The following is a 139,756-nucleotide window of genomic DNA, read 5'->3' on the forward strand; positions in this document are numbered from 1 at the left end:
AATAATCCAGAAACCAACTCATGGTTAGACTTGGAACAGGCGTTATGTGGAAAGATCAACTTATCAGATCTTCCATTTATTAGCCAAACAGTTAAAAAACAGGATTGTTTCAAAAGTATTAATATAAATGCCACTTTAACAGCCTGGTGGGAATTTTTCAAAATATCAAAATCATCAATTCAACCCTGCAAAATGACACCCATCTGGAACAACCCAGACATCCTCATAAACAAAAAAATTATCCACCTCCCAGCTTGGCAAGCAGGGGGCATAAAACAACTAGAGCACATAATTATTGATAGAAGATTCATAACTCCCCAGGAACTTCAAGACAAACATGGAATAAATAACTTCTTGGAATTTCAGCAACTTAAATCAATTATTACTAAAAAGTTTAAATACAGAGACAACGATTTAAAGCTACCAGATGTAGTTACCACTCTGATCAATTTCTCAATGAATAAAACTCTCTCCAAAATATACAAACTTTTATGTAATTTAGATAACAATATTTCACTTCCGACAACAAAATGGGATGCGGATTTGAGCATCAGCACAGATGAAAGCTTTTGGTCAGAACTTTGTCTAAACACCTTTAAACTGACAAAAAGTCCAAATCTGCAGCTAATCCATTTCAAAACTCTACACAGAATTTACTACACTGGACAGAGGATGTTCAAGATGGGTCTCAGCAACTCAGACATTTGTCAGCACTGTGACGGTAATCTGCCTGACAATTACATGAATGCACTATGGTTCTGCACGCCTGTCCAGGCTCTCTGGCAGCAGGTATGTCCCGATCTATCAGTCTGGCTTAAGGTTTCAATCACAGCTTCACCGTCACTTTGTGTGCTTGGTGACATGAGTGCCATCGATGTAGAAGGAGGATTAGGCTCTATCATTTTCATAACTCTTTGCATTGCTAAAAAAACTATTTTAATAAATTGGAAAAGCAAGAAAAATATAAATATAAGTCAACACAGAAATCTGCTGCTTGATCATATCAGCTTGGAAAAAATGTCAGCCCAAGGTTCAAGTAACTTTGAAAGAATTCGGTCTCTCTGGTCTCCCATAGCTAACTCCATGACTTAGGGGGTGGGGGGGCCTGGTCGTCGTTGCTCCTTGCCCTTCTGCCGTGGGCCGGGGTGGGGGTCGGGGCCTCCGGTGCCTGGCGGGGGGTGGTGGGGGCTCTGTTGGTCGGGGGGTCGGGTCCGGCGCCTGGGTGGGGCGGGCTGGGGTGCTGCGTTGTCCTCTGGGCTTGGGTGTGGGGGTGCGTGGTGGGGGGGTGGGGTGGTGGTCTGGCTTGGCTTGGGGGGGTGGTCCCTTTGCCTGTGCTGGGGGGGTTGGCGGGGGGCCCTGCTCGGGGGGGGGGGCAGCGGCGCCGGATGGGCTGTCCATCTACACCTGGGGCTGGGATCGGCCTTTCCCTGTTATATATCTGTTAAAGACTATATGAGTATAAATGAGAGAAATAACAAACAATGAAAGACTAACAATTATAAACCCACTGTAACAAAAAGAGCAGGAAACAAAATAAGATGGGACATGTAAACATAATACTAACTAGAAGGAGCTGCATTTCCAGAAGAAAATGCAGGGTTGAATGCAATATTGCTGAATGAAAATGAAACTTAAAGGATAATAATTGTCTGAACATTTTAATAGTTGAATGGTTGAGACAGCTAAGGGTTAGAGTCCCAAAAAGGCCTAGAATTCTTAAAGAAACTTAAAAGTTGCAAAAAAACAATCGGCCTGTCCTAGAATCTTGTTGCACGGAGAGTGAAATTCGGTCCAGAGAGGCATTCTCTGTTGGTTCTGATCACTCTGTGACTAAAATAAATAAATACAAAATGGGGAATTTGGATACAAACCTAGAATTAACAGGGGATCCAAAGTACATGGAAAGGGCTTATCCAGGTTCAAGTAAATTGTTGAGAAAATGGGATAAAAACTACAATTTTAATTAGTTCAACGGTTACAAATTAAAAATTCAATAAAAAATAAACAAAAATAGAGAAGAATTAACTTGTGCAAAGCTGTGGTTAAATGAAGCAACAAAAAGAAAGAATGCCATTTAGAAAAGTTAAACATGAGAAGCATGTCTGGTGGCAAAGAGAGAAGATGATGAGTCAGTTGTGACAAAACCCAGACTCCTGCAGAAGCCTGCAGCAGAACTGCAGCCTGAGGATGAACAAGTTAAGAGAATGGGGTAACAGAATCCAGACGATTTCTCACCACCTCCTTATCAGGATCCAACTGCTTCTCTGTTGACGGGTCATTACCCACCATTGACTGAATTAAACAAATCAGAAAAAGAAAAAAAAATACATTTAAGAGGAAAAGGACAAAACCTGAATGGAGCAAAACTATTGGGGTTGGATTGAAAGAGACATATCCAATGACTGAAGTGCCCAATCCTAGAGCTGGAGAAGATGGCCAGAGACCTACACATCTTGTGTTTAGGATCTGGACAGTAGAGGATGTTAGGAATGCAGTGGAGGGAGTTATCCCTCACCGAGAAAATCCAGAGGATTTTCATGAACAAATGATGGAAGTTCAGAGAGCTTACCATCTGAATGGCATTGAATGTCAACAAGCGTGGATTGACTGCTATAAAAGCAGACTGGGTAAAAGTAAAGGGAAAATGGAACCATAGGATGATGACGATCCTCCCATACCTCTTCTGCATAATAGTCTTGAGTTGATCCAAAGGCTTACACTTTTAGGACAAAGACTTATAGAAGCCTTTCCAATTGTAAAGAACTGCTGATGGAAAAATGGGGAAAATAAAGCAAAAAGATGGAAAGTCAGTGTATGATATTAGAGTAAGATTTAAAAAAGTGTTCAAAGCTAATAGTGGACTCAGAGATGATGATAATGATGATGGTCCCAATGATTTATATCGCTAGAGAAGACATCACGTGATTCCCCATGGGAGGAGAGTACCGCCATCTTGGTGAGGTCAAGTCACTGCTGCAGTGCATGCATGTGAACACATTTTTGCAAATTGCCAATTCATTGTGCGGGTTTCAACTACCAAAATCAAAGAAATGAGTCCACTAAGGAGGAAGGCATAACATTTCAAAGGCCATATACTTTATTTTTTTTCTTTTAATGCTGCAGGGGTTTCATTAATAGTATACATGTTGACATGCATGATGCTGCAGGGCTATTATCAACATGCTGCATGATGTACGTATTATTTGCTGTCGATATTAATGTAAATTTTATTTTTTTAAGACTATATACAATATACCAAGACTAGGCCACTATAGAAATATAGATTTATACATTTCTGACTCAGTGACTGAACTTTTCTTGCAGCTTTCCAATGGATTCAGACTTAAGGAAAAAGTGGGCCTTAGCCATCACAAGAGCTAACCCAGATGGATGACTGTGGTTACCAACTTGAAAAACACTCTGGCTTTGTTCAAAACATAGCCAGAGTTTTGATAAGACTGGCCAGACTGTTTGCTTGAAACCCGGCACCATACCAACTGTGTTACACCAAATTGATCACTCACATGATTTAGTAGAGTAAATCTATTGTTTTTCTTTGTTTTTTTTTAGGGTAAATCTATTAGTAACTTTTGGACTTATTGTTGACGTATTATTGATTTATTACTATTATTTAATTGAATTATTATTGATGCATTATTATTATTAATATTTATTTATTGTTGTTATTTATTATTATTGACTTATTATTGATTTGTGGTTATTATTTATTATGATTGATTTACCATTGATTTATTATTATAATTTATTATTAATATTATTGTTGACTTCTTGTTGGGCTTTTCTAAATAATTTAAATTACATGTCAAAGAGATCTACAAATGTTTAGAATTTTTTTTTTAATTCTTTGTGATATTTTTTTTATTTGTAAGAAGTCCTGCTACTATACATTTTTCATTAAAGTTTGATATTTTAAGGCTGAATGTTTCTCTTATTTAACAACAAAAAATTATTTATATACAGTATATATATATATATATATATATATATATATATATATATATATATATATATATATATATATATATATATATATATATATATATATATATATAAATGATATAAAAGCTACTTATATGCCACCGAAGGCTTTTGAAAGCATTGTCATGTGGGCGCTGCCGACCTCACTGAGACAGCGTCGCGTGCGCCACCGTTGGCCAGGCTTCCCAAGCGGGCGTGTCTCCTCTAGCACTATAACTCATTGGATGGTCCCTATAGACAGCAGCTGAAACAAGCCTTACTGCAAACTATAAGACCAGAGATTGCAGACTGGATAAAGAAGCACCATATTTATGAATTTTGCTGTTCAAGGAAGAAAAGCGATGGTGAATAAAAATAAATGTAAGACTCAATGTGCAGATACATTTTGGCAGGATGAAAGCATGATGTATGTTTTGAACAGAACATGAACAGAGGAAGAATTTGTGGATGTGGCCTAGGGGCGTGGCCGAGGAAGGGGACATTTTAGAGGAAGGTTTATAGGAAGTGGCAACAGAGGGTCAGAGCAGGATGATGATGGATGTTAGATATGTGGACAGAGAGTTCATTGGGTGAGAGATTGCCATAGAAGTCAGATATCAGATTGACTAGATGGTAGAAAAAAAAAGAAAAGATTATGAATCTGAACCAGAAATTCAACCAGTTAGTGATGAATACTTAGATCTCAATTTTATATTCACTCATATCCAACCAATTTTTATTAATTCCTTCACTCATACCTTTATTGAAAAAGCATAATACGACATGATGACCTGCTGACACTTTATTTAGATATTTGTCCTTACATATATTCAGTACTTTGTCTCTTATTCTTTGTATTATTAGAAATACTTTGTGGTGGTTTCTCAGCTTGTCAAAATTGCATTAAAAATGTACAGTTTCAATACCTTGTACCTTGGTATATTTGTCTAAATATTTTGTAAGAATGTTCTATTTTGCCAGTCATATTAGATAAAACATTTGGAAGCACCTGCTGTGGTCCAAGTTGATAATGATGTCCCACAGCCATCTACCTCAGTCATTTAGAAGGAGACGGATACCACTTCAGAACCTGTTTTAGAGTAGGATACAGAGCCAAACATTTGTACTGAAGGGCCATTTGCATCTTCTCCACAACAGCAAGAAACATCGAGTTTGCACATCATTGTAAATTAGTTGATATGGTATATATTTTCATAGTCAGTCACAGTGTGTACATAATTTCATAAAATGCATGACAGTCCATATTTCTACTAAGAGAAGCAGACCAAGTTTAATTCAATTTTATTTTATATAACCCAATTTTACAACAAAAATTGTCTCAATGGGCTTCAAACTTTAAGTTGGACTAGTTGTATATAATTTTTTTTAATTTTATAATGAGGGAATTTTAAACCTCAAGTAAACATGCGTGATGTTATCCTTGAAAGAGTTATTGTTACTTTTAGAATATAGCAGTCCTACAAGCTGTAATAATTTACAAGCATCTAGTTTTACTTTTGAGCATTTTAATTTTTAAATATTTGAACAATAAAGTAACCATAATAAGCAATTGTACATTTCAGTGTCGTAATTGGGGAGCATCGAGGGGCGCAACTGGTGTGGATCGCCCAGTAGGGTGAGAGCGAACTAAAAATTATTTCTTTGTCATGTTGGTTTGTTCATGATTTTTAAACATTCTCTTTCTTAAAAAAATATAACTTTAGTCAAAATTATGTTCCTTCATTAAAAAACACGACTTCCAGCTCCAGGACACGGTCCCCCCTTGACAAAAATTGACTTTTGCAGAACTTTTTTGGCTGAAACTATTACTCACCTAATATCTTGGATGGATGGATGGATGGATGGATGGATGCATGGATGGATGGATGGAATAATTTTAATATATATATATATATATATCTCAAGAACGTGCTGACATTGCAGAGTCCCATTAACAAGCTGAGAGTCAAGAGTCGTGATACTGGAAAGGTAAATGATAATGCATTATGCAATACAAAGCCTCCAAAACATTGATTTTTCACCTGTTTATAATCTGCACATTCTTTATTGTTTAACCTTTTAGTATTAACCCTTGTGCTATCGTAGGCACTTTAACATTGGGAGTTGGGTCATTTAGACCCACTAGACAGTGCGGTGAATCTTTTTTCTTCAATGATTTGTGAACCTCACTGGTGTCCATGGATTACATGAAATCTTTCCACCTTTATCCACCTTTGTCATGGTAGGGAGAACACGTCAGTGCAAGGGTGGGGTCATCTAAGATAGCACAAGGGTTAACCAGATATGTATATTTAATGTTGCATCACAAAAATCAACATTTGAACTCAGAAATATCTAATAAAAAAAAACACAGAGATGTTTTCCTCAACAAGTTTTATTCAGTAAAATAGCTAATAAAAATAAGGAATGTGACAGATGTTTTCCACACGTTTTTCCTTCCATTAGACCAGTTCCCAAAAAACTTCTAAAACTTTGGAGAAAAACCCTGGAATAGTTTCTGAGGAAAAAATATGAAAATGTCATTAAAATATATTGTTTACAATTTTCCAAACTGCATATCTGTCCAAGATCCTTAATTTAAGTTGTCATAATGTTTTTTAAAAGAGTACCATGCAATTTTTCATTTAACATCAATATTAATTGTTAAAATGACAACAGATGAGGCAGATGTTTTAAATACGTTTGTGTGTCATGCTGTGTCACAGTTAACTGAGCACGCCACATTACATCTCCCAAGGTGAAAATCATTTCAGAGCTGTCAGCAGGCAACAATTTTACTACAAGACAAACTGCACCAAAAAACGTCACAACAATGTAGGGTCAATTAAAGTCTTCAAACACTTACTTTTCAGGCACTAAAGACCTCAAATTCATGAAGTTGTTACAGGACTGCATCTGCCATGGAGTAAAAGAAGATGTAGAGTCGTATTAAAAACTGAGTCAACATAGTCCTTAAAAAATGAGCCAACTACGAGGGCTCACAGACCCCTTTCAAATGCTGTGGAAGATCATCCGTCATCATTTTATATTCCTGACACATAAAGCAACACTTGCTGATACTGTCCTATTTTTGATTATGGAGTCTTCCCTCCCCCAGTCTGAAAAATGTAGATGGTCATCAAATAAATTCAACAGGCAGCTGCAAAACATGATATCTCCCCCACAGCACTGCTCATTCCTGCTCAAAAGGTTAAGAGGACTGGTGTCTTGTTTCTGTAAATGCAAGCTAATTCTTCTAGTAAACAACATTACAGACATATTTGAGGCACTCTACTTTCCACTGCTTTTTCTCTCTCTTTCTATATATAAGTATAAGTATACATATACACATAAACATATAGCCTACATAAAAACATAACAAAATGTTTTACAAATGTTTTTGCAAAACAAATTTTTGAAGAAAACAAAGCACTTTGGGCCTTCGAGGAAAGTAGAAAGGCCCTATACAAGTATTTGCTGTTTACCATTTACCAAATCACTGATAATAATAGGTTTTATTCAAAGGTGTGTTTTATGTCAACTTTTGAATTCCAATTATAAAATTATGTAAATCTTGTAAATATTTCAACATGATTTTCCAAACCATAGCCCTCTCTCCAATAGTATCAAGACTGTAAATATATTCTACATTTAAGAGTAATGTCTGTATTTAATGTTCCATCACAACAATGTCATGAATTACATTGTTCTTGTTTGTCAAAAAATTGTCATTCTGAGTTATGTTTCACCATTCTGAAATGGAGGAAGAACAGATGATAGGTTTCACAGAGATAAGCATGAGTTATAAACATAAAGTTACAGTTGCGCGATGGCCCCTGTCCTTCATTTAGTAGTCTTTGTCAGGATTAGATGTACTGTAAAAACTGTAAAACCAGTTTATCTGATTTTTTTGGTGCCAGAAAAAAACACATTGACACTCTCAGTCAGCACACTGAACCGAAAGCATCTGACATCACCCACAGAATTCTATGTGGTGAAAATGAAGCCTAAAGTGGTTTCGGCATGTCACCGCCGCCAAACTCAAGTACCTTCAGAAAATGGACAGGACAGGGTAAAATTATAGTTTTAATGAGTAAACCCACGGGTCCTGGGGAACTGCGATTTTTGGTCCTTCCGGGGTGGCCTTGATATCAGGAATAGACTGTGGATGCTTGGTATGGACACCGACCGGGATCAAGGCCAAAAACAAACTAGAACTAACAAAAGTAGAGCTAAATAAACTGAAAACTAATAAGAAAGGAAATTACATTGACTAACCAATAGCACTGAGTTTCTTTGCCCCAATGGAGGTCAAAGTGCACCGACGTCAGAGTCTTTCCCTGCTGCAACAGACAAACTACACCATGAAACAGTAAAGCATACTATTAGAGTTACTAAAGTCTCACTTCATTGGTCAATAAGAAGCTAGTAGGAAATGTATACAAATGCTGTTATGGGTTGCCCCTTGGAGACGTTTTAAAGTTCTGTTTTTGCAGGTTTAGCTGTGGTCTCTCCCAAAATGGTCCCATTTGCCTGCAATTATCTTGTCTAACTTTGTTTTTTAAGGGTTGCTTATTTTGTGTTTGGTGTTGAAGCGTCTTCTATGCTGTTGCTTTGTTTGGCATTTTGATTAAATCCTTGAAACCTTCTGGACTTTGATACCCTGATTGATTCTGGTTCTGATGACAACCTGATTTCACAAGACGTGGTGAACAAACTCTCCATTTCTGTTGAGCCTTTAACTACAATTTTGCTAATTCATGCTTTTAACGGTTCAGTCACACACTGGTTTTCTGCACACATTGTAAATATGAATGTGACTGTGTCAGGTAACCACAATCAACTCATATGGTTTTATATAATGGAATCTATGAAACCACTTGTAATATTAGGTTTTCCTTGGTTGTGTAAACATCCTCCTTACATTGACTGGGTTTCCGGACGTGTATTGTCCTGGAGTTTTTTTTGTATGATGAATTGTCTGGTTGCTGCGGCTGAATGTTCCACTGTTAATAGACAACCTCCTCCTGAACCACTGGACCTCAACAATGTCCCCTCTGCGTATCATGATCTGAGTGCGGTATTCAGTAAGCTTTGAGCTAAGTTTCTGCCCCCTCACCACCCCTATGACTGTGCTATAGATCTCCTACCAGGGACTTAACCACCTAAAGGTCAAATCTACCCTTTTTCTCTTCCTGAATGGGAGGCCATGGAGGAGTACCTGCAGGAGAGTCTACTGGCTGGAATAATCTATTTCTCTTCCTCTCCGCAGGGGCAAGCAGGGCAAGCTTCTTCGTGGGCAAGCAGGATAGGGGTCTACTGCCTTGTATTGATTACAGGGGGGTTGAATAACATCACTGTCCAGAACACTTATCTCCTCCCTAGGGACCCTGATCTTCACCAAAATGGACCTGCGGAGTGTATACCATCTGGTTCACATACTGGAGGGGTATGACTGGAAGACCACATTTAACATCCAAGTGGTCATTTCGAGTATCTGGTTTCTGGCCTTTTGGTCTCACAAATGCTGCTGCAATGTTTCAGAGTCTAATCAATGACCTTCCTTATATGATGTATGAAAGAAAATTTGTGTTTTTGTACCTTGATGACATTTTGATATTCTACCCAGATCTCGACACCCACGTGCAGCACATAAGAGCCATTTTACACAGCCTTCTCAAGACCAGCTGTACTACCCAAAAAATGCAAGTTCCACGCCACTCAGACCAAGTTTCTTGTCCACGTGATTCCCCCTGGGACTATGCAAATGGTTAAGGTTAAAGCCGTTCTTGTGTGGCCTGTTCCTTCTGGATGTTAGCAGTTAAAGCGCATCCTGGGGTTTGCAAATTTCGACAGGCATTTCATGCGAGGCTTCAATGGCATGGTTGCACCCTTTCACAGACTCACCTTGGCTAAGGTACATTTTGTCTGGGATGAGGGAGCAAATAAGGCGTTTACTGAGCTGAAAAGACGTTTCTCTGCAGCTCCTATCCTGACTCGGCCTGACTTCTCCAAACAGTTCATTGTGGAGGTGGATGCGTCTGAGTCTGGAGTGGGGGCAGTTTTGTGTCAGAGAGCGTCTGACAATAAAGTTCATCCTGCAAGATCACTCCTGCTGAGAGAAACTACAACATAGGAAACAGAAAGCTGTTGGCAGTAAAATTAGCCTTGGAGGAGTGGCGTCACTGGTTGGAGGGGGCTAACTAAGCATTTATGATTTGGAATAATCATTAAAAGCTGGAATACTTTCAAACAGCCAATAGACTTAACCCACGCCAGGCAAGATGGGCCCTGTTTTTCCACAGGTTCAATTTCTCCCTCTCCTACTGGCCGGGCAGTAAAAATTTCAAGCCGGCCGCTTTTCATGACAATTTCAGTGAGAGAAGGAATCTAAAGATTCTACTGCAGCTGTCACCATTGTTACTCCTCATCTTGTGCTGGGAGCTTCTTGATGGGCCTTGGAACGCAAGGTCAAAGCTTCTGTTCCTGATGTGACTACCATTCTTGTAGGATGTCCTTCTGACTGCCTGTTTGTTCCTCCCTCTCTTTGTCCTGCACTTTTCAAGTGGGGTCACTCTTCTCTGTTAGCTTGCCATCCTGTAGTGCCGAGGACTGCGCTCCTAGTGGCTCAAAGGTTTTGGTGGCCCATCATGTCCTCGGACATTAGGGCTTTTGGGCTCTCATGCCCTATGTGTGCACATGCCACCTGTTCGAGAGAATTCTGCAAGCACTTGGTCTTTTCAGCAGCCCTGGGCTGAGAATTCACATAACACCCTCCAAAATTCTTCAGGATATTCCCTTTTTCAAGGAGCTATGGTGATCAGCCACTCCTTTTTTTCCCACCAGGAACAATCACCTTGTACCTCTGGTCCCGCTGCATTTGTGAGGCATTGTTGGCGTACGTGGAGCAGATATCTACACTGCTTCTGGAAAACCAGGAGAGATTCAGTGGCAAACCATCATAGGTCAGCTGTTCCTGAATACAAGGTGAGAGACGAGTGTGGCTCTCTTCCTCCGATGTGCCGCTGAAAGGGGGAACAAGGAAGCTGCATCCCTGTCATAGTGGTCCATTCTTTTTTTTTTTTTCGTCCATTCTCAATCACCTGGATCATCAACCCCACGGCTGTCAAATTGGAACTTCAGAAAAACTTGAAGATCCACCCGGTCTTTCATCCCCGAAACTGATGAAAAAAATAAAAAAAACAAATAAATTATGCAAAAACATTTTTTTACTTATGGTGCATTTTTTCTCTAAAACAAAAAGCCTTTTAAAGCAGTATTTGCTAAACAGTTCCAAGGTAATGGAGTAGTTTTGTCATTTTGCCCTTTTGGTCATTATTTTATTGTTATATTCTGTGCTGACATTTCTACTTAGACCTAGATTAAGAGCACTGAAAATTCAGGATTTCAAACAAATAGAAAGAAAAAGGATTTCTAATCTATATTTTAAAATTCAAATTCATATTGCCAGCCTCTGTAAAGTTAGGTAATGGGTTAACAACATTTCTAAATATGTCCTATAAATAAGCAGTTCTCTCTATGACAAACATGACTCAGCTCTCTCTGCTAAAGGTGGATGTATTTCAAGCACAGGAACACCATCATCGTTACCTGAATTATAGTCCACGCTAAACTTGGCAGTCACAGACAATTCTTGACCTTTTCCCAGGTTGCCTGCTCACTAGAAATTGTTATCCTGTCAGCATTTGAAAAAATAACAATTAGACACAGTTTATTACTTTGTTTTTCACTGTCACAAATTATTTTGTCATTTTTTTTGCTGGGTGTAAAACTGTCAGCTGCCAATTCTGCATTAACCTCATTCCACAGAGACATGTAACACATACAACACATACAAGACCATCAACTGGAATATTATTTTAGATGTCATGACCTTTATGTCCAGTAACTATAAACCACGGGTATACCAAATCTTCTTTGAATCTGACACTTTAGTTTTTACTGTTGTATTAAAAGTGATAGGACATTGAAAAAGATACATAAACATTTTTCCCCAACACGATTCACAAAATAAAGGTACTTCACAAAGGGGGATAATGTGAATCGAAAAAAAAAATGGTGACAATTATCAACAATAATAATAATGACTATTTATATTAAACAGATAAATAAATCATGTTAAACTTTTTCATACTAAGATTTATCAACATCATGGGAGATGTATTATTTTTTAAATTTCCAAATTGTTCAAAAATTGAAATCTAATCATTTGAGTAACTCTGTAAAAAGCTGTGAAAATATTGTTATAATGTTAATTAAATATTCTTAAAATAAATATGCACTTAGGTGTATTATATTATCTGATGAAACATGAAACCGAAATATTTGTTTATTTTTGACTCCTTTGATATCAAGCAGCAAGGTGTCAAGCTTGCATGACCAAATCTAGTGGGGGGCTTTTGCTGATAAAGCAGAGATGCAGTATATAAGAACGGCAGTCATGGGGCTTGTGCTCTAATTGAAAGGCATTTCAGACAGGTCAGTGCAATAAACTCTCCAGATTTTCTGTGCTTCTATATGGTATGAATGATCTAGTTGTTAATTACAAAAAAAATTTGTATTCAAAATAATTTATTTTAATCACATTGTATAAATATTGGCATTAATAGGTCAATGTTTTGGTTATGAATTTTTTTTTATTTTGCAGTTTATTATTTAAGTAATCATGTCATATGCTGAGAACTTCAGGCAAAAATACCACTTCAAAAATTTAAAACTGAACTTTTTCTTACTTTTTTTTGCAGCATTTTGATATACCGGGACTCATCAAACCAAGGATTTCCATCTGCTGAGGTACACTATATCAGACAAAATGTTTTTTTTTTCTGCTTTGAGTTGTGAAAAAGCTCTCAAAGAATATTTTTTCCTAATCTTTAGGCCCCACTAAAAGTGCCATCATGAGTACGGATGCTGAAATGGAGCAGTATGGCCCGGCGGCCATCTACCTCCGGAAACCAGAAAGGGAGAGGATTGAGGCCCAAACAGCACCATTTGATGCCAAAACGGCCTTTTTCGTTGTTGATGCAGATGAGATGTATCTCAAGGGTAAACTCATCAAAAGAGAGGGTGGCAAAGCCACTGTGGAGACTGAAGGAGGGAAGGTAAGAAAAAGAAAAAAGGAGATCATATTAACTTTATAATGTGGCTCAACTTAGTTTAGCACTTTTTTGTTATTAAAGGAGTTTTATGATGTGACATCTTTTCAAAAAAAATAAATAAATAACTTAAACTATTATTCTACAGACTGTCACTGTGAAAGAGGATGATATCTATCCCAGAAACCCTCCAAAGTTTGATAAGATGGAGGACATGGCCATGATGACCCACCTTAATGAGCCCTCTGTGCTGTTTAACCTCAAAGAGCGTTTTGCATCATGGATGATCTATGTGAGTTTTAGTTTATTTGGTTCTACTTTATTTTATAATTGCGATTGCTTTTGTTCCATATCAGAAAAAGAAAATTGTTTTCTCTTATAGACCTATTCTGGGTTGTTCTGCGTGGTCGTGAATCCATACAAGTGGCTTCCTGTGTATGATGCTCAATGTGTGTCAGGATACAGAGGAAAGAAGAGGATTGAGGCTCCGCCCCATATCTTTTCCATCTCTGACAATGCCTATCAATTTATGCATACAGGTGATGCTGAATTTTCAAACATAATAACAAGTTTATGTTTGTTATGTTATGGGGAAACTTATGTAACCCTTGGATGTTTGCTTGTTTAGATCGTGAGAACCAGTCTATCCTGATTACGTGAGTATTAGACATATTTAAATACAAAAGATTTGTCAACTTAAGGAAACTTACCGTAAAGGCATAAAATGTGAAATGTGTATCCCAGTGGAGAATCTGGTGCAGGGAAGACTGTCAACACCAAGCGTGTCATCCAGTACTTTGCAACAATTGCTGCTCTTGGTGGAAAGAAGGAGCAGCAAAGCGCTGGAAAAATTCAGGTAAAGTCACTGAATTGGTCTCAGATTGTTTTACAAAATGTGATTGCATATGCATGTAATGTAAAAATATACTGTGTCCTTGCAGGGCTCGCTTGAGGATCAGATTGTTGCTGCCAACCCTCTGCTGGAGTCCTATGGTAATGCCAAGACTGTGAGGAATGACAACTCCTCCCGTTTTGTAAGTGTTGGAATCATTCTAATGGTTTGAGAATATGAGTCACTTTCTTCTTACATGCAATAATGTTTATCATTATGTTGTTCAGGGTAAATTCATCAGGATTCACTTTGGTTCCAGTGGAAAACTGGCTTCAGCTGATATTGAAACTTGTAAGTTAAGAGCCAAACAAGTGGCATGAAAAACAGCCTCTATTGGTCTTTAACATGTGCTTCTGTAGTTAATTTCTATTTCAGAAATACTAACTTTCTTTTAACTGGTTGATTGCAGATCTGTTGGAGAAGTCTCGTGTCACTTACCAGTTGTCTGCTGAGAGGAGCTACCATATCTTCTACCAGCTGATGACGGGCCACAAACCTGAGCTCCTGGGTATGATATTGTAAAACTCGAATGTATGGAAACTCAACATTTATCTTATAAACCCATAAACATTGATTTTTCTCTTTTAGAGGCTCTTCTTATCACCACCAACCCCTATGACTTCCCATTGATCAGCATGGGTGAAATCACAGTAAAGAGCATCAATGACGTTGAGGAGTTCATTGCAACTGATGTAAAACAAATACTTTATACTTGTTCTTAAATTATATTTTGAAAAAGACCAGAGAGATTAATTTGTACTTGTGATGTGCAATGCAGTTGGCCATTGATATTTTGGGCTTTAACGGTGAGGAAAAGTTAGGCATCTACAAGCTGACTGGTGCTGTGATGCATCATGGTAACATGAAGTTTAAGCAGAAGCAGCGAGAGGAGCAGGCAGAACCTGACGGCACTGAGGGTAACTGCCAATTTACCACAGTTCTCATAGTGTCAAAGATAAAATGTTTTTTTGATCATTAACACATTTATTTCTCTTTTCATTAGTGCCTGATAAAATCGCCTACCTGATGGGCCTAAACTCAGCTGACATGCTGAAAGCTCTGTGCTACCCAAGAGTCAAGGTTGGAAATGAGATGGTCACCAAAGGTCAGACCGTCCCACAGGTACATATGAAAATTAAAACATGGCCATGGACAATAAACAGAGCACATACTGAATATGCAAATGATACTAAACTTTTTCTTGTCTAGGTCAACAATTCTGTCAGTGCTCTGTGCAAGTCTGTCTATGAGAAAATGTTCTTGTGGATGGTCATCCGCATCAACGAGATGTTGGACACAAAGCAGTCAAGACAGTACTTCATTGGAGTGCTGGACATTGCTGGATTTGAGATCTTTGATGTGAGTTGCAGCTGAGAAGATTTTAAAAATGCAAGAATTCAAGCTGATTGAAATGTTCCCCTACATTTACTTACAGTACAACAGCTTGGAGCAGCTCTGCATCAACTACACCAATGAGAAACTGCAACAGTTTTTCAACCACACTATGTTTGTCCTGGAGCAAGAGGAGTACAAGAAAGAAGGCATTGAATGGGTGTTCATTGACTTTGGCATGGACTTGGCTGCCTGCATTGAGCTTATTGAGAAGGTGATGAACCATTTAATTACTTGTGTTTTTAGATCAACAAAGTTGCGGGGGAGGTGTTCAGCTATTTTAACATGAACTATTACTTTTTCTAAGCCAATGGGCATCTTCTCCATCCTTGAAGAGGAGTGCATGTTCCCCAAGGCTTCTGATACAACTTTCAAGGGCAAACTGTACGATCAGCATCTTGGCAAGAACAAGGCCTTTGAGAAGCCTAAACCTGGAAAGGGAAAAGCTGAAGCTCACTTTGCCATGGTTCACTATGCTGGAACAGTGGATTACAACATCACTGGCTGGCTGGACAAGAACAAGGACCCACTGAACGACTCAGTGGTGCAGCTCTACCAGAAGTCTTCAAACAAACTGCTGTGCTACCTCTATGCAGCCCAAGCAGGAGCTGAAGGTAAGAATGGAAGTCACCCCATAAAAACTTGCAAATGTTCGAGGAATAGTGATCAAAATGATGTGTAAGTGCTTTATGTTGATACTTTTGTCTTAATACTGAGATATAAGCTTTTTTGTTCTTTTTCACAAAATATTGTATGAATATGTGATTTATGTTGTCTATGTTAATTTTTGAGAGGTACTGAAGTTCAGAGAGGCCGTATAAGTTTAAACTAAATCATTCATTTCATGCTTAATATGTCACTCTAGGAAGAAAAAAAAGAAATTGTGATACAATTATCATTGTTCAATCAGATCTTTGTTTTTTTGAGCAGAAGCTGCTGCCAAGAAGGGTGGTAAGAAGAAGGGTGGCTCCTTCCAGACTGTGTCTGCTCTTTTCAGGGTAAGTCTTCCGAAATATTTTTTGTTAAAAACAATCTAAAGCGTTGGTGGACAAAAAAGACCTCTTATGTCTTAATATGGACCCACAGGAGAACTTGGCCAAACTGATGACAAACTTGAAGAGCACTCATCCCCACTTTGTGCGTTGCCTGATTCCAAACGAATCAAAGACTCAAGGTTAAAAACCTACAGTGCTAATATTTGACCTAATTCTTTTAAGATTTCAGTAAATTTATTGTGAACTTAATGCATTTGTTTTTTTCAGGTCTTATGGAGAACTTCTTGGTCATCCACCAGCTGAGGTGTAATGGTGTGCTGGAGGGCATCAGAATCTGCACAAAGGGTTTTCCTGGCAGAATCCTCTACGGTGACTTCAAGCAGAGGTAAAACCTGGATTTATGTAAAAGGGAATCAGTGTAAATGACTTAACAATATAATCAAAACAAAAAAAAAAATAATGTTATTTTATTTGTTTAGATACAAAGTATTGAATGCTGCTGTCATCCCTGAGGGACAGTTCATGGACAACAAGAAAGCTTCAGAGAAGCTGCTTGGCTCCATTGATGTAGACCACGAACAGTACAAGTTTGGACACACTAAGGTATCATTTAAAGAAATGTTGTTAACAAGCTAACATTGCAAATACAATAAGTAATTCATGTGCAGACTTAGTGAATTTATTGTCCGATGTCAATCTCAGGTGTTCTTCAAAGCTGGTCTGCTGGGTACACTTGAGGAGATGAGAGATGAGAAACTGTCTTCACTGGTGTCCATGACTCAGGCTCTCTGCAGAGGATACGTTATGAGGAAGGAGTATGTTAAGATGACGGAGAGAAGGTAAATTATTTGAGGATCCTTTTTTTATATGTAATGACAAATCTATAACAGAAAACATTTGTATTAAAATGTACACTGTGTTTTGTGCAAACAGAGAATCTGTCTTCACCATCCAGTACAACGTCCGTTCATTCATGAATGTGAAGAACTGGCCATGGCTCAAACTCTACTTCAAGATCAAGCCTCTTCTGCAAAGCGCTGAGACTGAGAAGGAGCTGCAGGAGATGAAAGGAAACTATGAGAAGATGAAAACAGACCTGGCTGCTGCTTTGGCCAAGAAGAAGGAACTGGAGGAGAAAATGGTTTCTCTGATGCAGGAAAAGAATGATCTGCAGCTTCAAGTGGCTTCTGTAAGTTAGAAGTAGCTGCAAACATGAAATAAAAACTACCTAAAACATTGATGTCATTAATCTGTTAATAGGGTAGATAAAGAAAGTATAATAGCTCAACGTGGCTGGGATAAATAAACAATTGACCAGCTGTAGTTTTTAGGTGATTCAAATAAAGTAAAATGGGAATTAGGTAAAAATGTGCAGACAGAGACGATGTAAAATATGCAGTTTCAGCAAACCCTTTATAGTCTTACATTTACTCTGGATTAGGTCAAAAAGAGTTTCCTTGCTAAGGCCTGAACAGCAGATCTAGTTCAACACACATATAACTTGGATTTCAAAACACACCTTGGCCTTTGTGCATCTATGAAATATTTTATTTGATGTATGTCAATTAATATACATATTTTTTACCCACACAACACTTTGAACTGAGTGACACTGTAGGATTTTGTCTTACTAATGTGTGATTGTGACTGGTAGTGACTTGTTTTTTTTAGTCAATCATTTTGTGATATTTTTCAGTACCATGGAGCTGATTAATGACTAAAAAGAAATGTTTTCATGTTTTTCTTTGTATCCATTTAGGAGGACATTGATAAAAACTAAAATTGCATTAAACCATTTTTTGTTTTTAACGACCACAATAAGTTGCAGACCATTAGCTGATGCATTTTTTTAAACTACAGGAAACAGATAACCTCTCCGATGCTGAAGAAAGGTGTGAAGGACTCATTAAAAGCAAAATCCAGCTGGAGGCCAAACTCAAAGAGACCACTGAGAGACTGGAGGATGAAGAGGAAATCAATGCTGAGCTGACTGCTAAGAAGAGGAAGCTGGAGGATGAATGTTCTGAACTGAAGAAGGACATTGATGACTTGGAGCTCACCCTGGCTAAAGTGGAGAAGGAGAAACATGCCACTGAAAACAAGGTTAATGTCAAACTAATGTACACATTTTATATAATTTCAAATTATAAAATTTGACCTTTTATGGTACTCTAAGGTGAAAAACCTGACTGAGGAAATGGCTTCTCAAGATGAGTCCATTGCAAAGCTGACCAAGGAGAAGAAAGCCCTCCAAGAGGCCCATCAACAGACACTGGATGATCTCCAGGCAGAGGAAGACAAAGTCAACACTCTGACCAAATCCAAGACCAAGCTGGAACAGCAAGTGGATGATGTAAGAAAAGAAAAAAACTTCTGTCAAATTAGACAGAAATAGATGATCTGAAGAAGTTATTTAACAATAGAATATTTTTATCTGACAGCTTGAAGGTTCATTGGAGCAAGAGAAGAAGCTCCGCATGGATCTTGAGAGAGCCAAGAGGAAGCTGGAAGGAGATCTGAAACTAGCCCAGGAATCCATAATGGATCTGGAAAATGACAAGCAGCAGTCTGATGAGAAGATCAAGAAGTATGATTTTAAATTTGAGAGTAATATATTAAATAGTATTTTAACAGTATTGACTAATTTCTGTCCAAACTTTGTTTTTTTGTTATGTCAATTTTTATAAAACCCATGTAATATTTGTATAGGGGAAAAAAAAAATCTTGATATACCTGACTCTGATATAACTAAACACAATTTAAAAAAACTTTTTTCGAAGAAAAATAATTTGATGAAACCTGCTAATCAAGAAACATACATGCATTTTAATGAGTGTACAGTGATCCACAAAATCATATTTTGATTGTAGTATTGAGTATGATATGTTAAATGGTATTTAAAACCATATTCATTTCTGTCCAAACATTGGTTGATGTTCTTTCAGTATTTATAAAAATTAATTTGAATCATTTTATAGTGAAAGACAAAAATCTTGGTAAACCTCATTTTTGATATGACCAAACACAATTTGTTCCTTTGAATTTTTTTTTCAATTAAATCTGCTGTGTATATAGATTTTAAAAATATTTCTACTTTTAATCATTTTGTAAACAGGAAGGACTTTGAAATCAGTCAGCTTCTTAGCAAAATTGAGGATGAACAATCCCTTGGTGCTCAGCTTCAGAAAAAGATTAAGGAACTTCAGGTAATTTTATAAATATAAATATATATCTCTATGTGTACTTTTGACTTTGAAATTGTCAAAAGTTCTTTTGAAAGATACCTTGAAAATATTTGTGTGGACTTTGATTTTAGGCTCGTATTGAGGAGCTGGAAGAGGAGATTGAGGCTGAGAGAGCTGCTCGGGCCAAAGTAGAGAAGCAGAGAGCTGATCTCTCCAGGGAGCTTGAGGAGATCAGTGAGAGGCTTGAAGAAGCTGGAGGGGCAACATCTGCTCAGATTGAGATGAACAAGAAGCGGGAAGCTGAGTTCCAGAAGCTGAGGAGAGATCTTGAAGAGTCCACGCTGCAGCATGAAGCTACTGCAGCAGCTCTCCGCAAGAAGCAGGCCGACAGCGTTGCAGAGCTGGGAGAACAGATCGACAACCTGCAGCGTGTCAAGCAGAAGCTGGAGAAGGAGAAGAGCGAGTACAAGATGGAGATTGATGATCTCAGCAGCAACATGGAGGGTGTTGCTAAATCAAAGGTTTTCTTTGTTCAGTCTTTTAAATGTTCTTTGTCAACATATAATTTCTAAATTAAACATGTCATTTTTTAAGGGCAACTTGGAGAAAATGTGCAGAACTCTGGAGGATCAGCTGAGTGAGCTCAAGGCCAAAAATGATGAAAACGTTCGGCAACTGAATGACCTGAATGCACAGAGGGCAAGACTTCAGACAGAGAATGGTCAGTCACTTGTAACAGAAAAAAAGGCCCTTTTTGGAGAATTTCAATTAACCTAACCTCTTTTACTTTTAAATTTTTAGGTGAATTTTCTCGCCAGCTTGAAGAGAAAGAAGCTCTAGTTTCTCAGCTGACCAGAGGCAAACAGGCCTTCACTCAGCAGATTGAGGAGCTGAAAAGACATGTGGAGGAGGAAGTGAAGGCATGGGAACCTTTAACTACTGTTTTTATTCTTAGTTGTGGTGTTTTACAGAATGGTGTGACTGGTGAGACCACTACTTAGATTTAATTTTTTTGATTCTGTCAGGCCAAGAACGCTCTGGCTCATGGTGTTCAGTCAGCCCGCCATGACTGTGATCTGCTCAGAGAGCAGTTTGAGGAGGAGCAGGAGGCCAAGGCTGAGCTGCAGAGAGGAATGTCCAAGGCCAACAGTGAGGTGGCTCAGTGGAGAACCAAATATGAAACTGATGCCATCCAGCGCACTGAGGAACTGGAGGAGTCCAAGTTAGTCAAAGCAGTTCATCATTTCATCAAACTATTCTGTCTCTCGCTTCTTTTAAAACATTCACTCCATCCATTTGCTGCAGGAAAAAGCTTGCCCAGCGCCTGCAGGAGGCTGAGGAGTCCATTGAGGCTGTGAACTCCAAGTGTGCCTCTCTGGAGAAGACCAAGCAGAGGCTGCAGGGTGAAGTGGAGGACCTCATGATTGATGTGGAGAGAGCTAATTCTCTTGCTGCAAACCTGGACAAGAAACAGAGAAACTTTGACAAGGTACCATGTTCATCTGACAGTTAAAAAAAAATAAAACATGTTAGGAAGATACACTTACTTTAGTAACAAATCTGCAACCAATGGATAACCTCTAGGTCCTGGCAGAATGGAAGCAGAAGTATGAGGAGAGCCAGGCAGAGCTTGAAGGAGCTCAAAAAGAGGCTCGCTCTCTCAGCACAGAACTGTTCAAGATGAAGAACTCCTACGAGGAGGCCCTGGATCAGCTGGAGACCATGAAGAGGGAGAACAAGAACCTGCAACGTATGTTGTCCCTAGATAACCCATACATGGAGATGTGGCTGCTATAGAACTTTTAACATAAAGTGGACTTCATCTGAAGCTCTAAAAATAGATGAACTTTCTGCTTTATTCACCTTTTTCTTTGTAGAGGAGATCTCAGACCTGACGGAACAGATTGGTGAGACTGGAAAGAGCATCCATGAGCTGGAGAAAGCCAAAAAGTCTGTGGAGACTGAAAAGAGTGAAATTCAGACAGCTTTGGAGGAAGCTGAGGTAAAACGTCTTCATCTGAGAATTTACTACTACTGACATGACAGCACACATTTTGGTTAACTGCCTGATATGATTATTGGAAATGACTTATTTTGATGTCTGTTTGAAATTATTAAGGGCACTCTAGAACATGAGGAATCAAAGATTCTCAGAGTACAGCTTGAGCTCAACCAGGTCAAAGGTGAGATTGACAGGAAGCTGGCAGAGAAGGACGAGGAGTTGGAACAGATCAAGAGGAACAGTCAGAGGGTGATTGAATCCATGCAGAGCACTCTTGAGGCTGAGGTCAGGAGCAGAAATGATGCCCTGAGAGTCAAGAAGAAGATGGAGGGAGACCTGAATGAGATGGAGATTCAGCTCAGCCATGCCAACAGGCAGGCTGCTGAGGCCCAGAAACAACTCAGGAATGTTCAGGGACAACTCAAGGTGAGTTTGAAGACACTTTAAGTTCATTGAAGCGTTCATAGGATAGAAAATGAGTTGTGTCTCTCTAACCTTTATTGATGTTTTCAGGATGCCCAACTGCACCTTGATGATGCTCTGAGAGCACAGGAGGACATGAAGGAACAGGTTGCCATGGTGGAGCGCAGGAATGGTCTGATGTTGGCTGAGATTGAGGAGCTGAGAGCCGCTCTGGAACAGACAGAGAGAGGACGTAAAGTGGCTGAACAGGAGCTGGTCGATGCCAGTGAACGTGTCGGACTGCTTCACTCCCAGGTTGATATTTAACGAAACACGTTAAAAGCTGTCCACAACTAGAGAATCACTAAACTCTGTTATCAATTCCTTTTTTCAGAACACCAGTCTTCTGAACACCAAGAAGAAGTTGGAGTCTGATCTTGTCCAGGTTCAGGGTGAAGTGGATGATGCTATTCAAGAAGCAAGAAATGCAGAAGAGAAAGCCAAGAAGGCCATTACTGATGTAGGTTCTTCATTGTTTCTCATAATACATTGATATAGATTTGCACAGGTCTTGTTTATGCTCCCTTCAATCTATAATTTAAAATTACATTTAATTCAGGCTGCCATGATGGCTGAGGAGCTAAAGAAGGAGCAGGACACCAGCTCTCATCTGGAGAGGATGAAGAAGAACCTGGAGGTCACAGTGAAGGACCTGCAGCACCGTCTGGATGAAGCTGAGAACCTGGCTATGAAGGGTGGAAAGAAGCAGCTCCAGAAACTGGAGTCGAGGGTATGAGATTAATATGCTTTGCATTTGTGTCTGTAGAAAGGATTGTACCCTAAATAAAAGCAAATCATTGTTTTATTTGTCTTTATACAGGTGCGTGAGCTGGAGAGTGAAGTTGAATCTGAGCAGAGACGTGGAGTTGATGCAATCAAAGGAGTTCGCAAATATGAGAGGAGAGTGAAGGAGCTCACTTATCAGGTACATACCTAATTTCACTTCTAACAACTAAAAAAAAGATTTTGTGTGTAAGTATCTGTTTTATTTTTATTTATTTACCCAGACTGAGGAGGACAAGAAGAATGTGGCCAGGCTTCAGGATCTGGTTGACAAGCTGCAGCTCAAAGTCAAGGCTTACAAAAGACAGGCTGAGGAAGCTGTGAGTAAATTGTTTTTAAAGAATGACAATTTTGCAGTGACAGACAAGAAAAGAAAAACAAACATAAAAACTTATTTTAATGTAATTTTACACAGGAGGAGATGGCCAACACACATATGTCAAAGCTCAGAAAAGTCCAGAATGAATTTGAGGAAGCTCAAGAACGTGCTGACATTGCAGAGTCCCAGGTTAACAAGCTGAGAGTCAAGAGTCGTGATACTGGAAAGGTAAATGATAATGCATTATGCAATACAAACCCTCCAAAACATTGATTTTTCACCTGTTTATAATCTACACATTCTTTATTGTTTAATCTTTTAGTATTAATCCTTGTGCTATCCTAGGCACTTTAACATTGGGAGTTGGGTCATTTAGACCCACTAGACAGTGCACTGAACCTTTTTTCTTCAATGATTTGTGAACCTCACCGGTGTCCTTGGATTACATGAAATTTTTCCACCTTTATCCACCTTTGTCATGGTAGGGAGAACACGTCAATGCAAGGGTGGGGTCATCTAAGATAGCACAAGGGTTAAAATCTAAATCAACTTCATGTGTGACTGGTAATTTTTGTGATTTTTCTTTACAGTCTGAAAGTGCAGAATAAGGGAGAAGATTCAGATTTAACATTTTAACAGTATTTCTGAAATATGAAACAGCTGTTAAAAAGATTTTTTATAAAATGTGAATAAAGTTTGCATTTTATCGTAATCTAAGTTCTTCTTTTCATTATTTACTCACTAATTAGTCTTAAAACATTTAATTCTGTTTTTTTTTTCATTTTCATCACTAGTTCAAAACCTCAGGATAAACATACAAAACCTAAAATTTCTATGTATTTACGATCTACACAAACACTTACAATACCAGTAAAGCTTAAATTAGAAGACTTTGGAATCTTTTTTAATAATAACAAAATGACAACAGCTATTTTAATTAATTGTTGTGAATTGTCAAACCACTGCCAAGCCACCAACTAAAATAGCTGACAGTGCAAACTAAGACACACACAAACAGGTGGAAAGGAGTTCAGGCAGCAGCTTTACTGGAGCATTCGGAGTAAACTTGGCTGTCAAGTTTGCCGACACTCTAATAGATAGACACAGACCTGTCATTTGTCAAAATTTAAAAATGCTGGAAAATGGCAAGCAGTTTCTAATATTTTAAAATTCGCATGGATCCGAATAAGTGGACTTTATTTTACTTCTCAAAACATGACGGCTGTATTTTAACAGATTACTTGACATTTTTTAAATATGAGTGAAATTAATAAATTTTATCCAGTCTGGTACATGAGGAAGCTAAAAATAACCACTGATAATACGTTTTTTTTGTCTGAGTGTGTGTGTGTGTATGACCATTATGGCTGACAGTGGGTCAGCCACAATGTCCAGCTTCTTCATGGAATATCTGGAGAAGAACGCACTAACATCTGCACTTGAGCACTGCCAGCCAAACCAATGGAAACGCTACGTTGATAACGTTCTGGAAATATCAAAAATGGACACACACAGCAGATCACAGACAACTTTAACACCATGGACGACACGGGACAGATCCAATTCACACATGAAGAGGAAAAGGACAACTCCATCAATTTCTTGGATATAAACATCACTCACACAGGAAATAGGGATATAAAAATCAAAGTATGCAGGAAACCAACTCATACTGACCAATATTTATCATGGATATCAGAACACCCTACCACTCACAAGATATCTGTTGTAAGAACCTTATTTGACCACACAGAGGAAATACAAGGAAACAGAGAAGAAAAAATAGACAAAGAAGACAGAAAATAAAGGAATGGTCAGACTACCATACATCAGAGGAGTAACAGAATGCATCCAAAGGGCCATGAAAAAACATTATATCAGCACCCTTGTCAAATATTATAAAAAACTCAGGCTACTACTGGTACAGCCAAAAGACAAGATTGAACAAAACAATGAATGCAACGTCATCTACGAAATACCATGTCACACCTGCAACACAACATACATCGGAGAAACAGAACGCACCTTCATCACAAGAAAAACTGAACATCAAAAAGAGTGCAAAAAGGAAACAAAGAAAAGACTAACAAGAGCAAGACGACAACAGGCAGCTCAAGAAAACATGAAATCAGTCATAACGGACCACTGCAAACAAGAAAACCATATTGTGGACTGGGAAAAGCCCAAAGTCCTCCACACAGATGGATCATGGAGGCGGTGGAGATCCAAAAGCGAGCCCAAACACCATGAACCGGGATGAGGGGGCCTTCCTGATCTCTCAAACATGGAGTAACATCCTCCAGTAGAAAACGGACATCAAGGGGCGGATTCACCTGTCAAAGTTTGACAGGTGACTCCGCATCGGTCACAATCATCTGCTTTTATATACGTCAAATCACTACCATCTGATGACGACTCTGATAAAGACGGAAGACATCAGTCAAAACATGTCAGGTATGTGAAAAAAACACAACTGTGTCTACTAATAGAAAAAAACTAAAAAGCCAGTAATAATACAGACACTATGAACTTTATTGAACTAACCAAAGGAACAATTCAGAGTCACTATCTAACCTATGTTTTTGGACTTCCAGACTGTGTCTGCTGTCTTCTGAGTATGTATTCCAAAATATTTTTTATTAGAAACTATTTGTTCATTTCCCCCCAAATTTTTATTTAAGTGAGACAACAACAACAAAAGAAAATACACTGGACAAACAGATCTGATAAACAAAGATAACAACCATCACAAACGCAAGAAAAAAGGGGGAAAAGAGGAAAAGTTTCTGTGTGTGTGGGTGTGTATGCATGTGCATGTGAGAATAAGACAACAAGAGAGAGAATTCCATTCGATTATATACACACAATCTTGAACCGACAATCATGCATTCTGATAGCTATACAAATCGAGGGATACATTAATAGAGATTCATATAGATAGAAAGGAAAGTATAGGATAATAGAAAAGTCAAGCATAAAACCAACAATAGAATTAAAAATCATCTTGTCATTATTACAAAAAATATCGAGTAGTTACCCCCAACCATCAGATGCCATATTCAGACCCTAATCAGATGACATGAATGGGGTACAGTAGAGAGAGTCGGGGGAGAAACGGGAGAGCAAGGTCAACACACCCAATACCAGAGAGGCTGAGACAGTCCCCCCCCCCTCACTGCCCACCTGGAACCGGCATAGGAATAAAAAAGGACAGGAGGGCACGGCCCGCACCAAAGGACAGTGCAGGGGCGGTGGCGCGCATACAATCCTTACAAGCACAAAGTTAAGAGACAAGCCGTTCCTAAATGACAGATTGTAGTTCAGTCATACCAGTGGAAGAAGGTAATAAATTGGCTAAACAAATGTATTCAAGAAACAAGTTTTTAAATATAGACAAGTTTGTGGTGTTTTTTTGATTTCCAGTTCATAAAGATAGTTTTTTATTTATTTATTTTTATTTATTTATTTTTTTGCAATGGTTATTGCTACAACAAGAATAATTATATTCTTAGACTGTTCAACTTTCAATAGTGATAGTTCTAAAAGGTCTCCTAATAGATCTCCAGTGAGGGTGATAATGAGATGAAGCAGCCCAAGAAGGTAGATAGAGTTTGGGTAATTTCTTCTTGAAAGTGTTTAAGGGGTGTTATTATGCCACTTTTTATATCTAGAGGGACCTAGAGGAGCATAATCAATAATAAATACTGAAGAACAATAACTAAAAGGTGAAGGAAAAAGGCCTCAGGATAAACCAAGGCCAAAATCACAAACAAAACCCCACCTAACTGAAATATGAAACCTAACCTGTAAAAAAAAGAAGGAAAATCACTGACAAAACACTAACCTCCCAAGACTAACATAAACAGAATAAAACATACGTGAAAGAAAATGACAGTTCCCCCCATAGCTTCTCTTAAACATAACTACAAACAAAAGATTACTCAGAGTGGGCCTGAACACAAAACTACAACAATTACACAGTGCAACACAAACTACAAAACATGTGAGGAAGAGCACCACCTTGCAGGGGAGACAGGTTGCAGCAAAGCTCCCTTCTCACAGGCTGGAGGTCCACATGGTGCTTTTAAAGGCTGCTTCCATCAGTTTGGGTCCAGTGGGAGCCACACCTTTTCCAGCATCACACCTGAAAGTTAACAGATAAACAAACACAAAGATAAAAAAAACAAAGTCCCACTCTGATACAAAAAGAAAATACACAACACAGAAAAAAAAGAAAAGGTCTACTAAATTGTTGTATTCCTGGATAAAATAGGAAAATGGGATTAGACCACTGAAATAAAAATTATGTTTAAGATGTGTAATACCCTTACTGGCCCAGTTGTGTGGATTGTTTAAGGATTTAAGTGGATTGTGAATCTTCAAGTCAATTCAATTTTATTTATATAACCCAATATTCCAACTAAAGTTTTCTCAATGGGCTTCAAGCTTTAAGTTGGACTAGTTGTATATTGTGTTTTTTTAATCTTATAATGACTTCTTTTTTAACCTCAATTAAACATGCGTGATGTTATCCTTAAAAGAGTTATTGTTACTTTTAGAACAGAAAAGTCCTACAAGTTGTAGGAATTTACAAGCACCTAGTTGCACTTTTGATCATTTTCATTTGTAAATATTTGAACAATAAAGTAACCATAATAAGCAATTGTTCATTTCTGTGTCGTGATTGGGGAGCACCCAGGGGAGCAACTGGTGTGGCTCGCCCAGGGCGTCATTTCATCCAGAACCACCACTGGTCATAAAATATGAACCAACTATTGATTTGTCCTCAAACATTGTCTTTCTAATAAACAGGTAACTAAAAGTTATTTTTGAATCATTTTGTTGTTTTTTTTATGAATTTTAAACATTCTGTTTCTTAAAAAAAAATAGAACTTTAGTCAAGATTATGTTTTTTCATTAAAAAACCCGACTTCCAGCTAGCTTCCAGCTCCCCCTTGACAAAAATCGACTCCTGCACAAATTATTTGGCTGAAACAATTTCACACCTAATATCTTGGATGGATGGATGGATGGATGAATGGATGGATGGATGGATGGATGGAGTCTTTAATAATCCCTTAAGAAATTTTTACCGCCCCATCCGGACATGTTGCTGCCTGATAGTTGACTATTATCAATTATTAGATAACTGGTGTGCCAGGAGCCGGTTTAGCTCGTACTGGTTTGCGGCACCTTCCGTCCGTGAAACTAGGGTTCGACTCCGGCCTGCTCCCTGTTCCCTTCTCTACCCCTGTGCTGGTTCCAAGCCCGGTTTGAGAAGGTTGCGTCAGGAAGGGCATCCGGCATAAAACTTTGCCAAGTTTACCATGCGACTTGTTCGCTGTGGCGACCCCTGATGGGAGAAGCTGAAAGAGGAAGAAGAAGAGATAACTGGTGTGCCTATAAACATTAAAACTTATTAAATTTAGTCAACATGTAGATTATAATACGCTGCATTTATGTATGTATTTTAGTCACACATTGCATCTTAAATAATTTAATAAAGTAATGTCTGCATGAAAATCTTTGCAATTTTACTTATCATACTGGTTTAGTGACTGCTTTACCAGACATGTATATTTAATGTTGCATCACAAAAATCAACATTTGAACCCAGAAATATGTAATTAAAAAAAAGACAGAGATGTTTTCCTCAACAAGTTTTATTCAGTATAATAGCAAATAAGAATCAGGAATGTGACAGATGTTTTCCACACGTTTTTCCTTCCATTAGACCAGTTCCCAAAAAATTCTAAAACTTTGGAGAAATACCCTGGGATAGTTTCTGAGGAAAAAAGATGAAAATGTCATTAAAATATATTGTTTACAATTTTCCAAACTGCAGATTTGACCAAGATCCTTAATTTAAGTTGTCATAATGTTTTTTAAAAGAGATTAGCAGGCAGTTTTTCATTTAACATCTATGTAAACAGTTAAAGTTACTACAGGTGAGGCAAATATTTTAAACAAGTTTGTGTGTCATGCTGTGTCACAGTTAACTGAGCACGCCACATTCCATCTCCCAAGGTGAAAATCATTTCAGAGCTGTCAGCAGGCAACAATTTTACTACAAGACAAACTGCACCAAAAAACAACAAAACAATGTAGGGTCACTTAAAGTCTTCAAACACTTACTTTTCAGGCACTAAAGACCTCAAATTCATGAAGTTGTTACAGGACTGCATCTGCTATGAAGTAAAAAAAGATGTAGAGTTGTGTTAAAAACTGAGTCAACAAAAATGAGCCAACTACGAGGGCTCACAGACCCCTTTCATATGCTGTGGAAGATCATCCGTCATCATTTTATATTCCTGATACAAAAAAAACACTTGCTGATACTGTCCTATTTTTGATTATGGAGTCTACCCTGCCCCAGTCTGAAAAATGTAGATGGTCATCAAATAAATTCAACAGGCAGCTGCATAACATGATATCTCCCCCACAGCACTGCTTATTCCTGCTCAGAAGGTTAAGAGGACTGGTGTCTTGTTTCTGTAAATGCAAGCCAATTCTTCTAGTAAACAACATTACAGACATATTTGAAGGACTACTTTCCACTACTTTTTCTCTCTCTTTCTATATCCATATATATATGTATATATACATATAGTTTACATATTTATATAAAGTATATTAGTTTACAAAATATAAAAATTACAAATGTTGTTGCAAAACTAATTTTTAAAGAAAACAATTAAAAATCTATGATTTTTAGCTCTTTTTTTGACAGACTTTACTATTTCACCTATTATTTTAAAGAGCTGCACTTTCATATTTTACTCTATATCTTAGCTTTGGAGTCAACAAGTATTCAGTTTGGAGGGTAGCCAAATATGCATATTTTAATGTAGACTATTTTGATCATGTATCCAAAAGTTTTTGTACTTACACCAAATATACATCATTAGGAGATGTTGGGGAGTCATAAAATATTATTTTCATATGGTTAATGACATATATATAACTTGCCTCTGGTGGAAGGTTGGCGGCAGTGTTCGGCAGCAGCAGAGCCACAATCAGTGTGTGAACGTGTGTGAATGGGTGAATGGGACTGTGACTGTAAAGCGCTTTCAGCCTTCAAGAAAGGTAGAAAAGCCCTATACAATTTACAATTATTTGCTGTCTACCATTTACCATTTCACAGAAAGCATTGTTTTATTGAAAGATGTGTTTTAAATCTTAAAAATGTTTCAAGAATACCTTATATACCTTATCCCTCTGTCCAATATTAACAAGAGTGTAAATATATTCTACATTTAAGAGTAATGTCTATATTTAATGTACCATCACAACAATGTATTCATTTACATTGTGCTTGTTTGTCAATAAAATTCTCATCCTGAGTTATATTTCAGCATTCTGAAATGGAGGATGAACAGAATAAAGAGTACACAGATAATATAGGCCCCTGTCCTATATTAAGCATATGTGGCATGAGTTCATTCATACATCTTTTAAAACATTTGCCACTCAGACCAAGTTTCTTGCCCATGTGATTACCCCTGGGACTATGCAAATGGTCAAGGTTAAAGCCGTTCTCGCTTGGCCTGTCCCTTCTGGATGTTAACAGTTAAAGCGCATCCTGGGGTTTGCAAATTTCCACAGGCATTTCATGCAAGGCTTTTTACAGACTCACCTTGGCTAAGGTACGTTTTGTCTGGGATGAGGGAGCAAATAAGGCGTTTACCGATCTGGAAAGACATTTTCTCCAAACATTTCACTGTGGAGGTGGATGCGTCTGAGTCTGGAGTGGGGGCAGTTTTGTGTCAGAGAGCGTCTGACAATAAAGTTCATCCTGCAAGATCACTCCTGCTGAGAGAAACTACAACATAGGAAACAGAAAGCTGTTGGCAGTAAAATTAGCCTTGGAGGAGTGGCGTCACTGGTTGGAGGGGGCTAACTAAGCATTTATGATTTGGAATAATCATTAAAAGCTGGAATACATTCAAACAGCCAAAAGCCTTAACCCACACCAGGCCAGATGGGCCCTGTTTTTCGACAGGTTCAATTTCTCCCTCTCCTACTGGCCGGGCAGTAAAGATTTCAAGCCGGGCGCTCTTTCACACCAGTTTCAGTGAGAGGACGAATCTGATTCTACTGCAGCTGCCACCATTGTTCCTCCTTATCTTGTGCTGGGAGCTTCTTGATGGGCCTTGCATTGCATGGTCAAAGCTTCTGTTCCTGATGTGACTACCATTCTTGTAGGATGTCCTTCTGACTGCCTGTTTGTTCCTCCCTCTCTTTGTCCTGCAGTTTTCAAGTGGGGTCACTCTTCTCTGTTAGCTTGCCATCCTGGAGTGGTGAGGACTGCGTTGATAGTGGCTCAAACGTTTTGGTAGCCCATCATGTCCTCTGACGTTAGGGCTTTTTTGTCCTCGTGCCCTGTGTGTCCAAGTGTGAAGGTATCCAGAAAGCCACCCGCTGGATACCTACAACCTCTACCTCTTCTCTTCGGACCTTCTCTTCGGTGGAATTCTCTGATAGAACTCTTAACTGGGTTACCCATCTCAGAAGGTAACACTGTTATCCTATCCATTGTAGATAGGTTTTCCAAACTGGTTGATGCTGTGCCTTTGCATCAGCCAAACAGTTGGCTGTTTCAGTCACTAAGCATGTGTTTTGTTAACATGGCCTTCCACAAAACATAACTTTGGATCGAGGACTGCATTTTGTTGCCACCTTTTGGAGAGAATTATGCAAGAACTTGGTCTTCTCTGCCCTGGGCTGTATATTCACATTACACCCTCCAAAATTCTTCGTGATATTCCCCTGTTCAAGCAGCCTGCAGTTATCAGGCACCCCTTTTTCCCCATCAGGAACAATCACCTTCTACCTCTGGTCCCGCTGCATTTGTGAGCCATTGTTGGCATACATGGAGCAGATATCGACACCAGCTTCTACAAAATCAGGAGAGATTCACTGCTGTGTCATACCGTCATCAGTCAGCTGCTCCTGAATACAGGGTGAGAGACAGAGTGTGTCTCTCTTCGCCCGATGTGCCGCTGAAAAAGGGGAAGCTGCATCGAACGCTACCGCCGGGACCACTCTGACCAACCTCACATGTCTAGGAGCCAGATTTTGTTAGAGGGGTCATGTGATGGGTTGCCCCCTAGTGTTGCTGCTAGGTCCTGTTTCTTTGCTGGTTGGCTGTGGCCTCTCCCGAATTGGTCACAGCTGCCTCCACTTATCTGATCTAGCTTCCTTATTTGAAGGACTGTTCATTCTGTGTTTGGTGTTGGAGCATCTTGTATGCTGTCGCTTATGCTTGGCATTTGATTGAATCTTTGAAAACGTCTGGATGTGTTAGAGTCTTCCTGCTCCTGCGTTTACCCTCCCTAGCTAACCACAACAAAAACATTTAATAAAAAGCAGGACGTAAATATTTTACACAACTGACATTCGACCAAAGTATCATTGATTTAAGGTCAGCCGTTTGGTTTTGATTTGTGCTTCAACCCCAAAACTCATGAGAATAAAAACATCACGATCAAAAATGTTTTTTACTTGTGGTGCATTTTTTTCTAAAACAAAAAGCCTTTTAAAGCAATATTTGCAAGACAGTTTCGCAGTAATAAAATGGTTCTATCATGTTGTCCTTTTGGTCGTAATTTAAGTGTTACAGTCTGTGCTAACATTTCTACTTAGACCTAGATTAAGATTACAACAAATTCTGGATTTCTGAGAAAAACAAAGATAAAGTATTCTATTCTTAAAGATAAGAAATATTTTTTTATATTTAAAACTCATATTACAAGCCTCAGTAAAGTTAGGCAATGGGTTAACAAAATTTCTAAATCTGTTCTATAAATAAACAGTTCTCTCGATGACAAACATGACTCAGCGCTCTCTTCTAAAGGTGGATTTATTTCTAGCACAGTAACACCATCATCGTTACCTGCCAGAAAGAGAATTATAAGACCAGTCCACACTGAACTTGGCAACCATAGACAATTCTTGACTTTTTCCCAGGTTACCTGCTCACTAGAAATGAGAAAAAAACAATTAGACACAGTTTATTACTTTGTCTTTAACTGTCACAAATTATTTTGTCATTTTTTGCTGGGTGTGAACTGTCAGCTGCCAATTCTGCATTAATCTCATTACACATGGACATGCAATACTTATCCAGTGCAAATGGAAAGACCAACTGGAATATTATTATAGATGTCATGACCTTTTATGTCCAGTAACTAAACACCACTGGTCTCCCAATCCTTCTCTGAATCTAAAACTTTATTTTTTTCCTGTTGTATTAAAATTAGGAGGACATAGAAAAAGAATCTTTAAACATTTTTTCCCAAAAAGGATTCACATCATAAAGGTACTTAACAATGGAGGGGTATTTTTAATCTAAAACAAAAAAGGTGAGACTTAACAACAATAATGTCTTTTTTATTAAACAAATAAATATATAATTTTAAACTTTTTTTATACGATTGATCAAAATCATGGGAGATTTCTGATTTTTTTTTAACTTCTAAATTATTCAAAAACTGAAATCCAATCATTTTAATACATCTGTAAAAAGCTGTGACAGTGTTATTGTATTGTTAATTAAATATTCTTGAAATAAATATGCACTTATGTGTATTTATTATATCATGAAACATGAAACATGAAGCAGAAATATTTGTTTATTTTTGACTCCTTTGATATCAAGCAGCAAGGTGTCAAGCTTGCATGACCAAATCTAGTGGGGGGCTTTTGCTGATAAAGCAGAGATGCAGTATATAAGAACGGCAGTCATGGGGCATGTGCTCTAATTGAAAGGCAATTCAGACAGGTCAGTGCAATAAACTCTCCAATTTTTCTGTAATTCTATACGATATGACATCATCTGGTTGTTTTTTTTAAAAAAAGAATTGTTTTCAAACTAAAACTTGTAATTTTTTAATCATATTGTATAAATGTTAGCATTGAGAGGTAACAATTTTGGTTTTGAAAGGTGTTTATTTTGCAATTTACAATTTAAGTAATCATGTTATATGCTGAAAAATTTAGGAAAAAACTTCAAAAATTTAAAAATGAACTTTTTCTTACTTGTTTTGCAGCATTTTGATATCCTGATACTCATCATACCAAGGGTTTCCATCTGCTGAGGTACACTATATCAGACGGATCTTTGTTTTTTTCCTGCTGTGAAAAAGATCTCAAAGAATATTTTTTCCTAATCTGTAGGCCCCACTAAAAGTGCCATCATGAGTACGGATGCTGAAATGGAGCAGTATGGCCCGGCGGCCATCTACCTCCGGAAGCCAGAAAGGGAGAGGATTGAGGCCCAGACGTCACCATTTGATGCCAAAACGGCTTTTTTCGTTGTTGATCCAGATGAGATGTATCTCAAGTGTAAACTAATCAAAAGGGAGGGTGGCAAAGCCACTGTGGAGACTGAAGGAGGGAAGGTAAGAAAAAGAAAAAAGGAGATCATATTAACTTTATAATGTGGCTCAACTTAGTTTATCACTTCTTTAATATGAAAGGGCTTTCATGATGTGATATTATGTGAAATCTTTTGAAAATACAACTTAAACTATTATTCTACAGACTGTCACTGTGAAAGAGGATGATATCCATCCCAGAAACCCTCCAAAGTTTGATAAGATGGAGGACATGGCCATGATGACCCACCTTAATGAGCCCTCTGTGCTGTTTAACCTCAAAGAGCGTTATGCATCATGGATGATCTATGTGAGTTTTAGTTTATTTGGTTTTACTTTAATTTTCAGTTGCAATTGCAATTTTCCATTTTAGAAAAAACAAAACAATGTTTTTTTTCTCTTATAGACCTATTCTGGGTTGTTCTGCGTGGTCGTGAATCCATACAAGTGGCTTCCTGTGTATGATGCTCAATGTGTGTCAGGATACAGAGGAAAGAAGAGGATTGAGGCTCCGCCCCATATCTTTTCCATCTCTGACAATGCCTATCAATTTATGCTCACAGGTAACCCTGAATTTTCAAACATAATAACAAGTTTATGTTTGTTATGTTATGGGGAAACTTATGTAACCCTTGGATGTTTGCTTGTTTAGATCGTGAGAACCAGTCTATCCTGATTACGTGAGTATTAGACAAATTTGAATACAAAATATTTTTCAACTTGAGGAAACTTACCCTAAAGGCATAAAATGTGAAATGTGTACCCCAGTGGAGAATCTGGTGCAGGAAAGACTGTCAACACCAAGCGTGTCATCCAGTACTTTGCAACAATTGCTGCTCTTGGTGGAAAGAAGGAGCAGCAAAGCTCTGGAAAAATTCAGGTAAAGTCACTGAATTGGTCTGAGATTGCTGTAATGTGATTGCATATGCATGTAATGTAAAAATATACTGTTTCCTTGCAGGGCTCGCTTGAGGACCAGATTGTTGCTGCCAACCCTCTGCTGGAGGCCTATGGTAATGCCAAGACTGTGAGGAATGACAACTCCTCCCGTTTTGTAAGTGTTTGAATCAATCTAATGGTTTGAGAATATGAGTCACTTTCTTCTTACATGCAATAATGTTTATCATTATGTTGTTCAGGGTAAATTCATCAGGATTCACTTTGGTTCCAGTGGAAAACTGGCTTCAGCTGATATTGAAACTTGTAAGTTAAGAGCCAAACAAGTGGCATGAAAACAGCCTCTATTGGTCTTTAACATGTACTTCTGTAGCTAAATTGTATTTCAGAAATACTAACTTTCTTTTAACTGGTTGATTGCAGATCTGTTGGAGAAGTCTCGTGTCACTTACCAGTTGTCTGCTGAGAGGAGCTACCATATCTTCTACCAGCTGATGACGGGCCACAAACCTGAGCTCCTCGGTATGAGATTATAAAATTTGAATATATGGAAACTCAACATTTATCTTATAAACCCGTAAACATTGATTTTTCTCTTTTAGAGGCTCTTCTTATCACCACCAACCCCTATGACTTCCCATTGATCAGCATGGGTGAAATCACTGTCAAGAGCATCAATGATGTTGAAGAGTTCATTGCAACTGATGTAAAACAAATACTTTATACTTTTTCTTAAATTATATTTTGAAAAATCGAGAGAGAAGACAAGATACATTAATTTGTACTTGTGATCTGCAATGCAGACTGCCATTGATATTTTGGGCTTTAACGGTGAGGAAAAGTTAGGCATCTACAAGCTGACTGGTGCTGTGATGCATCATGGTAACATGAAGTTTAAGCAGAAGCAGCGAGAGGAGCAGGCAGAACCTGACGGCACTGAGGGTAACTGCCAAATTACCACAGTTCTCATAGTGTCAAAGATAAAATGTTTTTTTTATTTGTTAACGCATTTATTTCTCTTTTCTTCAGTGCCTGATAAAATTGCCTACCTGATGGGCCTAAACTCAGCTGACATGCTGAAAGCTCTGTGCTACCCAAGAGTCAAGGTTGGAAATGAGATGGTCACCAAAGGTCAGACTGTCCCACAGGTAAAATTGAGAATATAACGTGGCCATTGACATTAAATACAGCTCATATTGAATGTTCAAATAAACTCTTTATTTTCCAGGTCAACAATTCTGTCAGTGCTCTGTGCAAGTCTGTCTATGAGAAAATGTTCTTGTGGATGGTCATCCGCATCAACGAGATGTTGGACACAAAGCAGCCAAGACAGTTCTTCATTGGTGTGCTGGACATTGCTGGATTTGAGATCTTTGATGTGAGTTGCAGCTGAGAAGATTTTAAAAAATGCAAGAATTCAAGCTGATTGAAATGTTCCCCTACATTTACTTACAGTACAACAGCTTGGAGCAGCTCTGCATCAACTACACCAATGAGAAACTGCAACAGTTTTTCAACCACACTATGTTTGTCCTGGAGCAAGAGGAGTACAAGAAAGAAGGCATTGAATGGGAGTTCATTGACTTTGGCATGGACTTGGCTGCCTGCATTGAGCTTATTGAGAAGGTGATGAACCATATAATTACTTGTGTTTTTAGATCAACAAAGTTGAAGGGGAGGTGTTCAGCTATTTTAACATGAAATATTACTTCTTCCAAGCCAATGGGCATCTTCTCCATCCTTGAAGAGGAGTGCATGTTCCCCAAGGCTTCTGATACAACTTTTAAGAACAAGCTGTATGACCAGCATCTCGGCAAGAACAAGGCTTTTGAGAAGCCTAAACCTGGAAAGGGAAAAGCTGAAGCTCACTTTGCCATGGTTCACTATGCTGGAACAGTGGATTACAACATCACTGGCTGGCTGGACAAAAACAAGGACCCACTGAACGACTCAGTGGTGCAGCTCTACCAGAAGTCTTCAAACAAACTGCTGTGCTACCTCTATGCAGCCCATGCAGGAGCTGAAGGTAAGAATGGAAGTCACCACATAAAAACTTGCAAATGTTCGAGGAATAGTGATCAAAATAATGCGTAATTGCTTTATGTAAATACTTTTGTCTTAAAACTGAGATATAAGTTTTATTTTTATTTTTCACAAAATATTGTATGAACATGTGATTTATGTTGTCTATGTTAATGTTTGAAAGGTATTGAAGTTCAGAGGGGCCATATAAGTTAAAAACTAATTCATTAATTTCATGCTTAATATATCACACTATGAGGAAAAAAAGAAAATGTGATACAATTATCAAGTCAAGTTTGTTTCATTTCCTCCCAAATTAGCAATTATTTTTAAATGACTTGCGTAATGTTGTCACCCAAAAAGTGTGGGTATTCAGCCTGCTCTTCTCTGATTACCTTAACACATTCATGCAAGACAAGATTAAACACAAACACAGTTCTGCCATTTTTCATTCAGATCTTTGTTTTTTTTAACAGACGCTGGTGGTGCCAAGAAGGGTGGTAAGAAGAAGGGTGGCTCTTTCCAGACTGTGTCTGCTCTTTTCAGGGTAAGTCTTCCGAAATATTTTATTTGAAACAATATAGCAGTGGGGAAAAAAAGACCTCTTATGTCCTAATATGGACCCGCAGGAGAACTTGGCCAAACTGATGACAAACTTGAGGAGCACTCATCCCCACTTTGTGCGTTGCCTGATTCCAAATGAATCAAAGACTCCAGGTTAGAACCCTACAGTGCTAATGTTTGACCTAATTATTTTGAGATTTCAGTAAATTTATTGTGAACTTAATGCATTCTTTTTTTTCAGGTCTGATGGAGAACTTCTTGGTCATCCACCAGCTGAGGTGTAATGGTGTGCTGGAGGGCATCAGAATCTGCACAAAGGGTTTTCCTGGCAGAATCCTCTATGGTGACTTCAAGCAGAGGTAAAACCTGGATTTATGTAAAAGGGAATCAGTGTAAATGACTAAACAAATCTACCTTTGTCCTGCAGATACAAAGTTTTGAATGCCAGTGTCATCCCTGAGGGACAGTTCATTGACAACAAGAAAGCTTCAGAGAAGCTGCTTGGCTCCATTGATGTTGACCACAGTCAGTACAAGTTTGGACACACTAAGGTATCATTTAAAGAAATGTTGTTAACAAGCTAATATTGCAATTACAATGAGTAATTCATGTGCACACTTACTGAATTTATTGTCCGATGTCAATCTCAGGTGTTCTTCAAAGCTGGTCTGCTGGGTACACTTGAGGAGATGAGAGATGAGAAACTGGCTTCACTGGTGACCATGACTCAGGCTCTCTGCAGAGGATACGTTATGAGGAAGGAGTTTGTTAAGATGATGGAGAGGAGGTAAACTAATTGAGATTTTTTTCAAACGTATTTAATGGCAAGTTTACAGCGGAAAATGTTTGTATTATAATGTACACTGTGTATTTGTGCAAACAGAGAGTCTATCTACACCATCCAGTACAACGTCCGTTCATTCATGAATGTGAAGAACTGGCCATGGCTCAAACTCTACTTCAAGATCAAGCCTCTTCTGCAAAGCGCTGAGACTGAGAAGGAGCTGCAGGAGATGAAAGGAAACTATGAGAAGATGAAAACAGACCTGGCTGCTGCTTTGGCCAAGAAGAAGGAACTGGAGGAGAAAATGGTTTCTCTGATGCAGGAAAAGAATGATCTGCAGCTTCAAGTAGCTGCTGTAAGTTAGAAGTAGCTGCAGACATGAAAGGAAAATTAGCTAAAACATTAATGTCATTAATCTGTTGAAAGTGTAGATGAAATTATAAGTAAAACATTTACATAAATAAATAAAAATGCTTTCATTTTTCTATTGTGTCCATTTAGGAGGACATTGGTAACAACTAAAATTGCATTAAACCATATTTTGTTTTTAACGACCACAATAAATTGCAGACTGTTAGCTGTTGAATTTGTTTAAACTACAGGAAACTGAGAATCTCTCCGATGCTGAGGAAAGGTGTGAGGGACTCATTAAGAGTAAAATCCAGCTGGAGGCCAAACTCAAAGAGACCACTGAGAGACTGGAGGATGAAGAGGAAATCAATGCTGAGCTGACTGCTAAGAAGAGGAAGCTGGAGGATGAATGTTCTGAACTGAAGAAGGACATTGATGACTTGGAGCTCACCCTGGCTAAAGTGGAGAAGGAGAAACATGCCACTGAAAACAAGGTTAATGTCAAACTAATGTATAGAGAAAAAACAAATATTTTGTAATTTTATATATATATTAAAAATATAAATTTTAACCTTTTATGGTAAACAAAGGTGAAAAACCTGACTGAGGAAATGGCTTCTCAAGATGAGTCCATTGCAAAGCTGACCAAGGAGAAGAAAGCCCTCCAAGAGGCCCATCAACAAACACTGGATGATCTCCAGGCAGAGGAAGACAAAGTCAACACTCTGACCAAATCCAAGACCAAGCTGGAACAGCAAGTGGATGATGTAAGAAAAAAAAAACCACTTCTGTTTTTTTCAAATTAGACAGAAATAGATGATCTGAAGAAGTTATTTAACAATGAAATATTTTTATCTGACAGCTTGAAGGTTCATTGGAGCAAGAGAAGAAGCTCCGCATGGATCTTGAGAGAGCCAAGAGGAAGCTGGAAGGAGATCTGAAACTAGCCCAGGAATCCATAATGGATCTGGAAAATGACAAGCAGCAGTCTGATGAAAAGATCAAGAAGTATGATAGTTTGTAGAATTGAGTATCATAGGTTACATGGTAATAGGTGTATAAGTGTGACTTTTGTCCGTCCAAACATTGTTATTTGTTCTTTTAATATTTATAAAAATTAATTTGAATAATCTTATAGGGACATACAAAATTGTTGATATACCTGATTTTTGATATAACCAAACACAATTTGTTTCTAAGAAACATTGTTTGATTAAATCTGCTGTGTATTTAGATTTTAAATATGTATTTCTACTTTTTAATCACTTTGTAAACAGGAAGGACTTTGAAATCAGTCAGCTTCTTAGCAAGATTGAGGATGAACAATCCCTTGGTGCTCAGCTTCAAAAGAAGATTAAGGAACTTCAGGTAATTTTATAAATATAAATATATATCTCTATGTGTGCTTTTATCTTTGAAATTGTCAAAAGGTATTTTGAAAGACACCTTGAAAATATTCGTGTGGACTTTTATTTTAGGCTCGTATTGAGGAGCTGGAAGAGGAGATTGAGGCTGAGAGAGCTGCTCGGGCCAAAGTAGAGAAGCAGAGAGCTGATCTCTCCAGAGAGCTTGAGGAGATCAGTGAGAGGCTTGAAGAAGCTGGAGGGGCAACAGCTGCTCAGATTGAGATGAACAAGAAGCGGGAAGCTGAGTTCCAGAAGCTGAGGAGAGATCTTGAAGAGTCCACTCTGCAGCATGAAGCTACTGCAGCAGCTCTCCGCAAGAAGCAGGCCGACAGCGTTGCAGAGCTGGGAGAACAGATCGACAACCTGCAGCGTGTCAAGCAGAAGCTGGAGAAGGAGAAGAGCGAGTACAAGATGGAGATTGATGATCTCAGCAGCAACATGGAGGGTGTTGCTAAATCAAAGGTTTTTCTTTGTTCAGTCTTTTAAATGTTCTTTGTCAACATATAATTTCTAAATTAAACATGTCATTTTTTAAGGGCAACTTGGAGAAAATGTGCAGAACTCTTGAGGACCAGCTGAGTGAGCTCAAGGCCAAAAATGATGAAAACGTTCGGCAACTGAATGACCTGAATGCACAGAGGGCAAGACTTCAGACAGAGAATGGTCAGTCACTTGTAACAGAAAAAAAGTCCCTTTTTGGAGAATTTCAATTAACCTAACCTCTTTTACTTTTAAATTTCTAGGTGAATTTGCTCGCCAGCTTGAAGAAAAAGAAGCTCTAGTTTCTCAGCTGACCAGAGGCAAACAGGCCTTCACTCAGCAGATTGAGGAGCTTAAAAGACTTGTGGAGGAGGAAGTGAAGGCATGGGAATCTTCAACTACTGTTTATATTCTTAGTTATGGTGTTTTACAGAATGGTGTGACTGGTGAGACCACTACTTGGATCTAATGTCTTTGATTCTGTCAGGCCAAGAACGCTCTGGCTCATGGTGTTCAATCAGCCCGCCATGACTGTGATCTGCTCAGAGAGCAGTTTGAGGAGGAGCAGGAGGCCAAGGCTGAGCTGCAGAGAGGAATGTCCAAGGCCAACAGTGAGGTGGCTCAGTGGAGAACCAAATATGAAACTGATGCCATCCAGCGCACTGAGGAACTGGAGGAGTCCAAGTTAGTCAAAGCAGTTCATCATTTCATCAAACTATTCTGTCTCTCGCTTCTTTTAAAACATTCACACCATCCATTTGCTGCAGGAAAAAGCTTGCCCAGCGCCTGCAGGAGGCTGAGGAGTCCATTGAGGCTGTGAACTCCAAGTGTGCCTCTCTGGAGAAGACCAAGCAGAGGCTGCAGGGTGAAGTGGAGGACCTCATGATTGATGTGGAGAGAGCTAATTCTCTTGCTGCAAACCTGGACAAGAAACAGAGAAACTTTGACAAGGTACCATGTTCATCTGACAGTTAAAAAAAAATAAAACATGTTAGGAAGATACACTTACTTTAGTAACAAACCTGCAACCAATGGATAACCTGTAGGTCCTGGCAGAATGGAAGCAGAAGTATGAGGAGAGCCAGGCAGAGCTTGAAGGAGCTCAAAAAGAGGCTCGCTCTCTCAGCACAGAACTGTTCAAGATGAAGAACTCCTACGAGGAGGCCCTGGATCAGCTGGAGACCATGAAGAGGGAGAACAAGAACCTGCAGCGTATGTAGTCCCCTAAAAAACCCATACATGGAGATGTGGCTACAAGGGAACTTTTAACATAAAGTGGACTTCATCTGAAGCTCTAAAAATAGATGAACTTTCTGCTTTATTCACCTTTTTCTTTGTAGAGGAGATCTCAGACCTGACGGAACAGATTGGTGAGACTGGAAAGAGCATCCATGAGCTGGAGAAAGCCAAAAAGACTGTGGAGACTGAAAAGAGTGAAATTCAGACAGCTTTGGAGGAAGCTGAGGTAAAACGTCTTCATCTGAGTACTGACAACCACTAAAATGCCAGCACACATTTTGGTTAACTGCCTGATATGATTATTGGAAATGACTTATTTTGATGTCTGTTTGAAATTATTAAGGGCACTCTAGAACATGAGGAATCAAAGATTCTCAGAGTTCAGCTTGAGCTCAACCAGGTCAAAGGTGAGATCGACAGGAAGCTGGCAGAGAAGGACGAGGAGTTGGAACAGATCAAGAGGAACAGCCAGAGAGTGATTGACTCCATGCAGAGTACTCTTGATGCTGAGGTCAGGAGCAGAAATGATGCCCTGAGAGTCAAGAAGAAGATGGAGGGAGACCTGAATGAGATGGAGATTCAGCTCAGCCATGCCAACAGGCAGGCTGCTGAGGCCCAGAAACAACTCAGGAATGTTCAGGGACAACTCAAGGTGAGTTTGAAGACACTTTAAGTGCATTCAAATGTTCATAAAATAGAAAAGGAGTTGTGTCTCTCTAACCTTTATTGTTGTTTTCAGGATGCCCAACTGCACCTTGATGATGCTCTGAGAGCACAAGAAGACATGAAGGAACAGGTTGCCATGGTGGAGCGCAGGAATGGTCTGATGTTGGCTGAGATTGAGGAGCTGAGAGCCGCTCTGGAACAGACAGAGAGAGGACGTAAAGTGGCTGAACAGGAGCTGGTCGATGCCAGTGAACGTGTCGGACTGCTTCACTCCCAGGTTGATATTTCACGAAACAGTTAAAAGCTGTCATCAACTAGAGAATCACTAAACTCTGTTATCAATTCCTCTTTTCAGAACACCAGTCTTCTGAACACCAAGAAGAAGTTGGAGTCTGATCTTGTCCAGGTTCAGGGTGAAGTGGATGATGCTATTCAAGAAGCAAGAAATGCAGAGGAGAAAGCCAAGAAGGCCATTACTGATGTAGGTTCTTCATTGTTTCTCATAATACATTGATATAGATTTGCACAGGTCTTGTTTATGCTCCCTTCAATCTATAATTTAAAATGACATTTAATTCAGGCTGCCATGATGTCTGAGGAGCTAAAGAAGGAGCAGGACACCAGCTCTCATCTGGAGAGGATGAAGAAGAACCTGGAGGTCACAGTGAAGGACCTGCAGCACCGTCTGGATGAAGCTGAGAACCTGGCTATGAAGGGTGGAAAGAAGCAGCTCCAGAAACTGGAGTCGAGGGTATGAGATTAATATGCTTTGCATTTGTGTTAAGTAAACTGTAAAAAGGATTGTACCCTAAATAAAAGCAAAACATTTGTTTCATTATTTTTACACAGGTGCGTGAGCTGGAGAGTGAAGTTGAATCTGAGCAGAGACGTGGAGCTGATGCAATCAAAGGAGTTCGCAAATATGAGAGGAGAGTGAAGGAGCTCACTTATCAGGTACATACATAATTTTACCTCTAACAACTAAAAAAGGATTTTGTGTGTAAGTATCTGTTTTATTTTTATTTATTTACCCAGACTGAGGAGGACAAGAAGAATGTGGCCAGGCTTCAGGATCTGGTTGACAAGCTGCAGCTCAAAGTCAAGGCTTACAAAAGACAGGCTGAGGAAGCTGTAAGTAAAATAGTTTTTAAAGAATGACAATTTTGCAGTGACAGACATAAAAAAAATTATTTTAATGTAATTTTACACAGGAGGAGCAGGCCAACACACATATGTCAAAGCTCAGAAAAGTCCAGCATGAACTGGAGGAAGCTCAAGAACGTGCTGACATTGCAGAGTCCCAGGTTAACAAGCTGAGAGTCAAGAGTCGTGATGCTGGAAAGGTAAATGATAATGCATTATGCAATACAAACCCTCCAAAACATTGATTTTTCACCTGTATATAATCTGCACATTCTTTGTTGTTTAACCTTTTAGCATTAACATCTAATTCAACTTCATGTGTGACTGGTAATTTTTGTGATTTTTCTTCACAGTCTGAAAGTGCAGAATAAGGGAGAAGATCCAGATGGAACATTGTAACAGTATTTCTGAAACATGAAACAGCTGTTGAACAGATTTTCCATAAAATGTGAATAAAGTTTGCATTTTATCATAATCTAAGTTCTTCTTTTCATTATTTACTTCTTAATTGGTTTCCAAATATTTAGTTCAGTTTTTCCATTTTCACCATTAGTTCAAAACCTCAGGATAAACATAAAAAAACTAAATTTTTTATGTATTTTTGATCTACACAAAAACAATACCACTGAAGTTCAAGTTAGAAGACTTTGGAATCTTTTTTTATAATAACAAGCTGACAGCAGCCATTTTAATTAATTGTTGTGAATTGTCAAATCCCTGCTAAGCCACCAACTAAAATAGCTGACAGTGCAAACTAAGACACACACAAACAGGTGGAAAGGAGTTCAGGCAGCAGCTTTACTGGAGCATTCGGAGTAAACTTGGCTGTCAAGTTTGCCGACACTCTAATAGATAGACATAGACCTGTCATTTGTCAAAATTTTACAATCCTGGAAAATTGCAAGCAGTTTGTAATATTTTAAAATTCGCATGGATCCGAATAAGAGGACTTATTTTATTTCTTAAAATATGTCGGCTGTATTTTAACAGGTTACTTGACTGTTTTTAAATGTGAGTGAAATGTGTGTGTGTGTGTGTGTGTGTGTGTGTGTGTGTAGGGGGGGGGGGGGATTACCCTAAATGATACTGCTCCAAAGCTATTCAAGTGAAAATTGTTACAATCAGTCTTTGCACTGTTGCTTTTAACACTTTTTATCTTTCACTGGGTTTTTCAGTCTGTTCATTTTTTAATCTTGTTTTTTGCTGGTCATGGGTCTTTGCAGCCTATTCCACTTGTATTTCTTGGAAGGAAGGGTATTGGTGAAAAAAAAGACCTGTTATGTCTTAATATGGACCCACAGGAGAACTTGGCCAAACTGATGACAAACTTGAAGAGCACTCATCCCCACTTTGTGCGTTGCCTGATTCCAAACGAATCAAAGACTCAAGGTTAAAAAGCTACAGTGCTAATGTTTGACATAATTATTTTGTGATTTCATTACATTTATTGTGAACTCAATCCATTCTTTTTTTCAGGTCTTATGGAGAACTTCTTGGTCCTCCACCAGCTGAGGTGTAATGGTGTGCTGGAGGGCATCAGAATCTGCACAAAGGGTTTTCCTGGCAGAATCCTCTATGGTGACTTCAAGTAGAGGTAAAACCTGGATTTTTGTAAAAGGGAATCAGTGTAAATGACTGAACAGTATAAACAAAAAAGAAAAAAAATGTATTTTATTGTTTAGATACAAAGTATTGAATGCTGCTGTCATCCCTGAGGGACAGTTCATGGACAACAAGAAAGCTTCAGAGAAGCTGCTTGGCTCCATTGATGTTGACCACAGTCAGTACAAGTTTGGATACACTCAGGTATCATTTAAAGAAATGTTATTAACAAGCTAATTTTGGAAATAAAACGAGCAATTCATTTGCAGATTTACTAAATTTATTGTCCGATGTCAATTTCAAAGCTGGTCTGCTGGGTACACTTGAGGAGATGAGAGATGAGAAACTGTCTTCACTGGTGTCCATGACTCAGGCTCTCTGCAGAGGATACGTTATGAGGAAGGAGTATGTTAAGATGACGGAGAGAAGGTAAATCATTTGAGGATAATGTTTTTATATGTAATGACAAGTCTATAACAGAAAACATTTGTATTATAACGTACAAAGTGTATTTGTGCAAACAGAGAATCTATCCTCACCATCCAATACAACATCCGTTCATTCATGAATGTGAAGAACTGGCCATGGCTCAAACTCTACTTCAAGATCAAGCCTCTTCTGCAAAGCGCTGAGACTGAGAAGGAGCTGCAGGAGATGAAAGGAAACTATGAGAAGATGAAAACAGATCTGGCTGCTGCTTTGGCCAAGAAGAAGGAACTGGAGGAGAAAATGGTTTCTCTGCTTCAAGAGAAGAATAATCTGTACCTTCAAGTGTCTGCTGTGAGTTAGAAGTAGTTGTGTGTTTGCAGGATTCTAAACATAGTTAAAGAAATCCAAAAGAACCATTAATGCTTTTTACTGTTGTTATAGAAACATGCACTTCACTTGTCTGTAGCCCTAGGAAGTTAAGAATCTCTCCGATGCTGAGGAAAGGTGTGAGGGACTCATTAAGAGTAAAATCCAGCTGGAGGCCAAACTCAAAGAGACCACTGTGAGACTGGAGGATGAAGAGGAAATCAATGCTGAGCTGACTGCTAAGAAGAGGAAGCTGGAGGATGAATGTTCTGAACTGAAGAAGGACATTGATGACTTGGAGCTCACCCTGGCTAAAGTGGAGAAGGAGAAACATGCCACTGAAAACAAGGTTAATGTCAAACTAATGTACCAATTTTATATAAATTCAAATTATAAAATTTGACCTTTTATGGTACTCTAAGGTGAAAAACCTGACTGAGGAAATGGCTTCTCAAGATGAGTCCATTGCAAAGCTGACCAAGGAGAAGAAAGCCCTCCAAGAGGCCCATCAACAAACACTGGATGATCTCCAAGCAGAGGAAGACAAAGTCAACACTCTGACCAAAGCCAAGACCAAGCTGGAGCAGCAAGTGGATGATGTAAGAAAAAAAACACTTTTTTTAAATTTTCCCCAAATGACAACGTTGTGGAAATTGTATAAGAATGAAATATTTGTATCTGACAGCTTGAAGGTTCATTGGAGCAAAAGAAGAAGCTCCGCATGGATCTTGAGAGAGCCAAGAGGAAGCTAGAAGATCTGAAACTAGCCCAGGAATCCATAATGGATCTGGAAAATGACAAGCAGCAGTCTGATGAAAAATTTAAAAAATTACTATAGTTTGTAGAATTTAGTATAATACGTTATATATGAGCCAGTTTAGCTCGTGCTGGTTGGCGGCACCTTCCGTCCGTGAAACCCGGGTTCGACTCCAGGCTCCTCCCTGTTCCCTTCTCTACCTCTGCCGGTTCCAAGCCCGGCTTGAGAAGGTTGCGTCAGGAAGGGCATCCGGCGTAAAAACATTGCCAAAATTTACCATGCGACTCGTTCGCTGTGGCGACCCCTGATGGGAGAAGCCGAAAGTGGAAGAAGTATAATACGTTATATGGTAATAAGTGTATTGACTAGTTTTCGTCCAAACATTGTTTTATGTTATTCAAATATTTATGAAGATATCATCTGTATAAATTTATAGGGAAAGATAAATGTTGATGTAACTCTTATATTTATGCATTCATGCTCTGGTGGACGAGCTGCAGCTTAAAGTCAAGGGTTATAAGAGACAGGCTGAGGAGGCTGTAAGTTAAATACTGTTTTAACCCATTTGAAGGATTGATACAGGCACAAACTTAAGTTGTAGAATGAGACATAATATTAAGGTTAATATTTTGTTTGTTTAAACTACACAGGCAGAGCAGGCCAACACCCACATGTCCAGGCTCAGAAAGATCCAGCATGAGCTGGAAGAAGCTCAGGACCAGGCTGACCTTGCTTAGTCAACAAGCTGAGGGTCAAGAGCTGCGACACTGGAAAGGTAATTTGTTGTTATTAACAAAGGTTTTATATCATGGCTCACTTGTACATCACAATTATGTAAAATGTAATTTAATTTATTAAACTTTGAGATTTTACATAGTTACTTAATAATTAGGTTAATTCTTTTTAAGTGAGAGACATCATCTGTTTGGAACACTTTGGCAGAGGTCAAAAAATATGAAACAACTTTTGATTTGTCCTCAAATATTGTCTTTTAATAAACAGCTGACTAAAAATTCTTTCTGCCTCATGTTGTTGGTTTGTTCGTGAATTTTAAATTCTTTTCTTTCTAAAAAAAAAAAAGAAAATAGAACTTTGGTTAAGGTTATATTCTTTACTAAAAAAAACACATGACTTCCAGCTTCAGGACAAGGTCCCCTCTGGACAAAAATTATCAACTTCGGCAAAACCTTTTTGGCTGAAACTGTTTCACACCTCATATCTTGGACCATTTTCATTTATTAAACAATTGGTGTGCTTCTCTACAGTATGAACCTATTAAATGTAGTCAACATGTATATTACACTGTATTTATGTAAGTATTGTTCTCTTTTCAGCCACACCTTGCATCTGAAATCATTTACGGTAATATAAAAATGTCTGCATGAAAATGTTTACAATTTTACTTCTCATGCTGCTGGTTGTATCTGCTTTAATCAGACACTTATATTTAATGTAGCATCACAAAAATCAACAGTTTATCTCAGACATATGTGATTTTAATCAAAACAATACACAGAGACATTTACCTTAACAAGTTTTAATCAGTAAAATAGGAAATATAAATCAGGAATGTATCAGATGTTTTCCACACGTTTTTCTATCCATTAGACCAGTTCCCAAAAATTTAAAAACTGTGGAGAAAATACCCTGGGATAGTTTCCTGTGAACAAAAGACAAAAGTATTTTCAGAATATATTGTTAACAATTTCCCAAACAGCATATTTTGGCAAGATACTTATTTTAGGTTGGAATAATGTGCAAGCCAACAGTAAAGACTTTTGTTAATTAATGTTTTTTTTAAAGTGTAGCCTGCAATTTTTTATTTAACATTCAAATAAACTGTTAGAGTTACAACAGATGAGGCAGATATTTTAAAGAGGTTTTTGTGTCACGCTGTGTCACAATTAACTAAGCATGCCACATTACATCTCCCAAGGTGAAAAACATTTCAGAGCTGTCAGCAGGCAACAATTTTACTACAGGACAAACTGCACCAAAAAAAAAAACAATTTAGGGTCACATAAAGTCTTTAAACACTTACTTTTCAGGCACTAAAGACCTCAAATTCATGAAGTTGTTACAGGACTGCATCTGCCATGGAATACAAGAAGATATAAAGTCGTGTTTAAAACGAGGTCAACACATTACTGAAGAAATGGGCCAACTACGAGGGCTCACAGACCCTTGCAAATGCTGTGGAAGATCATCTGTCATCATTTTATACCCCTGAAACATGAAACAACACTTGCTGACACTGTCCTATTTTGGTTATGCAGTCTACTCTGTCCCTATCTGAAAATGTAGATGGTCATCAAATAAATTAGACAGGCAGCTGCAAAACATGACCCCCCCCCCCCCCCACACACACACACACACACACGCACACACCAACACGCACACACACACACACACACACACACAGCACTGCTCATTCCTAATTTGTAGACAGAGTTTAGGAGGACTGGTGTCCTGTTTCTGTAAATGCCAGCCAATTCTTCTAGTAAACAACATTACAGACATATTTGAAGCACTCTACTTTCCACTGCTTTTTCACTCTCTTTCTATATATATAGCCTATAAATAAACATAAAGAATAATTTTCACAAATGCTGTTGCAAAACAAAGTTTTAAAAAAAACATTAAAAGTGTGTGATTTTTAGATCTTTTTTTTAATACACTGTTCTCTTTCATCTCTCCTTTTGAAGAGCTGCACTTTCATTTTTTTCTCTATATCTTAGGTTTGAAGTCAACAAGTATTCAGTTTAGGGGGTTGCCAAATAAGCATATTTTAACATAGACCATTTTGATCGTGTATCCAAACGTTTTTGTACTTGAGGTACACCAAATGTACATTGTTAAGTGATGTTGGGGAGTCATAAAAGCTCATTTTCATATGGCTAATGACATATACAGTACAGACCAAACGTTTGGACACACCTTCTCATTCAAATGAATGGGGAGGTGTGTCTGTACTGTATACATATAACTTGCCTCTGGTGGAAGGTTGGCACCAGTGTGTGAACGTGTGTGTGAATGGGTGAATGGGACTGTGACTGTAAAGCGCTTTTGACCTTCGAGGAAGGTAGAAAAGCGCTGTACAAGTATTTGCTGTTTACCATATCACTTAAAACAATATGTTTAATTCAAAGGTGTGTTTTATGTCAACTTTTAAATTCCAGTTATAAAATTATGTAAATCTTAAAAATATTTCAAGAATATCTTATATACCTTAACCCTCTGTCCAATATTAACAAGATTGTAAATATATTCTACATTTAAGAGTAATATCAATAGTTAATGTGCCATCGCAACAATGTCATCAATTACATTGTGCTTGTTTGTCAATAAAATTCTCATCCTGAGTTACAGGTCAGCATTCTGAAATAAAGGAAGAACAGAATATGGGTTCACCGAGATAAGCATCTGTGGCATGAGTTATGAACATAAAAATTGCATTTGTATGATGGCCCCTGTCCTATATTAAGCATCTGTGGCATGAGTTCATTCATTCATTCATCTTCTAATCCGTTTGTCCCTTTTGGGGTCACTGGGCTGCCGGAGCCTATCCCGGCCACTTGCAGGCTGAATGAAGGGGACACCCTGGACATATCGCCAGGGTCTGGCATGAGTTATGAACAAAAATTTACAGTGGTATGATGGCCCCTGTCCTATATTCAGTAGTCTTTGTCAAAATAAGATGTAATATAAAGACTGTAAAACCATATCATAATTCTTTAATTTATCTTATTTTTTTTGGTGCCAGAAATAAAGACAGTGACACTCTCAGTGAGCACACTGGACTGATGGTATATGACATCACCCACAGAATTCTGAATGGTACAAATGAAGCCTAAAGTGGTTTGGGGATGTCACCGCCACCAAAGTCAACAATTTTCTCAAATGGACGATTGGGCAGGACAGTATAAAATGATAGTTTAATAAGTCAACCCAGGGTCCACCTACCTGTGGAATTGCGACATTTAATCCTTCCAGGGTGGCCTTGATTTCAGGAATAGACTGTGAAGGCTTGGAATGGACACCGACTTGGATCAATGCTAAAAACAAACCTGAAGTAGCGAAAGTAGAGCAAAATAAACAGAACTTTTGAGACGAAATCTTAGAATTGGTGATTTTCGAGTTATTGGAAAACGATTATTTTTTTTAATTGACCTCCAGCATTGTTAATCAACTCACCTGTTCAGCATCCTATTTAAGTCCAGGTGTTCATCCTTCTTTACTGAAGCGCTGTGTTTATCGCCCCACCCTCCTCCCCGGCTTCCACCTGCGAGCTCCGTTAGGGTAATTATTACCCAAAAGTTTATGGAAATTTGTCTCATGGAATTGTACAGAATCTTATGCCAAACTAAAGGAATGTGAAATCCTGACTAGACGAATGTGAAATGCAAAGTTAAAGGAATGTGAAATGCAAAGTTAAAGGAATGTGAAATGCAAAGTTAAAGGAATGTGAAATCCAAAGTTAAAGGAATGTGAAATGCAAAGTTAAAGGAATGTGAAATCCAAAGTTAAAGGAATGTGAAATGCAAAGTTAAAGGAATGTGAAATGCTAACTTAAGAGAATGTGAAATCCAAACAAAGTTTTTGAAAGCAAAAGAAAGTATGTGACAGGAAAAATAAAAGATGTCAAATATTATTTTACTGCATGAGTTGTCTGACTGAAATGGGAAAATTAACGTTTTTTTCAAGCAATTTCCCCGAAATTTTCCACACATGCCAATAGCTTAAGTCAGGGGTGTCAAACATGCGGCCCGCATCCGCCCCGACAGATGGTTCAACCCGGCCCAGTCATGAAGAGTACAAATTATAATGTGGCAAGTGGTCGTAGCAGATCAAAAAAAAAAGCAACAACGCCACCCCGGGTACAGGGTCCGGGGAACCATGAAGAGGACACCAATAGGGCCAGCAGGCAGGGCAGAGTCCAGAGGTTCGAGTAACATGGTGGGTACTGCACACTACTGAGATTTATATATTTCATTGCCCCACCAGGAATCCAATGAGCCCTCCGGCCACGCACCCTGACCGTAAAGGTTTTTGGAGGGCCCGGTTCGTCCTCCTGGTGACACTGCTGCAATGCCACTGTAGCACCGACGAATTATATTAATCCCAAGAATGCCTGGAGCTTGGGAACCACCATCCCCAGGGAGGTCCTTCACTACCAATACCCCACATTGTGGCATGGACTTGCCACAGAGCTTAACCTCCAGCTTTAAATAGGCAATATAGGGGATTGAGAGTGCATTGGCAGCTCGTAACTGCAACTAATTGCAAGATTGGAGCCTTTCAAGCCCCCAAGAACCAAAATGTTCCTGGAAAAAACCTTCAGTGATGGTGGACACCATAGAACCAGTATCCACTAAACAGGGCACACAACTACCCCCCATGGTTACATTCAGGTAGGGGCAGGACGAGATTAGTTTTGGCACCTCTACATGGTCACCTGAAGCCACAGAGCATGGGTTTTGGCTCTGCAACTCGTTGGGCACTACTTTTCCGCTGAGGGACCAGATTGGGTCGGGCTATCAAGCTTCTGGACTGACTTGACCACCCGGACACCATCACAGTCCTGTGCATAGTGACCAAGCTGTTGACACCGTCTGCATCTTACCCGACTAGAGGTTGAAGGACGGGTGTTATTGGAGTTCTGCAAGAGTGAGAGGTTTTGGGCGAGCTGACTGATCTGCTGTTGTTGCAGTTTCAACATCCCCATAATGTCACTTAATGCGGACTCCTGGGGCTGGTCTGGCACCATCTGGGTACTCCTGACACCATTTTGGATACCCAGCGCTGAGGGGACAGAATGACTTCGGTTTCGTCCGTCACCTGGCAGCCCCTTGCGCTCCCACCTGATTGCCTCCCCCCTGACCTCCAGCATTGTAGTAGTGGGCTGTCTCCGAGCGAACTGCTTCAGTTCCCAACGCAAGTTACCATCCAAAACATGTTCGATAAATTGGTCACTCAACAAAACCTCTTCATTATGAAATTCATTAGGTGCGCGTGCCTTAACAGAAGCCATCAGGCTCATTAGGAAAAGGAAATTTCAAGGAAAATTCCTGCACCCTCCTGTTACCGTTGTGAGGAGAAAGCTTCCTGTAAAGCCACATATGACTCTGTGAATCCATAGAGTTCCTGCAAGACAGCTATAATTCTAGCAGGATCCTCTTGCTCACAGGCGGAACTTTATCTCCTCACGTGCTTCTCATTCTAGGTAATCAAATAAATAAAAATGCTTGGCCAGATAAGTTAAAGTGTCAAGCCCTCATACAAGCCTGCACTTTTTTGAGCCATTACGCTAGGCCTATGCCTGTTCTCCCCCTAAACATGAGGCATTTCCTGTCTCTGGAAACATATCAACCGCTCCACTACTACTATTGCTAGGACCAGGCAAAACTACATCTGGCTCCTGCCGCAACCTCTCATTTTCAGCAGTTAATTGGGCCACCAAATCCCTTAATTGTTAAAGCTGTTCCTCCATCATACAAACACAGTGTGAAACAGCAACCAGAGACCTTCAAAGTAAAACACTAAAAATGACTGGGCAACCCTTAAAATAAGCCCACTGCTGCTTTGTTTGGCTTAAGTAAAAGAATAAAATATAAATACACGAACAATACAAATAAATCTAAAATAACAACTTTGAACACACGTTTTGGCCAGACACTTTAAGAGATCCAACCAACGATGCCACCTTGTGGCAAGTGGTTGTGGCAGATTAAGAAAAAAAACAGGGTCCAGGGAACCCAAAGCGCTGCAACACAGGCATGCAGATTATTGTTTAAAATGAGGCCAAGACGTGGTACCAGTTAAATTTAATTTTATTTACAGTAAAATGTATTAAAAACAAGGAACTCAATCTCACTGGGGAGGGAGAAATGGGAGGAAACCCTTCGAGCGCTGGTCCGACCCACGTGGAGGAGACTGTAACCAAAATAAGACAGAAAAACACCCCACTCTGCGGCATACACACGTGGAAAAATATATATACATATAAACTAAATCCAAACACGCCCCAATTGAGCCCCCACTGTTGTCGCCCGATGCTCTGTCTCTGCACTCGGTCCTAAGGAAAGAAGGGAAAAAATATATATATGATAAACAAGGGTCAGCAATATTGTTTAAAAAGAAAAACAAAAACACAAACAATGCCTACCCTCACACCAACACACTAAAAATAAAAAAAACTGGTAAAAACAGAATAACACCATAAAGCCAACAGGTGAATAAAGGAAAAAAAACAACACAGCACAGCACAGATCCTTGGGAAGGGCGTGACAACTCTTAGCAGGTCTTAAGTTCAATGGAGCAAAGAAGGGTTGACACCGCTCTGTTGGCTGCAGCAGAGGCCAAGAAGTTGAATGTCTGGGTTCGGAGTGCTGCCTGAAGCCTACTGGCAGGAGCTGGAGCACCGAGGCCTAGAGCTAGCAGCCACTGGCTGAAGCAAAGTGTAACTGCTGTGTGATTAAAAATCAGGAAAGCCAAACAAAAGCAGCACTGTGCTTCTGCTGTCCCTGAGCAGCAAGGAGAAACTCACGCCTTAAACTCACTGGGGCGGATGCTAGAGCTCTTTTCCCAGCAAGAAGCACAGAGGGTTAGCCACCAGGAAATGGGTGGGGTTTGAGCATCACACACACACAAGTGATCAAGTGCTGGGCCAAACCATTTTTATCCTGCTCCCAGGTAATTAGGGGGATTGCCTGCAGCTTTGCAGCATTGTCCTGCTACAATAAGGATGTTTCTGGTCCATTCCTGTGGCGAGATGATTTTTTAAAGAAATAACCGAAATGCGCAATTCCACCACTATGGGGGAGCAAAGGAAAAGCAAAACAGGTGAAACAGCATATCTCTGCACATGTCAAAAGCGAAACCTAACCGCTCTGTGTCTGGGTAAGATGCAGTTTGGTTCCGCGTGAGCCTCACCACTGCTACATAGCTTGCCAAAAAGAAAAAAAGGTTGAAGTGGAGGTTAGAGCTTCAAGGAAAAATGGACAAAGTTTTATTTGTTCACACAGCTGAATGCAAAATCGGCATACTTGGTATGTTATCAACGGGTCGCAGTGCTCAACAAATATAACATCAGCACCACTATGAGACTGACCATGAAGAAAAGTTTCACCATTTGCAAGGGGAGTTAAGAAAAGAGAAGATTGATAAACAACCGTCTGCATTTACTGCAGCCGTGACATTGCTGATGGAGCAGTGATAGAGCAGTGATAGACACCTTATTGCAAACAAGTTGAAGCAAACATCCAAACTAATTTCGGATGGTGAACTGATTGTAAAATGCTGAAGGCTGCAGAAGTCTTGCGCCCAAAAAAGCAGATGACCTTTGCCAACATGAGTCTGTCATGGATTACGACTGCAGATTCAACATCTCGGAGGAGACTTGGGCGCCAAATGAAGGAATCCAGTCATTTATTGCATTTTTGGTCGCTATTGATGAAAGCGCATATACAGATATTGCAAAACTGTGGATATTTTTTAGAGGTTTTAAAGAAGCGTTACAGCGGAGTTTTTTGAGTCGATGGACACAACAGCTGATGACATAATCAGCTCTCTTGTTACTGCACCAGACGATGTTGGAGTGAACTGGTCATGTGATGTTAGTCTGGTCACTGATGGCGCCCCATAAAAAGGTCAGGAAGGAGGCAGGTGTTGCCACAAAATTCAGGTTTGCAAATTTGCATTATTATGGCAGGTGTTTCCTTTTTGTCCGTAGCCCCTCTAGAGTTTATTATCGGGATTGCTTCAGTGTCAGATGTAAAATATTCAGTCTGTGTAAAATTGAATAAACCGTTTTTTTTTAAGTGAAATGCATTCATTTACTTTGAGATCCATTGGCCTCTGTGAATGAACGTGTAATAATGACTATTATATTTGGGGGCTATTTGCGGCCCCCAAGATGATATTTTGCGGCCCCCGACTTATTATGAAAGTTTAATGTTAATGCGTCCCTCCTGTTTGAATGAATGAAACTTCTACAGTGTTGTGCGCGGTCCTGACGAACCAACCAATCACAGTTGGGTATATGACTCCTGGGGGCGTGACAATGACCGGGCTTGAAAGCAGGGGAACATTTAGGGAAACCTGACAGCCCCCTACCCGGACCGCATTTAAGACTTTCCTACTTTCCTTTTTAGAACGTATATATTATTCATATGTAATTTTCTAAATACATCCAGTCAGTGCTGAACTTGTTTCTGGGTTGCTCGGATGCGGAAGAAGGTTGAGGCTATGGTTACAGTTACGCACAGTGATGTATTAACCCCAACCAAACGGTTCTAGTGCGCGGCTGTGACTGCAGCCCACCGCTCACGCCGGAGATGGGTCGCTGCGGAGAATAAATGCCACACACCTACATGCGTGACAGCTAACAGGGTTTTAACATTAAATACGTGTGAGCAACAACAAGTTTTAGTCTTAGACACACTAAAAAATACGTGTGGAAAATGCAACGATAGGCGAGTTTGAGATGAACCAGCGCCCCACCTGGATCGTTGGGGAGACCAGGCGGGGAGGGGGGGGCTGGTGAGAGATGAAGGTGAACGCTGAGCTGTAGCGAGCCTGAAGGAGAACAGGAAGTTGTCCTTTATATTCAATTTAGTTTTAATATGCCTCTCCCCCTGTGTTATTACATCTTTTATAATTATTTGAATGTATGTACCGGTAGCCTTTTTTTAATCAATAGATATCTGAAACGATTTTAATTGGTCACTCAACTACAGAAACCATCGGGACACCGTTTCCCATAATGCAATGTTTTGTAGTCAATGGTAGTCACTGCTTTAGAGCCAGACGTGTTATTCAAAGTTGGTTGACGACGCTGATTACCATACTTTTAGGGGTGGCGGAGTGGGTAGTACGGCGGGCCAAAAAATGCCGCTCGTGGCTAGGGCTGTGACCATAACCGCATCACCGCATCAACGCGGCGGGGATGACCTCATCACCGCATCACAGCACTTTTTTTACGCACATTTTTTTTTTTACGTTTTGCATATGGTGCGTGATTGGAACTATAATAAACACATTAAACGCATTCATCTTTGCTGATAATTTCCTTTTTCTGCTAGTCCTGTGTTCAGACTTTCCTTCTTTATTTCAGACTTTTCTCTCCTTTTCTCCCACCGCGCCTGTCACTCTCTCTCGTAGGCGCGCGCTCTCTACCTCTGCGCTGCACGTGACACGCGGCTCCCTTTACAGTTACACAAACAGGCGCGCTTTCAGAAGCACACATCCTCATTCTACTACAGAAGTTTCCATCTCGCAAGGAAATACGACAAATTTACTGTTTTCTAATAATTTCCATATTAATTTAATAATTTAATTTCCATTGTATTCATTTCCATTACAAGCTTCGTGCGTTCGTAAGTGCGCGACACGGCCGCCCACTGTAGGATTTTGTGTTGGGGGGGGGGGGGGGTATTACTGTTCTCCTTCACTCGTAACACCAAACATGAACGCGCGCAGTTAGATTTCCATGAATAGCACTACATGTTTTGTTTGGGAACTATTTTTTGCAGCGTAACGTTACGTGTCTGTATAAACAAAGGCGGAGCCTCCTGCCCCTTGTTCTTCATGGGTGTCAGGCTTCATGGCTACCGGAAAGGTGAAAGTGTCTGCAGTCCGCTTAATACTGGGAAATACATAATATTCTGAGAAGATGTCTGTATCAGACAGCACAGGTGAAACTTGCGTGCAGCTCCAGAGCGGTCCGCTGCATAAGAATCAACACACACCCCCAACACACGTGTGCACACCTTTCTCCTACACCTACACAAGGCGCTCCGCGCTCACACACACAGTCAATCTACAACACCTATAGTTAGTTCACAAGTTAGATATGTAGTTGTTAGTTGTTACTGTTATTTGTTAACAAAGAATAGTACGTTGTAATTGTATTTATTTCCGATGTGGCCGCCGGGGGATTTTGTGTTTTGGGGGGGGCTGTGGTTAACTGCGACACCGCGCCCCCTGGTGGTTCATCGCCGCGGTGATCAAAAATTCGACACCGTCACAGCTCTGCTGTGGCTATAATTAATTTTAGAATTAAAAATACTTTTTTTTTTCATTATGTTATCATTCCAAGTAGAAAACCGACGGCATTTCACCAATCCTAGTTTCCTGTGTTTTTTCATTCATAAGCTAAAAATGTAACTTAAAAACATTAAGTTTTGTTAAATCTGGAGAATTAAGGTGGTATTTGTGGGTTTACCCACATAAATGCAAACATAAAGAAGTTACTTTGTGACCCTCAGAGGGTATCGCTCTTGTTTATTATTTATTTTTAAACAATCGTGATGTTTTTTAAAATGTTTTTACTGTATTCATGTATGTATGTACATTATCTGGTTTCTGGAGAACTTTGTAAAAAGCTGGTTAAAAAAAAAAAAGTTCAGATGGCCAGTGAACCAGGGCTGTGAAATACTAAACTAAGCAACATTTCAGCCCTGTGGCGTCAATGAAGAGAAAGCAAGAAAGCCCTCGACCCTTTGACCCATTGGAGGTCAAAGTGCACAAAAGTCAAGATTAATCTTTTATTTATAACACAACCCAGAAACTTTAAGAAGCTAAAGTGTGAAAATCAAATAAGTGACCACCTATGACCGGTATGGAAGGCGTTGCTAGCTTTTGCATCATAACTGCTTGACCGGAAAGATTTTCCTCCAAAAGATCTAAACGAACAGTAAGGTGATTTTTATCTATAAGTTCCCAGAGATGGTTTTGCAGCAATTGAGTTAGCTAATAAATGTTTTTGAACAAAATGTTGAAAAGAAAACATAAAAAAGCACAGGTACAAGTAAAAAATCACTATAAAATCACCACCCAACCACACTTAGAAGGGGTTTAAAAACAAAACATAAATGCAAAAAAAGGATTATCTAAAGTGAAACACCATCGATAGTCACACAGGCTGTCCAGTATTTATCATCTTGTAATTAGCAGTGAGTCAGAGTCTTTTCCTGCAGCGACGGACAAACTACACCCTCAAACAGTAAAGCATTCTATTAGAGTTACTAACACTCTCACATTACTGGTCAATTAAAAGCTAGTAGGGAATATATATAAATACATACTGTATAATAAAAAACAGACCTAAAGATTTTACACCACTGACATACAACCAAAATATCATTGATTAAAGGGTAGCCATTTGGTTTTAAAATTGAAGTAGAACCCCAAAACGGATGAAGACAATAAAAAACCCAAAAAGCCATAATGATCGTAAAAAACTTTTAATTGTGGTGCATTTTTTAAAGCAAAAAACTTTTTGGAGCAATATTTGCAAGACAGTTCAAAAGTAATTGAACGGTTCTGTTATTTTGCCCTTTTGGTCGTTATTTGAGTGTCCTATTCATTTCTCCTTAGACTTCAATTAAGAGTAGCACAAATTCTGGATTTCTGAGAAAAAATACATAAAACTGATTGTATTTGGAAGACAAACTAAAGACAAATAATATTTTAAATGTCAAATTCATATTGCAAGCCTCTGTAAAGTTAGGCTGTGGTGTTAACAACATTTCTAAATCTGTCCTATAAATAAACAGTTCTTTCTATGACAAACAGGACTCAGTGCTCCCTGCCAAAGCTGGATTTATTTCAGAGCACAGTAACGCCATCATCGTTACCTGCCAGAAAGAGAATTATAAGCCAAGCCCACACTAAACTTGGCAGCCATAGACAATCCTGGACATGTTTCCAGGTTGCCTAATTCTTAGAAATTGTATTACTGTCCGCATTTTGAAAAATAACAATTAGACACAGTTTATTACTTTGTCTTTATTTTGCTACTTTTGGTTGGTGTGAAATTATGTCAGCTGCCAATTCTGCATGAATTTCATTCCACAGAGATATACAACACTTATCCAGTGCAAATGGAAAGACCATCAACTGGAATATTATTTCAGATGCCATGGCCTTTAATGTCCAGTAACTAAACACCACTGGTATCCCAATCTTTTTTTGAATGTAGATCTTTAATTTTCCCTGTTGTATTAAAATCAATAGGACATAAAATAAAGAATCTTTAAACATTTTTTTCCTAACAGGATTCACATAAGAAAGATACTGCAAAAAAGTAAGGTAATGTGAATCTAAAAAAAGGAACATAAATCAATAATAATAATTATGCATTTTTATATTAAAGAAAAAAATTAAAAGTGTACAACTTTTTCTACTAATATTAATCAAAATCATGGGAGATTTATGACTTTTTTTAAACTGGTAAATTATTCAAAAACTGAAATGCAATAATTTGAAAAGAAAACGTAAAAAGCTGTGACATTATTATTATGATGTTTATTAAACATTCTTAAAATAAACAAGCACTTAAGTGTATTATATTATATGAAACATGAAGCAGAAATATTTGTTTATTTTTGACTCCTTTGATATCAAGCAGCAAGGTGTCAAGCTTGCATGACCAAATCTAGTAGGGGGCTTTTGCTGATAAAGCAGAGATGCAGCATATAAGAACGGCAGTCATGGGGCATGTGCTCTAATTGAAAGGCATTTCAGACAGGTCAGTGCAATAAACTCTCCAATTTTTCCGTAATTCTATATGGTATGACATCATCTGGTTGTTCATTTAAAAAAATAATTGTGTTCAAACTAAAATTATAAATTTTTTGATCATGTTATATAAATGTTAGCATTAAGAGGTAAAAATGTTGGTTTTGAAATGTGTTTATTTTGCAATTTATAATTTAAGGGATCATATAAAATTTAGGCAAAAAATACAAAACTGAACTTCTTCATTCTTTTTTTTTTTTTTTGCAGCATTTTGATATACTGATACTCATCATACCAAGGGTTTCCATCTGCTGAGGTACACTATATCAGACAGAATGTTGTTTTTTTCCTGCTTTGAAGAAGCTCTCAAAGAATATTTTTTCCTAATCTGTAGGCCCCACTAAAAGTGCCATCATGAGTACGGATGCTGAAATGGAGCAGTATGGCCCGGCGGCCATCTACCTCCGGAAGCCAGAAAGGGAGAGGATTGAGGCCCAGACGGCACCATTTGATGCCAAAACGGCTTTTTTCGTTGTTGATGCAGATGAGATGTATGTCAAATGTAAACTAATCAAAAGGGAGGGTGGAAAAGCCACTGTGGAGACTGAAGGAGGGAAGGTAAGAAAAAGAAAAACAGAGATTAATATTAAATGCACAATGTGGGTCAACTTAGTTTATCACTTCTTTAATATGAAAGGGCTTTCATGATGTGATATTATGTGAAATCTTTTGAATATACAACTTAAACTATTATTCTACAGACTGTCACTGTGAAAGAGGATGATATCCATCCCAGAAACCCTCCAAAGTTTGATAAGATGGAGGACATGGCCATGATGACCCACCTTAATGAGCCCTCTGTGCTGTTTAACCTCAAAGAGCGTTATGCATCATGGATGATCTATGTGAGTTTTAGTTTATTTGGTTTTACTTTAATTTACAATTGCAATTGCAATTTTCCATTTTAGAAAAAAAACAAAATAATGTTTTGTTTTCTCTTATAGACCTATTCTGGGTTGTTCTGCGTGGTCGTGAATCCATACAAGTGGCTTCCTGTGTATGATGCTCAATGTGTGTCAGGATACAGAGGAAAGAAGAGGATTGAGGCTCCGCCCCATATCTTTTCCATCTCTGACAATGCCTATCAATTTATGCTCACAGGTGAAACTGAACAACAAACATAATAACAAGTTTGTGTTTGTCATAATATGGGAAAACTTATGTGACCATTGTGTGTTTGCTTGTTTAGATCGTGAGAATCAGTCTGTCCTGATTACGTGAGTATTAGACATATTTAAATACAAAATATTTGTCAACTTAAGGAAACTTACCGTAAAGGCATAAAATGTGAAATGTGTACCCCAGTGGAGAATCTGGTGCAGGGAAGACTGTCAACACCAAGCGTGTCATCCAGTACTTTGCAACAATTGCTGCTCTTGGTGGAAAGAAGGAGCAAACCCCTGGAAAAATGCAGGTGAAGTCACCGAATTAGTCTATGTTTGCTTTAAAAAATGTGATTGCATAGGCATGTAATGTAAAAGTATCCTGTATCCTTGCAGGGCTCGCTTGAGGACCAGATTGTTGCTGCCAACCCTCTGCTGGAGGCCTATGGTAATGCCAAGACTGTGAGGAATGACAACTCCTCCCGTTTTGTAAGTGTTTGAATTAATCTAATGGTTTGAAAATATGAGTCACTTTCTTCTTACATGCAATAATGTTTATCATTATGCTGTTCAGGGTAAATTCATCAGGATTCACTTTGGTTCCAGTGGAAAACTGGCTTCAGCTGATATTGAAACTTGTAAGTTAACAGAGAAACAAGTGGCATGAAAAACAGTCTCTATTGGTCTTTAACATGTACTTCTGTAGCTAATTTGTATTTCAGAAATACTGACTTTTTTTTTAACTGGTTGATTGCAGATCTGCTGGAGAAATCTCGTGTCACCTTCCAGTTGTCTGCTGAGAGGAGCTACCATATCTTCTACCAGCTGATGACGGGCCACAAACCTGAGCTCCTGGGTATGATATTATAAAACTTGTATATATAGAAACTCAACATTTATCAACCGCATAAACATTGATTTTTCTCTTTTAGAGGCTCTTCTCATCACCACCAACCCATATGACTTCCCAATGATCAGCATGGGTGAAATCACTGTCAAGAGCATCAATGACGTTGAGGAGTTCATTGCAACTGATGTAAAACAAATACTTTATACTTGTTCATAAATTATATTTTGAAAAAGACCAGAAAGATTAATTTGTACTTGTGATGTGCAATGCAGTTGGCCATTGATATTTTGGGCTTTACTGCTGAGGAAAAGTTAGGCATCTACAAGCTGACTGGTGCTGTGATGCATCATGGTAACATGAAGTTTAAGCAGAAGCAGCGAGAGGAGCAGGCAGAACCTGACGGCACTGAGGGTAACTGCCAATTTACCACAGTTCTCATAATGTCAGAGATAAAATAAAATTTCATACATTAGCACATTTATTTCTCTTTTCTTCAGTGGCTGATAAAATTGCCTACCTGATGGGCCTAAACTCAGCTGACATGCTGAAAGCTCTGTGCTACCCAAGAGTCAAGGTTGGAAATGAGATGGTCACCAAAGGTCAGACCGTCCCACAGGTAAATTTGAGAATATAACGTGGCCATTGACATTAAATACAGCTCATATTGAATGTTCAAATAAACTCTTTATTTTCCAGGTCAACAATTCTGTCAGTGCTCTGTGCAAGTCTGTCTATGAGAAAATGTTCTTGTGGATGGTCATCCGCATCAACGAGATGTTGGACACAAAGCAGCCAAGACAGTTCTTCATTGGAGTGCTGGACATTGCTGGATTTGAGATCTTTGATGTGAGTTGCAGCTGAGAAGATTATAGAAAATGAAGGAATTCAAGCTGATTGAAATGTTCCCCTACATTTACTTACAGTTCAACAGCTTGGAGCAGCTCTGCATCAACTACACCAATGAGAAACTGCAACAGTTTTTCAACCACACCATGTTTGTCCTGGAGCAAGAGGAGTACAAGAAAGAAGGCATTGAATGGGAGTTCATTGACTTTGGCATGGACTTGGCTGCCTGCATTGAGCTTATTGAGAAGGTGATGAACCATTTAATTACTTGTGTTTTTAGATCAACAAAGTTGAGGGGGAGGTGTTCAGCTATTTTAACATGAACTATTACTTTTTCCAAGCCAATGGGCATCTTCTCCATCCTTGAAGAGGAGTGCATGTTCCCCAAGGCTTCTGATACAACTTTCAAGAACAAGCTGCATGATCAACATCTTGGCAAGAACAAGGCATTTGAGAAGCCTAAACCTGCAAAGGGAAAAGCTGAAGCTCACTTCTCGCTGGTTCATTATGCTGGAACAGTGGATTACAACATCACTGGCTGGCTGGACAAAAACAAGGACCCACTGAACGACTCAGTGGTGCAGCTCTACCAGAAGTCTTCAAACAAACTGCTGTGCTACCTCTATGCAGCCCATGCATCAGCTGAAGGTAAGAATGGAAGTCACCAGATAAAAACTGACTTACAAAATGATTTGTAAGCGCTTTATGTAAATACTTTTGTCTTAATACTGAGAAATAACCTTTATTTTTATTTTTCACAAAATATTGTATGAACATGTGATTTATGTTGTCTATGTTCATTTTTGAGAGGTACTGAAGTTCAGAGAGGACGTATAAGTTTAAACGAATTCATTCATTTCATACTTAATTAATCACATAATGAGGAAATAAAAAAATGTGATACAATTATCATGTCAAGTTTGCACCGTTTCCTTCCAAATTAGCAATTATTTTTATATGACTTGGGTAATGTTGTCACCCAAAAAGTGTGGGTATTCAGCCTGCTCATCTCTGATTACCTTAACACATTCATGCGAGACAAGATTAAACACAAACAGTTCTGCCATTTTTCATTCAGATCTTTGTTTTTTTTAACAGACGCTGGTGGTGCCAAGAAGGGTGGTAAGAAGAAGGGTGGCTCCTTCCAGACTGTGTCTGCTCTTTTCAGGGTAAGTCTTCCGAAATATTTTTATTTGAAACAATATAGCAGTGGTGAAAAAAAGACCTCTTATGTCATAATATGGACCCACAGGAGAACTTGGCCAAACTGATGACAAACTTGAGGAGCACTCATCCCCACTTTGTGCGTTGCCTGATTCCAAATGAATCAAAGACCCCAGGTTAGAACCCTACAGTGCTAATGTTTGACCTAATTCTTTTAAAATTTCAGTACATATATTGTGAACTTAATTTTTTTTCAGGTCTTATGGAGAACTTCTTGGTCATCCACCAGCTGAGGTGTAATGGTGTGCTGGAGGGCATCAGAATCTGCACAAAAGGTTTTCCTGGCAGAATCCTCTACGGTGACTTCAAGCAGAGGTAAAACCTGGATTTATGTAAAAGGGAATCAGTGTAAATGAATAAACAAATCTACTGTTGTCCATCAGATACAAAGTTTTGAATGCCAGTGTCATCCCTGAGGGACAGTTCATTGACAACAAGAAAGCTTCAGAGAAGCTGCTTGGCTCCATTGATGTTGACCACAGTCAGTACAAGTTTGGACACACTAAGGTATCATTTAAAGAAATGTTGTTAACAAGCTAACTTTGCAAATACAATAAGTAATTCATGTGCATACTTACTGAATTTATTGTCCGATGTCAATCTCAGGTGTTCTTCAAAGCTGGTCTGCTGGGTACACTTGAGGAGATGAGAGATGAGAAACTGGCTTCACTGGTGACCATGACTCAGGCTCTCTGCAGAGGATACGTTATGAGGAAGGAGTTTGTTAAGATGATGGAGAGGAGGTAAAAAAAATTAGAATTTTTAAAATATATTTAATGGCAAGTTTACAGCGGAAAATGTTTGTATTATAATGTACACTGTGTATTTGTGCAAACAGAGAGTCTATCTACACCATCCAGTACAACGTCCGTTCATTCATGAATGTGAAGAACTGGCCATGGCTCAAACTCTACTTCAAGATCAAGCCTCTTCTGCAAAGCGCTGAGACTGAGAAGGAGCTGCAGGAGATGAAAGGAAACTATGAGAAGATGCAAACAGACCTGGCTGCTGCTTTGGCCAAGAAGAAGGAACTGGAGGAGAAAATGGTTTCTCTGCTGCAGGAGAAAAATGACCTGCAGCTTCAAGTGGCTGCAGTAAGTTAGAAGTAGTTGTGTGTGCAGGATGCTAAACATAAACATAACAAATCCAAAAGAACCATTAATGCTTTTTAATGTTGTTGTAGTAACATGCACTTCACCTGTCTGTAACCATAGGAAGTTGAGAATCTCTCCGATGCTGAGGAAAGGTGTGAGGGACTCATTAAGAGTAAAATCCAGCTGGAGGCCAAACTCAAAGAAACCACTGAAAGACTGGAGGATGAAGAGGAAATCAATGCTGAGCTGACTGCTAAGAAGAGGAAGCTGGAGGATGAATGTTCTGAACTGAAGAAGGACATTGATGACTTGGAGCTCACCCTGGCTAAAGTGGAGAAGGAGAAACATGCCACTGAAAACAAGGTTAATGTCAAACTAATGTACACATTTTATATAAATTCAAATTATAAAATTTGACCTTTTATGGTATTCTAAGGTGAAAAACCTGACTGAGGAAATGGCTTCTCAAGATGAGTCCATTGCAAAGCTGACCAAGGAGAAGAAAGCCCTCCAAGAGGCCCATCAACAAACACTGGATGATCTCCAGGCAGAGGAAGACAAAGTCAACACTCTGACCAAAGCCAAGACCAAGCTGGAACAGCAAGTGGATGATGTAAGAAAAAAAACACATTTTGAATTTTCCCAAAGGACAATGTGTATAAAACATATAACAATGAAATATCTTTATCCGGTAGCTTGAAGGTTCATTGGAACAAGAGAAGAAGCTCCGCATGGATCTTGAGAGAGCCAAGAGGAAGCTGGAAGGAGATCTGAAACTAGCCCAGGAATCCATAATGGATCTGGAAAATGACAAGCAGCAGTCTGATGAAAAGATCAAGAAGTATGATAATACATTTTAATTACTTAGAAAAACCTAAAAACAGTTTTTATCCGCTCTGAAAAGTTTGTAAAAGTTTGTCCATATATCTTTTGAAGAAAATATAAAGAGACATTCTTCATAAAACTACAATGTTACTTTCATGCATTGCATTTTAAACAAACACATTAGGAAATACTTCAAGACTGTCAATAAAGTCCATTTTTAATTTCATTGTGAACAGGAAGGACTTTGAAATCAGTCAGCTTCTTAGCAAGATTGAGGACGAACAATCCCTTGGTGCTCAGCTTCAGAAGAAGATCAAGGAACTCCAGGTACGGTTTCTGCAGCCAATCTTGGCTTTTATGTGGGTCATTATAACAGACTTTCTACTTGTGAAAAATATGAATACTTTTGTTCTCAAAGTTTTAATTGTTGTTTTGAAAGACACCTTGAACATATTTATGTGGACTTTAATTTTAGGCTCGTATTGAGGAGCTGGAAGAGGAGATTGAGGCTGAGAGAGCTGCTCGGGCCAAAGTAGAGAAGCAGAGAGCTGATCTCTCCAGGGAGCTTGAGGAGATCAGTGAGAGGCTTGAAGAAGCTGGAGGGGCAACAGCTGCTCAGATTGAGATGAACAAGAAGCGGGAAGCTGAGTTCCAGAAGCTGAGGAGAGATCTTGAAGAGTCCACGCTGCAGCATGAAGCTACTGCAGCAGCTCTCCGCAAGAAGCAGGCCGACAGCGTTGCAGAGCTGGGAGAACAGATCGACAACCTGCAGCGTGTCAAGCAGAAGCTGGAGAAGGAGAAGAGCGAGTACAAGATGGAGATTGATGATCTCAGCAGCAACATGGAGGGTGTTGCTAAATCAAAGGTTTTTCTTTGTTCATTCTTTTAAATGTGCTTTCTCAACATATAATTTCTAAATTAAACATGTAATTTTTCAAGAGCAACTTGGAGAAAATGTGCAGAACTCTGGAGGATCAGCTGAGTGAGCTCAAGGCCAAAAATGATGAAAACATTCGGCAACTGAATGACCTGAATGCACAGAGGGCAAGACTTCAGACCGAGAATGGTCAGTCACTTGTAACAGAAAAAAGTCCCTTTTTGGAGAATTTCAATTAACCTAACCTCTTTTAATTTTAAATTCCTAGGTGAATTTGCTCGCCAGCTCGAAGAGAAAGAAGCTCTAGTTTCTCAGCTGACCAGAGGCAAACAGGCCTTCACTCAGCAGATTGAGGAGCTGAAGAGACTTGTGGAGGAGGAAGTGAAGGCACGGGAACCTTTGACTACTGATTATATTCTTAGTTGTGGTATTTTACAGAATGGTGAGACTGGCTGGTCAACTACTTAGAAATAATTTCTCTGATTCTGTCAGGCCAAGAACGCTCTGGCTCATGGTGTTCAGTCAGCCCGTCATGACTGTGATCTGCTCAGAGAGCAGTTTGAGGAGGAGCAGGAGGCCAAGGCTGAGCTGCAGAGAGGAATGTCCAAGGCCAACAGTGAGGTGGCTCAGTGGAGAACCAAATATGAAACTGATGCCATCCAGCGCACTGAGGAACTGGAGGAGTCCAAGTTAGTCAAAGCAGTTCATCATTTCATCAAACTATTCTGTCTCTCACTTCTTTGAAAACATAAACACCAACCATTTGCTGCAGGAAAAAGCTTGCCCAGCGCCTGCAGGAGGCTGAGGAGTCCATTGAGGCTGTGAACTCCAAGTGTGCCTCTCTGGAGAAGACCAAGCAGAGGCTGCAGGGTGAAGTGGAGGACCTCATGATTGATGTGGAGAGAGCTAATGCTCTTGCTGCAAACCTGGACAAGAAACAGAGAAACTTTGACAAGGTACCATGTTCATCTGACAGTTAAAAAAAGTAAAACATGTTGGGAAGATACACTTACTTTAGTAACAAACCTGCAACCAATGGATAACCTGTAGGTCCTGGCAGAATGGAAGCAGAAGTATGAGGAGAGCCAGGCAGAGCTTGAAGGAGCTCAAAAAGAGGCTCGCTCTCTCAGCACAGAACTGTTCAAGATGAAGAACTCCTACGAGGAGGCCCTGGATCAGCTGGAGACCATGAAGAGGGAGAACAAGAACCTGCAGCGTATGTAGTCCCCTAAAAAACCCATACATGGAGATGTGGCTACAAGGGAACTTTTAACAAAAAGTGGACTTCATCTGAAGCTCTAAAAATAGATGAACTTTCTGCTTTATTCACCTTTTTCTTTGTAGAGGAGATCTCAGACCTGACGGAACAGATTGGTGAGACTGGAAAGAGCATCCATGAGCTGGAGAAAGCCAAAAAGTCTGTGGAGACTGAAAAGAGTGAAATTCAGACAGCTTTGGAGGAAGCTGAGGTAAAACGTCTTCATCTGAGTACTGACAACCACTAAAATGCCAGCACACATTTTGGTTAACTGCCTGATATGATTATTGGAAATGACTTATTTTGATGTCTGTTTGAAATTATTAAGGGCACTCTAGAACATGAGGAATCAAAGATTCTCAGAGTTCAGCTTGAGCTCAACCAGGTCAAAGGTGAGATCGACAGGAAGCTGGCAGAGAAGGACGAGGAGTTGGAACAGATCAAGAGGAACAGCCAGAGAGTGATTGACTCCATGCAGAGTACTCTTGATGCTGAGGTCAGGAGCAGAAATGATGCCCTGAGAGTCAAGAAGAAGATGGAGGGAGACCTGAATGAGATGGAGATTCAGCTCAGCCATGCCAACAGGCAGGCTGCTGAGGCCCAGAAACAACTCAGGAATGTTCAGGGACAACTCAAGGTGAGTTTGAAGACACTTTAAGTGCATTCAAGTGTTCATAGTATAGAAAAGGAGTTGTGTCTCTCTAACCTTTATTGATGTTTTCAGGATGCCCAGCTGCACCTTGATGATGCTCTGAGAGCACAGGAGGACATGAAGGAACAGGTTGCCATGGTGGAGCGCAGGAATGGTCTGATGTTGGCTGAGATTGAGGAGCTGAGAGCCGCTCTGGAACAGACAGAGAGAGGACGTAAAGTGGCTGAACAGGAGCTGGTGGATGCCAGTGAACGTGTCGGACTGCTTCACTCCCAGGTTGATATTTAACGAAACAGTTAAAAGCTGGCTACAACTAGAGAATCACTAAACTCTGTTATCAATTCCTCTTTTCAGAACACCAGTCTTCTGAATACCAAGAAGAAGTTGGAGTCTGATCTTGTCCAGGTTCAGGGTGAAGTGGATGATGCTATTCAAGAAGCAAGAAATGCAGAAGAGAAAGCCAAGAAGGCCATTACTGATGTAGGTTCTTCATTGTTTCTCATAATACATTGATATAGATTTGCACAGGTCTTGTTTATGCTCCCTTCAATCTATAATTTAAAATGACATTTAATTCAGGCTGCCATGATGTCTGAGGAGCTAAAGAAGGAGCAGGACACCAGCGCTCATCTGGAGAGGATGAAGAAGAACCTAGAGGTCACAGTGAAGGACCTGCAGCACCGTCTGGATGAAGCTGAGAACCTGGCTATGAAGGGTGGAAAGAAGCAGCTCCAGAAACTGGAGTCTAGGGTATGAGATTAATATGCTTTGCATTTGTGTTAAATAAACTGTAGAAAGGATTGTACCCTAAATAAAAGCAAAACATTTTTTTAATTATCTTTACACAGGTGCGTGAGCTGGAGAGTGAAGTTGAATCTGAGCAGAGACGTGGAGCTGATGCAATCAAAGGAGTTCGCAAATATGAGAGGAGAGTGAAGGAGCTCACTTATCAGGTACATACCTAATTTCACTTCTAACAACTAAAAAAAAAGATTTTGTGTGTAAGTATCTGTTTTATTTTTATTTATTTACCCAGACTGAGGAGGACAAGAAGAATGTGGCCAGGCTTCAGGATCTGGTTGACAAGCTGCAGCTCAAAGTCAAGGCTTACAAAAGACAGGCTGAGGAAGCTGTGAGTAAAATAGTTTTAAAAGAATGACAATTTTGCAGTGACAGACATGAAAAAAAAACTTATTTTAATGTAATTTTACACAGGAGGAGCAGGCCAACACACATATGTCAAAGCTCAGAAAAGTCCAGCATGAACTGGAGGAAGCTCAAGAACGTGCTGACATTGCAGAGTCCCAGGTTAACAAGCTGAGAGTCAAGAGTCGTGATACTGGAAAGGTAAATGATAATGCATTATGCAATACAAACCCTCCAAAACATTGATTTTTCACCTGTTTATAATCTGCACATTCTTTGTTGTTTAACCTTTTAGCATTAACATCTAATTCAACTTCATGTGTGACTGGTAATTTTTGTGATTTTTCTTTACAGTCTGAAAGTGCAGAATAAGGTCAAGAAGATCCAGAGGGAACATTATAACAGTATTTCTGAAACATGAAACAGCTGTTGAACAGATTTTCCATAAAATGTGAATAAAGTTTGCATTTGATCATAATCTAAGTTCTTCTTTTCATTATTTACTTCTTAATTGGTTTCCAAATATTTAGTTCATTGTTGTGAGTTGTCAAAAGACAGCCAAGCCACAAAATAAAATAGCTGAGAGGGCATTCTAAGACACACACAAACAGGTGCAAAGGAGTTGTAGCAGGCTTACTGGTGCATTCAAAGTAAACCCTGGCTGTCAATTTGTCAAAATTTAACATTGCGGGAAAATGGCTAGCATTTTGTAATACTTTATAATTCATATGGATCAGAATAAGAGGACTATATTTTACCTGTTATAATATCTCGGCTGTATCTCAACAGTTTACTGAAGTTTAGTTAAATATGAGTGAAATTAATTGTTTCTTTCCAGTCTGGTACCTGAAGAACTTAAAAAGAACCCCTGATAATAATAAAATAGGTTGTTTTTTGTTGTTGTTTTTTGGTCTGTGGGTGGAGGGAGTATCGCCTAAATGATTCTGCTCAAAAGCTATTCAATCAGTCTTTGCACAGTCTTTTTATTTTATTTTATCTTTCACCTGTTTTTTAGTCCATTCATTTTTTAAACCAGTTTTGTCTTGGTCAGGGGTCTTTGCAGCCTACTCAAGCTACTTTGATCCAGAGGTAGGGTACATATAGAACTGCCAGTCTATCACTTGTCCCCACAGAGACAAATGACCAAAGGAACAATTAAGAGTCACTATCTAACCTATGAAAGATGTTTTTGGACTGTGAGAGGAAGCTTCTGTGGCCATAGAAACCCCTGACATGCTTGGGCAGAACATGCAATTGACCCAAATGGAATTCGAACTGGGTCCTTCTAACAATTGCGATTACAAGTGTAAAATATCTTTGATCGGATTAAAATCAAACTGTGTACATGGGCCCAGCAAAACCTTATCCGATTATAACAAACTTTTACATATGCCACAATGTCAGTCGGAATAAATCATTTGGAGATCCACAACACTATCTAAAACAGTGTTTTTCAACCAATGTGCCGCGTCACACTAGTATGCTGTGGGAGATGGTCAGGTGTTCAATCATTCATTCATTCATCTTCCATTTATACCTTTCGAGGTCACGAGGGCTGCCGGAGCCTATCCCGGCCACTTATGGGCGAAGGCAGGGGACACCCAGGACAGGTAGTCAGTCTGTTGCAGAGTCACACATATCACACACCCATGCACACCTATGGACAATTTGGAGTGACCTATTAACCTATGAAGCAAGTATTTGGATGGTGGGAGGAAGCCGGAGTCCCCTGAGAAAACCCATGCATGCACAGGGAGAACATGATTGAAGTTCTGGGACTTGAACCAGGGGCCTTCTCGCAGTGAGACAAGAGCACTAACCACTGTGCCACCGTGCAGCCCCATGGTCAGGTGTGCCACAGGAAATTAACCTCTTTCACTGATCTAAAAACATTAACTATCTTCAGGATATCAGCTCTTTGTTCATCCAAACAGGCCCTGATAAAACACTGAGGGGTTAGGAAAATGTAAGATCGTTAAAGACGTCTTTCTTTGTGTTTATTTGATTCTATTAAAGACACCTTGATAAGAATGACGGTACCGCGATTTAGCCGCAGCTTCAGACGTTTTTGGAAAAGCCCCGTCCCTTTAACTGTCTCCACCAATCATTCTTGGAGGCTTAATCTTACGTCATCAGTCTGACCGCAGTTTTGCACCACATCTCCCATGATGCATTGGGTTAAAGTGACAGCATCTCGGGTGAGGAGGGTTGTAGAGGGTAGGGTTATGGGGGGGGGCTGTGGGTACGCGGCGATCTCTGGGTTGCTCTGGTCGGGTGCCGGGGCTGGCTTGCGGATACGGGGCGCCGGTCGGGTGGTGGGCGGCTCATGGGTTCTCGGGGCCCAGGCCTCGCCCTCGGTGTCCTGTGGCCTGGGGGCCGAGGGCGCTCCTTCCCTCTCCTGGTCTGGCTGGTCGGGCTTGCGAGGATCTGGTTCCCCTTATGAACACACGGTTCAGTTCGGCAGCATGCATGTATCTCCACCACCATGTGCACGTGCACACTGCCACACTGCTCCCTGTCTGCTTCATCCCTTCTCCTAACCCACAGATGGACAGACATTTTCCACTCATCTTCGTATCAGAATTTCACCTTTGATGTAATATTTGTCTTTCCAGCAGATCTGGTATAATTGTTACAACTTAAAACAATAACTTATTCAAAACAGTAATTGTATCCCCCACTTTCTCACCTCTCTTCCCTTTACTCTCTTCCACCACCCCCCCCTTACATTCTTGCCCACGCAAATAGCCTTCAGCTCTAATCTGTTTGATCAGCTGTAGGACAGAACAAGTTAAAAAAAAAAATTTAAAGTGACAGCATCTCAGCGCACAATGAGTCTTCCCTGTTAAATGTCTTGAAACCACAACGAACGCACATCAATTTTTAAATTTTCTTGATGAAATCATTGGTCAAAAGATTAGTTTTAGTAAATTTGTGGGAATAACATCAGGCTTTATTTTGTCTGGACATAATTGGAAGCATGAATTCACATGAATGTTTACACGGTTTCTTAGGACTGTGAAGCATTTCTCCATTCAAAACCCTCTCTGTTAGCTCACCGTCTTTAAACTGCTCCTCTGCTTGGAGACACGGTCCTCCCCGAGAGACATTGTTCTCCTGAGTTCGGCAGCTCCCTCACGCAGAGCAGCTGGACAGACTGGGGCCCGAAGCCTCCTTGGAGCGCATGCCGTAACAAAGCACCCTCCCCTGCCCGCAAACACGAAGCAAGGAGTCCGGCTGCTCTGCACAGAGACATTCTTTGCTCGGGTGGAGCAGTCGACCGGTCCTGTTCGCGCTCCAAAGCCTTCTCTGGAGCGCCACACCGTCTTTGCATGACGCAAAGCCAGCGCAGTAGTAACCCACGATTGGAATAAACTGTTTATATGCACAAAGATTGGACCAGCAATCGGAATAACCCACCCATCTCGATCGGAAAGAAATTTTGATCCAAATGAGTCTGATCGGGAAAGAGTGTTCCGAATAGCGTGTTTACATGACGCATTTTATTAAGATTACTTCTGTCCATTTTTATTCTGATCAATTGTTATTCCGATAACTGTTGTCGATGTAACCGCAGCTGTAGGAGATGAATGACCTGCAGCTGAGGCAAAGTGTAAATTACTTTTACAGCCCTAATCAACGATTCTTTTTTCGGTAAAATGAGTTTTTCTGTGTTCCAAGTAAATCTAAAAATACAGAGCAAAACAAATGTTTGTTGTGACACTGCATGGTATAGAAAGGTTTTTGAGCCAGATCATGTAAATACATATAAGTAGCTGTTTTAGATTAAAAGATTCGCTGCATTCCATTTGTCTTTTTCTTTTGTGGAGCAGCATGTTGGCCTGAGAAGGAGTTTATAAGGAAACAGAATGACTGAGCCTGTGTGTGTTTGAATTACTGCTAGATGTGCTTAATCTGTCATAACCTTGCAGCGTGGTTAAATTTTGAAAAGGAACCTGGAGAGTAAGACTTGTATTCTTCTGTTTTCACATGTAGAAGCTTGGATTTTGCAGACAAAAGACAACAGATTGTTTCTTCCTTCAATTAACAAGCAAATTCTCTGGATGTTTGTGTGTTTATATGTTGTTTGGAAATAAAAGGATTAAGATTTAAAGAAATTGAAATTAAAATTTAAGTTTATGTGGGAGTTTGAAAGAACGACCTTATTAGCAGTGCTGGCAGTGAGTAAGACTTTAGAAGGACAGTCATTTTTGCCCTGTAAAACACATTTCTTTTTATAGAGAGAACTTTTAAGGATAGCCAGGGAACCAACATTTTTTAGATCAGTCAGCAGGACTACCTCTTTGCTTGTTGCAGCGTCTTTATCAAGTGGAAAGCTCCAATAGGCTCTTGGGAAGCCAGCTAAAGAAGGCAACTAGAGAGAGGTCTGTTTTTAGCATTAAAGCGTTTGAAAATTAAAATTAGGGACAGGTGGCATAACATGATATTTAACACGTCACTAATCATTTTTCTTTTTTATGATTTTAACTAGATTAATGGAGAGTTAAAAGAGTAAATGTAAACATAACATTGTCCAAGTTTTCATTTGTATATCATTTGCAGCAAGAAAAAAAGGAAGAAGGGGTTTTATTCAGAGAAAAAAGTAGATTTATGATGAACACAAGTTGTCTTTTGCATATTTTTATCACAGAAAGTGACTGTTTAAACCGATTTCTTTTTAAACAAGTCACATTTTGGCTATTTTAAATAACAAATTTTACCTCTGAAAACCGGCCACTTTTCATGAGTGTAGTTTTCATGAAGTTTTCAACCCCCTTTCAGGCTGTCTCATGGCTTTCCCGTTATCAAGGAGAAGACGGGTCTGGAATTACTATAAGAGCTCTGAGGCATGTTTACTCTGCCATGTGACACCAGCTACAATCTGAATCTTCTCCAAAATGAAGACTCCATATTGGCTGTGATGCTAAATTCTAGTAAATGCGTTTATCATAAGTATGCAAATTTAAACGTTTGTCCCTATGCCAAGATACTAAATCTCTTCGTGTAGTCTTATTAATACTTGAAATTACGTGGTTTCCATTCATGTGAGGCTGTTAACCTCTCAAGACCTTGTGCGTGGACACATTTGGGGTTATGTTGCCACAGTAGTTCATTCTGCCAAACCGGGGCCCTGTGACTATCAAGGGGTCAGCTCAAATGTAACAGTCCTTAAGAATTATTCATAAGGAAACAAACAATCTCTGCTCACAATAGAATATAAAGGATATGCTTTTTTGATTCCAAAGGCTACTTTTTGGCTTACAATTTAGGAACACAATTTAGCAGCATAAAACAATCTACCAAGTATGTTTTTAAATGTATAATTTTATTTATGAAGAGCCGTATTAAATGAATTATATCATGATACATGTTGCAACAGGGTAATTTATATTTGTCACAATTAGAACAACTGGTTCCCTATAAGTAACTCACTGATATTTTATTTTATTTGACCTTTTGACCCCTAGAGAACATGACACGGGTCCAAAAAGAACCATGCCTGTTTCTACATATGGTATGGTGGCATTCTTGTCAAACAGATGGTCAAGCATTTGTTCAATTTGGTCAAGCATTCTGCACTTGACCAAACTAAGCAGTCTACTTTTGCTCAGTAAGCACATCTGAGAATATAAAAGCTGCAGCAGCTCCACACCCTGCTTTGACCGACAGACATCTGACTCAGGTAGGAGCATGCTGTTATACGTCACATTTTTGATTTGCAATTTGAAAATTTGAGGTCAAATGTATTGACATTTCTTCACTGAATAAAAAAAAGAAGAATTTACATTTGTAAAATATTATTTTCAAATTAAAATATGTTTGTGTCATTTGCAGCATCTAGGGTGTTTTTCCAGAAGACAACTCTTTAATATACAATTCTGTAAGGTAAAAAGTTTTCCATGAACAAATACAATGAAGCAATAAGTAAATTTTAACTAAATTTTTCAATTTTTACTTACAGACTCCCACACAACAGTGCCATCATGAGTACAGACGCAGAGATGGAGCAGTATGGCCCAGCGTCCATATTCCTCCGGAAGCCAGAGAGGGAGAGGATTGAGGCCCAAAACACCCCATTTGATGCCAAAACAGCCTACTTTGTGGTTGATCCTGATGAGCTTTATGTTAAATGTAAACTTGTCAAAAAAGAAGCTGGCAAAGCTACAGTCGAGACAGATGGAGGAAAGGTAGGAAGAAATGCATCTTTTATATATTTGGTTTTTCTTTTGATTTTAACTTTAACAAATAAAAGTTCACTTTTTTACTATCACAAGTGTTATTCTGTTTTTAGACAGTCACTGTGAAAGAGGATGATATCCACCCCAGGAACCCTCCCAAGTTTGATAAAATTGAAGACATGGCCATGATGACCCACCTCAATGAGCCTTGTGTGTTGTACAACCTCAAAGACCGTTTTGCATCATGGATGATTTACGTCAGTTTCTCATTAACTTGTGTTACTCTTAAACTATGCACAAAATAACAAAATTTAGTAATTTACTTGTTTCTAATTACCTTAACAGACTTACTCTGGGTTGTTTTGCGTGGTCGTGAATCCCTACAAGTGGCTTCCTGTATATGACTCTGTAGTTGTAGCAGCATACAGAGGCAAAAAGAGGATTGAAGCTCCACCGCACATCTTCTCCATTTCTGACAATGCCTATCAGTTCATGCTCACAGGTAAGGCTAGAGCCTAAGAGCTACTATTGGAAAATAAACATCATTGCATCAAAACTCATGTGAACCTTGGGTCTTCATATTTTAGATCGTGAGAACCAGTCTATCCTGATTACGTGAGTATAATCCAAACACGATTGGTATATCTATCAAAATGTTATGATAATGAAGCTAAGTAGAAAATGTGAAATGTGTACCCCAGTGGAGAATCTGGTGCAGGGAAGACTGTCAACACCAAGCGTGTCATCCAGTACTTTGCAACAATTGCTGCTCTTGGTGGAAAGAAGGAGCAAAGCTCCGGAAAAATGCAGGTAAAGTCACTGAATTGGTCTAAGATTCCTATAAAAAATGTGATTGAATACGCACGTAATGTAAAAAGATATTGTATCCTTGCAGGGCTCGCTTGAGGACCAGATTGTTGCTGCCAACCCTCTGCTGGAGGCCTATGGTAATGCCAAGACTGTGAGGAATGACAACTCCTCCCGTTTTGTAAGTGTTGGAATCAATCTAATAGTTTGAGAATAGAAGTCACTTTCTTCTTACATGCAATAATGTTTATCATTATGTTGTTCAGGGTAAATTCATCAGGATTCACTTTGGTTCCAGTGGAAAATTGGCTTCAGCTGATATTGAAACTTGTAAGTTAACAGCCAAACAAGTGGCATGAAAAACAGTCTCTATTGGTCTTTAACATGTACTTCTGTAATTAAATTGTATTTCAGAAATACTTTCTTTTAACTGGTTGATTGCAGATCTGCTGGAGAAATCTCGTGTCACCTTCCAGTTGTCTGCTGAGAGGAGCTACCATATCTTCTACCAGCTGATGACGGGCCACAAACCTGAGCTCCTGGGTAGGTTGCAGAAAAAAGTAGAAAAAAACCATCAGAAAAGTAAAATATGATTTTTCCTTTTCATTTATCTGGTGTTATTCTTTCAGAGGCTCTTCTAATAACCACAAATCCATATGATTATCCCATGATCAGCATGGGTGAAATCACTGTCAAGAGCATAAATGATGTGGAGGAGTTCATTGCAACTGATGTAATTCATTACTTCCTATTTTATCTAAAAATATAGAACTTAAATGCTTACATAAACTGCAACGGATGTACAAGACTTTTTTGGCACTTATACACAAGAGACATAAAATAGAGCTTGCTTTTGTGCAGACTGCCATTGACATTTTGGGATTTACTGGTGATGAGAAGATAAACATCTACAAGCTGACTGGTGCTGTGATGCATCATGGTAACATGAAATTTAAGCAGAAGCAGCGAGAGGAGCAGGCAGAACCTGACGGCACTGAGGGTAAAAGTTTAAATCTTTCTTTGCTAACTATACTTTTTTTTTTAACATATGATATATTTAAGTTTTGTATTTAATGTCTCTCTTTCTATCAGTGGCTGATAAAATCGCCTACCTGATGGGCCTAAACTCAGCTGACATGCTTAAAGCTGTTTGCTACCCAAGAGTCAAAGTCGGAAATGAGATGGTCACCAAAGGTCAGACCGTCCCACAGGTAAATAAACCATATTATATTTATATGAACACAGTAAGGTGTGAATGTGAGTGTGCATGGGTGTGTGATTGTGGCCCTGCGACAGTCTGGCGACCTGTCCAGGGTGTCCCAAACCTTAGCCCCCAAGTGGCCTGGAAAGGCTCCGGCAGCCCCGTGACCCCAAAAGGGGTGAATGAATGAATGAATGAATGAATGAATGAATGAATGAATGAATGAATGAATGAATGAATGAATGAACACGGTAAACTTATGCTCCAGAAGTGAACATGACAAGATAAAAAATGTCCCGAAGCAGAGGGGCAGTGTTAAGGTGCAGCTTGAATAAACTTTGAGGTGTAAGACAAAGGAGTTGATGGTCAGTTTACACTCAATAACATCAGTTACAAAAACTACAGATAAAAGCCTCAAGTGCCTTGATCAAGGCTCACAACAAAGAGGATGAGCAGGTTAATCACTAAATTGTGTTACAAAAGACGCCCCTTTGTGCAGGGCAATGAGGGTTCTTTTATGTAGCCAGGATCTGTTGTCACTGGTCTGCGTGGACCAATGACATTTGTGGGAGATTCCTGGGGGGCGACAGCTGGCTGGGGAGAGCGGGGATTAATCTGCCAACCCTTTGGTCGTTGGACAACCTGCTCCACCGCCTTAGCTAAACTGCCGCCAGCAAAACCACTCTCCCTTTCATTGACACATTAACTCTTTTTCACACACTCATCCCTGAAACTTCTTGCAGGTCCATAACTCTGTCATGGCTCTGTGCAAGTCTGTCTATGAGAAAATGTTCTTGTGGATGGTCCTCCGCATCAATGAGATGTTGGACACAAAGCAGCCAAGACAGTTCTTCATTGGAGTGCTGGACATTGCTGGATTTGAAATCTTTGATGTGAGTTGAAGTGGGTAACAAATTAGGCTATCAGTCATTTTCCTATATTTTATGGAGTTAAATCTGTTTTGTTTTCAACCAAATATTCCTTTTTTTTTACCTGCAGTACAACAGCTTGGAGCAGCTCTGCATCAACTTCACCAATGAGAAACTGCAACAGTTTTTCAACCACCACATGTTTGTCCTGGAGCAAGAGGAGTACAAGAAAGAAGGCATAGAATGGGAGTTCATTGACTTTGGCATGGACTTGGCTGCCTGCATTGAGCTTATTGAGAAGGTATCTGCTCTATTGCAGAATTGTAAAAAACTCCAGAAAATATGTACTGTATGTATGTTTCTTTGAATACATGAAGACAGATGTATAACTTTTAAATTTGAAAATCCTAAAGATAATTTATGAGAACTCAATGTTGCACAAAAATTCAGTGCAATCTTACACCGTAAACTGATAAACATGAAACAGTATTAAAAAATTTTGAGATTCACTTCAATGCAGACCATGAAAAATTTCAACGACTGTTGTGGGCTTTACTGTTTTATTATTAGATTTATCCTAATTGAGAAAACTAATTTGACTTAATGAATCCAGAAAGATTTTTATATATATTTAAATTTGTTTAACCTCTTATAACATGTCCTTTTTAGCCATTAGGCATCTTCTCCATTCTTGAAGAGGAGTGCATGTTCCCCAAGGCTTCTGATACAACTTTCAAAAACAAGCTGCATGATCAGCATCTTGGCAAGAGCAAAGGCTTTGAGAAGCCTAAACCTGCAAAAGGAAAAGCTGAAGCTCACTTCGCCTTGGTTCACTATGCTGGAACAGTGGATTACAACATCACTGGCTGGCTGGACAAAAACAAGGACCCACTGAACGACTCAGTGGTGCAGCTCTACCAGAAGTCTTCAAACAAACTGTTAACCCATCTGTATGCAGCCCATTCTTCAACTGAAGGTGAAAGAAGCAACATATTTTTTAAAATAATGAACAGGTGACAGGCGTTTTTTTTAACCCAAAGCACTGGTTTAATTTTTTCTGGTCTACAGCATCGATATAATACTCTCTAAGTTTTTAAAAAAAAGGTGTCAATTAAGAATGAAGTGATTTTGTAATTAGACCTCAAATGTGTGAATGAAAAAAAATTCTGTGGTTACTTTAGAACGCTTCGTTTACAAAATGAAAAGTTAAAATCTTTCAATTTCAATCTCCTTTGAAATTAGAAGCCTCTGGAGGTGCTAAGAAGGGCGGTAAGAAGAAGGGTGGTTCCTTCCAGACTGTGTCTGCTCTTTTCAGGGTATGAATGCTTTGTGTTCTTGTTGTTTTTAATTCTGAAATCTATTTTAAAAACTTAAGTCACAAAACTTTGCGTCCCTGTAGGAAAACTTGGCCAAGCTGATGACTAACCTGAAAAGCACTCATCCTCATTTTGTGCGTTGTCTGATTCCCAACGAAACAAAGACTCCGGGTAAACTGGCTGTGTATTTAGTGTTTGCATTCAACAAAGGAGAAGAAGGTCCATTTAAAAACTTTTCATCTTATAGGTCTTATGGAGAACCACTTGGTCATCCACCAGCTGAGGTGTAATGGTGTGCTGGAGGGCATCAGAATCTGCAGAAAGGGTTTCCCCAGCAGAATCCTCTATGGTGACTTCAAGCAGAGGTCAGTAACGTCTCATTTTATTAAATGATCAAAAAAAGACAGTTTTTTTTTTTTAACTAAAACCCTGATGTCTGCTTTTCAGGTATAAAGTATTGAATGCCAGTGTCATCCCTGAGGGACAGTTCATCGACAACAAGAAAGCTTCAGAGAAGCTGCTTGGCTCCATTGATGTTGACCACACTCAGTACAAGTTTGGACACACTAAGGTATATTTCAACAGATTTTAAAGAAAGATTTTAGGGATCCAGTTGCATTAGTATAACCTAATTATCACTTTTACTTGTGTGATGACACAGGTGTTCTTCAAAGCTGGTCTACTGGGCCAGTTGGAGGAGATGAGAGATGAGAAACTGGCTTCACTGGTGACCATGACTCAGGCTCTCTGCAGAGCATATGTTATGAGGAAGGAGTTTGTTAAGATGATGAAGAGGAGGTTAGAATTAAAAAGTATTTCATTTAAATCTCTTATATGTCTTAGTCATATCAATATCTTTGATATGGAAATTTAATTTGTGCAGAGAGGCCATCTACTCCATTCAGTACAACATCCGTTCCTTCATGAATGTGAAGAACTGGCCATGGCTCAAACTCTACTTCAAGATCAAACCTCTTCTGAAGAGCGCTGAGACTGAGAAGGAGCTGCAGGAGATGAAAGAAAACTATGAGAAGATGAAAACAGACCTGGCTGCTGCTTTGGCCAAGAAGAAGGAACTGGAGGAGAAAATGGTTTCTCTGCTGCAGGAGAAGAATGACCTGCAGCTTCAAGTGTCTGCTGTAAGTTAGAAGTAGTTGTGTACACAATATTTTAAACATAGTTGACAATTGAAAATGAAATATTACTGCTTTCTAATGGTGTGGTTTGCATACACTTCACCTGTTGTAACCATAGGAAGTTGAAAATCTCTCAGATGCCGAGGAAAGGTGTGAGGGACTCATTAAGAGTAAAATCCAGCTGGAGGCCAAACTCAAAGAGACCACTGAGAGACTGGAGGATGAAGAGGAAATCAATGCTGAGCTGACTGCTAAGAAGAGGAAGCTGGAGGATGAATGTTCTGAACTGAAGAAGGACATTGATGACTTGGAGCTCACCCTGGCTAAAGTGGAGAAAGAGAAACATGCCACTGAAAACAAGGTTAATATTGAACTAGTATACAGCACAAACAAATGTTTTGTAATTTTATATATATATTAAAAATATAAATTTTAACCTTTTATGGTAAACAAAGGTGAAAAACCTGACTGAGGAAATGGCTTCTCAAGATGAGTCCATTGCAAAGCTGACCAAGGAGAAGAAAGCCCTCCAAGAGGCCCATCAACAAACACTGGATGATCTCCAGGCAGAGGAAGACAAAGTCAACACTCTGACCAAAGCCAAGACCAAGCTGGAACAGCAAGTGGATGATGTAAGAAAAAAAACACATTTTTGAATTTTCCCAAAGGACAATGTGTAAAAAAAGTATAACAATGAAATATCTTTATCCGGTAGCTTGAAGGTTCATTGGAACAAGAGAAGAAGCTCCGCATGGATCTTGAGAGAGCCAAGAGGAAGCTGGAAGGAGATCTGAAACTAGCCCAGGAATCCATAATGGATCTGGAAAATGACAAGCAGCAGTCTGATGAGAAGATCAAGAAGTAAGAAAAAATGTGTTTTAATGCAAAATTAAAGGATTTTGTGTGGTTTTAAAGTAAAAGGGGACATTCCTTTTTGAAATCCAGAAAGGACTTTGAAATCAGTCAGCTCCTCAGCAAGATTGAAGATGAACAATCCCTTGGTGCTCAGCTTCAGAAAAAGATCAAGGAACTCCAGGTTTGATTTTTGCAGCCATTATTGGCTAGATTATTGTGGCTCATTGTAATACACATCTACTTATAATACAAAACTTTTAAAATTTTATTTTAGGCTCGTATTGAGGAGCTGGAAGAGGAGATTGAGGCTGAGAGAGCTGCTCGGGCCAAAGTAGAGAAGCAGAGAGCTGATCTCTCCAGGGAGCTTGAGGAGATCAGTGAGAGGCTTGAAGAAGCTGGAGGGGCAACATCTGCTCAGATTGAGATGAACAAGAAGCGGGAAGCTGAGTTCCAGAAGCTGAGGAGAGATCTTGAAGAGTCCACACTGCAGCATGAAGCTACTGCAGCAGCTCTCCGCAAGAAGCAGGCCGACAGCGTTGCAGAGCTGGGAGAACAGATCGACAACCTGCAGCGTGTCAAGCAGAAGCTGGAGAAGGAGAAGAGCGAGTACAAGATGGAGATTGATGATCTCTGCAGCAACATGGAGGCTGTTGCTAAAATGAAGGTAAGATAACTCTAGTAGTGTTGAAAGGAGATGTTTGCAGTATCCAGACCTTTAAATGTGTGAACAAGAGAAGCACTATGACATATACATGCCAAGATGATGATGATTAAATTTTTCTAGTTTGTCATGTCATGGTTATAGGGTAACTTGGAGAAAATGTGCAGAACCCTTGAAGACCAACTGAGTGAACTCAAAGCCAAAAATGATGAAAATGTTCGCCAACTAAATGACGCTAATGCACTTAAGGCAAGACTTCAAACCGAAAATGGTGTGTGACCTTACATCAAATTATGACATCACTTTGTGCAAACATTTTCAATGTAAAAACGTGTAATTTTTCCAGGTGAGATCACACGTCAGTTGGAAGAAAAAGAAGCTCTCGTCTCCCAGCTGACCAGAGGAAAACAGGCCTTCACTCAGCAAATTGAGGAGCTTAAGAGACACATTGAGGAGGAAGTAAAGGTAAGGACCTTCAAAAAGGTTTTCATGATTGTCAAAATCCTTAAAACACATTTGAGAGATAATGTGAAATCATTTTGTTTTTATGAGTGACAATTTGTGATACTGTATACAATGACAAAAATAATCTAAATGTTTTTCTAACTTTTAAAACCAGTGTAAATATTCGAATGAAGTTTATTTTTACATAAGTCAATATTTGCACCTTAATTTGACATGGGCAACCAATATAAAATATACCATCTATTCTAGACACCATTTAGATAAGGCATAACTAAAACATCAGCTCATAAATATAGCCATAGGAGCAACATTATTAGATGGAAATGGAAAAAAATTCTTTCAATTTAACTTTTGAGGAACTTGACAATTACTCACTATGTTACATAAAAAAGTTACCTGCTGCTCTCCTTTAAAATTATGGATTAACTTCCTTTAGCTGTCTGTATGCATGAGTGTGGTATTATTATGCAGTACACATATTTTATTCCTTACACTGAAATTTAATTTTTAGGCCAAGAACGCTCTGGCTCATGCTGTCCAGTCAGCCCGCCATGACTGTGATCTGCTCAGAGAGCAGTTTGAGGAGGAGCAGGAGGCCAAGGCTGAGCTGCAGAGAGGAATGTCCAAGGCCAACAGTGAGGTGGCTCAGTGGAGAACCAAATATGAAACTGATGCCATCCAGCGCACTGAGGAACTGGAGGAGTCCAAGTTAGTCAATGCAGTTCATCATTTCATCAAACTATTCTGTCTCTCACTTCTTTTAAAACACTCACACCATCCATTTGCTGCAGGAAAAAGCTTGCCCAGCGCCTGCAGGAGGCTGAGGAGTCCATTGAGGCTGTGAACTCCAAGTGTGCCTCTCTGGAGAAGACCAAGCAGAGGCTGCAGGGTGAAGTGGAGGACCTCATGATTGATGTGGAGAGAGCTAATTCTCTTGCTGCAAACCTGGACAAGAAACAGAGAAACTTTGACAAGGTACCATGTTCATCTGACAGTTGAAAAAAGTAAAACATGTTAGGAAGATACACTTACTTTAATAACAAACCTGCAACCAATGTATAACCTCTAGGTCCTGGCAGAATGGAAGCAGAAGTATGAGGAGAGCCAGGCAGAGCTTGAAGGAGCTCAAAAAGAGGCTCGCTCTCTCAGCACAGAACTGTTCAAGATGAAGAACTCCTACGAGGAGGCCCTGGATCAGCTGGAGACCATGAAGAGGGAGAACAAGAACCTGCAACGTATGCTCCTATACCTTCTTTACACCATTTTTTTGGACACAGATTTTAATTTAGCAAACTAAAGAAACTTCATTTCCAATGTATCTTAGAGGAAATCTCAGACCTGACTGAACAGCTTGGTGAGACAGGAAAGAGTATCCATGAGCTGGAGAAAGCCAAAAAGTCTGTGGAGACAGAAAAAGCAGAAATCCAAACAGCCCTGGAGGAAGCTGAGGTAATTCCTGTTTTGTTTAAGTAATTGTCATTTTATGTCCCTTCAAGCAGTTTTGTAGCTGCGTGAAATGATACAGGCTCATGTCTATTTAACTCATCTTCATTCATTTTCTAATTTATAATTTTACATATTAAGGGCACTCTAGAACATGAGGAATCCAAGATTCTCAGAGTTCAGCTTGAGCTCAACCAGGTCAAAGGTGAGATCGACAGGAAGCTGGCAGAGAAAGACGAGGAGATGGAACAGATCAAGAGGAACAGTCAGAGGGTGATTGAATCCATGCAGAGCACTCTTGATGCTGAGGTCAGGAGCAGAAATGATGCCCTGAGAGTCAAGAAGAAGATGGAGGGAGACCTGAATGAGATGGAGATTCAGCTCAGCCATGCCAACAGGCAGGCTGCTGAGGCCCAGAAACAACTCAGGAATGTTCAGGGACAACTCAAGGTGAGTTTGAAGACACTTTAAGTGCATTCAAGTGTTCATAGAATAGAAAAGGAGTTGTGTCTCTCTAACCTTCATTGTTGTTTTCAGGATGCCCAGCTGCACCTTGATGATGCTCTGAGAGCACAAGAAGACATGAAGGAACAGGTTGCCATGGTGGAGCGTAGGAATGGTCTGATGTTGGCTGAGATTGAGGAGCTGAGAGCCGCTCTGGAACAGACAGAGAGAGGACGTAAAGTGGCTGAACAGGAGCTGGTCGATATCAGTGAACGTGTTGCTCTGCTTCATTCCCAGGTTGATATTTAACAACTTATAAAAACTAAATAAAATACGTATTAAAACACATAAAATTTTAAAAAATACCCATGCATCTTTTTAGAACACCAGTCTTCTGAACACCAAGAAAAAGTTGGAGGCTGACCTTGTCCAGGTACAGGGTGAGGTAGAAGAAGCTATTCAAGAAGCAAGAAATGCAGAGGAGAAAGCCAAGAAGGCCATTACTGATGTAAATTAACCTCTAAAAAATTAAATATTTTGTGTTAGTGTTTTGCATCTTTCAAGACCTTTGATTCTTTTCAGGCTGCCATGATGGCTGAGGAGCTAAAGAAGGAGCAGGACACCAGCGCTCATGTGGAGAGGATGAAGAAGAACCTGGAGGTCACAGTGAAGGACCTGCAGCATCGTCTGGATGAAGCTGAGAACCTGGCTATGAAGGGTGGAAAGAAGCAGCTCCAGAAACTGGAGATTAGGGTATTTTCTTTACAGCTCTAATGATAAATACTTTTATATGATTTAAAAAAACAAAACATATCCATTCTAAGTATGCTTCGTTTTACAATTTTCCTTTATACAATTGGATTGTAGGTTCATGAACTTGAGGCAGAGGTTGAAGCTGAGCAGAAACGTGGAGCTGAAGCCATTAAAGGAGTCCGTAAATATGAGAGAAGAATGAAGGAGCTCACATACCAGGTACAGTGTGTCAACGTTTAATAATATGTTGCTATTGTTGGTATTGTGATTGTGGTTTGTGAAATCTTTACCCATGTGTAGACTGAGGAGGACAAGAAAAACATGAACAGGCTTCAGGATCTGGTGGACAAGCTTCAGCTTAAAGTCAAGGTTTACAAAAGACAGGCTGAGGAAGCTGTGAGTGAATTATTGTTTACGACATGTTTCATTTGTTAATCAAATAAATGTTTGTCTCAAGATTAACATTTAGAACTCTCCCCTCTAGGAGGAGCAGGCCAACACCCACATGTCCAGATTCAGAAAGGTCCAGCATGAACTGGAAGAAGCTCAGGAGCGTGCTGACATTGCTGAGTCTCAGGTCAACAAGCTGAGAGCCAAGAGTCGCGAAGTTGGAAAGGTAATTTTGCAAATGCAGACAGTCCAGTATGGACAGGTATTAGTATCAATACCAAGTCCTAATAAAATCAACCTGTTAAATAATTCTGCTTATGTGGAGGATGTGACATAATTGGGCTTTTTATATTCATCACACCTTTAATTTAAAAAAAAAGTCTTTTCAAATTAATGTCACTTTCAGCCTCCGAATTCATCTCAGTGAATTACAACAATTGACAAGCTACTTTGCATTGTGTTGGGTATTGCAGGCGTGATGCTGATCCCTGAAATAGTGAGACAGTTAGTGTTATGGAATTACAATTGGATTCACATAAGCCAATAACCATTGCAGGAATTCAGCCACTCTCTTGTGGCTACTTGTTGGCTCTGAGCTAGCTAAGTGCCCAGAGAGTTCAGCAATGTGAGTGCCAGTAAAAGTTATGAGAATCTCATCCCATCTAAATTTATGGCCAGTTCTTCCCATTGCCAAGAGAGTCCATTAGTAAACATTGTGTTGATCGGTTTATTTGAAAGCCAGCCATATCCACAGGAAGGAATGAAGTCCAGCTAAAGCAGCCGGTTTCCTGAAAAAGTGCCATTCAGTAAAGCAAAACCATTTTTTATTAATGTTTTTTGTCTTCTTTTCTCTTTAGATGGATGCAGAGTAAAAGAAAACATCTGATGGGCTATTCAACAGTGTTAATAAAATATGAAACATCTGTTATTTGTACACAATAAATATTTTAAATGAAACTTTGGACTCTTCTTTTTTATTTGTTAACATTTTAGACACACAGATACACACAACACTTTACATTGACTTAAAAATAAGTAAATAAAGTAAATAAACTTTGTTTTTAGTGGACATGTAAAAAAGGACTCAAAAATAAAACTAAAATACACTTATATCAGACTTATCATATTCATACCACAAACATAAAGAATGCTTTAAAAACTGATTGAGTTAAATTAATAGAATAATCTATTAAATTCAAAGAATTAACTTAATTTAGTTGACCGTACACTGTCAAGAAAAATTTTTTAGCCTGACCTTTAACTGACTCAACTGACTCAATTATGCATCAGAACCACACTTTGGATATTTAAAAAAAAAAGGAATTTAACAACTGGAGCTTATTAAAGTCTTTGCAACCACAAAGAAAATGTCACACATAATAATGGATCAAACCAATTAGTGAAACAGACACATTTAAAAAAAAAAGGAAATTAATTGAGCATAACAAAATGGAAGCCCCCTGTGTAGATTGTAGTAATAACAAGTTGCTTCACTTTGACACAGAGCCTGACAGTTTACTTATCAGGGTTCTTTAGGAAAGACTCCAGCAAAGAGGTTTCCGAGGTTTAGAGAGAGAAACTGCCTTAATCGTGTAACAATTCAACCATTGTCCTTTCAACACAACTGTCTATATTTTGAGTGTTTGATGAAAGGGAGTAACGGTTTAATTTGCTAAGTTAAAATAAAAATAATCAATGATTTTATTTAAATGAGCCTCTTAACATCTCTACAGCAAACTAAACCACCATTTGTTCCTGTGTGTCCTGAAGGAAACCTAACACTCTTAAAAACATCTGAGTCTCTTTCGCACAAGACGTGTTTGTCATGTTTTCTTCACTTTGATGGCTTTGTGAGCTATAAAAAACTACAGCCTTAGAGCCATGTAAGGAGCAGGTCTCATGACCATCTGTTAGCATCCAAGCACATCTTGGCCTTCTAAAAACATCTTCTTGTTCCATTCAACAGTCTAATTACCAACAGACTTGTTAAATAGCAGCAAGGTCACTTGCAAAGGCACTTAGGAAAATACCGTCCTATTTTTGTTATCTACATTTTTTTTAAAAATCTCACATGTGATATGTGTCAAGTGAATTAAAAACAAATAGTCTGCAAGTTAACAAGCTAGGAAAGTTAACAGTGTTTTGTTTTGTTTTTTTTGGGGGGGGGGGGGGGGGGGAGCCCAGTTAAGTGAGCCTAATATGGAACACACTTGTTACCTCTTGTTCATTCAACTTTTTTGCAAGAATTCTGTAATTGTGTTTTTTCTGTGTTTTATCAGTTTAATACTTTTTTCCTTTAATAAAAGTTTAAAAAAGTAAGTAAGCTATTGTAAGGGTTGCAAATTATAACCATTCACTATTAGGCAGGTTGTCACAAAAAAGGTAACTTTACTAATGCAAAGGGCTAATTTAAAAAATAAAGTCATGCTTGTGTGACCTTAGCCCTTGTGCTATCCAATGGTGCCAAGATGACTATTGACGTGTTATCCCTTCCATGACAATAATGGATTAAGGTGGAGAGGATTTCATGTAATCCATGGAAACCAGGGAAATAATTAAAGAAAAATGTTCAGCGCACTGTCTTATGGGGTCTAAATGACCTCACTCCCAATGTTGAAGTGCCTTGGATAGCACAAGGGTTATCCTTACCTTAACCTCCAGTGACCTTTTGTGCAAATGTGGGCACAGGACAATGTGGAAACATTTTTCCCCTTCTAAAATAGAATACAAAACCACTTCAAACAAAAGCCTGGACCTGAGAAGTAAAAACAAATGTTTTAACATATTGTGTCTAATTAAAGTTAGATCTAACTTATGTAAAGATAAAAACATAAGTTAAAGCTTTATCAAAACATCCTTTCCTAATTTACAACAGGTGCAAAGTAATACTGATTGGATTTTTTTGTAATTAAATCTTCTTTTAAAGAAGCATATCTTGAAGACAGTCATTTTCTTGAGAAATGCGTTTCTGAAACCTTTAACATTGGTACAGAACTTATTTTTGGTCTGATCCCAAACTAGATGGCAACTGTTCTTCCAGCCGATTCCAAGATGATATACAATCCTTCCTGAGCTTTTATGGAATGGTGCTCAGCCTCAGTTTTAGACAGCTGAGTTGTGTGTGCCAGGCCTGCAACAGTACACCAGTGACATTTACACGCTCCTCCAAAACCACAGTCTGAACAATGCTTCAGTCCATTGATCTTTTTCCACATGAATTACAGAAGGATGACAAAGTTAGCCTTTTTATTGAATCATGACAGTCATGAATGTTAATGATAAAGCTTGGATGAAAGTAGAATGTGTTTCTTAGTTAATATATTTGGTCCTAAACAGCATGTCCAAGACCCTGAACTCCTTGACCTTCAGAGTTGAAGTACATGCGTGTACTTCAAATGTATGCCAATGACAAATAAGAGAAAAAAAATCCTTAACAAGTCTTATTTTTTATAAACCTTTGCTCCTCCTTTAACTGTTCACAAAAGGAATAAAGTATCTGAGTACATGAGCATATCTGTAAGAAAAATCCTTACTGATTGTGTGAAAGTCAAGGTTTTTGGTTTTAAGTCATTTTCAAACATTGTCATAAGCCTTATACTTTGTAACTATTCCTTTGGAACAAAAAGGATTCACAGATAAATTTAAATATATATACACTGCCACAAACATGCTTAGTAGGCAATATAAGCACTGTAAATATCAATGTCACAGGATTAGAGACAACATGACTAGAATACATTACCAAATTGAGCAGGGCACACCTACCACACAGTCAGTCCTCCCTCTATAAAAGAGAGCACTTAATGCTCTGGGAATAACTGGTGGGCTTCCAACTCAGGTGAGTGCAAAAATGTATTAAGCCTTATTTTGCAAATTTCTGTTGTTCAAATGCTATTTGGAATATAATTGTTCCCAAAGGAAATCTATAAACAAATGGGATGCATTTAGATTTGTTTTAAGTCATTGTATTGTATTAAGATGCTTGTGCTTTACAATTTAATAGTGGAAACAACATAACACCGTAAGATAATCTGCTGAGAGCCAAACAGGTAGACATTTTTTTTCCAAATTCTTTACCATGTTTCTTGTTTTGAGCAAGTGAACAAAAAATAAATAAATCAATGATTGTCACCCCTCATTTTTAGACATCTCAAGTGCTACCATGAGCACTGACGCAGAGATGGAGGCCTATGGCCCTGCGGCCATCTACCTCCGGAAACCAGAGAAGGAGAGGATTGAGGCTCAGGCAGCTCCTTTTGATGCCAAAACGGCCTACTTTGTGGCAGAGCCAGAGGAGATGTATCTGAAGGGAAAACTTATCAAAAGGGAGGGTGGCAAAGCCACTGTTGAGACAGTAACAGGAAAGGTTGGTAAACTAAGGCTTTTGTTTACTCTTACATTTCACTTACCAAGTAAAATGTAATCAACTCTATGTCATTTAAGTAAACCATAAATCATGTGAAACACTGGTTAAAAATGTTCTTATTTATTCTAACTCTTGTTTAGACTTTAACTGTGAAAGAGGAGGACATCCATCCAATGAACCCTCCCAAGTTTGATAAAATTGAGGACATGGCCATGATGACCCACCTTAATGAACCCGCTGTGCTGTACAACCTCAAAGAACGTTTTGCATCATGGATGATCTATGTATGTAAATGACTTAGACAAGCACAGAGAAAAAATGTTTTATTTTATATTGGTGTAACGTAACGTTTCAAAAGTTTACTATTTGGTTTAGCAATAACTCTACTGTCTTTACAGACTTACTCTGGGCTGTTTTGTGTTGTCGTGAACCCATACAAGTGGCTTCCGGTGTACGATGCTCAGGTTGTCAATGCCTACAGAGGCAAGAAGAGAATTGAGGCTCCCCCTCATATCTTTTCCATCTCTGACAATGCCTATCAGTTCATGCTCACTGGTAAGATAGTTGCACAACAGAGAAAGCAGCACACACAAATAAAACTCCACAGGTGTGGTTCACTGTGCGCATGCTTGCATTTCAGATCGTGAGAATCAGTCTATCCTTATCACGTGAGTATAAGGCAACATGCCAAGAGTCCCTATGAAATTTTAGGATTAATGTGCCACATAAAGGCTGTGTCTTACATTCTCAGTGGAGAATCTGGTGCAGGAAAGACTGTCAACACCAAGCGTGTCATCCAGTACTTTGCAACAATTGCAGTGGCTGGAGGAAAGAAGTCTGAGGGAAGCTCAGGAAAAATGCAGGTACAGAAGAATGCAAAACTTCTCACAATAGTAGGTTGTTGTTTAGTTAAAACACATTAGTTTGTTCTTTCTGCAGGGTTCACTGGAAGATCAAATCATTGCAGCCAACCCTCTGCTGGAGGCCTATGGTAATGCCAAGACTGTGAGGAATGATAACTCTTCTCGCTTTGTGAGTTTAAAAAAAGTCCTCAAATATTGTTAATGTTCTTATTACTTAGAATTTGTCTGACATTGTCTTGAAAATTTTCAGGGTAAATTTATCAGAATCCACTTTGGTTCTACTGGTAAACTTGCTTCAGCTGATATTGAAACATGTAAGTTAGACAGCATTTCTATAATTGTAACTCCTTGGCCTGCATCGGTGCAGGACTAACATTAACAACATGCAATAAATTTCAGATCTGCTGGAGAAGTCTCGTGTCACCTTCCAGTTGTCTGCTGAGAGGAGCTACCATATCTTTTACCAGCTGATGACGGGCCACAAACCTGAGCTCCTTGGTATGATACAAGACAAATAATTACACTTAGGATGGAATAGGTAAAAAAAATCCTCTTTACTTGTGTTATTTTCAAGGTACATAAAGAGAAAACTACTTTTCCTTCTAGAGCAAATCTGTTACCAAAAATGTACATGCAAAAGAGAATGTTCCCATTTCTGATATTCCATTTTTTCCCCTTTAGAGGCTCTTCTTATCACCACCAACCCGTATGATTATCCAATGATCAGCCAGGGTGAAATCACTGTCAAGAGCATCAATGACGTTGAGGAGTTCATTGCAACTGATGTAAAAGAAATACTTAATACTTGTAAATTATAATTTGCAAAATTGTAATCATTAATAATTGAACTATTTTAATTTTTAGGTCTGTACATATCAATTTATGTTATGGGATTTTTTAAAACAATTGTCTCTGTATGTTTGCAGACTGCCATTGACATATTGGGATTCAGTGCTGAGGAAAAAATGGGCATCTACAAGCTAACTGGTGCTGTGATGCATCATGGTAACATGAAGTTTAAGCAGAAGCAGCGAGAGGAGCAGGCAGAACCTGACGGCACAGAGGGTAAATTAACTGTTAATAATGATAGATCAATAATGACTTAGTCTCAGTTTGTTTTACATTTTATAAGATAAGATAAGATAAGATAAAGATACTTTATTGATCCCAGCTTGGGAAATTCAGTTGTTGCAGCGTCGGCATTATAGGCTCAAGATACAAACATACACTCAATAGACGACAACAGAGAACCAGAACAATCAATCGGAAAGGAACATCAGTGAATTAGAACATTTGCATTGCGTGCCACATCAGGAGAGAAAAACAGACAGACCATAAATGACTTTATCTAGTGCCCATGGATGACAAGTTATAGAGTCCAATGGAGTGAGGTATGAAAGATCTCCTGAAGCGGTTTGTGTGCCAGCGAAGCTGCCTTAGCCTGTTGGAGAAGGAGCTCCTCTGACCATCCAGTACATCCAGTACAGTTTTACTCAACACAGAGGAAAATGCTTTGTTAAATCCAGAATTGTTTTTTCCATCAGTGGCTGATAAAATCGCCTACCTGATGGGCCTAAACTCAGCTGACATGCTGAAAGCTCTGTGCTACCCAAGAGTCAAGGTTGGAAATGAGATGGTCACCAAAGGTCAGACTGTCCCACAGGTGACTCACTCAAACAGTTTATGGGGATTGTTTACTTAAAAGAAATATTGATTTGAAATAATTTCATTAAAGTGCTAAACTTTTTTTTAGGTTAACAATGCTGTCAGTGCTCTGTGCAAGTCTGTCTATGAGAAAATGTTCTTGTGGATGGTCATCCGCATCAATGAGATGTTGGACACAAAGCAGCCAAGACAGTTCTTCATTGGAGTGCTGGACATTGCTGGATTTGAAATCTTTGATGTGAGTTGCAGTGGGTAACAAATTAGGCTATCAGTCATTTTCCTATATTTTAAGGAGTTAAACCTGTTTTGTTTTCAACCAAATAATCCTTTTTTTTAACCTGCAGTACAACAGCTTGGAGCAGCTCTGCATCAACTTCACCAATGAGAAACTGCAACAGTTTTTCAATCACCACATGTTTGTCCTGGAGCAAGAGGAGTACAAGAAAGAAGGCATTGAATGGGAGTTCATTGACTTTGGCATGGACTTGGCTGCCTGCATTGAGCTTATTGAGAAGGTATACATTCTGTTCAGAAATGTTCCCGTTGTGAGATTAGTAACGTTCTACCTATTTATCCTTGTGTAATTACTTTTTATGATTAGGAAAAAAAAGTTTTTTCATCTTGGTCTGCTATTTTAATGCCAAATTATACTTTTTCCAAGCCAATGGGCATCTTCTCCATCCTTGAAGAGGAGTGCATGTTCCCCAAGGCTACAGACACCTCATTTAAGAACAAACTGCATGATCAGCATCTTGGCAAGACCAAGGCCTTTGAGAAGCCTAAACCTGCAAAAGGAAAAGCTGAAGCTCACTTTGCCCTGGTTCATTATGCTGGAACAGTGGATTACAACATAACTGGCTGGCTGGACAAAAACAAGGACCCACTGAACGACTCAGTGGTGCAGCTCTACCAGAAGTCTTCAAACAAACTGCTGTGCTACCTCTATGCAGCCCATGCAGGAGCTGAAGGTAAGACTTTAACAAAAAGCTGTTAAATGATAGTTTGTTTATATCTAGATAAATGCACATCATTAAAATTCATGTGTAGTATGACTAATTGTGTTATATATATCAAAAACAAAACAAAATTAGAAGCCTCTGGTGGTGCCAAAAAGGGTGGTGGAAAGAAGAAGGGTGGTTCCTTCCAAACTGTGTCAGCACTTTTCAGGGTAAGTTTATTTATTAAGACATATTTAAGATCTGTAGATTTTATTTTTTTACAACTGGCACTGAAAAAAATTATGTGCTTCATTCATCAGGAAAATCTTGGCAAGCTGATGACCAATTTGAGAAGCACTCATCCACATTTTGTCCGCTGCTTGATTCCAAATGAATCTAAAACCCCAGGTCTGTTGTGGTACCTTATAACTACGTCAAAGTCAATATATGATTTGAAAAATTCCCAGAAACAATAAAAAGGGGCTACCCTTTCTTTTACAATTCCTTGTATTTTAAAACTTCATCCATTCTGAATGATTAGGTCTTATGGAGAACTTCTTGGTCATCCACCAGCTGAGGTGTAATGGTGTGCTGGAGGGCATCAGAATCTGCAGAAAGGGTTTCCCCAGCAGAATCCTCTATGGTGACTTCAAGCAGAGGTAAATGGCAGATTTACTGGATGTAATTTAAAAAAAAAATATATATATATATATATATGTGTGTGTGTATATATATAAATATATATATATATATATATATATATATATATATATATATATATATATATATATATATATATGTGTGTGTGTGTGTATATATATATAAATATATAACTTTGCTAAATAATATTAATTAGAAAGGAAAATGTGGATAAATCTACTTTTATCTTACAGATACAAAGTATTGAATGCCAGTGTCATCCCTGAGGGACAGTTCATCGACAACAAGAAAGCTTCAGAGAAGCTGCTTGGTTCCATTGATGTTGACCACAGTCAGTACAAGTTTGGACACACTAAGGTAGGTTTCTATAAAATAGTTATGTAAATTGGCTCAAGTCCCAGCTGGGGAACCTGAAACAGAACACCAATGTGGGACCCTGTGTGGAGATTGCATGTTCTTCCTGTCCATGTTTGGGTTTTCTCCTCCATTCAAAAACGTGCTTCATAGGTTAGCAGATTACTCTGAATTGTCCCTAGGTGTGAATGTGAGTGTGCTTGGGCCTATCCAGGCCACAAGTGACTGGGATAGGCTCCAGCAGCCCTGTGACCCCGAAAGGGACAAAATGGCTTAATGAATGAATGAATGAATGAATGAATGAATGAATGAATGAATGAATGAATGAATGAATGAATGAATGAATGAATGAATGAATGAATGAATGAATGAATGAATGAATTGGCTTTTGGACGAGGTGTAACCTATCATGTCAATATTTCAACACAGGTGTTCTTCAAAGCTGGTCTGCTGGGTACACTTGAGGAGATGAGAGATGAGAAGCTGGCTGAGCTGGTGACCATGACTCAGGCTCTCTGCAGAGGGTTCCTTATGCGGAAAGAGTTTGTTAAGATGATGGAAAGGAGGTAAGACTCCCACATATTAGCTTACACAGGAATCACTGTTCAAATTAAAAGGCTGTTCAGGAAGCATAATGTCAACTTATCTGTGTTGCTCTTTAGAGATGCAATCTTCACCATCCAGTACAACGTCCGTTCATTCATGAATGTAAAGAACTGGCCATGGCTTAAACTCTACTTCAAGATCAAGCCTCTTCTGAAGAGCGCTGAGACTGAAAAGGAGCTGCAGGAGATGAAAGGAAACTATGAGAAGATGAAAACAGACCTGGCTGCTGCTTTGGCCAAGAAGAAGGAACTGGAGGAGAAAATGGTTTCTCTGCTGCAGGAAAAGAATGACCTGCAGCTTCAAGTAGCTGCTGTAAGTAAAAAATATGAAGACATATCATGAACAAAGCTCATAAAATAATGTCTTATATCAATATTTAGGAATAAAAATAATGTGACAAAATATGTTTGATATTAGATGTCAGAAATGTAGAAATGTGTCTAAACTACAGGAAACAGAGAATCTCTCCGATGCTGAGGAAAGGTGTGAGGGACTCATTAAGAGTAAAATCCAGCTGGAGGCCAAACTCAAAGAGACCACTGAGAGACTGGAGGATGAAGAGGAAATCAATGCTGAGCTGACTGCTAAGAAGAGGAAGCTGGAGGATGAATGTTCTGAACTGAAGAAGGACATTGATGACTTGGAGCTCACCCTGGCTAAAGTGGAGAAGGAGAAACATGCCACTGAAAACAAGGTTAATGTCAAACTATTGTACACATTTTATATAAATTCAAATTATAAAATTTGACCTTTTATGGTACTCTAAGGTGAAAAACCTGACTGAGGAAATGGCTTCTCAAGATGAGTCCATTGCAAAGCTGACCAAGGAGAAGAAAGCCCTCCAAGAGGCCCATCAACAAACACTGGATGATCTCCAGGCAGAGGAAGACAAAGTCAACACTCTGACCAAAGCCAAGACCAAGCTGGAACAGCAAGTGGATGATGTAAGAAAAATTAATGTTTTGACAAATTTGACTGAAATAGATGATCTGAAGAAGTTATTTAACAATGAAATATTTTTATCTGACAGCTTGAAGGTTCATTGGAGCAAGAGAAGAAGATCCGCATGGATCTTGAGAGAGCCAAGAGGAAGCTGGAAGGAGATCTGAAACTAGCCCAGGAATCCATAATGGATCTGGAAAATGACAAGCAGCAGTCTGATGAGAAGATCAAGAAGTAAGAAAAAATGTGTTTTGATGCAAAATTAAAGGGTTTTTTGTGGTTTTAAAGTAAACGGGGACATTCCTTTTTGAAATCCAGAAAGGACTTTGAAATCAGTCAGCTCCTCAGCAAGATTGAAGATGAACAATCCCTTGGTGCTCAGCTTCAGAAAAAGATCAAGGAACTCCAGGTACAATTTTTGCAGCCATTATTGGCTAGATTATTGTGGGTTGTTGTAATACACTACTTATATATATTAAGAGTATTGTATATAATACTCTACTTATAATACAAAACTTTAAAAAATTTAATTTAGGCTCGTATTGAGGAGCTGGAAGAGGAAATTGAGGCTGAGAGAGCTGCCCGGGCCAAAGTAGAGAAGCAGAGAGCTGATCTCTCCAGGGAGCTTGAGGAGATCAGTGAGAGGCTTGAAGAAGCTGGAGGGGCAACAGCTGCTCAGATTGAGATGAACAAGAAGCGGGAAGCTGAGTTCCAGAAGCTGAGGAGAGATCTTGAGGAGTCCACACTGCAGCATGAAGCTACTGCAGCAGCTCTCCGCAAGAAGCAGGCCGACAGCGTTGCAGAGCTGGGAGAACAGATCGACAACCTGCAGCGTGTCAAGCAGAAGCTGGAGAAGGAGAAGAGCGAGTACAAGATGGAGATTGATGATCTCAGCAGCAACATGGAGGCAGTTGCTAAATCAAAAGTGAGAATTGTCATTGATTTTCTTTTGAGAACTCTGATAAATATAACCTTATAACGTTTGCTTTTATTTTTGTCTATTTCTTTTAAGGGTAACCTGGAGAAGATGTGCAGAACTCTTGAGGACCAGCTGAGTGAGCTCAAGGCCAAAAATGATGAAAATGTTCGCCAACTGAATGACATCAATGTACAAAAGGCAAGACTTCAAACGGAAAATGGTGAGTAACTTGAAACAAAAAGGTATTTTTTAAGATTACAATTAAAATTAAGTAAACTGTTTTTGCTTGTTATTATCAGGTGAATTTGCTCGCCAGCTTGAGGAAAAAGAAGCTCTAGTTTCTCAGCTGACCAGAGGCAAACAGGCCTTCACTCAGCAGATTGAGGAGCTGAAGAGACATGTGGAGGAGGAAGTGAAGGCATGAAAACCTTATGCATTCTATTAATCTCAAGCTTCTTGGAGGCTGTAAAAATTCTGGGCCCCCTAAATAAATTTTAATAAATCATTTTAAAACAATCAAGTCACTGAAGAGTTCTGTGATTTCTCCAGGCCAAGAACGCTCTGGCTCATGCTGTCCAGTCAGCCCGTCATGACTGTGATCTGCTCAGAGAGCAGTTTGAGGAGGAGCAGGAGGCCAAGGCTGAGCTGCAGAGAGGAATGTCCAAGGCCAACAGTGAGGTGGCTCAGTGGAGAACCAAATATGAAACTGATGCCATCCAGCGCACTGAGGAACTGGAGGAGTCCAAGTTAGTCAAAGCAGTTCATCATTTCATCAAACTATTCTGTCTCTCACTTCTTTTAAAACATTCACTCCATCCATTTGCTGCAGGAAAAAGCTTGCCCAGCGCCTGCAGGAGGCTGAGGAGTCCATTGAGGCTGTGAACTCCAAGTGTGCCTCTCTGGAGAAGACCAAGCAGAGGCTGCAGGGTGAAGTGGAGGACCTCATGATTGATGTGGAGAGAGCTAATGCTCTTGCTGCAAACCTGGACAAGAAACAGAGAAACTTTGACAAGGTACCATGTTCATCTGACAGTTAAAAAAAGTAAAACATGTTGGGAAGATACACTTACTTTAGTAACAAACCTGCAACCAATGGTTAACCTCTAGGTCCTGGCAGAATGGAAGCAGAAGTATGAGGAGAGCCAGGCAGAGCTTGAAGGAGCTCAAAAAGAGGCTCGCTCTCTCAGCACAGAACTGTTCAAGATGAAGAACTCCTACGAGGAGGCCCTGGATCAGCTGGAGACCATGAAGAGGGAGAACAAGAACCTGCAGCGTATGTCAACAATCTATATTGATAACAAAGAATTATTTATAACCAATTGGAAAGATACAAATTTTGCTAACTTTTCTTGAATTAACATGACAGAGGAGATCTCAGACTTGACTGAACAGATTGGTGAGAATGGAAAAAGCATCCATGAGTTGGAGAAAGCCAAAAAGACTGTTGAAAATGAAAAGATTGAACTTCAGACAGCTCTTGAGGAGGCAGAGGTAAAATTTTGTAAACAAGATATTGTGTATTAAGTTTACACTTCACAATTTTTTTCACAGTTGTCTTGTTAATTAACTTTGGCCTTTTCCTTCAGGGCACTCTAGAACATGAGGAATCCAAGATTCTTAGAGTACAGCTTGAGCTCAACCAGGTCAAAGGTGAGATTGACAGGAAGCTGGCAGAGAAGGACGAGGAGATGGAACAGATCAAGAGGAACAGCCAGAGGGTGATTGAATCCATGCAGAGCACTCTTGATGCTGAGGTCAGGAGCAGAAATGATGCCCTGAGAGTCAAGAAGAAGATGGAGGGAGACCTGAATGAGATGGAGATTCAGCTCAGCCATGCCAACAGGCAGGCTGCTGAGGCCCAGAAACAACTCAGGAATGTTCAGGGACAACTCAAGGTGAGATTTATCTTCAATTAAAGCTACTAACTTATGAACATCTTTACACAACTTTATGAAAAAAAAATTGTTTCAAAGTAGCAGACTTCTAAAAGAACTTCTAGAAAGTTTTATCAGCGTCACGCATGCTCTTATTGTTGTTGTCAGGATGCCCAACTGCACCTTGATGACGCTCTGAGAGGACAAGAAGACATGAAAGAACAGGTTGCCATGGTGGAGCGTAGGAATGGTCTGATGTTGGCTGAGATTGAGGAGTTGAGAGCCGCTCTGGAACAGACAGAGAGAGGACGTAAAGTGGCTGAACAGGAGCTGGTGGATGCCAGTGAACGTGTTGCATTGCTTCACTCCCAGGTTGATATTTAACAAAAACTGAAAAACTGTGCACAACTCAAGATTTGAGAAACGTTCACAGGCAATCAGGCAATAATTACATTTATTTTCAGAACACCAGTCTTCTGAACACCAAGAAGAAGCTGGAGGCTGACTTTGTTCAGGTTCAGGGTGAAGTGGATGATGCTGTTCAAGAAGCAAGAAATGCAGAGGAGAAAGCCAAGAAGGCCATTACTGATGTAAGTTTATTCTTGGTACATTTCAAACATTGGATGCTCGTGTTTACCACTGATTTCTTTTCAGTTTAAATTAAATCAGACACCTGTTATCCCTTTCAGGCTGCCATGATGGCTGAGGAGCTAAAGAAGGAGCAGGACACCAGCTCTCATCTGGAGAGGATGAAGAAGAACCTGGAGGTCACAGTGAAGGACCTGCAGCACCGTCTGGATGAAGCTGAGAACCTGGCTATGAAGGGTGGAAAGAAGCAGCTCCAGAAACTGGAGTCCAGGGTAGATACATAGTGTCCCTAATTTTGCAATATTTATATTGTGTGGGTTTGTTCTGTCTGTAGTGTACTAACTCTGCTCTTTAACATCCTATTATAGGTGCGTGAATTAGAGGCTGAAGTTGAAACTGAGCAAAGACGTGGAGCTGATGCGGTTAAAGGCGTTCGCAAATATGAAAGAAGAGTGAAGGAGCTCACATACCAGGCAATTCAAACTCTTTTTACAGATTTCCGTCTTAATTTTGAATAGATTTAATTTTAAGTCAAAACTTTTTAATCTGTGTAGACTGAGGAGGACAAGAAAAATGTAAGCAGACTCCAGGATCTGGTGGATAAGTTACAGCTCAAAGTAAAGGCCTATAAGAGACAGGCTGAAGAGGCTGTAAGTAACATTCTATTAGGATTTGGTTAGGAAAATAAAAATGTAACTAGTTTAACAACCACATTATTTCACTCTTTTCATTTTATAGGAGGAGCAGGCCAACACCCATATGGCCAGACTTAGAAAAGTCCAGCATGAACTTGAGGAAGCTCAGGAACGTGCCGACATCGCAGAGACCCAAGTCAACAAGCTGAGAGCCAAAAGTCGTGATATTGGAAAGGTAACTTTTCACTCTGTGATATTTTCATATATCTAATTAATGATAAGCACATGTGTAATTTATTACAGTTCAAATGTAAACAAAAAGAATTGTGTTACAAAGAATTCCCAAAATTATATTGCGAACAACAGGTTTCTCTCACAACCTCTTACCCAACAAAATGTCTTCTTCTTTCAGGGTACAGACTCAGCTGAGTAACAGTCAAGATCCCCTGGGACAGAGACAGATTCATATAATATGAACCCCCTCTGTTCATCTTTAGCTTATAAATAAATGAACTATACTTGAAACAAATTCCGTGTATTGTTCATTTACTTCTTTATTGTGGTCAGAGTCAATAATAGCTGAAGATGTCTTCAGGCAAGATGCTGTATATTCTTTGAGTGCTTGTCAGTCTATCACAAATCACCTCATCTCATAAAACTGTATGAGAGTTAATATAAGACAAAGATAAATAATCAGTCATATCATTGCTGTAATTCAAGTTGTAACATGTATTAATGCTCTTTCATTTGAGGCTGCAGCGTGGGGAGGCTGGTTACAAATTTAAATCAAACATTCAAACGAAATTAAGACCTTTTCTGTTTGGTATTTTGCTTTTATTATTATACATCTTCATTATCCTACCTTAACACGAGTCACAAGAGCACTGGGCTTACTTACACATGATGACAACAGTAAAACAGATAAACACAAAACATCAGTTTGATCTGGAATTTTCAGAAAACAGAAAGTAAGTTCTTCCCCCAGTCTACATTTTAAGCAACAAACTAAAACACGTTCTAAATTCTATGTAATTAAAATAATTGAACTAAACTACTGTTAGGTCATTTTAACTCGTAAAAAATTAAGTATTTTTTTACACCAATACAATAACTTTCATGTTTTACTTAGGTTAGCTTGCCTCTGTTTATAATGCACACTTTCACAATTGTCAATTGCAGCTATTTTTTCTTATCTTTCTTTCCACCTCCCTTTCCCTTTTTTTGCTCAGCCTTTTCCTTTCCCAGAGTGGCTGCAGCTTGTTGTCTCCCTTGAGCCTTTCCTTTTTGCAGCTGGACTGTAGGTAGCTTCTCAGTCAGTGAAGTGTCCTCCTTTGGAATGATAACGCTGGTTAAAAGTTGTTCCTGTATATTTGGGCATGAGGTGACAAGATTTACTTTGGTAGGTGCTTCACGGTAGGGAGATGATGGCCGTGAACGGGCTTTCCTGGGACTTGCACGGCTTGGAGAGCAGTGCTTGGATTTACCATCCTTTTTTGGAGTGAGATTTAAGTCTAGGGACAGGGGTCTGCCAAATACTGGACTCAAAGGTATATTTACACTTTCTCCTGGGGAACCAAGAGTGAGAAAAACTTCTGGAATCTGATAGTTATAATTCGGACCCTTCAAAAGACAAGAATATTCAAGTAAGAGTTAAAGAAACTTAAAAACTGCAAACAATGAATCTTCTGTTGAAAAGCTTACTGGTGGTGGGGTGATGCTCATGGACACCTTTAAGGTCAGCTGTACAAAAAGATAAAAAAAGAAATAGGGATGCGCTGAAACATTTATCATGAGTTTTTAATCTGTTGCTAGGTTAAATATTAAATTCAATTAAGGAAAACAAAGAATTCTGGAACCTTGTATACAACCACACACATGAATTTCTAATACAACCTGCATAACAGAAGTCTAAAATGCCCAGTTTAACAACATCATCAAATTGGAAATTTATATGTTGGAACTTTAATGATTTTTTTCTGCTATTGAGCATTAGTGATCACAAAGATTTGTGCTGTTGCTCAGTTGTTGTTTTTCTAGTAAAACCCTTCTTTTAAAAATAAATGGAATTGCCAAATTAAGTGTACCTGTGCTGATGAAGGAGGATCCTGTTGAAATTCTGTTTCTGGGGTAAATGATGCAGATTTGGGGAGAGCCAAAGCAGAGCTGGAGTCTAGATGAGGCCACTGGGTCTCAGAGGTACTCCTGGGACAGTACTTTCTGGATGTGTCCGGTGTACCTTTATCCACAGTAATTTGTGGTGGAGAGACCTACAAAAGAACAAATTATTCAGTGTATTTTATTTGTAGAAAAAATTATTTCTTAAAATAGTAATCTATTAATTAAATAACACAAGGCTTTTTACTATGCACCAAAAACAGTGTCAAGAGGATTCTCTTTTTGGCAAAATACAGATAATGCATGATATACACCAAGATTTGTTATAGATATTGCTTCACTTGTTCAAATACAGGTATTCAATCTGAAAATATATAACATATTATTATATTTTTTTTAACAGTAAATATTTTTTTATGTGTAAATAAAGTGGGTTAGGTTAAGTGGTCAGTGTGTGTACCTCTCTCTTCTGAGTGATACACATGAACTAGCTGAATTTTGCATCATCTTATAAAATATTTGTATTGTCAGAGTAATTATGGCTTAAATTCTGAAGAAACCTAATTTATAATTAAATGGCATTCAACAGTTCTTTATTTAGCGGCTTGCAAGAAAATAATCAAAGAAATACTTCCACCTTTCTTACATAAACCCTTCATGTAAATGCAATAAAAAGGAAAGTCACACAATTTACAAAGATTTATTCAGAACTAACTGAAAACATGCATATAATGTTTGCTTATCTTTATCACATATAAAATCTTACTTACAAGGATGTCAGTCTTTGAGTTTCTAACTTTATCTTTTGTTTTAGACTTTTCACTTTTGTGTGCTGGGGCAGAATGATCAATGTGTTGATCATCTGGTTTTCTAGAAGAAGCCGTCTTCCTGAATGCATCCGTTTGTTCATCTGTTGAAGAAAATTAAGGATTATTTCTAACACTATAGGAAACAACAAACGCATATTTGGCACATCAGGTGGTTTCTGACCTATTGATACATAATTTAAAGCGTTTCCATTATATGTTGGTGAGACAGGGTTGCTTTGGCTGGGTTGTAAAGAACACCGTTGTTCCTCCATGCGTCCACTCTGAGCATGTTTAAGCATTTTTAACAACTGTTCCTGTTCAACTGGGCATAAGTCCTACATGAGTAATACAAAAAGAGGAAACAATTATTCAGATATGACATAATACTGATAGCGCCATAAAATGAATGTAATTATTTTTTTATTGACCTAAAAAAAGAATTGTGGAATTGAGAACATACTAATAATAATAAAAAATAAACTGTTAAACAGAACAACTGACCTGCCAATAACAGTCACTTTTAAAGGAGCCAGACCTCTGTCTCTGAAGAGGCTTGACAGTTGTTTCTGAGGTAACATCTTTGCATTGAGGAGAGGGAGTACCCAGATTCTTGAGAATTTGAGGTGCAGAACATCTCTGTTCATCCATTCTTCCGCCCTGTGAGAAGAAAAGTGGTTGTCCTAATGTTAGCTGTGTAAAGGAAAATGAACACAATTTCAAAGTGTGGATCCGCCATTCTACGAGGGGAGCTAACCTGGACTTTTGAAACAAGGTAACACAAGTAATTTGCATCTGTTTCAGCAGAAGTTAGTGATGTGCTGCCACCATTCTGTATCCCAGGTAATGAAGGAAGAGATATCCGCTGGTCATCAAGCCGTCTGCTTTGAACATTGGACAGCAGGCTAAAGAACTGCTCACTGTCTGGGGGTATATATGGTAGGTTTCATTATCATAAAACAGATCAATCAGATTAATATGAGCACTAAAATCACACACAAAATGCCAAACATGTTTACATGCTTCCAACCTTGGGGGACTTTGCTCTGACCAAGTTGGTGTTTTGTGGTGGTTTGGGGGCTAACATTTAACACACATCGCTGTTCATCCAATCGACCGCCTTGCGAGTGACTCACTAAACTGAAAAAATCCTCAAGGTCAGCTTCAGACAAGGCCTAAGCAGGACAAAAATAAAACACATTTAAAAGGGCTGTGTGTGCCAATGGTCCACAGGCACAAAAAAGGAGAAACCTAAACTTACTCTAACAAGGTGGATGATATTTGTTCAACGTGTAAGGTAGAGAAGTCAAACCTGTTTTGCAGGTGCTTTATCTTTATCATTCAGGTGTTGCTTGTCTGAGCTCGGAATGTAGGAGGTTGAACAAGAAGGCTTTAGACTTGAAGTAGATTTCTGAATCTCTGGCAGGGAACACCTTTGATCATTCAATCTGGAATCCTATTTTGGAGCAACATTTTTCTTAGCACAGTTTTCCACAGAACAAGCATTAAAATACAAGTTTATTCATAATAAGGAGTGTTAGAAGTATACAATTCAATAAGTTGTTTTTTAGTTTGTTTTTTGTTGAAACCACATTTAAAGAATCATACAAACCTGAACTTTCGAGACCATATAACACAAGTAGTTCGAGTCTCCATTAGAAGTGTTACTTTCCTTCTGTAATCCTGGTAATGATGGAAGAGACACACGCTGGTCATCAAGCCGGTGACTCTGAGTGTGGGCCAAAAGGTCAAAAAAGGTCTCAGGATCTAAAAGTACAGAAGACACACATCTTTCAAAGTTAAAGTGCAGTTTAACTGATTTTGAATTTGTCTGCAGATGTACCATAAAATAAAATAAAAAGTAAAAAAATATATATATGAATACTGACATTTATTTAGAAAATTAAAACAGAAAAATATCTACTTTCAACCTGCTGCCCATCTGCATGCAGGGGTGAACATGGAGTACTTCTGCTAGGATCCAAGATGCAGCACTGGTCCTCCATGCGTCCACGTTGGCCATGAGTAATTAGATTCATAAATTTATGTTGTTCCTCTGGGGATTCCTCCTTATTTTAAATAGAATTTTAAGGAAATAAATGGGGATAAGCAGGAATTCGCAATATTTAAAAACATCAGTGTAATATAGATGGACTAAACAGACCCTTAAAGAGTTGGAGCGTATGCGCTGTGGTGGCATCAGCAACTGACTGGCTGGTACCAGCAGATGCTCTTTACTTCTCTCTGAGGTGCTCTGTCCAGAAGAATTCTCCTGTGCAGGACATTTATGTTTACTACAGTCACGTTCCTGAGAGTAGAAAAGGAGGGAGAGTTCAGTTATTTAGGTAATCCATTCTCTGCACACGTAGCCACAAAAGCTTTTATACCAGAAGTTCAAATATATGTAGATTTAAACATAGTTCCAGTTCCAGTGTTATTTCCTATAAACAAATTTTATCCCTATGACTTTATTTTCAAACCTATAAATTTCAACAAAATCCTCAAATTATATTTCAATTGAAAACAAGCGTTTGATAAATTACACATCAGTAAACGGAATGTTATAGAAATCTTACATTTAGAATAGGGTTGTCCTTTCCACCAGATGCCATCTTTAAAAATAAGGGGACAAAAATGTGTATTTGCCACCAAAAAAAATCCCAAACTGAAGACAGCAGCAAAAGGTTTACATAAAAATAACTTGTGATTTAGGAATTCCTTTTGAAAGTTTCCGTGTGCTGGAAAAGGAAATGACTCCAACTGATGTTACTGAAAATGTCTGTTGAAATGACACTGTAGATGATTTTAAACAGAGATCAGAGCCAGAGTATTACCCTGCTGCTGTTAAGATCCAAGATAGTGCTTTGGTCTTAATACCATCTGTCACGTCAGATAAAAACATAATCCTCAGCATCAGAGCCATGATCTCTTTAACTGCTATATGGCATGTTTTTGCTTTAGGCACAACACTCCACATATTATCTAAAGGTCCAAAATGATCATTGAGATGAATGCAGTGTGTGCCAGAATTGGAAAATGCTTTTTGGGTATTTTTACTTCAGCCGGTTTCATTTCCAAGCTAGGAAAAGTCCAGCCAAAAAACATGTAGGAGGGTGAGAAAAGACTAAAGAAACAGTTGTCAGTTCTATGTAATGTATGTCTATGACACTGTGTCTTTTAAAAAGGACATTAAACAAAACAACAGTCCAAAATCTGGTTTGAAACAAGTACATTTTTATTCATCATTTACAAGAGAGGAAACAAAGCACCCAATACAGAAACTCCCACCAATATATTAACATACATGAGAAGCTAGCCTCCAGCAGTTCATTTCAACTTTTCAATTACTTTTAACCACAGCAGGTATGACATTTTCAGAAAGTGCACAAAAGGTACCCAAAGAAAAGACTTTAAACAAACTTCTGATGATTGCAACTCTTCATTGTGATCCCACTACTTTATTTTTATAATACCTGATACCAAACTAGTTATTCTAAACATAAGGGTACAATCCTAAAAAAATGACTTTAGACAGACTCTAGTAAGGTTTTAGAGAAATCTTAACAAATGTCTCCTTGAGATTTGTAAAGTTCTAAAGTCTTACAATAGTTCTTGACTGCTCCTCACTTCAGCTCTTAATTTTGTCCAAACATTTTTAGAATAATCCATAATTGCATAAAAAAATTACCTGTTGGTACAACTCAGCTGCTGTTGGGTCTATTTTTCTATGCATTAAACATCAAATCAACACGTGCCATATTTTCACCTCATAACTCTTATTAAATAACCTTAATGCAGCAAAATATACATTTAACAAAATAATCTGATTCAGTGTCCGTTTTTTTTTTTTTTGCCATTATGCAGACAATAAAGCATAGATTCTTTTAGTTTTTGAAAGGTTGTTAGATGTTGTAAAGTAAAACCTTAAAGTTCTACTCCATTGTAAAGAAATAGGAATGTGGATAGTGGTTCAGTAATTAGCGTACTACTGTTAACTTAAATATTTGTACACAATTTCTATCAGGAGAATACAGAAACCAATTTAGATCAAACAATAAAAAGAACCTAAAATAATATCAAATTAACTTCCTTCCATGGTTATATTTAAAAGTTCATAACTTCATAATTTACTTTGGAGCACATAAATTTCAAATAGAATATCAGCGTTCAATCAAAGAACACAGCCCCTTATTGTGTGGTCTTCCCGTCTAAGAAGTAGACTCGGAATCCTGGTCCAGACTCTTTAAGTCGTTGAGGAAGCCGTTTGGTGTCAAAATGTGAGATGACCCTGTCAAAGAGAAATGGAAACTTTTTTTATATACATTTTCATATTGACTGAAAGGGGTAGAACTTCTACTGTACCTCTCGGTACAGCAATTGCTTACCAATGAGCACTTCCCATTTCCCATCAGTGGAACGAGTGACTTCATAAGCAGAGCGCATCTCAGAGTGGGACACTCCCCCAATCACAAAGATAATGAGTCGAGGGCCAGAGCGATACTCCGTCGGAGACTTGTTTTTGTGCCAATGTCCAAAACGAGCACTACTGCAGAGAGTCAGGAGGGTAAAAGAAGGATTAGAGGTGCTCCAGATGGTGTTTGATATTGAATCCATTCCATAAGCAGCTGCGCTTTTTAGTAATTGTTTCCACTGCAGTCATTAGCGACATGTTGCACAATTTCTGTTATGTTAATATTTTTTTGAATAATCCACAGGTTGAATTTAACATTATTCCACTTTTGTCTGGATTTACATGTCTCTTGAATCATAGCTTTATCCTTAATGAATACACGTTTTTAACTTTGCTCTTTGCTTAAAAGGAAGTTGGCAGACATCGAGTATTAAGCAGATTATGAGCAAAATGAGGTTTTTAGTTTGTGGAAGCCCCACCACCAGGATAGAGATTCCCTTGAAAGTACAGAGCTGAACTCTAAGTAAATGTGACTTAAAATGACCTTTGAAATTTCCAACACAGCTGAAGCAATGAAAGCTTTAATGGGAAAATTTTGTACCATTTGTTTGGGCCCTTTCATTTGTTTTTTTAGCCATCTACTGGAGGTTATTTATGTGCTTTGTCTTTTTTATTAACAAAAAAGATTCCAGATAAATTATTGATTTAAACTCACATAAAAGCTGTTTTTAAAAACATTTTAATAGTTCATTTCCAGAACCTACTTGACTGTGGTCTGAGTAGTGTTGATTTGTGCACGATCTCCAAAGAATGGCCACTGCTTTGTGTCCAGCTTGTCCTCTATGGCATCCTGTGAAAACATTTCTTTTAGAATGAAAACAAAACTGATCAGCTTAACCACAAATCATAAACCCCTTATATCCAATAATACCTCCATGATGTCCTTGATAATGGGAGTCCATCTTGAAAGCTGGTATGTACTCTCTGTCCGCTCTTTGCGTACTGGTAGTGTGTTTCCAGTATTGCGGCCCTAACCACAAACATTATGCAGGTAAAAAACAGAAAGGGACTTGAATTAGAACAGGGGTAGTAAATCTTTATTAGTGCATAAAGTTATCCTCAAATAAACTTACCCCAGCTATAATGTTGCAGCCCAGGTTCTGGAGGTTGGTGATGATGGTGCTGTGGTTCTTTATGTTTGCATGCTCTATCAGCTTGGTAAGGTTCTCCTCCCCAATGCCTTTGTGGATAAACTCAAATGTAAACACTGATAAAGGCTGTAACAATGCCTAATGCATTGCCGTTTACTCTGTGACTGTCATATATCTGTAACGCAGCCCCACCTTTCTTCTTGTGGAAAATGAAGAGCAGAATGATGCGGATCTTTTCAAAGGGCCCAATGTCATTGTTGAGGAGAACCGGAACAATGCTCTTCATGGGATCTTTTATAGGCTCCCCATCTGCATTAGTTCCCATCGCAAGGTCCTGTGGAAGGCACACTAGTGAGTAACTATCTGGAATAAATATAGTAATCCTGAGCTCAAGTCAGCTGACAGGTTACTACCAGAGCAGGTGACAAGCATAAAGACTTGTTCACAGATTACTTTTTTTTCTACTCCAGGACAAAAACTACTAAAAGAATTGTAACATCCATAATTTAACTCGTTCTTTTAAAACACAGCAAGTCTCCTGTATTTTAGACAAACCTTTTCAGTCAACCATCAAATAATACTTAGTTTTATGTTTTGTTTTGTTCTTTTGATCCTATAAAACAAACATAGTTGAAATGAAACCTACAAGGTAAAACTTTAACTCATTAGTAATGTTTTACCTAGGCCACCCTAAACTTGCAAAGATGCTGCATTTAAACCTAGATAACATTCCTAACAACCACTAACTTAAACAAAGCATTGTTCTGGTCAGCCAGGACCACTTTATAAGCAGCAAGACATCATGATTCACATTGTTTACATATAACTGGGTAGGTGCTGCCAAAATGGTTAAACAGTGAAACAAACGGCAGCAAAGGGAACCATCACGCAATCCTGATCGGAGCCAAGGCATGCCTGCTGGATTAAAGAGGTAGCTTTCAGGCATGCTGATAAACCATTAGTGCAGTTGAGTGATTCACTCATACAAAAAGGTCCCATTAACACATGCATCTCATAATGCCGCATGCATGCCAAGCTCATCATTTTGCATGTGCTTCTCAGTCATCCAGCACTGAACTGAACCCAGTAGAATAGATCACCTCTGGTGACCTGTCTGGCACTATGCACACAACACAATGGGATTTGGCAGTACTCTGCACTGCAGCTCTACCCTGAGCTTTTGCTGATGGATGAATTAAATACTTCCATGTTGTACATGTCTATGGCATGCCTGTAAGGTCAAAATAATGACATAACAACCTCTTTAGCACTTCTATAAACAAATAAATGATTTCTGTAACCAAGCCTGTTATGCAACATTCGGGTTATGATTTATTATCATTATGAAATATCATCAGACAGCACTAGGAACATTTTAGTATAGCTTACATGAGCTTTAAATGAAGATGTCAAATAAAAGTTACAGAGTGGTTGGATTTAAGCTATTCTGCCTCACAGAGGAACGCATAAGCTGCTCTTCTGGGACAAAGACACTGTTAATACATACCGGTTCTTTGCACTCAGTGCATGATGAACATTTTTTTCTATTTATGTCTGGAGACAATGGTGTTGTGTTATGTAAATAGTGCAGATGTACACATTACAAAATTAGAATTGACTTTCCACTATTCTAATTTTTTAATTGCGTTTACACAATTTAAAATATTCACAATATAGAATATTAGGAATGAAAATTTAAAAAAAAAATGGTATAGTAATGTAAAATATCCTTTATGTTTGTTTATTATTCTTTTGTTTCTATGCTGGAAATACTTTTAATTCAAAATTCCTTTAGGAAAAATGTTCAAAAATGGACGTAGATAATCAGTTTCCATGAGTAATTCAATACCAACCTGCTCCACCTCACAGATTTTGTCAAGAGTTGCCTTGAACGTCTTCATACAAGCTTCAGCAAGGTGCAAATGAGTAGAGTACTGTAACAAATAATAACCACATTGGATAAGGTTTTCTTGATTTAACATTATTTACATAAAAAAACATTTAAAAAGGTTTCACAGCAATGATTAAAAACAGAAGAAGGGAACTATATTCTTACCATGGTCAGTTCCTTCTGGTACTGCGGCATTTTCTTGAGCATTTGAGCAAGGTCTTTAATGTTGGCCTGAAAACCGTAATTCAGATTTTTTTTAACCAATCATATTAGTTTTGAGCTGCCAAAAGAAATATCTGATATTTCAGAAAAGTGACACTACATAGTTCTTACATTGTCTGTGCACATCCTTTTGCTCTCACAAAAGCTGCGGAGAAGCTCGGTCACTTTTCTGAAAGCAAAAAGAAAAGATCCAGTCATCAACTGCAGGCTGTTTAAATGACCAGACTCTAGAATAAACTGCAATCTAATAATATTTTAAGTATTTAATAAAGCATTTTTATGTAAACATATTTGTACTAGAAAAATAAAAATAAAACACATTTATCTATCTATACAACATAATGTATACAAAGTTGGTGAGATCCTTTTTTACATATCTACAATTGTTTCCTTCCAAACAAATGTCATAACTAAGCGAACATAAAAGGTTTTAAAGATAAAATAATTTGACTTTCTCTTAATACACTGCAAGCTTAAATTTTTCAATCAATTTATACACTTTTAAGAATAAACCACAAAATAAGTGTCTTGTAATAAATCAAAACAATCAAATGAATGCCCCTAATGAACTAAATAATGTAGATGTAGATGTAGCTGCGAGAGACTTACTTTGTGACATCTGCAATGTGTTGATGCCTGAGCTGAACCCAGAGCTCATCATCTTCATCCAGTAGCACTTCTCTTTGTTTTGAATTCCCAACACCGGTTGTCTGGTAGCTTAACATAAAGACAGAAATCCATCATTTTGGGGCATCAATGCATCACTGACAGTACAGAGGTATTGCAAGGTACAGAAGTAAAAAAAAAACAAAACAAAGGAAGGCAAAGCTAACTTACGTGTAAATGTCCTGTTTGATATCCAGCAAGTCGTAAGCCATCGCTTGGAAGGTCAACTCATGTAGAACAGGTGAGATGGGATCAAACCCGCGATCAACGATAAGCAGCTGGGATCGTGCTTTATCTGCACCCTTTGTATAACAAAACAAAGAAATAAATAAATGATCATCATCTCAGATTTATTTTGTTGTTTGTTCTCATAAAGAAGGATTTACACTCAGATGATGCCTTGTCATGTCAAGGCTCTACCTTAAAACTTTTAAGACAGAGTTTTGGATACATGAAAGTATGTAAAAATGCCTCATGCTTTTGTCATGTGTTGGGAAAAAATAGAAATAGAAATAGGTATACCTGCCTGTTAAGATATCTTGATAGCAAGGAAATGTCAGCTAAGAAAGACAGAAAAGATGAAGGTGAAAGGGAAAGGTCAAGAGAAAAAATTAAGAAATTAAACCCAGAACCCATAGAATAATTAACAATTTATGAAAATAAAGAAGTGCAGAATCTAAATAGAAGTGTAATCTAATAAAGAGGAAGTTTGTTTTAGAAACAGTGACACAGCAGAGCAAGGGAGACATGGTTGTCGGGTGTTCTTCAAATTTCCTTACCTCTCCCATGCTCGGGTTGTCAGCTTTGTGAGCAGTTAGGCGCCTGCTGACCTCCTCAGCAAGTTTAGCATTTTCTTCAGGTCCCCTAAGACAAAGAATTAAAACATCCTGAATAACTAAGTACATTAAGTTGCAAAAAACAAAAAAATTCAAAACAACTTTCAAGTTAAGCTTCTGTACTTGCGGTATCGGACTGCAGGAAACTCTTTGAGTGTGTCACACAGAGTTGCAATCTGTTCCGCCATATTTTCTATCATTCTGTCTTTGCTTTCACATGGTCTGGAGCCGTAGAATGATTTAAAAGAAGAGGGACTGTCCAAAGAAAATACCTACAGGAAGTTATAACAATTGAGGTCAAATGTTCAAAGATACTAACACAAACAAAAGGTTAAATAAAAAGAAATGCCTGCAGTCCAGCAATAACAACCAAAAGTCTGCCGTTTCATTTTCAACTTTCATTTTAAAACCTGCTACTTTATTTCCCCCTTACATTTGAGCATTAAACAACATTGGAACACAAAAGGTTTTCATTAGTTACAGCAGACAGAAACTTTGGGAATAAAAATACTGCAACTAAAAGTACAATAATTAGGCATTTAAGAGCTAATGGTTTACCTGAGACTCATACGGCAGGAATGCAACATTGATTTCTTTCAGTGTCTTGATAACTTTGGCCACTCTGGATCTTCCAATCTCAGCAAAGAGACTATCTGAACAAGCTTAAAAAAACAGACAGCAAGAAAAATGTTTGTTTTATTCCAAATGTTTTTGTCTTTGTTAATTTATAAAAGCTTTCATTTCTTACCATCGGTAAAGAAGATGTGGGCTGCTTTGTAAGTAAAGACTGTGTCCTTGAAGTCATTGATGAGAGCTTTAACTGACTGTAAAATAAATATTTGTTTATTCAGGGGATTGCAAATGAGAGAAAAATATGTCATCAACTCTTGTAAAAGAAAATCAGAAACATTTAACCTTCTCCATTGGTGATATCAAATAAATGGCTTCCAAACTTGAGATTGGCTCCCTGCACTTATTAATGTCCTCCACAACTAGAAAATGAAAACGGCAGATGAGACATTTTCTCCCCAAACATTCAACTTTTTTCTAAAATAAAATTTCAACAAATATAAATCTTCCAAAAATAAGTGGTATTATGGTCTACATTTAATGAAATCAGATTATCTGTGGACTTACTCGTCACTCCCTCGGCGAGAATATCAGACATCTTGCAACAAGAGGACAGAATCCTCATGCTCATGTGATCCACAATTAAAACCTAAACAAGACGGAGTAAACAAAAGACGTGATCACATTGAAAGTGAAAAGGAAAGACAAAACAGGAAGATTTTTCTATTTGAGCAGTTTTACCTTCCATTCTCCGTCCTTCTTTACACTCTTGATGACTCCATTAAGGATTTCTGAAAAAGGCGCAGAAGAAAAATTGTACGTTATTAAAACTATATGAGCAATCTAGCTGCACAAGGCAAAGTAAACGTTGTGGCATTTTTGCACTGACTTCAGTTTAAAAAAATCCTGAGCACTGTAAACAAAAAAAAACAAAAGCCAGATATTTCATTTCTGGAAAAATATGCATGACTTGTGTTTTTATTCAAGCTTAAGAAAAAAAACAATAAAAGGGAATATCAAATAGTAAATCACCTGCATGGTTTGCCTTACCTGCTGGTTTTTAATATTTTACAAGAAGGAACGGAATAATGTTTCAGACATAAAAATGTGATGATAAGCCTGTTGATCAACAATGTGCTTTAGACTATTTCCTTTACTACTACAATCACTTGAATATTCAAAATTTAACAGAATTACTTGATCTTGGCAAATGAGCAAAAAGATGTTCTTTTAACACAAGAAATTCATGACACGACTATTTTAAAAGCAGTAAAATGTCCTGTAGTGCTGCTGTGGAATAGTTTTATATTTTTCTATTTGAAAAAATTAATAATTATGTCTGTGTTTTTGAAATTTTAATTCTATATGAATTAATTAGGTTTTATTAATTCAACAAAATTCATTGGACAGTCTCAATTTTTGGTATATTTTGACCTAGTTTTGCAATCAGCAGCAAGAGAGAAACACATTTTTTATTCGCAATTTGATGTTAAAAATAAATAATTAAAAAATAAATAAATAAACGATCTGCTTGGATTGTAAATTTTCGTATGAAATAGCAAATCCAAAACTAAAAGAAAACATTTGTTTTTAGTAAATATCTGAGGATTCCATGTCTATTTTTCAGATGTATGGCCTCAATACTATATCACCCTCTTTATTATTATCTTCAACTAGTCAAATATTTTCAAAAGAAATGTATTTAAACGTTGATATTTTTACACACACAGCATTTCTTTCAGTGGGGTGTGTTGTATTATAATGTCATGCAAATGTTTTCAGGCAGCCATTACGTAATTTCTCATAAAACTATGACCGTATTACGTACACGTTAAAATGTTTGAAATTAAAATGACAGAAACTTTAACATGATCTTTGGTCAGACCTTTTACATGTGTTGGATGGTTGCATCTCGAACAAAGTTGCTAAACTTCCTTTTTACATCATCAGACACTGAGTTAGCAACTGTTACTGTTAGCTCCCAACTTGCCAGACCATGACCATTTTTGTCGCAGTTTTTAATGCTTTCAATTTAGAAAATGACAATAAACCGGTCGACAACTTTCTCCTAGCCACTAGTATCTGAAAATAAACATGTCTGAGATATGTATTTATTCGTAGTTTAATGAGTAAAAACTCTTCTTTATTAGTTACGTTGATGTTGGGTGAAACAGGAAGAAAAACTCAGTGTATCAATCATAATAAGAAAACACGGGTGTGTCTTATTCGTCAGTTCCTATCATTACAACAACTGAAATCCAACCAAACCATCCACCATTTCAACTGTTTAAGTATTTGGAAAATGTTTATATTTTAAGGAATTTGATACTTACTTTCTCCGACTACCGCTTTCAGCCCACTCGGTGCCATCTTGGCAGGAGACTGGTAGAAGTCAGTCACTTCCTTATGTTTAAAGCGCAGTTTTTGAAAGTGCAACATCGCCCCCTAACGTCAGATCTGGGCAATCACCCAAACTATTCCTTAACTCCATGCCTAATGATCCTAGTCTGTAAACATGCAAGCAAATTTTAAAAAATAAATAAATAAATGTAAAAAAAATTCTTATCATACAAAAGGAAATTATTTAGTAAAAATCAAATCTGCAAAAAATTAGCATTTGTTTAAAAAAACTCTTAAAAGAGGGGAAGGAAGGGGGAGGCAGGTGACCCTTTACTGAGAAATTAGTAACCATTTAAATGGCCACTTCTGATAGCCTACATGTCTTTATCATTGTTTAATAAAAAAACAGAATCTCTGGTGTTATATTCTGTAAATAAAAATTTTAAAAAAGTGTATTCAACTCAAAACCTTGGGCTTTTGTGAAGCCTCATATTCCTAAATAATTGTTCATTCACTCTTTTCATCATTTGTTTAGAATCATTCTTTCAACATACATACCATTGTAGCCATACTTTGTCAAACTGATGGCCCAAAGTTTGACAAGAATAAGCAGTTTTTGATTCAACTCGTTATCACAAGGCTACAAAACAATTCATTTTTGCAGCATTTAACCATTAGTAGTTTGGTGCTTCTCCTATACACTGTTTGGTTTCTGCCAAATTCAGGGCTTTGCTGCAAAAAACATTTTTTTATACAATTACCACACTTGTTCACCTTTTAGCAGATCCCTTCACAACAGCGAATCACCCAGACTTGGGCCCCCTAGTGGCTACATAGTTAGGCAGTAGAGAGAAGGGTCTTGCCCAAGGACCCACACTGGATGAAGCTCATAGTCCCTCCAGGGACATGAACCCTTGTTTCCCACGCACCAGTCCTACACGCAGCCAACTAAGCCATCCAGCTGCATTTTTAATTTTCCATAAATAAATTAATTCAATAATGCATTGAAATTGTGAAATATGAATGACTTTAGAAAAATAAATTATTTGATAATGGTTTTAACTTCTTAAGATACTTTGAAGTGTCTCTGAAGATTATATGTTTTGACCTTTGGGTAGCATTGCAGCAATGAATTAATCTATATTAGCCTCTGTATGTATAATAGAATAATACTACCCCAAGCTGGCATAAAACTTTTTTTCCTATTTTGACAACAAACATGTCAATAGTACCAGGTAGGTTACTTGAGTAACAAATATTTAGTTATTGAAACTAATAAAAATAAAATAAGAATCCAACAATATTGCTGTGTTTTACTTTACTCCCATTAAAAAACAAGACATTGTTACATCACAAGCAGCTAATTTTTTCATGACAGCAAACTATATCAGTTAATCTTAAAGAAACAAAATATTAGTCACTTAAAAGAAATCTTGCAAAAAATATATATAATTGAAATACATCCTTAATATTGGGTGAAGTATGAAAATGTCCAGAACTTCTTTAGAACATGGATGTCTGTGTTGATTTTCCCGTTTTGACCATGCCTTATTATTGCCCTGTAACCTTATTGTTATGAGAAATCCCTGTATTTTTACAATTTTCGCAATCATCAATTCTCAGAGTCCACAGCAAAAGTCTTTAACATTCGCTGCTCCTTTCTGACACGCATTCGCTCCTTGAAGTCTTCCAGCTCTTTCCTCTGAAATAAAAAAAACAAAAACATTTCGATCATCCAATGTGATATTAATCTGTTTTCAAACATAATGCACTTTAGATGCTACCTGTTAAGATGCTACCTCTTACTCGATAAGCTAAGAACACTTAAAAATAATATTTCAAAGTATGATCATTTGAAGCAATATTGACAGCATGACTCCTCACAAATGTTTATCTGGCTACCAGATAAACAGATAGTTGATTTTAAAGTTTATAAAACAATAAATTGAGTAGGAACTAGACACTCTCCACAAAATAAACAAGGCTCTAAGATCTGCAGAAGCAATCAACTGGGAGAACAACACTTAGAACTAAACCGAATGAAGCTTATTTCTGTTTTGTTGCTGCAATGAGCTCAGACTTCCATTAAAGTCAATGTTTAAAACGTTGCTTTTTTTAATGTTAAAGTCCAACTTTTCATTGTTTTATTAAAAAAATGTTTTCAACTTTATTTAACTTTCATTTCACTTTGTGTGTGCTGCAAAAGCTTTGGCATCTATGCAAGGACTGTTAATAGTTTATGTGTAAAAAATAATCTATATGATCACGCTTTCTTGCCTTAATGAGAAAAATATAAACAGAGGGGAAAAAACGGTATCTATGCTCTTTATTTTACACATACCTTTAACTCCTCACCAGGGGGGAAGATTTCTCTCTGGATACAATAAAAAAAACATTCAGTAAAAGAGGACAATTAAGAATTATTAATAAAGACAAAAAACGAGAATTCATTCAACGAGAATATATTCCTAAATTTTTATAGCTAAATAAAACAGACTTACTTTTCTCTTTACTATGTACTCCTCAAAGTACTCTGCTTGATTTGAGATCCAAAACATGGCCACAGGAAAAGACAAATACAGCATCATCTGCTCAAACAACAACAACAGATCATCATGATATTAGCTGAAAACAAAACGCGAAAGGTAAAATTTCTGAAACTGGCTAAATGGATTTCAAAAACGAATGTTGCCATTTTACACATTTAGGCTTCCTAAAAACACAAACAATTACATCTGTGTTTTAATTAATACTTACTCGGAAAACCTCAATTTTAACACCCATCTTTTGAAAACTGATTCGCAGCAGCAGTAAATGTTACCCTGACATAACCAAAGACCTTCAGACTACTTCCGGGTTTCTGGGTATCCAATCATTTACAAGTCCTGACACATGCGCAAATGAGGATATCCATGAAACAGCTTTTTAGTTAGAAATTTGCGTATTTTGTCCTTTATTGCTTATCGTTTTGATCCAATTTTATTCTGATTTTTTTAAGGCAACATGTCATTTTTTTCTTTTTCTTTTTTACTTTACGACCCTGAAATTCCGCCGCTATCCACTGAGGGGGCTTTGTAGCAGCATATATGTAAATGCATCTATATCTATATAATTCTGTATATACATGTGTAATATAAGCAATCGGTCTGTTAGCATAGACGATGACCGTATAACGTTATATTTTCGTGTATTTGTTTTTTTCCCCCCTGAAGTTACATATGGCAAACAAACTGGTTTAGATTTAAGTCGGAACATTTATCTTTTTATGTGTTTTCTATACGCAACACAAAGTAAACAAACAAAAAATAAATGATGCAACGCCCACAAAAATTGAACAATATAATACCTCATGTAATCAAACAAATTCACAAATAATAAAACAAATCAACGGTTAAATTATTTTTAGATTATTTTTTTTAAAAGTGCAAAGAACAAATTCTAATAGTTTTACAAGCATGTTTACACCAAACAGAGTTTTAGATTTCATTTATACACTTACAAATACAATAATGGCTATATTATTACAAGGACACCTAAAATTGATTGCAACAAGAAGTCGATGGAAAAAATATATCACATTTACTTTTATACCCAATGTTAATCAAAACATGAACACGAAAAGAGGTTTTGAGTCATTTGTTTCTTACAAATGGTATATTTCAAATAAGAAAAGAAAGAGAAAAATAAATTTTAAGAAAGCTGCAATTACTTTTCATCTCTTTTTTCATATGGGAAGGATATTATTTTTTAAAGCCCAAAAGATCTACCTAGAATTTGTAGTCATTTGAGACGCAGCTGGTGTACTGAAGTCAGAATTTGCGCTTGACGTCATCGTGACATCAAGAGGTGTTCAGGATCGTCGGAGAGAAAGATCCCGCGCGCCCTGGCAGTCTAATAAACTCAGGTAAACGCCGTTGTTTCCAGCATTATTCTGCCAGTTGTGTTGCCTGGGTACACCAAGATAATGTAGTGCCGATGACAAAGTATCACTAACGTAAAAACATCGACGGTAGTACAAATGCCCGATGCCCACGGAGACCGTTCTCTAGTAGTGCGGCGGCCTATCTGGATAACTAGCTTGCTAGCTACAGCTAGTTTGCAGTTGTCTATCAAAAACACAATAACGTCACATACAGTGAGTATTTGGTCGACCTTGATTGGTTGTCTCATCTGCCGAAATGACTATTTCAGGAATATATTAGCCATCAAATGATAAAATGGCCACACATTGAGCGCATTTTCCTTGTTTGCTGGTCTGGTGTTGTTGTGAGAGACGGTGACGCCGTCACGGGGATGATGGCGTACACACACTCAGACTGAGCCTGTGTCGGTAAGAATGCAGTCAGTTTAGTGTTTAACTAAGAGTATATGTCTGAATGTCTGATTATATCAGTGTGGCTCGGCCTTTTTACGTTACGGCGTTTCAGAATATGTTTTTGTTACATTTCTGTTTCGCTAACCACTGCACGTCTACTGTGCTAAACCAAGGCAGCAGACTACCAGGTGGCCTAATATTAGGGTCTTGCCTCCTAGAAGATGGTCGATAGCCCGCAGTCATCAGTTCAGCGTTTTCTCCCCCAGCAAAAAGAATGCCGTATTTTCAAGTAAAATAGTTTTGAGTATGTTCTGTTTGCTTCAAGAATGAGACAGTTTCACTTCTACAAAGCATTGACATCCAGCATTGTCAGATATTTTTTTGCCAAGGCTCACAACTGTCCCAGGCTCTCTGTTTTCCCTGTTGACAGACTTCAGCCATTGTTTCTTTAAGCTTTAAGCATGAATGTAGTGAAAGTCCGACTAATGCAGTCATACAAAGTGTTTCATGAAGACAAATGGTGCTTCTAAATTCATCTGCCTGTTTGTGATTTACTTAGAACACACCACAGAAAAGATATGTCCTGCATTGTTTTATAGCAAATTCCTAAATAAAACTCTTAAAACTGCAAATGTATGCAGTTTGGTGTTTTTTCATAGCTTTGATTGTGTTTATATGACAAAATATTCATGCATGATCATATGTATACATTCAAATAGTGTGGGATAACCATACGGTGGGTAAAACATCAAACCAAAACTGATATATGTGCACAAGACTTCGCTAGATCTAAGCAACTACACAAAATACAATTATATTTTGAACCAATGCACCTTAATTTTAAAAAAAAAAAAGACTCATTCTTTAAGATTCTAGAATGGCAGTGTCCCTTTTTTTAATTTTCTGGGTTTGTTGCTATGGTAACAACATCTTTGGCCTGGTTTTGAGTGGTCCCTTTTCAACAAGGCAATTGGTTGCACTTTAAATTGCTTTGCCTGCTGTCTTAAAAAAATACAACTTGTCTTAAACATAAAAAAGTAATGCAACATTTAAAAATAGTTTCCTCTGTCACACATGGTGGTGTTGTTACATGTGCTGCCCACAGTAGCTTTCACAAATGCACTGTGATTCATCTGATAACATTAGGTCACCTCAGACAAACAAAATAAACTACTACATAGTTTTCATCTTTTATTCTGTGCATTATATATAATATTATGGAAATAATATAAACATATAATATAAACATTTTTCTTCTTAACAGGCATAGCTTCTATATTTATATTTTAAAATGTCATCTACTTTGTAGGATGGCAGAAATTGACATTTTATGGCATTTTATGTAATTAAAAAAATGTACACAATGATGCTTGTTCTTTTTTTTATATCAATTTGATCTTAGTTAGCTTTTCGATTATAAGGCTTATTGGTGACTTTTTTTTTAAATTTTTTATGATGTTATGTGTTGTCTTCCAAGACATGTTACTTTTTATTAAGGCTTGAATTAGGTATCAGAGTTTAGTCTTAACAACTAAATCATTTCTTTGTAGTAATGCTTTACTTCTTTTCAGAATAGGATTTTTCATTGAGAATCGTGGCAGATTAGTGTTGTAGAGAAATGTTTTATATACAACTGTAAATTTTAAACAGAATCCTCCTAGTACATTTTTCAGTATTGCTTATTATTATTCATTAACATTATCACTTTATTATTAAGAACAAATACATGAGATGTACAGTCCAAATGGTAAGAAACCATAAATGATACAATATAAAAGTGAATCTCAGCATTATACCATAAAGTGTGCTTACATATACAAGCATACATATGATAAAAGGAAAACGATAAAAAAAACAGAGAAAAAATGCAATGCAAAGACATAATACACCATATGAAATATCTTATAAATGTAATGCTTATCAAACATAATTTAAAGACAATAATTTCATTTTTAAAAAGCTATCAGTCAAAAGCTTAATTCAATTCAGTTTTATTTGTATAGCCCACATTCACAGCAACTATCATCTCAATGGGCTTTGTACCAGTAATTGTAAAGTGAACCAAAATGCAAATTGATGCCAAAAAGCTAACTGTTAACTCTGTCTACCTATAAAATGGTTTAAATAGTTTCTTAAGACATCTGAGCAAGTACGCATGACAAAATTCACAAACATTTTGGTGCTGCAACATTCAGCAACAACGCCTGGTGTCATTGCAGGCCACTGTTTAGTTTTTGTTTTTTTTTCAAGCTTTTCTTATTAGAAAGCCAGGACCCCCATAAAGTTTACATTACTTTCTGTGGATGTTTTTCTCAAGAGAGCATCACAGATGAAAATAACATATTTTACCTCTGTACAAGCATTATTGGCTCTACCAAGCAAAAATAAGTTGTTCTGCTAGACTTCAGAAATAGTTTTTGGTGACATATCAAGTTAAACAACAGGCCTAAACAATACTTAGAACATAAAATCTTAGAGCACATCTTATTCACTCATGTGAGTGCTTTGGAGAACCTAAGGCAAAGAAAATTGAGACATTTTGCATAAGCAGCTTTTTTTAGACTAAAATAGAAGCTGTTGTTAAACATCTATATTAATCCAGTTCTTTTCCCTTTTTACTGAAGTAAAAATTTTTATGTCGGACATTTCTTTGTTCACATCTCTTTGGCGCTTCTTTTCCTCTCCACATCCAGGCTGCTGCACTCTGGGGCAGCTGACATTGACAGCCATCACCACTGTCTGTATGCCATCGTCGATCCCTCTTGCAAGGGCATTGTCGGCTATCATCAGTCCAGAAATAGGCTGATCAGTTGTTGGGTTTGCGCTGCAAAGGCCAAAGCTTTAGCGCTCGTACCATAGAAAACAGCTAACACTTTATGCATAGTAAATGATAGAGCATCTTTAAGACTTGTAGCCTGTTTTATTTGCTCAAAGAGCACCACATTCCTTGTGCTCATTCTTTGCTTTACATTTCATTCATTTAATGTCTTTAGGGTGGACTAATGCCTTATTTTAATCCTGCTGTTCTCTCTGTACAGTCACTTTCAGCTTTGTACCCACAAAATCTAGTCAATCTATGTACATGCACACGTATTTTACACTTTAATAAGGTTCTCATCGTCCCCTAACTTCAGACTAAGTTGCTTCAGCAGAACTTTAGCAGAACTTTTTCCCAACATGGAAAAATTAACATTGTAAAGTGATTAGCAATAAACAAAAAATATAAATGTAAACTAATGTTGTGTAAAATAGAGGAGGACTAAATGGTCAACTGAACTTTATTCAGTTCATTTCTTTATGGAAAGCAAAGTGATGCCTTTACATGGTTTGGTAGTTCAGTTTTGCACTCTTACACAAAGAAATTAGGACGTCCTTGATAATATTTGAAATTCTAATATCTAATCTATTTTTGTTTCCAATGGTAAAAAGAGTATACAAAAGTTGATTAAAATATAGTTGATTTAATTAGTGGAGATTCACTTTGTGGAAATGAATAAAGATAAATCTTGTTCAAATGAATTAAATTGAACAAAACCTTTAGTCAAAATTTATTAAATATACAATTTGCGAGTTAAATATTAACCTTTTTTTCTCTGTTTTATGTTTTTACCTGTTAGCTCTTTTTTCTTGCTTATTGCTATCATTGTAAATATTTACATCTGTTCAATAATTTCTTCAATAAATTGTTTTAATCAATATGTGATGCAGTTTTTTGAGTTTTTGTTTTGTTTCTTCAAGCTTCAAAATTAGTTTGTGAAAAATTATTTAATTGATACCATTGAAATGTTCTCATTTTGGAGGGTTTAAGCCACCATACATAATAAGGTGAGTGAGAGAGAGTTTTCCTGAAACCGATGGGAGGATAACTTTAAAAGAGGAGAGTGTGGGGGTGGAGCATAATGAAATGGACTCAGAAAGGGGGTGTGGTATTGTAGGTGTAACATAGAGCCATAAAGAGCAAGAAACTCAAGCTTGGATGGGAAAGGAGAGGAGGGAGTAGTGAGCAAGCCCTGGAGGAGGGAGGGAGGGGTGTGTGGGCAGAGGCTTGCTGAATGAGGAAGCGGCAGAGCCATATTTTACTGTTGAGTAACTGCATGCTGGTTTGCCTGCGCTAGAGTAAGAGCCAGACTATGAGCTAGAAAAATAAAGTTCTTCTCTAGGACCATATCGGAATCTACTCCCTACTTTCAATTTGATCTCGTTTTTTCTTCTACCTCTTGCTTGCGCCTTGTGTCCACTTTGTCTGGAGAGGCCCTGAAGAGGAAGCACAATGGAACGAAGAGCCTGTGGCAACTGGGCTGTTGTACTGCTGAGAGGGGGATGGGGTAGAGAGAAGACCGGTTCACACAGCTAACAGCCTGCCTGCTGTAGGTCCGACAGCCTTTCCTCCCTGTCTGGACACCCCATTTTTAGGGAGTTTTTTCTTTCATGAAACGGCGACGCTCAAACTCTACTTTGTCTTTCATGGATTACACACCAGTTTCCGTGGGATTTTAGCGCAAACACTGAAGCTTGTGGAAAAATCTTGGGTGTTTTGGAGGAAACAGAAACTTCTGTGTGATTTTTCTTTCACTTTTCTGAGCTTTCGTCCCCTGTGGTTGGTTTCTGATTTATTGGAGTTCTTGAATGGATTACAAGATGCACGCCAAGTCGAACGATTTGTTGGATTTTCAAAAACTGGATGCCCTTCTGGAGAAAATTGCCCATTCAGTCTCTGTGAAAAGGTAATACTGCGAAGTGAAGCAGCCTCACCTGCATACATTTAATTAAAAAAAAAAGAATCTTCTATAATCTTACCTATTCTATAAAACGTGTAAAGTTAATGTGAGCCCTTATTCAATAATCCATGAGAAAAAAAAGTTTAGGACAGCCTGCGGTCATGATTCTTGAGACCATCATGTGGTTAGCACAATGTTGTGTTTTAACTTGGTTCATCTCAGTTTATTGTACTTCTTCAGTACTTTAAGAATAATTCTGTATATTATGTTGTATTGGATAAAAGTTCTGTTAGCGTGGGAATAGTAAAATTCCATATTTGAAGCCTGAAGCCACAGACTTACCTTCTGGGAAGAACTGATGTTGGTGGGAGGGTTCCAAAAAAACATTGGTACTGTGCGTGTGGCAGCCTTAGAAATGTCTGTTGGGAGGGTTGGGTTTACTCTAACTGGTTGGAACTGTTAGGAGCGGATGTGATTGTTTTTTTCCTGTATATGCCTGACTCATGGTTCGTCTATTTGAGTCAGCTTTTGAGCTCACATGCTTTCTTGTGTCAAGTTTATATTTCAGTACAAGAGAAACTCTGTTTGCAAGTTTAAACTGAGTTACGGAAACAAACATTTAGAAATCACTTTTTGTTTTTTGTGTATTTAAAAAAAAACTATGTGAAACATGAAAACAAAGATCTGAGTTATGACCCCATTTCATTTATTTGTTTGGTTTTTCTTGATACTAGGTTATACGCACAATTGGCCTTCCTTTTAGGTGGTTACTTTTGATTTTTGTCACTCTTGCAAAACTAGAATTTTATTATTTGAGGATTTAAAAGGAACATTCTATGGACAAATAATTGTTGGGATTATTTGACACAAGGCAACTTTTATGCCCTCAGGTCATCTACAAACTACCTTATCTGCCTAATTTCCTTGGAGCTTTTTTCTACAGCTATAAAGCTAACCTGAAAGTTGACTTGACATGGAGCAGAACTGTTTAAATCAAAGTTTGACACTCTGCAACACCAAGGTTGACAATTACAAAACTACAATTGGTAGCACTAATCTTTGCCAAATATTACGCTAAAGTTAAAAAACTCAAATGTTTGTCTGAAATATGATCAATTTGTTAAAACCTTTGAGTTGAGCATTTCATGCTAAGCTCAACTCCTTCAAAGTTTTTGGTCATCCTGATGAGGGTTATCCCATCTATAACAAAACTTTGTCATACTCTACAGGCCTCAGTAGTAAATATATAAACAGCAAGCAGTGCAAATGGAGAAAGCACAGTTTCGTTTTTTTCTTTTTTATTTATGTGTTTTAAAAGGCTCTCATGGACTTTTTTTCATTCAATGTTTTTATTAAAGAGAAAACAAAACAAATTTAGCTAGTGTGAAAAAAATGTGTTTTATCCAGTAGCTTCAACATAGTGTTTTTTGCCTTTGTTTTAAAATCTGGAAGATGGAAATCAAAAAGCAAAGAAAGAAAAGCCTATTTTGATCATTAAGTTGTAAGAAAAAAAAGAACTACAGAAACGATTTCAAACCACTGCTGTTTGACATGTGAAAAAAATATTTAGTCTTTTCTTCAAATAGTTTGACCTCTTATGTTTGTGACTGCATATTTTTAGACATAAACCCTTTGGTTGCAACTTAGACACCTGTAAATAGTTTTTATTGTTTTTGTTGTTTAAATGCTTTAAACCATGGTCTTAGGTAAAAAGCTGTTTACCCCAAACTGTGGTGCAGTTGGCCACTGAATTGGGGCTGCAAACAGCAGATTGCAGATATGAGTCAGATGCATTCCACTTGCGTTAGAAAAGTAAACTGGCGTAAACTAGTGGCTGAGCAAGGCAAGGAAAAAAGCTGTGCAGAAAAGTAAGCAAGTTGATTTCTTTTGTTCTTGTTAAAGAACAAAGTTGGGCTCCTGAACAGCCGATTCATTTCCACATGGGGTTTTCCGCACTTAATGCGACTGCTACAGTTCAGTCTCAGTCAAATCCCACTAGTATTCAATGTGCACTGCCAGTGTATTAGCCAAAAAACACTGACTTCCCAGAAAACTTACCTTTTCCGGTACCTCAATGAGATACCGGAAAAGGTACTATAGGACATAGCTGACTGGATGATGATATCACTTCATGCCAAATAACCTTTCAGATGAAATGATGGACTAATGTCGTCATCTAATCAGTGATGTCCCATAGTACATACCTTTTCCAGTTTTCAGTAAAAAAGAACAATACATTTCGGAAGGCAAAAGTAATTTACAGAAATCTAAATGAAATTTTAAAAAACGACATACGGGACATCGCTGATTGGATGATGACATTAAAACATCATTTCAAACCAAAGGTATTTGACATGAAGCAATACTACAGATCATCATCCAATCAGAAATGTCCCATTGTACAGTTTCCCGTTTCTCGTTGTGTTTTTTTTTTTTTAAACATTTCATTTTGTTTTCTGGAAATTACTTTTGTTTTTTTAAATGTTTTTATATTTTAGGTTTTATTTTCTGGAATTTCATTTTGTTTTATAAAATGTAATGCTTTTTTTTTGTATTTGTTTTTTAATTGCCGTTGTGAACTTTTGAATATTTTTACGTCTAGTGATTGATTTATGATTTGCACTTCAGGCCCCCCTTAGAAAGCACACCAGAATATATCAAAAAAAATTTGGCCTGACAGGACACCGACTCATTACATAAGAACGATCCTATTGGGTATGTTTTGCTTTCACCCAAAAGTATTTGAATTGGACTAATGCTTTCTTTTTCTACATTTTTTCCCTATTCATGCAATAGATTTCGTAGCTTTCTAGACTTTGAGGGATTGATCATGAGGTGAAACGTGACTCATCAGCATTCTGATTAGTCACAGATGCATGCTTATTGTTTGCTTTCCTGTATCGGTGATACAAGACTAACTTGTTTTCTGCATTGGTTTGTTGATCAACTTTATTAGGGATTTTTTTCCATGTCTTTGCGTCTTTCTTAAGCATCAAAGACATGAGAGTTCATGCCCTTTTTTGCCATTTATTTTCCTGAGTTTGTCCATCTACATGCCTGAAAACAAATGTAAAATATGTATAGACCTGTACCTCAAAGCTGTGTTAAAAATACTTAGACACTAAATGTGTCCAATTGACTTCAGGCAAGATATTTTATCGTTTAGGAATTAGCTTTGTTTTCTGACTTAGTAAAAAAATGTATAAGATCTAAAACCATCATAACTAAAGGATTGAATTCAAATGTTCCTAAGTTAAACATTGTACCACTTTTCCACATGATGTAATCTTATCGTGGTTTAATCCTGCGATTCTAAATCACTTCACACTAGGGTTGTTCTGAATTTTTGTTTTCTTTTACAGAAACACATTTCATTGGAAAGCATGTCAGATAAAGCTGGTATTTGAACAGAAGAATTTAGTGACTTTGCTATCATGTCCTGGAGTTAGTCTGTGATGTGTTTAATGTCATGTGATTGATGGGCCACTGTTTCCTCTGTCCAGAGAGTCCAGTGAGGAGTGCAATGGGATCAGTGGTGCTCTGTCAGTGGAGTCTGTGTCGGGGCCAAGACTAAACTGGTGTCCTGCCAACACCACTGCCCCTGCTTCTGCTCCAGCTCCAGCTTCTTCTCCAGGGCCCGAACCCACACCCCTACCTTTCAGAATGGGGGACGGCCTGGAAACAGCACAGATGTCGGGCAGCGGTCAGGGGCAGGCCCAGCAGGGAGGCAACCCCCCACCTCCAGAGTGCATCAACCCCAACAGGCCAAAGCGCCAGACTAATCAGCTGCAGTACCTCCTTAAAGTGGTGGTGAAAGCTCTGTGGAAACACCATTTTTCCTGGCCTTTTCAAGCACCAGTGGATGCAATTAAACTCAACTTGCCTGTAAGTACTGTCAGTATGTGAACTGCATTAAAAACATGATCATGTTTACATTGTTAAACTTTTAACTATTATTTAGTTAAAATCTATCAATTGTGGTCATTGAATCTGGAGCTTTTGCACTGAAAGCCTCACCTCTCAAACTGCCCACGGGGTACTTGAAACTACTTTATTTGGTCATCCAAAAGAGAGTTTCACAAATCAGTAGTTATCTTATAAATGTCACATGAAAGGCAAAACTCAACATTTGATAGATTTTCCAGACACCCTGATGGACATAAAATCAATTTACAATAGTCTAGATCAGTGGTCCCCAACTCTGGGGTAATGGACCAGTACCGGCCTATGGGTCAGTTGATACCGGGCTGCAGAGAGCAAAACACCGCCTACAATTTTTCTGTTTAATTTATAATCTGAATCTGATAGGAGTTTTATTTAAAAAAAACAATGGATTCTCCCCTCCAAATGTGACTCATTCTTGACGCATGTCAAGTCGCTCGGTCACGTGCCGGTAATACATTGGCTACCGACCACTAAATTGAAACCCCCAAGGGAGTAAAGTTAACAAAAAAACGCACATTTTTGGAAAGTTTATTTTCACAGAAAAGAGACAGTGAGGAAACAGAAGAAGAGCCTTTGACGTCGAAGAAAAAAAGCTGTATTTAACAGACAATAACCAGGAGCCTTTACTCTAAATATGGATTTATTAACAAAGTTGGTCCTACGCACCAAGCCCTCTATGCATGATATTCAGCAACCGGATGTATAATGTCACGAGGATGCTGCTAATAAAGTTGTGCAAACCGTGGATTTACATTTGTTCATTATATTTAGAAAAGACTAGTTTTAGTGACCCTTTTTTCTCTCCGCATTTTTCCGTCTCACTTTTAAAGTCGGACGTGGCTGAAGTTGGCGTCTATTTCTTTCTTGTTTTTTTTTTTATTGCTCTGACAGTTATGGGTTATGGGAAAATCTATATCACAATATAATGATTTTTACACAAAATCTAGTTTACAAATGCAGTTTAAACCAGTTGCAGAAATTTGACAGATGAAGACAAACTTCACCTTCTAAAGTTAAGAGAAACTGGAGGCTGAAATATAAACCAACTGGACATCCGCTTCAGCCTCATACAGGCTGGTCCAAGAAAAGTTCGCCTGACATTAAACCAGTGCAAAAGGTTGAAAAAGGTTGTGGACAACTCACTAGTCTAGATCATTGTTGATTTTATAGGAATCATTTACTATGAAGTGGCAAGCCATATGACCTAAGTTGTAGGTTTAGTATTAATGTTAATATCACAGCAATGCAGTGTTGTGTTGTTTTGCTTTAATGGAGCATAATGTTTTACTAAACATTATGTAATCGATAAACAGTGAAAAATTAATCTTAGTGTTTGTTTAAAAAGTTGTTATACCAGTATAAACATTGACAGTTTTCTTAAACAACAAGGACCAACTGTAAAAAATGAGATTAATCACATGGTGGACACAAAAATTGGTAGTCCAGATTATTGGCTCACTGCTTAGTAGTCATTGATTTATAACATTGGATCATATTTTTTACTGTGAAATTTTAAGAATTCTTCAATATTTGCACGCTTAAGAAGAAAAGTCTTAATTCCTTATTTTATTTTAAATGCAAAAGTCCAGGATTAGTTTTTTTTAACCCAGTTAATGTTTAAAATGAATAAAAACCATTTTGTCATATAGATTCACTTTCTATAAGGTCTACGTTTGCCTTTGATGTTTCAGGACTATTATACAATAATCCATACTCCTATGGACTTGGGAACTATCAAGAAACGACTCGAGAACAGTTACTACTGGAATGCTCAAGAATGTATCCAAGACTTTAACACAATGTTTACCAACTGCTATATATACAACAAGGTAAGGGGTCACACACTAAAGAAGCAGTTGCTATAAAATGTTAGTTCTAGATGAGCGCATTTCGGTAAAAAAATATGGTCTCCTCTTGCAGCCTGGAGATGACATAGTTTTAATGGCTGAGGCTCTGGAGAAGGTGTTCCTGCAGAAAGTTTCCGAAATGCCTCAAGAAGAAATAGAAATCGTTGTCATGACAGGAAAAGGACGTGGACGGGGCCGGAGAGACGGTGGTAAGCAGCGTGCCAACTTTTGCTATTTCAGATATTTTTTCTTCAAATGTCTCTGGGAGATGTCCAAATTACATTCTACTGTTGTAACATTAAGGTCTAAACTTGAAACCAGGGGGCATCATCGACTCTCCATCTACAACCCCTCAAACACGTGGTCTGTCGAGTCTGCCTACACCTCCGCAGTCTCGAGGACCACTGCAGGGCCCGCCTTCACTACCTCCCCAGCCTTTATTGCAGGCCCTGCCACCCCATGTGCCCTCAACGTTGCCGAGCCACGCACCACAGCTCGGAGCTCCGTACTCAATGAGTCAACTGGACTGTGCTCCCCAGCTTCCTAACCTACTTTCTGTGCCTCTCGCTGGTCAAACCTCTCTTCCCCCTGCCTCCATCCAGGGGCCTGCTCCAATATTGCAAACTCCTGTAACTATGACCAAAGTGAGTGTGATTTATGTACTAAACTGTTTGTGGAAGCTAGCACATATTAATCAAACACTGATTTGTTTTCTTTTCTGGTCGTTTCCCTCCTGTTGATGAATTTCCTGCTTACCAGCAAAGAAAGAGCCAAAAAAGGAAAGCAGATACGACAACACCTACGGCAAATGACCAACTGAATGAATCCTCACCAGCAGAATCAAAGTCCGGGAAGACGCTACCAAGGCGGGAAAGTACCAGGCCCACAAAACTGATGAAGAAGGATGCTCCAGACTCTCAGCATCACATAGGCATGGGGACAGGACTGGGTAGTTCTAGTGGAGGTCTTAGTCCTAGACCACAGGATCAGCTTGGTTACTGCGCTGCTCTGGTTAGGGAGATGCTTTCCAAGAAGCATGCTGCCTATGCCTGGCCATTCTACAAACCTGTTGATGTGGATGCACTTGGTTTACATGATTATCATGACATCATTAAACATCCAATGGACCTCAGCACCATCAAGGTGTGTCCAAAACAGCATTTCTATTCAGGAGTTAAACAGATGTCGGGAAAAGTATTTTTGCATAATGCAAAGTGATCTATAACCTTGTTTGTCAATTAGGCCAAGTTGGAGAACAGGCAATACCGGGATCCCCAGGAGTTTGCAGCTGATGTACGGTTAATGTTTTCTAACTGCTACAAATACAATCCACCAGACCATGAAGTAGTAGCCATGGCACGCAAACTACAGGTAAGTCGAATACATCTGTTTTTCTTTGAGGTTAAAGATCTACAGAGCCATACAAAATATAGATTTTTGATTTTGTCATTTGTTTGACCTGGATAATGATGTAGAAAAGGGAAATACATTGCAGTAAAAGTAGATATCTGTACTGGTTTGGAGGATGTTCAGTGTTCTTCCCTGAAGATGGATCTGTAGTTGGAAAGCACTCGTGGGATGAGCAGCAAAGCAGCTGTTGCTGCTGAACTTGTGCTGAAATAATGACAGTACATCTGGGAAAACGAGCATTATCCTTCTGGCTACACCAAGTCACATTTTTGGTTGTATGATGACGGGAGATGGCATCAATCTCATTTAAGAAAAACGAGGTTTGTCTGAGACGATATAAACAAAGAGAAAAATTGAGATTAGATGCTGCAGTGAATCGCAAACCTTCACTTCTATAACGTAGTAGCCAAACTGTGTAACAAAACTCCCAAACTCGAGTGTTTGTCTTTTTAGGAACTTTATCCAGAAGTTGGTAGTGGCGATGTAATGGCCTCCCATCACCTTAACACTCAGCAAATCATCTTGAACATGCTGTTTGTGGTAGAGATCAACAATATTCTTACGGATTTGCCACAAATGTGAACTGATAAACCGGAAAATGTATCCACTGTAGTGTGTGACTTTAACCGTTAAAACCTCAAAGAAGAGATGTTGGTCTGTTCTGTTTATGGATGGTTCTTCTTCCCTTTTCCTTTTGATTGTCCTATAAAACAAAAAGACAGAAGTTGATGAACTCTTTTTGCACCAGCAGAGATTTAGCAAAGTTTTTCCTTTCACATCCCCATCTTGCTGCTCATTTCAAACGGCACTTCTCTTAAATAAATATTGCACACAGCTCACCTTAAAAACTAAAATCTTTGCAACAAATGTATACAAGCATTAATGCCCACATAGTTGGCAATAAACATGTACACATTTGAAGAAATCAGAAAAAGGGAAAAAAAGATGCTGTCCAACATCGAGACGTTTACTTAACTATATCTATGTGAAGAAAAGGACATTGTTCTGCATTTTAGAACAATTGGGATTAAAGTTTGCTACTCACCTCTATTGTGCTGGAGACAGGTTTGGTTCTAGGTCAGCAGAAATATTTGCTTTAATGCTAACAAAGATGCCTTGTAAGCCATTAAGAAAAAGTCCAATTAATTTTGAAATCCAGAATTTAGGTTTCACAAAGTTTTGTTTACAAAAATAACATTTCATGCCATGTAGTCTCATTAAAATGGCCAAAATCAGACAAATCCCTTTATGAAATAATAAACTAGAATCAGAAAACAATATTAGTAGAGGCTTTTAGTCAGAATATAGATTATTTTTTAAATATATTTGTGACAATTCAAGTCAAATGAATAATCAACAAAATCTAAAACAAAAATCTGTCTTTGGATAGTTTGAAAATGATTGCTAATTTTTAAAAAAGGTCTAATTGTAGTATTTTAAAACGTTATTTTGCTTCAAGCACAGTATCTTGTAATTTTCATCAGCTTTTATTTTCTAAATGTGTCTTGTTTTTTGTTTTTCTCTCTTTGGGACCTTATTAAATCAAATGTGATGTGATTGTTGTTTTCCAGGATGTTTTTGAGATGCGTTTTGCCAAGATGCCAGATGAGCCTGAGAGCAAACATGTAGTTTCAGTCCCACCACCTAGTCTTCACCACCCCGCTCCTGTAAAACCTCAACCCCCTATGGCCCATATTGCCTCTTCTTCAGACAGCTCAAGTGACTCCTCCTCAGAGTCTGAGTCTTCTACAGATGACCCTGAAGAAGAGAGAGCTCAAAGGTTGGCAGAGCTTCAGGAGCAGGTAAGTGCTCAAAGTAGTTTCAGGATCCTGGTTCTTCTCTGAAACTTTGCTGAGATTTGTTGCCGTCTCTCCAAACAGCTGAAAGCTGTCCATGAGCAGTTGGCTGCCCTGTCGCAACCACAAGCCAGCAAACCAAAGAGAAAAGAAAAGGAGAAGAAAGAGAAGAAAAAAGAAAAGCATAAGAAAAAGAGCAGCATGCTGGGTCTTGTGGATGAGATCCAGGATCCTCCGCCTGTTTCACAGCTGTCAAAGAAAACAAAGACGATTAACATTAACAAAGAAATTGTTTCCAAGAAAAAACCAAGGTGAGTTGAAAACGTTTGATCTTATTGCTATCGTAGTGTTGCTTTAAAAAATCACTGAACTGACTTTAAAACCATTTTAGAATATCAATTAGAATTATTTCCTGGCGAAAACCTGTTTAGTCAGTTAGAATTTAAAAGAAAATTCAACTTCTATTCTTTATTTAATTTAGGCAATCAAAAGTCACCAGAGCTCAACCACCATAAACAATAAAAGACATTTGAAAACGTTGAATTTTAGTAAGATCATTGACACCTGCACACCACCAGGTGGAGAGCAGGGAGTTCAAAGGTCAAAGCCTGCAGAGCTTGAATGTGTTTGTGCATCTCTGAGCTGGTTTACACACAGGCAAGCTTTCAAACATGCAAGGAGGGAGGAGACGGCGTTTAGCCCGACCGCCGTGTTTATACAGAACTCAACATTTGTTGAACTCAACATAGTCCATCTGCTAAAACAAGAGAACTTCCAGCAGAACGGGGAAGTGGTTGTATTCGCATTTCTAGGAACAAATGCAAAAGTGACTTAAAGACCAGACTATAAGGCATGTTACATGTTTAGAAATACAGCTGTGTTTCTTTTGGACGTCTACTTCTGGAACTTTTCACCTATTTCTGTTTTTTAAAAGCTATTTCTGAACGTCTATTAAAAATTATTGGTAACCTTGTTTAGAAAGTGATTACAAAACTTTTTTTTTGGTCCCTGCAGTAAAAAGGAGGTGATGAAAAGCAATCATCCTTCCAGCCTTCAACCAGTTCCTAGCCTAGAGGAGGAACTTGGGTCTTTAGTTACTGGGGAAAAGTGCAAACCCATGACTTATGAAGAGAAGAGGCAGCTAAGCCTGGACATCAACAAGCTCCCTGGTGACAAGCTTGGCCGTGTAGTGCATATTATCCAATCCAGAGAGCCCTCGCTTAAAAACTCAAACCCAGATGAGATTGAGATCGACTTTGAGACACTGAAGCCCTCCACTCTGCGGGAACTGGAGAGATATGTGTCTACGTGCCTCAAAAAGAAGAAAAAGACAACAGGTTAGACATCAACTGAAGTGACGATGGTTGTTTATGATCAACAAGTTAACAAAATTTGACATTTATTATGGAGTTATAGATATTCCATTAACAGAATGTTGTTGTTGTTTTTAGTTGAAAAGGCAGTAGAATCCATGGCTACTTCAAAGAAGGCTGGCTCTTCTTCAGATAGTAGTGGCTCCAGCTCAGACAGCGAAGCTGAGGGGACAGGTGAGCCTGTTCCCGTTCCTCTTTAACTCTGTCGATTTGTCACCGTCCTTTTTAAAACAAAACTCCATTGTCTTTGTTACAGGAACAATAAAACAGCAGAAAAAGAAAACTCCGTCTATGAAGGAGGGGAAAAAGCCTCATCCTCACGCTCAGATGGGCCCTGCTCAGCCTGGGCTCCCGCCTCAAGTCCCGCCCCCTCAGCCCAGCAGTCAGATGAAGCAGCAGCAGCAACGTCAGCCATCTCCAGAGGGCTTCATGGCGCCCCCACCCGTCGCTCCTCTAGAGTCTTCCCAACTACTAGAAACTAACTTTGAGACCCTTCCACAGTTCAACCAGCCCCTCCTGCTGATGAACAACACAGGAAACTCTTCATCGCCCGCCCCACCACATTTAAATCCTCATTCAGCTGAGCCAGTTTCCCCTGAGACACATCCTTTCCTTAACCAGCATCCCATCCTTCCCTCCCCAGGTAAGAGCAGTGGTGCAGATGTTGGTTTTTTACTGGTTTAACCCTGTTTTTGTTGTTTGTTTGTTTTTACTGCTGTTGCAGGACAAAGATTATATTTGTAAAGCACACCTAACATTTTATTTCATGGTCACAATATCTCAGATGTGTTTATGTATGTGTTCCCCATAAACACATTAGATTTTTTCACTTTACCTTTCTATTATAATTTTATTCCTGTTTCCTTTCTGAATTGGATGAGATCAACATGTTTTGTGTTTTCTGGATCTGCTAGCCCTCCACAGCTCCTTACCTCAGCAGCCCTCTCGACCGAGTAACAAGGCAGCCCCTCTTCATCCCAAGCCCCCCCAGCAGCAGCCTGCAGCACCACAACAGCAGCAGCTCCAGCCCCAGTCAGCGCCGCCCCCCCAGCACCAGCTCCCAGCTCAACTCTTACACCCCTCTCAGCCCATGCATCAACGACCCCTGTCCCCCCCAACACTAACACCACAAGGCTTGCTGTCTTCTCAGCCTCCCCAGCTGCTGTTGGAGGACGACGAAGAACCCGGGTCGACTACGCCTATTAACCAAGTGCAGTTGTACCTGCAGCAGTTGCAGCAGGCTCATCAGGCCCCGCAGACTTTGCAGTCGCTGCAGGCGCAGGTTCGACAGACGCAGAAACAGCAGCCAGGGCAGACGTCTCTTTTGCAGTCCGGCCCGGGACAAACTCCAATCTCCTCTCAGACTTCGCTGCCTCCCCCACAGCTCCCCGTTCAGTCCCAGGCCCCGCCCACATCCTTACATCAGGCTCTTCCCCCACAAATGTCTTTACACCAAGGCCGCCACCTACAACACACGCAGCAGCAACAACCGCCGTCACAACCACATCAAGTCAACTTCCAGCAGGGTTCTGGACACTCTGTTCTGTCCCAAGTGTCCCAAAACAAGTCCTCCATGCCCCCCAGCAAAACCCAGCAGATCATTCAGCATCAGCAGCCTTCCCCTCGACCAATCAAAGCTGACCCGTACAGCGCAGGTCCGTTTGAGGATATTCTGTTGACCTGTTAGTACAAACAAACACGTTAATGTTTGGACGTTCCTGACTCCCTGCTCTTTCTTGACAGCTCACATAAGGGACAACCCATCCCCTCTCATGATGCATTCTCCGCAGATGTCTCAGTATCCACCCGTGTCTCATCTGTCTCCACCTCACAACATGCAGCCCAAAAAGGTTAGTTCCTCCATAAGCTGGCTCAAAAATGTTGTGGCGAGGGTTGAAAGTAAGGCCGTCACTGTGTGTTGACTCTAAATACGTGCGCTTGATATCCAGCAGAGGTCCTCTGGAAGCCAAGGTGGAGTCAAGGAGGAGAAACTTCCTCCATCACCAATGGTTAGAGAACAGTTTAACCCTGCAATGAGACCAGAGCACCACAAACATCCTGAAAGCAAGCCCAGTCAGCAAAGTAAGAGGTTCCTCTCATTCAGCATGTCTGTCAAAAACCATTCAGAAACACGGAGGAAATTAAAAACCTGTTTGCTTTGGTCAGATGTGAAGTCCATAGACAGTTCAAGGCCTGTCATCCGCACATCTGAGCCGAGTGGACCCCCGGCCTCCCTTCAGGACAAAGACAAATTCAAGCATGAGTCCAAGACATCATCTGCCCCTAAAAAGGTACAGGTGGGTAACAGTTTTTTTTTACTATTATTAATGATGTTCTTGAATATATTCCGTAATGTTTCTGTGTCATCAGGACGTGAAACTGAAGAATATGGGCTCGTGGGCCAGCCTGGCACAAAAGTCAACGTCCACTACGTCATCAGCGGTGAAGTCCTCCAGCGACAGCTTTGAGCAGTTCCGCCGAGTCGCTCGGGAGAAAGAGGAGCGGGAAAAGGCGCTGAAGGCTCAGGCCGAGCAGGCGGAGAAGGACAGACTACGCAGGGAGCAGGACAAACTGCGGTAAGAGGAACCACAAACCAGTTTACCGCATCACCAAGAAATCTTTTCTGATTTCAAACAATAAAATGTTCTGATTTGGTCATTTGTGTCAAGCTACAAACAAGCAGCTCAATTGATCTGAATGCTTTTCAGAGGTCGAGATGAAGAGGATGTGATGGAGCCGAGCAGAAGGGTGCACGAGGAGCCCCGCAGGCGTCTGGAGCAGACGCATGTCCAGGCGCCTTTACATCAACCACAGCAGCTGCAGGTGCAGCAGGAGACCCAGCCAACTGTGGTCCAGCAATCCACACAGCCCCCCACGCCACCCCAACCCTCCTCACAGAACTCTCTTGACCAACAGAGGGAGCTAGCGCGGCGAAAAGAGCAGGAGAGAAGGAGGCGTGAAGCGGTGAGAAATTCTGTCAAGTTTGCAGTAAGATGGAAAATATGAAATAGTTGTTTCTTTCATACACAACTTTAGAAGTGTATGAACAGTTACAAAAAGTTAGGTTAGACTCTAACATCTTAAAATTTTGGGCTCATTAGAGACTGATTTGTTTTGTTTTTCAGATGGCGGCAACCATTGACATGAATTTTCAAAGTGACTTGATGGCCATCTTTGAGGAGAACCTGTTTTGAAGAACAGAAAAAATGAAACACAACTGCAAAAACTAAAAAAATTAGGAAAAAAACTCAAGCGACGGATGATGTGAAGCTCCTTTTTGGTCAGATCCGGTGACCACTCACCGCAAAGGGCTGTGGACTCTGGTGGTCCAGACTCGCTTTGACCTCATGAACTCTCGTGGAGGGATTCTCGTCATTTTGGATCTTTTCTTACGGATTTAGTACCGCTAGCCTGAAATCCAAAAAGCAAGAGAAGGACCCCTGTTGGCACAGCTGCCTTAGTCATTGCCTGATTTCCTATGTGTGCATGGGTGGGAGAAGAAACATCCCAATGAAGAGGAAAATGCTCTGATGTTCTGACGGCCTGTGCAGATGTCTTTTGGCACTGCCAGATGTCTGAAAGTAAGGAAAAAGACTTTTATTTGAGGATTTGCTTGTTTTAAGTCAACATAAAAGTTTTAAGGGGGAGGTCAGTTTGCATACTGTAAATCATGTATATTTCTCGGCAGAGAAGTTAGTTTGCCTTACACCTTTTTCTTAAACAGACAAGTATGTTCTATGATCTGCACAAA

At 38.7% G+C, this 139,756-nt stretch overlaps 8 protein-coding genes, 5 long non-coding RNA genes and 1 other non-coding gene across 21 annotated transcripts in view; 7 read left to right on the forward strand and 7 right to left on the reverse strand.

The window, feature by feature from the left end:
- Positions 1–6,355: 6,355 nt before the first annotated feature.
- LOC105358485 lies at positions 6,356–7,057 on the reverse strand. Its single transcript, XR_912120.3, has 2 exons — positions 6,845–7,057; positions 6,356–6,496 (listed from the first exon to the last, which is right to left on the reverse strand). It is a non-coding gene; the product is annotated as an uncharacterized LOC105358485 (long non-coding RNA).
- Positions 7,058–12,896: 5,839 nt separating this feature from the next.
- LOC101163661 (myosin heavy chain, fast skeletal muscle-like) lies at positions 12,897–23,732 on the forward strand. The gene is made up of 39 exons (XM_023957482.1): positions 12,897–13,100; positions 13,243–13,386; positions 13,477–13,633; positions 13,723–13,750; positions 13,839–13,950; positions 14,036–14,128; positions 14,214–14,277; positions 14,396–14,494; positions 14,575–14,678; positions 14,765–14,903; positions 14,990–15,108; positions 15,196–15,345; positions 15,422–15,592; positions 15,686–15,992; positions 16,309–16,376; positions 16,465–16,552; positions 16,641–16,758; positions 16,853–16,976; positions 17,076–17,212; positions 17,307–17,562; positions 18,234–18,476; positions 18,550–18,726; positions 18,815–18,960; positions 19,489–19,579; positions 19,690–20,079; positions 20,153–20,279; positions 20,360–20,478; positions 20,584–20,780; positions 20,864–21,047; positions 21,143–21,308; positions 21,436–21,560; positions 21,678–21,986; positions 22,074–22,277; positions 22,357–22,482; positions 22,582–22,752; positions 22,843–22,947; positions 23,030–23,125; positions 23,221–23,352; positions 23,715–23,732. Exons 1-39 carry the CDS (start codon positions 12,897–12,899, stop codon positions 23,730–23,732), a joined length of 5,808 nt encoding a protein of 1,935 aa, XP_023813250.1.
- A 1,729-nt stretch (positions 23,733–25,461) lies between these two features.
- LOC111947750 lies at positions 25,462–31,486 on the forward strand. Its single transcript, XR_002873680.1, has 3 exons — positions 25,462–25,578; positions 25,719–25,739; positions 31,378–31,486. It is a non-coding gene; the product is annotated as an uncharacterized LOC111947750 (long non-coding RNA).
- On the reverse strand, positions 25,636–28,373 carry LOC110013941. Its single transcript, XR_002289108.2, has 2 exons — positions 28,305–28,373; positions 25,636–27,268 (listed from the first exon to the last, which is right to left on the reverse strand). It is a non-coding gene; the product is annotated as an uncharacterized LOC110013941 (long non-coding RNA).
- Positions 28,770–32,803, reverse strand: LOC105357999. Its single transcript, XR_002873678.1, has 2 exons — positions 29,260–32,803; positions 28,770–28,909 (listed from the first exon to the last, which is right to left on the reverse strand). It is a non-coding gene; the product is annotated as an uncharacterized LOC105357999 (long non-coding RNA).
- Positions 32,804–34,322: 1,519 nt separating this feature from the next.
- On the forward strand, positions 34,323–44,523 carry LOC110015468 (myosin heavy chain, fast skeletal muscle-like). The gene is made up of 39 exons (XM_023957479.1): positions 34,323–34,526; positions 34,669–34,812; positions 34,909–35,065; positions 35,155–35,182; positions 35,271–35,382; positions 35,464–35,556; positions 35,642–35,705; positions 35,823–35,921; positions 36,002–36,105; positions 36,203–36,341; positions 36,429–36,547; positions 36,628–36,777; positions 36,855–37,025; positions 37,119–37,425; positions 37,898–37,968; positions 38,051–38,138; positions 38,227–38,344; positions 38,413–38,536; positions 38,636–38,772; positions 38,869–39,124; positions 39,372–39,614; positions 39,711–39,887; positions 39,983–40,128; positions 40,398–40,488; positions 40,599–40,988; positions 41,063–41,189; positions 41,270–41,388; positions 41,494–41,690; positions 41,774–41,957; positions 42,053–42,218; positions 42,347–42,471; positions 42,589–42,897; positions 42,985–43,188; positions 43,267–43,392; positions 43,492–43,662; positions 43,761–43,865; positions 43,947–44,042; positions 44,123–44,254; positions 44,408–44,523. The coding sequence occupies exons 1-39, from the start codon at positions 34,323–34,325 to the stop codon at positions 44,423–44,425; spliced, it is 5,811 nt and encodes a 1,936-aa protein (XP_023813247.1). The 3' UTR covers positions 44,426–44,523.
- A 4,203-nt stretch (positions 44,524–48,726) lies between these two features.
- On the reverse strand, positions 48,727–49,539 carry LOC105354541. The gene is made up of 2 exons (XR_909137.3): positions 49,250–49,539; positions 48,727–48,868 (listed from the first exon to the last, which is right to left on the reverse strand). It is a non-coding gene; the product is annotated as an uncharacterized LOC105354541 (long non-coding RNA).
- Positions 49,540–61,143: 11,604 nt separating this feature from the next.
- Positions 61,144–71,036, forward strand: LOC101163903 (myosin heavy chain, fast skeletal muscle). The gene is made up of 39 exons (XM_023957481.1): positions 61,144–61,347; positions 61,491–61,634; positions 61,734–61,890; positions 61,979–62,006; positions 62,095–62,203; positions 62,289–62,381; positions 62,467–62,530; positions 62,650–62,748; positions 62,825–62,928; positions 63,015–63,153; positions 63,240–63,358; positions 63,439–63,588; positions 63,666–63,836; positions 63,930–64,236; positions 64,687–64,757; positions 64,841–64,928; positions 65,010–65,127; positions 65,196–65,319; positions 65,419–65,555; positions 65,651–65,906; positions 66,027–66,269; positions 66,343–66,519; positions 66,602–66,747; positions 66,968–67,058; positions 67,207–67,596; positions 67,671–67,797; positions 67,877–67,995; positions 68,101–68,297; positions 68,381–68,564; positions 68,659–68,824; positions 68,953–69,077; positions 69,195–69,503; positions 69,591–69,794; positions 69,873–69,998; positions 70,098–70,268; positions 70,367–70,471; positions 70,555–70,650; positions 70,734–70,865; positions 71,019–71,036. The coding sequence occupies exons 1-39, from the start codon at positions 61,144–61,146 to the stop codon at positions 71,034–71,036; spliced, it is 5,808 nt and encodes a 1,935-aa protein (XP_023813249.1).
- Positions 71,037–76,501: 5,465 nt separating this feature from the next.
- Positions 76,502–88,140, forward strand: LOC100125431 (myosin heavy chain, fast skeletal muscle). The gene is made up of 40 exons (XM_011478068.3): positions 76,502–76,550; positions 76,627–76,852; positions 76,957–77,100; positions 77,189–77,345; positions 77,431–77,458; positions 77,545–77,653; positions 77,739–77,831; positions 77,917–77,980; positions 78,095–78,193; positions 78,280–78,383; positions 78,512–78,650; positions 78,743–78,861; positions 79,595–79,744; positions 79,851–80,021; positions 80,390–80,696; positions 80,963–81,036; positions 81,120–81,207; positions 81,284–81,401; positions 81,484–81,607; positions 81,698–81,834; positions 81,920–82,175; positions 82,291–82,533; positions 82,628–82,804; positions 82,888–83,033; positions 83,118–83,208; positions 83,302–83,691; positions 83,833–83,959; positions 84,035–84,153; positions 84,665–84,861; positions 84,945–85,128; positions 85,223–85,388; positions 85,478–85,602; positions 85,738–86,046; positions 86,134–86,337; positions 86,423–86,548; positions 86,623–86,793; positions 86,908–87,012; positions 87,094–87,189; positions 87,278–87,409; positions 88,041–88,140. Exons 2-40 carry the CDS (start codon positions 76,649–76,651, stop codon positions 88,053–88,055), a joined length of 5,808 nt encoding a protein of 1,935 aa, XP_011476370.1. The 5' UTR covers positions 76,502–76,550; positions 76,627–76,648; the 3' UTR covers positions 88,056–88,140.
- A 2,862-nt stretch (positions 88,141–91,002) lies between these two features.
- Positions 91,003–102,109, forward strand: LOC101164155. Its single transcript, XR_002873677.1, has 41 exons — positions 91,003–91,021; positions 91,187–91,232; positions 91,329–91,549; positions 91,690–91,833; positions 91,948–92,104; positions 92,190–92,217; positions 92,301–92,412; positions 92,489–92,581; positions 92,663–92,726; positions 92,812–92,910; positions 93,094–93,197; positions 93,339–93,477; positions 93,957–94,075; positions 94,166–94,315; positions 94,422–94,592; positions 94,739–95,045; positions 95,169–95,245; positions 95,336–95,423; positions 95,557–95,674; positions 95,909–96,032; positions 96,459–96,595; positions 96,692–96,947; positions 97,087–97,329; positions 97,403–97,579; positions 97,666–97,811; positions 97,896–97,986; positions 98,113–98,502; positions 98,590–98,716; positions 98,796–98,914; positions 99,046–99,242; positions 99,326–99,509; positions 99,604–99,769; positions 99,863–99,987; positions 100,083–100,391; positions 100,539–100,742; positions 100,835–100,960; positions 101,060–101,230; positions 101,327–101,431; positions 101,513–101,608; positions 101,697–101,828; positions 102,006–102,109. It is a non-coding gene; the product is annotated as a myosin heavy chain, fast skeletal muscle (transcript).
- Positions 102,035–107,601, reverse strand: pcp2 (Purkinje cell protein 2). Of its 2 annotated transcripts, XM_023957488.1 has the most exons (14): positions 107,091–107,601; positions 106,679–106,822; positions 106,439–106,583; positions 106,127–106,281; positions 105,827–105,970; positions 105,545–105,689; positions 105,272–105,438; positions 105,019–105,174; positions 104,699–104,852; positions 104,479–104,618; positions 103,678–103,860; positions 103,295–103,333; positions 102,989–103,213; positions 102,035–102,922 (listed from the first exon to the last, which is right to left on the reverse strand). In XM_023957488.1, the coding sequence occupies exons 1-14, from the start codon at positions 107,124–107,126 to the stop codon at positions 102,773–102,775; spliced, it is 1,983 nt and encodes a 660-aa protein (XP_023813256.1). In that variant the 5' UTR covers positions 107,127–107,601; the 3' UTR covers positions 102,035–102,772. The 2 variants fall into 2 exon arrangements, with proteins under 2 accessions (XP_023813256.1, XP_023813255.1); XM_023957487.1 differs by having other exon boundaries at positions 102,035–103,213; positions 107,091–107,600.
- A 125-nt stretch (positions 107,602–107,726) lies between these two features.
- On the reverse strand, positions 107,727–116,666 carry LOC101164402 (syntaxin-binding protein 2). The gene is made up of 19 exons (XM_004071620.4): positions 116,595–116,666; positions 115,003–115,052; positions 114,829–114,910; positions 114,607–114,683; positions 114,440–114,515; positions 114,250–114,353; positions 113,815–113,963; positions 113,635–113,719; positions 113,027–113,157; positions 112,799–112,906; positions 112,301–112,358; positions 112,133–112,198; positions 111,930–112,010; positions 110,269–110,410; positions 110,059–110,165; positions 109,857–109,955; positions 109,690–109,775; positions 108,900–109,060; positions 107,727–108,802 (listed from the first exon to the last, which is right to left on the reverse strand). The coding sequence occupies exons 1-19, from the start codon at positions 116,629–116,631 to the stop codon at positions 108,723–108,725; spliced, it is 1,779 nt and encodes a 592-aa protein (XP_004071668.1). The 5' UTR covers positions 116,632–116,666; the 3' UTR covers positions 107,727–108,722.
- Positions 116,667–117,894: 1,228 nt separating this feature from the next.
- On the reverse strand, positions 117,895–126,097 carry pet100 (PET100 homolog). Of its 3 annotated transcripts, none has more exons than XM_020705234.2 (4): positions 125,977–126,097; positions 119,103–119,189; positions 118,943–118,975; positions 117,895–118,303 (listed from the first exon to the last, which is right to left on the reverse strand). In XM_020705234.2, the coding sequence occupies exons 1-4, from the start codon at positions 126,019–126,021 to the stop codon at positions 118,214–118,216; spliced, it is 255 nt and encodes an 84-aa protein (XP_020560893.1). In that variant the 5' UTR covers positions 126,022–126,097; the 3' UTR covers positions 117,895–118,213. The 3 variants fall into 3 exon arrangements, with proteins under 3 accessions (XP_020560893.1, XP_023813257.1, XP_004071409.1); XM_023957489.1 differs by lacking the exon at positions 125,977–126,097 and adding an exon at positions 120,736–121,239; XM_004071361.3 differs by lacking the exon at positions 125,977–126,097 and adding an exon at positions 119,359–119,484.
- LOC101158947 (bromodomain-containing protein 4) overlaps positions 120,400–139,756 on the forward strand; it is a 21,005-nt gene continuing 1,648 nt past the window's right edge. Inside the window, exons 1-19 of one of the 5 annotated variants that reach the window (XM_011478072.3) lie at positions 124,977–125,640; positions 129,138–129,519; positions 131,271–131,408; positions 131,500–131,635; positions 131,730–132,070; positions 132,186–132,569; positions 132,669–132,797; positions 134,408–134,638; positions 134,717–134,943; positions 135,647–135,969; positions 136,084–136,179; positions 136,262–136,648; positions 136,920–137,660; positions 137,749–137,855; positions 137,955–138,087; positions 138,172–138,296; positions 138,376–138,581; positions 138,714–138,969; positions 139,131–139,756. The exon at positions 139,131–139,756 is cut by the window's right edge and continues 1,648 nt beyond it. In XM_011478072.3, the coding sequence (XP_011476374.1) occupies positions 125,543–125,640; positions 129,138–129,519; positions 131,271–131,408; positions 131,500–131,635; positions 131,730–132,070; positions 132,186–132,569; positions 132,669–132,797; positions 134,408–134,638; positions 134,717–134,943; positions 135,647–135,969; positions 136,084–136,179; positions 136,262–136,648; positions 136,920–137,660; positions 137,749–137,855; positions 137,955–138,087; positions 138,172–138,296; positions 138,376–138,581; positions 138,714–138,969; positions 139,131–139,199 (4,509 nt within the window). In that variant the 5' untranslated portion in view covers positions 124,977–125,542 and the 3' untranslated portion in view covers positions 139,200–139,756. The other 4 variants (XM_011478071.3, XM_011478073.3, XM_020705233.2 and 1 more) reach the window with 4 other exon arrangements.

Source organism: Oryzias latipes, chromosome 8 (assembly GCF_002234675.1).
Source record: "Oryzias latipes chromosome 8, ASM223467v1".
Lineage (NCBI taxonomy): Eukaryota > Metazoa > Chordata > Actinopteri > Beloniformes > Adrianichthyidae > Oryzias > Oryzias latipes.

Coding starts and splice junctions, on each gene's coding strand:
- LOC101164402 (XM_004071620.4), bottom strand. CDS start 116,631: ATGGCACCGAGTGGGCTGAAAGCGGTAGTCGGAGAAA. Junction 113,158..113,634: donor ACAACCCGAGCATGGGAGAG/GTAAGGAAATTT, acceptor TGTTATACAAAG/GGTGCAGATAAAGCACGATC. Junction 109,061..109,689: donor ACTACTCAGACCACAGTCAA/GTAGGTTCTGGA, acceptor GACTCTCTGCAG/TAGTGCTCGTTTTGGACATT.
- LOC110015468 (XM_023957479.1), top strand. CDS start 34,323: ATGAGTACGGATGCTGAAATGGAGCAGTATGGCCCGGCGGCCATCTAC. Junction 35,183..35,270: donor AACCAGTCTATCCTGATTAC/GTGAGTATTAGA, acceptor TGTGTACCCCAG/TGGAGAATCTGGTGCAGGAA. Junction 43,189..43,266: donor TCGGACTGCTTCACTCCCAG/GTTGATATTTCA, acceptor TCCTCTTTTCAG/AACACCAGTCTTCTGAACAC.
- LOC101163661 (XM_023957482.1), top strand. CDS start 12,897: ATGAGTACGGATGCTGAAATGGAGCAGTATGGCCCGGCGGCCATCTAC. Junction 19,580..19,689: donor AAAAGATTAAGGAACTTCAG/GTAATTTTATAA, acceptor CTTTGATTTTAG/GCTCGTATTGAGGAGCTGGA. Junction 21,309..21,435: donor GGAGAACAAGAACCTGCAAC/GTATGTTGTCCC, acceptor TTTTCTTTGTAG/AGGAGATCTCAGACCTGACG.
- LOC101163903 (XM_023957481.1), top strand. CDS start 61,144: ATGAGTACGGATGCTGAAATGGAGCAGTATGGCCCGGCGGCCATCTAC. Junction 64,929..65,009: donor AAATGAATCAAAGACCCCAG/GTTAGAACCCTA, acceptor ATTTTTTTTCAG/GTCTTATGGAGAACTTCTTG. Junction 70,472..70,554: donor TGAAGGAGCTCACTTATCAG/GTACATACCTAA, acceptor TTATTTACCCAG/ACTGAGGAGGACAAGAAGAA.
- LOC100125431 (XM_011478068.3), top strand. CDS start 76,649: ATGAGTACAGACGCAGAGATGGAGCAGTATGGCCCAGCGTCCATATTC. Junction 84,154..84,664: donor ACATTGAGGAGGAAGTAAAG/GTAAGGACCTTC, acceptor TTTAATTTTTAG/GCCAAGAACGCTCTGGCTCA. Junction 85,129..85,222: donor AACAGAGAAACTTTGACAAG/GTACCATGTTCA, acceptor TATAACCTCTAG/GTCCTGGCAGAATGGAAGCA.
- pet100 (XM_020705234.2), bottom strand. CDS start 126,021: ATGTTTTTTTGGAACCCTCCCACCAACATCAGTTCTTCCCAGAAG. Junction 119,190..125,976: donor ACATCAGTTCTTCCCAGAAG/GTAAGTCTGTGG, acceptor TTGTTTGAGCAG/ATGATGCTGTATTTGTCTTT. Junction 118,976..119,102: donor AGTACATAGTAAAGAGAAAA/GTAAGTCTGTTT, acceptor TATTGTATCCAG/AGAGAAATCTTCCCCCCTGG.
- pcp2 (XM_023957487.1), bottom strand. CDS start 107,126: ATGGCATCTGGTGGAAAGGACAACCCTATTCTAAAT. Junction 105,690..105,826: donor ATAAAGCACCTGCAAAACAG/GTTTGACTTCTC, acceptor TGTCCTGCTTAG/GCCTTGTCTGAAGCTGACCT. Junction 103,214..103,294: donor TGAGCATCACCCCACCACCA/GTAAGCTTTTCA, acceptor TGTCTTTTGAAG/GGTCCGAATTATAACTATCA.